This window comes from Acomys minous, assembly GCF_964271855.1.
Source record: "Acomys minous genome assembly, chromosome: 4".
Taxonomy (NCBI): Eukaryota; Metazoa; Chordata; class Mammalia; order Rodentia; family Muridae; genus Acomys; species Acomys minous.
The window spans coordinates 87,855,893-88,000,071 of record NC_140486.1 but is presented as its reverse complement, the minus strand read 5'-3'; the positions used below and the strand labels follow the sequence as shown (position 1 = coordinate 88,000,071).

Below are 144,179 nucleotides of genomic sequence, written 5' to 3'. Positions count from 1 at the left end.
TAGGGAGTACGCCCAATAAGTGTTAAGTGATTTTGTGTATTTCCATATATATATATATTTAAATTTAATTGTATATATAAGTATATACAAATATAAATATTAAATATATATTTCCAAATATGTATTCTGTTAATAAGTGTTGTAGCTGTATCTGTATATTTGTATTCATTTCTATTAGGCCTTACTTTCTGTCTTCCTTTCTTATAAGAGGAGACAAAAGTTCTCTGTCACCCCTGATTAACTCCTCCATCTGTATCTCTAGCCCAGCCACTAATTTGCCATTTAAGACTGATCTATAACCTGCTCCCCTTACCTTCGTCCTTTCTGTTGCCGTTAAGTCAGCATTGAGTATACATAAATATTTCTAATTTAAAAAAAAGAAATGATTCTTCTACTCTGTTGCATAATAAAGCTAATTCTCCTGCTCCTGGTTGCCTGTTATTCAACTCTGATCACCGTTTTTCCATCAGTGACCTGGGAATTGCCACATTGCTCTTTGTAAAAAGTATCTTCTACCAGATACTTTTGTGTAGCATTTGATGTTGTCAATTGTGGCCTCTGTTCATTCATCCATTATTACGTACTGAGCATTTACCTGAAATTTTATACTGTGGACTTTTAAGGATCCAGATATGTAGTGTTAAAAACTTCACAGTGGCTTTTCCCCAAGGTCATGGACGGAGTGTAAGTACTTGACTGTAGACGTGACCTCTGGAGACTTTAGTGTGGACGTCAAGAATGGAGAGGTGGGAAAGGGAAGACAATGTAGATACACTCATGAACGCCATGGGTACCTTGGCTTTGTCTTATGACAACAGCTGGGTGATGGCAGAAACCCCTTCAGCTGCCTCCAGCAAGGTGAGGAGGGTGGGGTGTAGCCGGTCTTTTGCTACTTTGTGGGTTTCGTTTTTCTTCCTCCCTTCTCCACCATTTTTCTTCCACCCCTTCAACCTCCTAACACTAGATAAGAGAGAAAAAAGGACAGAGAGGAAAGGAAAGAGATCCCTGAGTAAAGCCAGGGGTCAGAAAGGGGGTGATGGGTATCATTAGACTATTTCCTGCTGCTTAGGGGTATCGAGTTCCTTGTGGCAATTTTGATCTTTGTCATCAGGAGATCTAATTTCTTCTTGTCTGCACACGACTATGAGACAAACAGCAACCAACAACCAACCACACGCCCATCGGGACTCTGGCATTTAGCGTGTGTGTGTGCGCGCGTGCGCGTGTCCTCTGAAAAGTTCCCAGAATTCCAAACATCACACACTTGTAGAAACGATCTGCAGCTGGCAAAACCACACCCCTGCTAGAGCAAGAGGCAAATCATAGTCACCTGCTGCAAAGCAGCCCCACATCCCTACACCTGGGATTAAAATGAAAACACAGTCCCATAATATTTCTGTTTTTTAAAAGAAGCCAAAATTCTCACTGCAGTGGGGCATTCCTTTACCAAGTCTCATCTGCTGTGACCTTTCCCAGCGTCTCCCGAATGTTTCATGTAACAGCAAGCACGCTAGGGGAAACCTCCAGCAGAAAACTGCAGATGCTTGCAGTGGGGTGCCGTTGGTATCTATGGTAACGGGATATGTCAGGGACACTGGCAGGTTCTGCTCCACAGACAAGGCTTCTCCTCCTACCCTCCTCCTGTTCCCCCCAAGGAAATTTCAGAAGTGAATAAAAAAAGGCAAGCATTATAATTTCAGACAGGGACAAGTGGTTTGAAGAAAATATAGCCGGGAAATATGGCGGCACTTTGGCTGTGCGTTTGTGGGTTGAGTTGTGTCCCTCGCCCGTTTGTTGAAGTTCTAGGATCCAAGGCCTCCTTATAGAGGTTACCAAGTTAAAGTGAAAGCATCCAAGTGAGTCTTACTTCAGTATGTGGAATTTGCACAGAGGCACCCGAACAGGGAAGCTAATGGGACGGGAAAAGGGAAGAAGTCTGCAAACCTGCCAGCCAGACACTCTTCCTCCACGCTCTCTCAGAGGGAAACACACCTTGGCCTCAGATTTCTCTCCACCAAGAGACACTTAGTGTCTATTGTTTGAGCCACCTAGTGGGAGACACTTGGTTAACAAAGGCTAGCTCTAGCAACTAATATACTGAACCTCTGCTAATGTGGTGGGCGGGGGTGGCCAGGGAAAGCCCCTCTGGTGGAGGCGGCTCTTAGGGTGGGGCCTCACTGAAAAACAGTGCCAGCCCTGTGTAGGTCTGGGGCCGAGCACTTTGTGTGGAGGACTAGCGAAGGCAAGTCCTCGAAGAATTTGGTATATTTACAAACTAGCAAGAAGGTTTATGGCGTATGAGAGGGGGTGGTTTGGGATGAGGCTTGAGAGCCTGGCAGGAACCGTTCGCAATACCATAGAAGTAATTCAGGGGTTCAGCACAGCAATGGTAGGGAATCTTACTTGTCCTTTTTTTGAGCATTCTTTCCAGTGATAATGGTCCAGATAAGTGAGGGGACAGGCTCCGAGTCAGGAAGACCACTGAAGAGCCTATTTCCATTGTCCGGGGCAGAGATGTTAGGCTTAAGGGGTCAGAGGGCGTTTGGAGGTTACCAATGGAAAGGGAAAGAGGAGTGAGCAAATCCAAATGTCATTAGGAACTGATAAGGCTCGCTGCTGGGAGGAGGGAGGAAGTCATTAGGGACAGCTGTTGGCTGAGTGAGCCGCTCCCTAGGTGGTGAGTCACTGAGGTGGGAAAGCCAAGCCAAGCAAGACAAGGTTAGGGCTGTGGAAGGAGCCATCCTTCCTTGGTTTTGTCCCCTCTGTTCCTGACTTCCTCCAAACCTGTTTCCCGTCTCCCTTCTCTCTACCCACAGACAGACTGTCCTTTCTTGTTCTGTTCTTTCTCTCCGTGAGGGGAATTTCATCCAGTCAATACCACCTACAGGCCAGCCCCTGCCCGCTATTGACACTTAGCCAGAGCTCCAGGAAAATGTTCTCAGCTGCCTTGCCAATTTTACACCTAGAAATTCCAACTGAGGGTCCAGGTCTCCCTCAGCCGGCTCTAGCCAGGCCCACCCTCAGGGCTACCCACTGCTCAGCTAAGTGGCTCAGCGGTCTACCCACCTCCCTTGTGTTCACTTCCTCCCACTTCTTTTATTATTGTTTATTTATTTATTTTTGAGACAGGGTTTCTCTGTGTAACAGCCCTGGTTGTCTGGATGCACTTTGTAGACAAGGCTGCCCTCGAACTCACAAAGATCCTCCTGCCTCTGCCTCTTGAGTGCACCACGCCCAGCCTGCTTCCTCCCACTTTCTACTCCACACTTCCCCTGCCCCTAAGTTGTAAGAGAAGCCACTGAGCAAGAACTTAAAGGGGGCAGTGGACTTAGGATTGCAAACAGCATCGATAGATGACATACCCCAACTAGAAAGTCCTATTCTCGGAGCACTGTTCTTAGGTTGTGTGAAATGTTGTGTGGTTATCTGAAGGAATTAGTGGTTGGGATAGTTTCTTAATGGAAGCACAGGTGTTCTAAAGGAAAACAGAGGATGTGGGAGAGGAGGCCCCTAGACATTAGGAGCTCAGTGTTTATATATGACTGTTGTCCTTCACTTGCCATTTGTTCTTGGGTAATAGGTCACATGCTAGCTCAGTGTGACAGTTTTCTTATGGTTGTCCCTGTCCAACCCACGAGGATTTTTTTTTTCATTACAAGGTCAGGGGTTGGGAGGGAAGCTTATTAACATCAATAGCATCAGGAAAGAAATGGATTAATTAATTCAAATAGAAAATCTAATGAATGTGACATAAGAATCAAGAACAAGAACAATCAAGGTGAAGGGTTTATTTAATATTTGAACTTGTTACTACTACTCACTATGGTAGTGCATCAAAGAAGTCATATAACGAAGAGATACCTAAATCCATTTGAAAATAAATCAACACTAATTTTTTTAATTTTAAAGTCTCTTATATTAAAAAGACATGCAAAAAAAAGTCTCAAACATACCAGCCCTACTTTCCTCAGTTTCTGCCTTGCTCAGCTAGTTTTGTTTTCTGCATGTTCCTCATAGGCGTACTTTTAACAAGAGACACTTCAAAAGCCCATGCTTTTCAAAAACTGACTTTTTCCCCATTTTTAATAAAGGCAACAAAAATGCTTTTCAGCGATAACAAGCATGAAGGGATGGAGTATGAAATAGAGCTTCATTGTCTGAAGCAATTTAAAAGGCTTGTGCTTGTTGCAGTATTTTCATTTGGTGAATATTACTAGTCATGGCCTTAATTTATTAATGTACAGTCTGGAATCAGAAATGCAATCTCCAATAACAACTGGGTGAAAGAACTTTGGCTGCAGGGGGTGGGGGGCAGGGCCAAGCTCAGCAGGCTAGAGGCGCGGACACAAAATGAATTTTGATCTATCTTTTTTCTAAGGGAAATTGACAGCAAGCATTCCTATCTCTTTCTAACAACGCAAGCCGACTATAATGGGAGCACAAAGGCCAGCCATTCAGCTCTCCCACCCCTGGCCTTTCCCCCGCAGCTTCCACACCACCACAGAATGAATGCTGACAGCCCTGAATCGCTTTCAAGTCACTGGGAATGCTTTGCAGGCTTGTATATTTTCGTCTACTTTCTTCAGTGCAGGAGTGATTTGCCTGTGTTCCAAGCTGGAGAAGCACAGCGCGTTATTATTGAAGGGGTCTGAGCAATCCTGTCTAGACCAGTGGCTCTCAGCCCTGGCTGAATATTAAAATAACTATGGGCCTTTTTAAAGAGCTAATGATGCCCAGGCTACAGCCTCAAAGCGTCCAATTTAGTTGGTTTGGTAAGAGGTCTTGGCTTTCCTAGTTTTGAAAAGCACCCCCAGGTGATTGTAACATACAAATAACCAGTCAGAAAGCGCCACTCCTTAGTGTAACCTTTTCATCACAGGAGCAAACCGCAGATGCAGAATAGCCAACTGGGTGACTGCAGTTCTCAATGACTTACAAGGAGTTCCCCTGCTAAGAACAGTTTCCCAAAACCTTGGCAAGAAAGCAAAAGATGACTTGCTGCAGCTACTCAATGCCTCAGCAAAACACGGTGGCATCTGACTCTAGGAGAAAAGAGCTACTATATTACTTATTACCATTAATTTAAAAATCAGATATATTTAAATCCATAAAGGTTCAGAAAGCTAGCTTGCAGAAAATTCATGTGATTATGGTACAAGTACATTTTGCATGAAAGGGTAAACATTGTCTTTGTTTGTTGAAGGAGATACGCCCGAGGGTTATATGACTTTTCTGTCCTCTGGAACCTTAACTATATTTTATTATTAAATTAGGAAACTTATCCCAATATACATTCTCTCTCTCTCTCTCTCTCTCTCTCTCTCTCTCTCTCTCTCTCTCTCTCTCCTTCTTTCCCTCCTCTCATTTTCTCCCCTATCCCTGCTCTGAACAGGTCATTTGCCTTCTTTTGTCTCACTTAGAACTAACTTTAGCAGCTTCCAGCTAGCTCATTAATGAGAAATAAAATGCTGACTTGCTTCCCAAGTATTTATGTAAGCGCTGTGAGTGTAAGATTATGAGAATTATGTTTTAGCACCTGAATGATGTAAATTTTATGAGGGCATCTTAAAATATTCAGAAAGCTTTAATTGGTCTGTCCAGATGCAATTTACTGTTTGCCAAAATATTATTCATCAACCACACTCAGAAACCATAAAGCTGCAGAATTTCACTTCAGGCAAAGAGACACGACAAAGACCTAGCTGACTCTCCTTGAAAAGCATAAAAATATGTGGGCAAGATGTATGATGGTTAACTCGCCCTGGTGGTGCGGATGTTGGAGAGCTGGTGAGCTAACCAGCTCAGCTACCACTCAGCCCAGATCCAGGCCTTTGAGTTGGCCCAACCCAGAATCTACACCATCTATGGATTGTTGGAGTTCATGAAAAGGCCGCTCCTGCGGATCCAAAGCTGCAGGATCTCCATGACACAGGGCAACAGCAGGATAAACAGAAGTCCCAGCGAGGATCCAATAGTGATGATATGGCAGAAGGCAGAGATCTCGAACCAGCCCAATGACTCTTTGCAATGAACGTTTGCAAGTGAAGATGTGTGGACAGAGGGGGTGAACTGTGGGACACACACTGTGACACACTACAGCTTCCACGATGAGATGTTTTCTATACATTGTTTTGTTTAGTTTAGTTTTGAGGTTTGTTTTTAATTTTCTTTTTGGGGGGCAGGTTGCAAGGGCTGAGGGCAGATACAAGGAGACAGGGAGATAAGTGGGACTAGAGTGCATGATGTGAAATTCACAAATAATCCATAAAAAGTTGGGGGGAAGGCGTATGATGGTTATTTGACACCAGGATAGTGACCAATGAAACAAATGATCTGAGCTCTCTAATTAGCCAACCCTTCTGCCTGAACTGCTTCTTCCAAGACACAGAGAGGACACAGCAGTACAGGCAACAGTGTGAAGGAATCTTGTTAAGTCTTCAGCCAGTGTCTGAAAGAACAGAGAGAGAAGGAGAACCACCCGAGGCTGGTGTGGAGTAGAGGAAACACAGTTCCTGCTCACATAGGTGGGAAGTGGCTCATGATCCCATCACCCAGAGAGGAAAAACTTCTGGTTTCATAGCTCATTGAGGACAGAATCTGTAGTGAGGGTCAGAGATGAGCTCTAAATTTTAACCTACAAAGCTTTAATATGCAGCCCAGAAGAATCAGACTGTTTCCAGAACACTGCATATAAGAGCCAACATTAAAAAATATTTATGAGAATTTGAAAATAACTGCTGCACAACAAGGAAAAACTTACAACGAAACATTAGTTCCAAATGACAGAGATGTTAGAACTGTAGATAAGGGCAGTTATTGTAATATATTCCACATGTTGAAAAAGGTGAAGGCAAAGTTAAACACGTTAATAAAATATACTTAAATGGCCTGAATAGAACTTCCTATGATTAAGTGCCTGAAATTTAGGGTAAGCAGTGATTTATACCTAAATAAAGTAGAAATAGTGAACTTGAAGGCACAGCTTTGTGACGCATCTCTAATGAAACAAGGATTGGAGAAAAAAAAACGGAACAGACAGAAATAGCACCTAAGTGGTCCAATACATGTGTAATTGGAGAAATGAAAATCTTGAGGGGAAATGGGGGAAGGAGAACAGAAAAATATTTCAAGAACTAGCTTAGATTATTTTCCTAATTTGATGAAAGTTATGAACCCACAGATCCAAAATACTCACTCAAGCCAAAGCCTAGGAAAAATAAGGATTTTTTTTTTACAAAGGTATATAATCAAACTGTCTACAGCCAAGGACTAGTCAAAGCCCTCAGAAGAAGAGAGCATGAAGTCCTTCTGCCCCTTAGGTTGAGGGACGTCCCCTTCCATGTGCCCCTGGCCACAGGGGACGGGCTGGGGTGTGTAAGCCTGGCGAACATTCCCTCACCACCCAAGCAGAGCTCAACATGAAACCAGAATTTCTAACATATTATATATACTCTCCTTGTTTGTAAGTCTTTCTCCTTAACAAAGCAGGTTGACTTGGGTAAACGGAAATAGCAGATATCAATTTTAAAGAGTTCAGGAAATATACTAAGCTAAGTGGATTTTTTTTAAAAAAAAATCAAAATGAATGGAGCAAAATCCATTAAATAACAAAATATAAAAAAACAAATGACTAAAGATGGGATCTGACCTTTCACCTCTATGGCCATCTGTCCCCCACTCCTCAGTCCCAGCCCTGACTGAATCCTGACATCGTCACAGAGACCTTCCTTCTCCCCTATCCATGTTTGCTCTAGTCACTTTGCCCACTGCTCTCTGACTTCTGTCTGCACCAAGATAAGGAAACTCTAAAGCCATCTCTCTATTTCTTGTTTGGGTTGTCTCGATATCTTCCCCCTTTCTAGAGTCCTACGGAGTTGTTTTCCTCAAAGCCAGATTACATTTCTTAAATGATCTCCTTTGGGCTAGAAAGGGTTACAGAAGAATTGGAATCTTTCATTAAGATATTCTCAATGAAATGGATAAACAAGAATAAATGCTAATTTATCAAGAAATTGGAGGTTTGAGTTTAGTTTGGGATTTGGGGTGTGTGTGTGTGTGTGTGTGTGTGTGTGTGTGTGTGTGTGTGTGTGTGTGTATTAAGTGCAATGCTATAGAGACTTTATGTTTTACTAGTGCTGTTTTGTTGCCATGGTTGCAAATTTGCATTAGCAGTTTTACAAGGAAACAGACAAATATCACTCCCACTTTCATATCTGCCCACGAGCTCCAGAGAGGAACTGCAGGGTGAACGGCCTTCTAGGCCCAATCTCCTCCATCACCTCCAACCCCAAGTGGGTGCATTTTTTTTCACAGAAAATCCAAAGTCCTCTGAAATGTAAAGTTAGCGTGGGCTTCTGCTCCAGACACAATGTCAAACAAGACTGCTGACCAGCTTTCTTCATGAGGCTCGATAACCCTTTACCTCTTTGGCATGACATATATGCATGAGATCACTATGAAATGATTTGTTTATTTAAGCTCTTGACAGTGCATTTCAAGATAAATATAATCACTGAAGAAATTACACAGCTTGGAAAATCTGGCACCGTTCTTAAAGCAGTTCTTACAAAACAAGTTTGCAAATGAACCCTTTTGGGGGTGCGGGGCGTTCAAGATAGGGTTTCTCTGTATAGCCTTGACTGTCCTGGACTTGCGTGGTAGACCAGGCTGGCCTCGAACTCACAGCGATCCGCCTGCCTCTGCCTCCCGAGTGCCGGGATTAAAGGCATGTGCCACCACGCCCTGCTATATTCTCTATTCTTTATTCCTCTCCCTCTCCTCGTTTTCTCTCTTTCTCCTGCCAGTTTTTCTTTTAAAACTTATAACCATCATCCAAATTTGTCTCTCTGAAATTTGAGTCTCAAATCTGATCCTAGGCATGTCTTCCAATGAGGCAGGCAAAACCGTGCTGACTCCCACGCCTCCCAAGACCCTGCTCGGACACAGCTCCTTTAAATTGCGGCTCCTCCGGTTCTGGGTCCCACCTCCTACTCTGACCTGATTTCTCAGTGTTCGTGATCCCCTTATCATCCTGGCATCCCTCTCTGTGAATTGGAATTTCAGCAGAGTAGTTTTTCCGGGGTCAGCCGCCGGCAGAAGATTCAACACTTAAGTCAGTGATCCATGTGTTTGAAACTATTTGAGTGCTGACGACTGTGTAGCTCCTCTGGTGGAAGAAAAAAGGAGCAATTCATGAGTCCTTAGGTTTCTGCTTCCTGACATCTCCAAGGAGTCGCAAATCCATCCTTGCCCATTGGCTCCAGCAGTGGCCGTGGGCCACCACCCACACTCTGTTCTCTGAACAAGATGCTTTTGATGCACAAAAGTAGCTCATTCAGATCGCCTGAGCCACAGGCGAGTGTAAGGTGTGGTTCTCTTTGCCTCCGAGCGTCTGAGCTTTCCTAGCCCCATAGTCGAGAAAAGCTGTAAAGACGTAGGAAGACCACAATCGCGCAGGTGATGAGGCCTGCATTGAAATTCCCCTCTGTATCTCATAAGACCTCAGAGAACTCATCTGGTACTCGATCTGATCGAAAACCAGGCAGCTGTTGCATCTTCCAAGATGAGTGTTGCTCCAACAGGGACACGGAGCACACGGCAATTGCTTGGATACTGCTTGGCAGTGAAGACACTTGAGCTCACACCAAGTCATACTCTAGCAGGGTGAAGGGAGAAAATGTAACGAGCCAGAGAGAGCCAGGGTTAGTGTTTTAGTAGCTTCTAAAGCCATTCTCAGGTTTGCTAAGGCTCAGAATTTACCAGAGATGAACCCTAGAACGCAGGCTCTACCATGCCTGGACCGCACAAGCCACCTGGTGTCTGTTTCTAGATGTGTTATAAAGAAACAAAACAGATGTACTACAAAGAAACAAGACAGATGTGTTACAAAGAAACAAAACACTTGCTGGTGATATTGCCTAGTTATTGTTTGGAATTTTCATTGGAAATTTAGGGTTTTGTTTTTAAAAAATAATGATGGGGGATTTCGGGTAAACAGTAAACTGCCCCTCTTTCATCCACTGGTGTTTCCATTCTACTCTCTCGGGTTGGAAGACAAAGCTAAAATCTCTAAGATTCCAAAAAGAGGACCCGACCCCTGGCTCATTTTAGCTATCTGCAGGCTATTTAAACCCTTTCTTTAGGACTAGACCTCACACCCCCGCACGTCACTCTAACTACAGCTGTGGTGGGCAGTTTCATGGTAGCTCAGGTCCCTCCTCCTCCCACTGACAGTGTCCCACCTGGAGCACCTGCCAAGTGGATTGCTCATTTTTAAAAAGAAGCTTTATTAGAATAAACTACACATTCATAGATCTCACTGTTCAAAAGTATTTAATTTTGTGCTTTTAGTGTAATTTCAGTGTAGAACATTGGTCATTACTATTTCCTTCAAAGAGGATTGTTGTTGTTTTTTAAGTGACTTTATTCTTATTAGTGACCATTTTTCATTCTTTCAGCTTCTCACCCTGGGCGATCACTAATCATAGGAACAAAATCCTACAATATTTGGTCTTTTGTGACTAGATCTGTTTCATTAAGAATCTATCCAAAGTTCACCTGTGTTTAACATCTATCAAAGCGTTGCTGCTTTTATTAATAAACAATATTGTTTTGTATGATATGCCACAGTTTTGAAACCCATGTATCCGCCCTAGACATTTGTTCCTACTGCCTGACTACTGTGGGCGGGGCTGTTATGAGCTTCCCCTATATGTGTGGAGCTGTTTCTCTGCTGTTGCTTTCAAGAATCTATTTGTTTTTGACTTTTGACTATGTGTTATGCATCTAGTTGTCAATATATTTCAGGCTATCCTGCTTGGAGTTTTTTAAGCTTCTTGGATATGCAGGTTCACATTTTCCATCAACTTAGCAGAGCCTTTAGTCCTTATTTCTTCAAATATTCTATCTGTTCTTTATTCCCTCTCCCTTCCCCCCTTCTCTAACTGTACTGGAATGTTTGACTTTATCAGATGTCTCTAAAGCTCTGTTCGTTTTTCTTTTCTTTTTTCCACCAACTACTCATCTCAACTGACATTACTTCAAATTCACAGTGGTTTGCCAGTTCAAAGCTGCCATCAGTTCCCTATGGTGACTTTTTAATATATATATTTTAATTACGTATTTTACGTGCATGAATGTTTTATCTGCATGTATGTCTGTGTACTATGTGCATGTTTGGTACCTGCAGAGGCCAGGAGAGGGCATTAGATCCTCTGGGAATGGAGTTACAAACCACCATAAGCCACTATGAGAGTGCTGGGACTCAAGCCCAGGTGCTTGGAAGAGCAGATGGTGTCCTTAACAGCTGTGCCATCGCTCCACCACCCCATCTAGTGTTTTGGGTTTGTTTGTTTGTTTGTTTGTTTGTTTGTTTTAATTATTGTACTTTTGTTTTGGTGTGTTTGGGCTGCCAAAACAACTGCTATAAACTGAGTGTCTTAAGACCTGAAATCCAAGGCTGGCTTGCACAGTTGAACAGTGCCTAACTTCTTCCAGGTCACATTGTCCCCATGGAGAAACAGATGTTTCGTCCTCCCATTACGTACTCATCTCTCCAGAGACTAACTTACTAATTTACCATATTAAAGATGAGGTCTGAACTTCAGTGTACATAAATATTCAGTCTGTTTCCACATGTGCAGTAGTGACAAGTCTTCTATGGGGTAACCAAGCACTTTCTGGTTGGACTTGAGGCCCTGCTTCAAGTCCAAGTAATTCATGTCTGATAGAATAAGTCTGGCCAATAGCCTATGAAAAGCTACTGCTGTTGCTTTGCTAAATGGACATCATGCACCTATTAAATTGCCTCCTAGATATTTTTTTGTTCCCATCAATCATGGCTGCTGTTAGCATAAGTCAGAGAGACTTCTTCTACAATGTGTAGCCATTACTGCAGAGACACAAAACAAATCAAAGTGCTGAAATCTGAGCCCTACCTACATAGGCCATCTACATGGGCCCCATCCAAGTCTCAGGGGGCATCGTGGAAAGGGGAAAAGGAAGAGTGTCAGAGCTGGAGGATGAGGTGACTTCTGGAGTGCTCTCTTTCTTCTACCTGATGTGGCTGCTGCAGTACTGAACTCTCAGAAGCTGGGATCATCTCCACAAGGCTGGACCCAGCAACCCTTGCTGCAGAGCAGGATCATGAAGCCTCAACCTTCCCTGAGGATATGCGTTCAGTTAGTGGTTGTTGGAGTGAGAGACGTTTCCTTCAGGGGTATAGGCGCTGATAAGGTACCCAGGCACCTGTAGACAGCCTCTCGCCTAAACTCTTACAAGCAACTTCAATTAAATTCAGAGACTCACAAGGAAAAAGAGATATGCCAGTGGGAAGGGGACTGGTTGGAAAGGCAAAGAGGATCGGTGGAGAGACAAGAAAAGGTTAATATGGGGGGGGGAGGGGTAGATGTGACTAAATACATGACATACATGTATGAAATTTTCATAATGAAGCTCATCATTATATATAATTGATATTGCTAATAAAATAGTCACTCAGCAGAAACGTCTCAAATCCTGATTTCCACTTTGTTCTTCTCTTATAATTTCTAACTGAATTGATAATCTATAATTTGGTCATTATTCTCATACTTTATTTTAAATTTCAGTCATGGCTTCCTTTAGATCTTTGGCTAGCTATTTATAATAACTAATTCATAGCTGTTGTGAAGCCTTGTGCCATCTGGGCTTCTTGAGGCAGTTTCTATTGGTCTCTCCGACCTGGTGCTTCACATAGGCTTTACCTTTATGCTTGGCAGTATGCTTTATATATTTTGAAAAGATGAATATTTTAAGCCAGGTGTGGTGGCACACACTTTTAATCCCAGCACTCAAGGGGATCGCTGTGAGTTCGAGACCAGCCTGGTCTACAAAGCGAGTCCAGGACAGCCAAGGCTACACAGAGAGACCCTCTCTCAAAAAACCAAAAAAAAAAGATGAATATTTTAAATAATATAATGTGCCCACTCCAGAAATCAGATTCTACTTCTGTTCCAGAGAAGTTGTGTGTCTTTGCTGCTGTTTTCATTGCTGCTATATTTTTAGATGATCTTCTTGGACTAATTCTGCAATGTCCAGCTTCACTGTCCTACACAGCCCTGGAGACCAGTACTGGATTAACTTGGTAGTCAACCAACATTTGGGCACAGGCTTCCTGAAGCACCTTGAATCAACGAGTCTCTTAGGTTTTGTTTTGTTTTGGGTTTTGGTGTGTGTGTGTGTGTGTGTGTGTGTGTGTGTGTGTGTGTGTGTGTAAAGATATCTAAGAATCTCTGTGCTACTTTTAGGCAAACAGCAAGAACACTGCACGGCCTCCTAAATTTGATTGTCTTCTGACCAGCAATCCTTCATGTTGGGGGAGAAATATTTTGTTCCCTGTATAGATATTTATTTCTAGAAGTTTCTCTCCCCTCCCCTCCCATTTGTTTTGTTTTTTATTTTATCTCATGGCCTCTTTGAATTCTGCCTCACCATGAGGCAACTGCAAAGTACCCAGGCTGTCCCAAAAACAGTGAGGGAGGATGCCAGGCCCCCAGAAAGGTGTTTCAGGGAGTACTCTGTGACTTTGCAGAGGTCCTGGAATCATCTAGTGCCTGATGCTTAATGTGCAAACCTCCAAAATACACTCTTCCTCCTTCCCTGACTCAGTCTCCCAAATAAACTCATGGCTTTGTAGGGCCGCCTCCCACACAAACTACAGGCTTGACCCATGCTCTGCTTCAAAGAAAACCCAAACTGAGGTGTTTATCAGCCCTGGTGAACTGGATCCAACCGTGGGGCTGGTGACTTAGTGGGGATCTTTGCTTCACCATAATGGTTGAATTTCCATCCGTGAGGTAGGGGCAATTGTCACTTCTGTGTATCCCACCATAGAAAGAGAATCAGCTAAGACACTGTGACTTCTAAAACAGAAAAGCAGCTGCCAGCCAGTGAACCATGGTCGAAACAAAACAGATCAGGTCACCTCCAGATATGACAGCCCCTATGCTCCCTAAACAGATTTTGTTAACTGGAAAATTAGATTCCTTTGCACTAAGTTCAATCTGGAATCAACTGAGATGAGGCAGTTCTTCCTTCATCAAGCCCTTGAGGACCCACAGGGAGGAATGATGATGGTTGGGATGCCAAGAACAGCAGTGAGCCACCATTACAGGGTACCAACCAAGCTGGGTACTTTGCTTGCATTTGCCCGCAGAGCCTTTTCCACAACTCTTTCAAGCTGAGATTCTCCTGCTAATAAATCACCACCCGATGGGAACATATGTCTGGGTCTCCTTCCTTTATCAGATGCCAGAAGTCTGTGGCGTTTGTCTAAATTGAATTGAGATTTACAGGAAGCACATGTGCAAACTGAAAAATCCCCAAGTGTACTTTTACAGAAGATCTCATTTAAAACATCCTTCTGTCTGGAGAATCATGTTGCTATTCCAAGCATCCATATGATGCATTAGCCACCAGGAATCAGAGTTACCACGAGTTACCATCACCAGGTGCTCTTGGAAAAGCTCTCACCTCAGAAGAAGCCTGGACTTGGGGGGTTTGTCTTACTGTTTCACATTCAGGTAAGGGGTGGCTCACCAACTAGCAAGAAGTCTTTATGGTGGCTGCTGGGCCAAAGTCTGGTCTGTCTCATGACAGAGAAAGTACAACAGGCCACCCAACTCAGAGACCAATTAAAGATCTCACAAAAATTAAATTAAAAAAAATGGTAAGTGCTAGATCTTCTTAGACCAAAACACACTGTCCTCTGGGCTGTTATGTAACTGTCGGCGAGCAGGCTGTAGTGTCAGTTCATTCTCACCCTTTGCTGAGCAGGGTCAGTACTAAGCTGGGCACCTCGACACAAGCAGGCTCTATTTTTAAAGTGTTTCCCTGGTGCCCAGAACTTGACACCCACTGTCTGTTATTCAGATGTGTCTTGTACATAAGGTAAATGATGCTCTCTGTTGTTCCCATTTCACAAACGAGGAATCAGCCCTTCAGTGATGCTGCTTTGTCTGGCCTAGTGTTGAACATGTGACTATCTTTACAGATGAGCTAATGATAGTTAATACTAAAGAATTCATAATGAAATTAATGAATAAATGAAGGATGGGTTGGATGGCTCTAGAGCTGGCCTAATAATAATTTTGCTTTCACCATAATAATAATTGAGTTTACCCCTCTCGTTATTACTGCACACCAGGCTGGTATTTCCCTGACAACCGATCTAAACCAGTCATAATTTTAGAACACTCATCATTTTCTTGTCTGCAATCTATGTTTTTTAATGACCCAACTAAAGCTATTATGTATAATCCTGCCCCTGTCTCCTGCTATTTACAGTTTCTAGGAACTTGAAGGAAACTTGGACTTCAACTTTATTGGCTCCATTTTTTTTCATTATAAAAATAGTATAACACTGGAAATTTTGATGGAACCAAAAATAAGAGAAATAATTCTTTACAGATACACATGATATCTCTTTTGAAAACAACCATAGTAACACTAGATTTCCTTGCTGTGTTTTTTGGATACTTTGGTCCACTGGGGACATTACGACATCTATGATTCTGTTCCTCTTATCCTTTGGTCTTGAAAGGATTTGGTCTCCCTATAGTCTTTTTTCTTTGAAATGTGGGGTCTCACTGGGTTCCTCAAGATAGCCTCAGCTTCTCCATCCTTCTGTCTCAGTCTCCCAAGTAGCTAGAATTATAGTTAACCTTTTTTAAAAAAACATATTTTTATGACAGCCCTCCCCCAAGATACTTGCTGTGTGATCATCTTAGAAATAACCTGCATGTCTAACACTTAAAAAGTAGTTAAGTACAAATCTACTTGATAACATTCAGTGTAACGTGTTTTCAAAGCACAGTTATTTTTTAGGATGCGGAGATGTGGAAACTTCTGTCAGGAGCTCCCACGCACATGCCCATGGCCTCTGAATATTCAACATAATCTTAACTTTAAGGAGTTTGGTTATGAGCCATGAATGCATTTCCTCACTAAGAGTTTGTTTATTTTATGTTCACTTAAGAATGCTGCTTTGAACATGAGAGGAAAGACAGTCCACATCACTATAGTCTCTTCAAATTCCAAGATCTTCCTCCCAAAAAGCAAAATCATCAGTTTTTCCATGCTTATCACAGCACATGAAATTACACAGTTAAAAACACATTTGATCACTTCTCCCTGGAGGGACTGCCTTGCCAGGCCACAAGGGAAGAAGACAGGCTCAGTCCTGATGGGACTTGATGAGCTGGGGTGGATGGGAAGGCGGGGTGCCTTTTTCTGAGGTATAGGGGGAGAGGAGGGAAGGAAGGGAGGGAAGGTGGGACTGGAAGGCTAGGAAGGATGGGGCTACAACCAGAATGTGAAGTGAAAAGAAAAGAGAGAGAGAGAGAGAGAGAGAGAGAGAGAGAGAGAGAGAGAGAGAGAAGGAAAGAAAGAAAGAAAGAAAGACAGCATTAGATGGGTCTGGGGAGATGGCTCCATTAAAGTGCTTGCCACAAGCACAGAAGGACTTGAGTTCAGATCCCTGGAAGCCGAACAAAGCTAGATACAGCAGCACAAGGCATGATCCCAGAGCTCCTTTGGCCAGGTGGGTGGTAGGAACAGGAAAATCTAAAGACCTTGTCTCAGACAAGGTTAAATACAAGAACCAATATCCAAGGTTGTCCTCAACTTCCACATGTACACAGTGGCATGCAGATGTACACACACACACACACACACACACACACACACACACACACACACATCACATCACATCACATCACATAGAGAGTAAGTAAGTTAATGTATGCAAAGTACTTAGGAAGGTGCTTGATAATAATAATTACTTCTTTTCATACATTTCTGAAGTATGTTCAAAGAATTCTGTCTTCCATATGGAAGTGTTTCGCATAGTTCAAAGCTGTATGGAATTGTATCATGTTTGCATATTATTTGAGGCAACTTGGCTTTGTACTAAAGATTAACTTACTTTCATGTATTCAGACCTCATTTTGTGTGGGTCAAAAGATTTTATAGTTATTATCTGAGTTTCTGTGCCACTGTTGTTATACTTATTCCTAGGTGTTTAATAGGGTTTTTTGTTTGTTTGTTTGTTTGTTTCTTCCAAATATTTTTAAACACTGAGCTTTGTAGCAGAGTATCTCTTCTTTTATAATTAATTTTCTAAACTAAAATTTATAACTAATTTTCTTCTGTTGCTCCATTTGCTCTTTTGCAGGTGTTACTAGACAAGGTTACATACTGGTGTCCTGTGCATTTCCTTATCTTAATTGGAAATCACAGGCAGATCCCAATTTGTAGTTGCATTTGATATTCTCTCTCAGAAAGCAGACATCATCATATTTAAATAATCTTACTGTATAGCTTTTATACTTATAGTTTTTGGTGACTCAATACTACCAAATGCCCTCTTAACGTCATTTAACTTACTTTTGTATTTTTTAAAATTAATTTAAAAAATGATGTTGACTGAACCTCATATTTAAGTTAATCTTGCAAACATGGAATAAAGCCTATGAGATAGTATGTTTCTGTGTCCATTGCTAGGTTCTGAGTGCTCTATCTTAAGTAATCCCATTGATAGTCAGTAGTAAGTTTTGTCCACAAGGTTTCATTTTTGCTTTGTATTCTCTCTGTTAACATCATGGCGACATTTCAGAAAAGATTCACTTTCTATAGTCTGAGATAGTTATATATAGAGAGAGATAGTAAGGGCTAGACAGAGCTCAGCTATAAAGTGTCCATCGGGTCCTGACGTCTCTTCTGAAGTGACAGGGTTGTAATCACCCAGCCTATCACCACTGCGGCAGCATCTCTAGCAGCATCAGTGATGAGAAGCAGCTGGGGCTCTTGGTAAGCACAGGACCCATCAGGCTCCCACCCTGGAGACCCCGATCCATCCATACTGGGATTTACAGCGTTAACAGGTACAGGCAATTCTTCCCATTACTCTAGGTGATTAGCCTAATCAAAATTTCCAAGTAATTTGGAGCTAATTTGAGTAATCAAATTTTGCTGAAAATTTTTTTTCAAATTTGTTAGTACTGGCTTCTAGGTGGTATTATTCTACAATTCTCTTAATAACATGTCTGCAATTATTTCTCCTTTCCCATTCTAAATATTATTATTTTTTGCCCAATTTTTGTCTTATCAAACCCTCATAGGATTTGTGTGTTTTATCAGCTTTTACAGAGAACACTGTTTGTATACCATATTTTTCAACAAATATTTTTTAACTTTAGTTAAAATAAAATAATTCAGCCACAGTAAAGAGCATAGGATCAGCCCATCTGAGGCTCTTATAAGATATCTTGTGGTGACATAAATGTCTAAGGATGATAAAGAAATGGTTCTTGGTAAAAGATTGGCATCGTGACCTTAGTGATGACGGCCATGGTCACTACAGTGGGAGTTACATCTTTCCCCGGTCCCTCTTCTCCCTCCAATCCCTCCCATGTCCCTTCCCTTTGACCTCACCCATGTCTCCTCTCTCTCTCTCTCTCTCTCTCTCTCTCTCTCTCTCTCTCTCTCTCTCTCTCTCTCCCTCCCTCCCTCCCTCCCTCCCTCCTTCCCTCCCTCCCTCCTTCCCTCCTTCCCTCCCTCCCTCTCTCTCTCTCACCCCTTCTCTCCCTCTTTTTCTCTCTCAGCATTTATTAGTTGCCTACAGTTCCTTGTCCGATGGCAGAACCCTGTGAGAATTTCCCCTTCCGTGCTAACATCTTTGATGGTGTCCTTCCTTTAGTCTTGTTTATGCAGCCATACTGTAACAGTATCACCAGTGTGGCTTCCCTGTCATCTCTAGAAGACACGATCTCACATCAAATTTCCACATACTCGGGTCTTAAGAACTTTCTGTCCTATCCAGATGTAGACTTGGGTTGTAAACGTATCCATTAGAGCTAGGCGCACCATAATCAGTTGGTCCCTGCATTTTGACCAGTTTTCTGTAAGCCGTCTCTGTCTTCTGCAAAGAGAGGTTTCTTTGATGAGGAGTAAGAGCTCCACTTATCTCTGGGTATAAGGATAAGTATTTAGAATGGAGTTAGGAGTTATGCTGGTCTAGGAAAGTGGCAGTAGTAAGTTCTTCTCTAAGGTCCATGACTTCCGCTAGCCCTGCTGGTTCTAGGTTTCTAGTTTGAGGCTTAATTTTCCCTCCTTATCGAGCAGACCTTGAGTACAATTAAACATCTGTTGGTTACTGACAAGATATGGTTGCCACTACTGCACCTGTAGAGAGGTCTTGCCATGCCGTTAATTGTGTGGCTTAGAGGCTGTTGGTTACTTCCCTCCCTTGGCCACTGTGGCAGCACCTTCTGGTATCATAGACACAAGACCTCAGGAAGGAGGTTTTCAGGGCAAAGCTAGCTTGCGTCTTCTGAGTCCTGAGTCTAGTCTTCAACTTCTTGAAGACAACTAAGGTCAAAAGAAAGCAATAGCCCATAATGCTTTGGGAGTCTCTTGTACTCCCCTGACTAAGAGCTTGAAATATCCCTTATGTCTGATAGTGGGGTTTTATTAGTCTATGGCCCTTTTGGGGAACACTGTCACCTCAAGTGACATAATTTCACCTAAGATATATAGAAAATGTAATTGTAGGTAAATAGAAAAATAGCGATTCATTAAGACCTTTCCCAAGCATCCTTGGTGTTGTTTGTCCCTCCTCCCTCCCTCTCCTTCTGCATTGACTTCCCTCCCCTCTACCTGATTAAAACCTTCTCCCACATAGACATAACAATAAATCCAATTGAAAGGGACATAACTCCCTGTTGGCTGCAGAACCCCTATGCGTTACTATTAGATGCCATTCTTCATAAGGCATGAAGATTACAGATGTCTTTTTTCCCCTGATCATACAAAGAGCAGAAAACCAGCCTTAATTGTTCTGTGCATCACACACACCTTATATACTTATAATTTTAGGACTGCATAATGCTTGTGAGATATTATATGTTTTCAGAACAAAAGAATCGGAAACTGACATTGGATCAGACCTCTCAGCATGCTGGACACCGGCATCCTGTATCCTTCATGTTCCAGCACCAAGTGCTTCAATTGCTGTTTCTTATCAGGACAAGACAGCTCCCAGGACACTATCAAAGAAAGCTTCCAATCCCAATTGGTCCAGCATTTCAGACTGTCCCACACAGGATTCTAATTAAACCTGGAATTTCTTAATATTCAGAAACTAGAACACAAATGTAATTCCTAGCTTGTTTAACCATTTCCCCAATCTTATTTGGGCCCCTGCTAGGTATTATTTGTCCCAAATCAGCAGGAAGAAACTTAAGAGAACGAAACCCCATTTCCTTTAAGGGAGGTCAGGTAGGGTTTTTGTTGCTTTCTTGGGCGATAGAGGGTTATTATCAATGGGAGTTGGTTACAAGTTATTATTTGGTCTTATTTAGAAAGAAAACAAGTTTAGACACAGCTAGGTCTCTCTTTTCCCTTATTTTACATTCTTAGCTTTGGAGATACAGGTTGAAAAGAAAGAAGGAGGAAATATAGAAATATATAGGAACGATAGAACAAAAAGTAAATTAGTGAATCTACTCCTCAACTTAATGCCTCAATTTTCACTCACAAGGTTATTTTTAATTCACTGCTGTAGAATTTTGTATATAGATGTAAAATAAGCTTAATTCTAGATATAGCGGTATAGAATTCAAATGTAAGTTTACTCTTCACACACACTATATATATATATATATATATATATATATATATATATATATATATATTTCTACTCTAATATGAGGTATTGTACCCATATAACTCAATTACTTTGAAAGTGCTATTACAGGCTGTTTAGGATAAATAAGTTATACAAGTTAATTGTTAGCTTTTCAAATCATGGTCATGTGAATCACTAGTCTACTTTTATCACAAGAATATACATCTTAGGTGTGGCAGATAGATATGATTCTGTAAAAAGATAAGGTAAAATAGTTAGATAACATCTTCAAAAACCTCAGAGACATGCAGAATATGGAATTTAAAAATGTTTTTATTATTTTAAAGATTCACTGACAATGAGACAGGTTAACTCTTGGCAACACCCAAACTACCTCAAAGAGGATGATGAGCATCAAAGAACCTCCTCATGGAGATGGCTTCAAAGGTGGCAAACAAGCCACTGGGCAAAATGTCCTCATTTCTACCACAGACAGAATTCTGCCTTAAAATGGGCAAGCCTGGATGCAGGCAGAGTCAACAGCCAAACTCTGTCAAGACAGGGTAAGCAAGTCCTCAATAGTTCCTGCCTCAGAAATATGTCTGTCAGATATATTGGGCCAGAAGGCTGAAGAAGATGCTTCAACATAGTAGAGTTTTGGGGTGACTATTCAGGTAGCAAACTGTCTCTGTCGTCTTCTCCTTTGGAAAGCTACTAGCCTGCACTCCCAGCATACTCAGGTAATTAAGTTTATTCCTTCTCAAGTCTCTAATGGAATTGAAGACTGGGTAGCTTAGTTTTACAATGAAGCTTAGTTGACTAGGGGTTAAGATGTTTCTGGGTCTAGATAGACTTTTTAAGTTGATAATGACGTGATGGAGATTGATTTACATTCAGAATTTACGATGCACTAAGATAGGAAAGATGTTTCCTTCAAGGCTGTCAAATACAAATAACCAAAACACTAAGAATGTAACATCTATATAATTCCCGAATTGTGTCATGGACATGTGTCCATATATATATATGGAATAATATAAATGTACATGTAAAAAATAAAGACTAAAAATGAAAAAAAAAGAAAGGGACATAACTCAAGAAAACCTGTGAGCATTTATCTTTTTCTGTTGGTACAATTTTTTCTTTGAGAGATAATCCTTCACCATGTCAATGCTCAAAAGAACCCAGAATTTGGCTTCAATAGGTAAAGAACATAGGATTATCCAAAAAGATGCTTTTATCCAAAATTTTGACTCTTGTGGGAGTGACATAAATGTCATAGGTTGATGAAGAAATTGTTCTTGGGAACAGCCTTGACCTTAGTGACCTCATAGCCTTAGTGATGATGCCCATGTTTGCTACAGCTGGATCTCCCTTTGATCCCGTCTTTTTCCAAAGCTAATTTTTAGATCTCCACTGACTGGGCTTTCCTTAAATTATAACTTATACTAATTCCCTGGGTCTATTGCAAACTGCCTGGTAGTTCCTTTTATTTCCTTAGGTTTGATTTGTGGTGCTCACCAGCAGAACCCCAGATGAATCCAAGATGGCTGAAAAGTTCGCCCAGTGTTAGGACTGGTTAGAGTGCCTCAAGCCAACCCAGCTCCGTTGGCTAAATCTGGAAAGGCATGCAGCACATGTGGCCTTGGCTTCAGCCATGTATAAGCAACAGCTGTGTTTAGCTCCATTCTTTCAAGTCCCACCCTGGCTCCAGTGTGCTTATGTCTTCCAGTGACTTAGACCCAAAGACAGCCAGTGTTCCTTTCCCGAGAAGCACCCAGATCAGGTCCCTGAAGCAAGAGACTCCAATGTGGAAAAGTCAGGAGCCTTTTGCGCATGTTTTTATTCTGAGCTGAAAGTCATATGACTTTATAAAATCCTTTAGGATATCATTGGCTTTATAGTGCAAGATTATATAAAATATTAAGATAATGAAAAAAAATCCTCCACAGAGGCTGAGGAGATGTCTCAGTCAGTAAAGTGCTTGACTCATGAGCATGAAGACCTAGATTTGATCCTTCAGAACCCATGTTTCTTTTTTTAAAGCTAGGCATGGTGGTGCATACTTAGCCAAGTGAATTTCTGAGGCTTGCTGGACAGCCAGCCTCGCCTACGTGGTAAATTTCAAGCCAATGAGAGAAAAGGACAGGGAGCTAGCATGTAAGGAAAGACTGAGACTGTCCCCTGCCCTCCTTATAGAAACACACACACACACACACACACACACACACACACACACACACACTCACTCACTCACTCACACACGCATGCACATACACACCGGGCTGAAATTGGGTAAAGTAATCCACTAGATGTTATTGTGTTATTAGGGGTTATTATATTGGCAAACATTTTATTTGAGCCACACAAAGTTCACTTACTTCTAAATCATGTCTGTCTCCCTGCCCATCCAGTTGTGACTAAAAAAAAAAAAAAAAATAGAGCCTTCAGATATTTCAGCACAGAATTGAGAAGTGAGATGCAAATTATTAATTTGTCAGGAAGTATTTTACCCTCCATTACCACCTTAATACAAAACAACGTAGCTGGTTTTCCTGTAGATGGTTAATTTGATTGGTATATACAGAATAGTTTTAAGATAATTAATTACATGCCTATCAGGCATTGAACTTATTTTTGTTGTTGTTATTAGCTTCAACCTGTATGACTTTGGAGACAATAAGGAAATTGATGAGTAAAATAGCCAACCTTAGCCCTTGTCAGCTTCACCAAGTGGCCTTGAAGCTTTCTGACTTGTGACAGAAATCTCCTTTCAATTTTGTTTCTGGGAAAGTGGGCATGACCTTTGAACACTGGCCCTAATGAGTCACCCTGCTTGCTTACGCATACGTTGATCATTTTATAAGCTGCTTACACATACGCTAATCATTTTATAAGCTTCTGACTTTTATGACTTATGCCTTAACAGAAAAGTACTCCAAAGCATTTTCAGGAACTCTGCAGTTCTATCGGTGACCTTTGGACTATCTGTCCTTATTTATGTCTTTTTTTTTTTTCATTTTCATTTTCATTATTTGACTGCAGAGCTAGACTCTGACCTGTTTCTTTAAGGTGTAGGCATTTGCTCTGATCCCGATCCAGTACCAGGTGCTTAACACAAATTACTGCACACGAAGCCTCACAAATCTGTCAGTAGGGATTATTGTCTTCAACTCATCAACAACAAACTGACACTGTAAACCAGGAGCCCAGGTCACACAGTAGGACCCTTGCACTGGGGAGAGAATGCAGTCTGGTTTGATCTGTGCTTTGAACAAGTATAGCCTCATTTCTGGCTGAGCTAAACGTGGGTTGCTCCCACTAGAGAGAAGAGAAAGTAAACATTGTCTTACTTGATTACTCAGCTTCCTTGTCAAAATCTAGGGATGGATTCAGTAGGTCATTGGTCCCACTTTTCATGTTATTACCGAAGCACAGACATCAGCTAGACTAATTTACGAATATCTTATTTGCAGTCCAGCCAGAAAAGCAGGTAAGATAAGTGCAGATCATCACCCCTCTCTCTCTCTTCCAAACCCAATCCCCAGTTATCCCCAGCTCTGTGGTAGGCCACCTGCTGTAGTAGTGGTGCAAGCAGAAATAAACGACTCCTTCCTCTCTGCCTGCACCTCCAGTGGCTCACAGAGCCTTTCTCCTCCAACTTGCCTTTCCCTAGTTCATCCCGTTGTCCTAGCCCCCCACACCCGCAGACATTCCCTAGGAACCCACCAGCCAAGCCTGCCTGAGAAGCAAGGGATCAGGTGGGCGAGCTTCAGGTTGTCATCCTCCCTGCTCTCTCCTCTATATCCAGCCTCCCTCCCCCCCCCCCATCCCCCGCCATGTTTCATCTCCAGCTCTGAAGCAGCTCCCATTTCTGGGAAACTAAGCAGGTCCTGGGTGGGAAAGGAACAAATCCCTTAAGGAAATCTATTAAAACACAAACAGTGGAAGGAAATAAATCAAACCATTCAAAACCTAAAAGTAGAAACAGAATCAATAAAGAAAAACCTAAACTGAGGGAAATCTGGAAATGAAAAATTTAGGAACTTGAACAGGAAGCTCAAAAGCAAGCCTCTTCAGTAGAATACAAGAGATGGAAGAAAGGGTGTCAGGCATTGATCACACAATAGAATAAATGGAAAGAAAATGTTTAAATCAAAATGCTCTTTACACAAAGCATCAAGGAAATCTGGGACACTATAAAAAGACAAAATCTAAAAATAATAGGACTAGAAGAAGGAAAAAAAGAGGTCAAAGGCACAGAAAATATTTTCAACAAAACCATAGAAGAAAATTTCCCTAACCTAAAGAAAAAAAAAATGCCTATATCCAGGTACAAGAAGCACACAGAAAACCAAATAGACTGGACCAGAAAAGAAAGTTCCCTTGGCACATAATAATCAAGACACTAAACATATACAACAAAGAAAGAAATTAGAAGCTGAAAAGGGAAAAGACCAACATATAAAGGGAGACCTATTAGAATAACACCTGATTTCTCAGTGGAGACTCTACAAGTCAGAATGGCTTGTAAAGATGTTCTACAGACTTAAAGAGACTACATGTCAACCCAGACTACTATACCTAGCAAAACTTTCCATCACAACAGATGGAAAAAAATAAAACATTCTATAATAAAACAGAATTTAAGCAGAATCTCCTTATAAATCCAGCCCTACAAAAATGTGCAAAAAGGAAAACTGAGACTAGATAGCCCAGGGACCTAGAGTAAAACCAAATACTGCTGTCTTTATAAAAATAAAAAAAAGCAGCAATAAAATACTCCTAAAGGCGTGCTACTAAACTCATAGATCAGTGCCTTCCTCGGCCATCATCAGAGAAGCTTCCTCCTGCTGCAGACAGGAACAAATACAAAGACCCACAGCCACTCACTATGCAGAATGATAGACCTAGAAACACTCAGTCTCCATCAAATCTTTCCCCTCGGGTCTCAGGATACACCATGAAAGAATGTAAGAGGTAGAGCGGATGAGGACACCAAGATACTGAGGCCCTTTAAGCCAACCGGATCGATGCACACGTGAATTCACAGACACTGAGGCAGCGTGCACAGGGCCTGCACAGGTCTGCCCCAGGGAGGTCCTAGAGCTGAAAGGAGAAGCGGACACATGCCCCCATCCCTAACTCAGAAGAGATCTGCAATTGGTAAACACTTGCAAATAATTTTCTTCAAGGGAGTCTCACTGAGAAAACAAACTGCTCTTCAGGGTAAGCTACATCCCCAGCAGTGGACAGCCGACAGGAAACTAACTCAACAGCATCCTTGGAGAATCCTTGTCTCATAATGCCATGCCAGGGCCCTTTCTTTTCTTCTGCTGTTAATTTAATTATTTTATAGTACATTATATATATATTTCCTTGTCTCTTTTTACATTGTGGGTGTTTTGGGAATATACTATGGTTTCCAGTTTAGTGTTTTTTATGGGCTTCCCATATGGGCAGACAAGTGGGTCTTTGCTTCTGCGTCTGTTTCTTGTGCCTTTTCTGGGGCTCTTTTCCTTTTGATTGATTGTTGCATCCTATTCTGATGAGTTAGCTCTTGTTTTTCTTGTTATATTATATTTTATCTTATTATTATTATCCCTTAAAAGTCTATTCATTTTCTAATGAGAGACAGAAAGGAGGTGGGTCTGGATGGGAAGGGAGGTGGGGGGGAACCAGGAGGAATAGAGAGAGGGGAAACTGTAATCAGGGTGTATTATTGGAGGGGGGGGAGGCTATTTTCAATTAAATAAAAAAATAAATAAAGTAAATATAATAGATTTAAACACTGAAAATTCTTATTTAATAGACAGATATATATTACTTACATATATATATATATATATATATATATATATATATATATATATATATATTATAAAATAAAAGATAAGATAAAAAAAATAAGGAAAGGCCCCGGCATGACTTTTTGAGTAACAACTTACTATGAGTAACAATCATTCCAACATCTCAGGAAGGGGACAGGAAGAAGCAGCGTGCATTCTCTCCTTTTGAAATTACTTTCCAAAGTTTGTAAGTGACCTCTGCTCACACCCTGCTGGCCACCGTTTCGTAGCATGGGCATCCCTCGGTGCTTGTGTTCTAACCGCTGTCTGTACCAGATAACAGCCTGCTATTGTGAAAGAAGGTGTGGGCTGATATTGGCACAACACAACTTTGTCAGAGCTGATTAAAATCAGCCTCCTGTGGACGTTTCTATAATGTCCTGTTTCGGCTCTCCTCATTGAACAGTCCACTAACATACTCTTTCAATGCAAACATCTGAAGCCTCAAGATCACTCCAACAATCTTTCTTTTTCTCTTTTAAAGAAAATCTCTCTCTCTCTCTTTTCCTCTCCCTCTCCCCCTCCCATCTCCTCTCCTCCCTGGTGTGTGTGTGTGTGTGTGTGTGTGTGTGTGTGTGTGTGTGTGTGATATGTATGTGTGTGAATACATATGCTCTTGTGGCACACCATATTTACAGAGGTCAGAGGACATTTGGTAGTGGATTCTCTTCTACATTGTTGAGGTAGCATTTTTCTTGTTTCTGCCTTGCTGCCTACTTCAGGATAGCAGGCCCTTCAGGATACAGGCATTTCTCCTGCCTCTTTCTCCCATCTCACAGCAGAAGAGCTGAGATCCTACCACCTCCTACAGGTGTGTGTGTGTGTGTGTGTGTGTGTGTGCGTGTGTGTGTGTATGTGTGTGTCTCAGGGATTGAACTCAGACCTTCAAGCTTGTACAGCATGTTCCATGCTGGGCCAATCAGCACCTCAGGGTTTCTTATTATTTCAGGGTTGTAATTAATATTTCCAGTTTCTGACCTCATCTTCACATTAATCAAGACTGAATCAATGAGTTTGAGGTATGGTTTTCTTTCCTTTCTGTTGAAATCTGGTTCTCCTAAGAGTCAACTCCAAGCCGGGCATGGTGGCCCATGCCTTTAGTCCCAGCACTAGGGAGGCAGAGGCAGGTGGATTGCTGTGGGTTTGAGGTCAGCCTGGTGTACAAAGTGAGTTCAGGACAACCATGGCTGTTACACAGAAAAACCCTGTCTTAAAAAAACAAACAAACAAACAAACAAAACTCTGTCAACTCCCAATTGTTTTATTAGGGCATCTAGAAGCTTCTACTGAGTGGTGTTCTCTTATAGCACATGACTGGAGATGAGGAGTGTCTGTCTGTATATTTAGACATAGATCTCACATTGGCTTCTCTGGCTCCTCATAAGCATCAATGGCAATGACCAGCACAACCTAGAGTTCTCCACTGCCCAGGACACAATGTTTGGGCAATAAATACTCCTTTGTTGCCCTTGAAACACTAACAACTTTTTCTCTGCTTAAACAAAGCCATCAGAAACATACCCAGTGCTTTAATTACAGAATCAATTTTGCCTATGTATACTTTTGCATTGGTATTTATTCAAGTAGTACAATGTTTTTTATAAGAAGCAGCCTTATGAAACACATTGCTCGTACATAACACAGCCAAAGGTTCACTTTCCTGCCCTGTGGTTCATAAAACTTATTATTAGCCCCTCATAAAGAGTAACAGGTAGAAGTCAGAGTGACCAGCTTCAGATAGCCTCACACTTTGGCCTAAAGTCACCAACTGGCAGGCAGGACACGTGCAAAAGCAACTTGGTTTAAAAAAAAATAAAAGTGTATTTGATCTTCCAGCTTGTAGTCCCAACATTCAGGGATGTCAGTGTAGGGACTCAAGGCATAAACCTGAAGTGGGAGCTGATACAGAGGCCGTGAAGGAGTGCTACTTACTGGCTTGCTTTTTAAGGCTTGCTGAGCACCCAGGGCACTAGCTCACGATAGCACTGCCCACAGTGAGTTGGGCCCTCCCACCTCAATAACCAATCAAGAAAAAACTTGCCAATGGGCTAATCCAGCGGAGGCATTTTCTCAACTGAGGTTCCCTTTCCCAAATGACTCTAGCCTGTGTCAAAGTCAAACTGACATAAAACTAGCCAGCACATTACAGTATTTCTACAGATATGTGTCATTACATTTTGTTCTCATTTGTCCCCTCCCCCATTGCCCTTTCCGATACCCCCTGGTCTTTTTATGAGATACACTGACTTCAAACTCTTTTCCATTGGCCTTCAAGAGCAGCAGCTGTGGAGGAGAGCCAGCCTGAACCTACCCAACACATTGCCTGTGTGTGGCAAGCCCATCGAAGCCTGAAAGATTCTGAGTCCGGGGAGTCTGACACTGTTGATCTTTGGTTTTGCTTTGATTTGAATGTAACTGTGTCTAACTTCTTCCTCCCTAAAATGAGAAAGTATTTTGCTCATTTTTATTTTATTTTATAGAAGCCATGCTTGGAGGGTTTTGAACTTTTAACATGATTTCTCTAAAAAGAAGCTTTGGAACTTTACAAACTTTGGAATTTTAGAGAGAGTTTGGATATTTTCAGAAGACCGAACTTTTAAAGTGTTTATATTTTTAAAGATTGTGAGTCTTTCAAAAGTTATAATTTTTATTGTCAATATTAGCATGACATCTTGGAGACAATAAGAAAGGAAAGGTTATAGTTTAATAGTGACGTGCTTGTGTGTAAAGTTGACAAAGGGTCAATTGTTCTGGCTCGTTTTATGTCAACTTGATATAAGCTAATCATTTGGCAAGAATTAACCCTACAAAACTGGCCTTTGGGTAAGCCTGTGTTACGTTTCCTTGATTGATGACTGAGCTGAGAAGGCCCAGCTCACTGTGGGCAGTGTCATCCTGGTCAAGTGGTCCTGGGTGCTGTAAGAAAGCAGGCTGAAGAAGCCATAGAAAGCAAGCCAGTACGCATCATTCCTTCATGGCCTCTGCATCTGCTCCCGCCTCCAGGTTGCTGCCTTGAGTTCGTACACTGACTTCCCCGTATGATGTCGCTGCTGCTTTGGTCATCGTGTTGTATCATAGCAACTGAAACCCTAAGGCGCCTATAAAGGTTTTGAGCTGTGCTTGAAGGATGGAGAGGTGTGGAAAGGATATTCCAGGTAGGATTTCTCACTCTCCACATGGGGACTGGCTTGGCTCCAGCAGAGCTCTGCTGAAGAATGTAAACTTCACGTTCTAGGCTGAAAAGGACTATAGGTGATTTTCATACTAACGCATGGTGACATACTAATGCATACTAATGAACTGGACACCCTGTGAGCAGTTAATAAATGAATACTGATTAATTCTTTGAATCGCTGACTGTAATGCAATATATGTGTTTTCAAGGAGTTGCCCTAGTAGGAAATGAAGCTATAGAGTCGTGGGAGCAGGGACATGGCAGGCTAATAGTCCTACGGAAGGAATAATGTTGCTCTTACGGTAAGTCAAAGTAAACATCTGAATCAACTCTTCCTGGTATCCATGTTTATTTTGGTCTGTTGTGCAAAGGATAAGAGACACACAAAGAAATTCCCCCAAAATTCTGAGCCAGAATGAGATTTCAATCTGGATAGCCATTTCCTCTTTACCGTTTTTCAGTTCCTTGGCATGCTTGGATGTTTTTACATATTTCTCCATCCCTCGAGGTACTTTGCTCTTAGGTGGCGGAGAAGGTATGGATATGTACCCACAACATATGAAGTTCACGGAGAGCCTCCACTTCCCCACTATTAAATCTCAGAGTTATTTCTCGAGCAATTCATCCATGGTCATAAAATACACAGCAATGTATACTTGCAACTATTTTTAGATTAAACATGACAATACCCATATGTTTGTCATCTGTACTAGTTGCCCTGCATGAAACCAGATTTTTGAAGAATGTTTTAACTTGGTAGTCATAAATAAATGACAATAGTTGCTTCTATTTTAGAGATCCATATTGACTCTTGCTTTCCTAAAGAATAAAGTTCATAACCCCTAACAATGTCCACTTCAACACCCACACCATAGTGTTCAACACAAATTTAAAAGTTTACATCAGGGTCAGTTTTGTGGTGCTAGAACTTTCCTTTTGACATAAGGAACCTGTGTTGTAATGTAAAATGGAAACGTCCCAGGAAAAATAATCCTCTGAGTGGATCCAAATTGCTAATTTATCTTTAAGATTCATCTATTTTCTCCCCCACTCTATCCCAAGACAGATTGAAGCACTATTGTGGCAAATGCATTAAGTCACTTGGAATCCGAGCATCTGTGGATACTTTGCAAAATACTTCTCTTTGTTCAGTGCAGGAAGGCCAGATGATGCAACAGCTAGCTTCCAGCTGTGCTTTCCTCATTGGTGACTTCAGCCCCTCACGATACCGTATTAAGACTCCTGGCCACTCACTGAGCGGTTCTAAAGATGAGCTTAAATCCATTGCATCACTTAGGAAGAGCAAACCAGAGTCACAGGAGAACACACGTGGCCACAAAGCAGTGGAAAGATGGCTATCTCTCTCCCTGGCATCATTTCTTAAAAACAAACAGTCCCAAAGGAAGAGGGAAATTGGCCAGAGGCCTGGGGAGCGGGGGTGGGGGGTTCCAAATGAAGGAAATCCTTCCGCAGGATGAAGCTATGCATCCTATAGAAAGTACATAAACAACATCCTGTGCTGATGCTACAGTGAGGTCTCTGAAGTCTTACGTGTGCCAAGTGTTTCCAACCATTAATCGTTTTGTCCTGCCAAAATGGATGAGCTAAGATTTGGCTGCTTGCGTTTAGGAGATTAAAAGACAAGCAGAGAAAAAGGCTCCTGAGTAAAGCACAACCGAAATATTTTAGTTGTCTCAGACTTCTTAGCACTTAGACCTGATAGTATTGTCCTGGCCAAATGTTAAACAACAAATAATCAAAATAAGAGTGTTGACTTAAAACAGCTGTTTAATCAACCACATAACGAGGGGGAAATTGTTTCAATTGTTTCTTATTGTGAAGACAAAACAAATGTCTGATAAGATTTTTAACTGTCCAATTGGTGGGAAGGAAGTCTTGTATATTGTTTGCTATTTTCCAGTCTTTTGTTGGTCTGAATCCAGAATAGACCTCTTTTATTACTTTCTATAAAATTACCCCAAAATAGATATCCTGTACCATGGTAAAAAAAAATTTAAAGATAAATAAATGAGACCCATGACTTGGATGTCTCGTACATGGGCCTTCACAGGCCTAGTGCTTATGATCCTTATTAGATTCAGGTGCACGCATGGACTTTTTCCATTCCCACCTATTACAACAGGGAAGTACAAGGAAGGCCCCAGTGTCGACTGCTCTTTTGCCCAAAGAGCCAGGTGGGTTTCTGCCTGTTTGCTTTATTTCTGTTTTTGAAAAAAAAAAAAAAAGCTGGACGCAGCCTGTGGTGATGGCGATGAGAAAAACAGAAGGAGATTGCTCTGATCTTGCCACACACTTCCGCGCCTGTCACCCTTGTGCCCTCCCCAGGACAGCAGGGTTAGTTTATGATGGCCACTGGTGTGTTTAGATTTCTCGGATGTAGAAAGAACTTCAAAGTATGAACTCTTTCCATGGGGACATGGGCTTAAAACTTCGTGTTTCATAACTGTGAGCAAAAGAAAAAAAAAATGAAACCGTTTAAGGGATACTTAGCATTCTTGGGACTCTGGACATACCGTGATGTTCACGTAATTCAGCTGTTGGAATGGGACATTTTTCACTCCAAGCCAGTATTTCTCAATCTGTGGGCCGCAACCCCTTTGGCAAGCCTCTGTCTCCAAAAATATTTACATCATGATTCATAACAGTAGCAAAGTTACAGTTATGAAGTAGCAATGAAAATAAATCTGTGGCCGGGGGTCACCACAATATGAGGAACTGTATTAAACGGTGGCAGCGTTAGGAGGGTCGAGAACCACAGCCACGGCAGATTCTTTAAATAGGCGTCTAACTGAAAAGGCTGAAAAGAGACATCCTGCCTTTAGCTCCTGGCTTCCTTAAATGAGTTGATGTGTACAAGACATCTGCCCCAGTTTCTGATTCTCACTACATCTGAGGCTTCCCTTTCCAGGTGGGCTGCAGCCTCGCGTAGGCCATGGGAGCCTCCAGCTGGCACCCCATGTGGTACACGGCCCTCGGCCCACCACTTGCTAAGAGCAGGATTTACGTCCACCCGCCTGTGTTTCTCAGCATCACACCTGCAGGCACCTCCATCTCAATTATTGTAGGGATGATAACAAATGCAGATTACTAAACGCTTTTTAAGACCTGTTGAATTGAGAGACTCCTCGGAACCCACCTAGAGAGCAGCCACAGGATTCTCACTAACACCTGAGGGTTTGACACAGGTTTTGAGCGGTTCTACCCCACCTTTAACTGAGGCCCTTGGAAAGGAATTTCGTACCCTGTCATCAGAGTCTGTTGCACAAACCTCATTGTTTTACTTGTATGAACTATTCCTTCTGTCTTTATGGATGGCTGGTCCCAGATCCACCAAAGGCCTCGGTTCAGTATCCTTTATACCTGGTAAGATTCTGTTTACTCCACAAATGTTTTTGTTTTCCGTAAGAACCCATGCCGTTCGTCTCTGGTTTCATTCACTCTCGGGGGGTGGGGTGGTGTGTCGGGGGGGGGGGGGGATCTCTCTGCTGGTGAGTTCATTTGCTTCCTGCCGTCAGAAAATGAAAACTGCATCACCATCTCTCACGGCTTCAACAACTACAAATCAGAGAGCAATTTCCCGACCCACGTGTGGCAGTCTGTTCAAGTCCGTGGTCTAAACATACTTACTCTTTCTCTTCTTTTTAGGTGAACTCTGTTTTGTTTTACATTCAAACGACATACTGTTAACTGCTGTGGTCTGGTGACCCCTGAAACATCTTTGACAGGCTGTAATCTAGCTCTGTTTAATTCTTGGCGTGAAGCAAGCAGTTCTTGAGTCGAGAGGAAAACATGCCTGCTTTAAGACACTGGGCTGCCCGTGCTATATTGTAACCAGTTGAGTCTCTTCATTGATGCGGATGCCGGGACACCATACTTGTCTTGCATGCCTGGTTTTTACAAATGTAAGCCAGAAGGAGAATTATGATGGGCTTCCAGTCTCCCTGAATAGGCTATGATTTCAAGAGCAATAGTGTCTCCACGGTTACTGACAAAATTACCATGGTTTCCAGGGTCTGCTTCTCTGCAAACTGAGTGAGAACTCAACAGAGTACTACAGGCAGCTCAGGGAGAGGCCTTACACCTCCAAGCCCTGCAGGGGGCGATGTAGAACACCCAACCAACATTTCTGGCAGGGACTCAACTGAGGTTTGCTGTAGTAGAAGCCAAACCTCATGTACATGAAACAGCACCATAGGTCATTTTGTTCCCCTGAAAGCTTTGGGGGAGGGTTTATAAAGACATCACATTCAAGTGTATTAACGTGCTTTCACCATGTTCATATGACAGCAACAGTACACTCGGGCGGATTTAGGATCGAGCTCCATTTCCATCTAAGATTCCTTCGCTTTCCTCTGTAGCCTCCAATACAAACGCACTAGTTGCTTAGCCGGGTCTCTCAACGTTCCCAGAAGTTTCTTCACTCAGCACTGTCACGAAAACAGCCTGCATCTCAGCCCAATGCAACATCCACGCCGACCCTTGGTCCACATCGCCTGATGCAGAAGGGCCTGAAAGCAACATGGCAGCTGGCTTACAGGCAGAAGCTTTGTGTACACTGAGAGAACCCAGGATTCACATCCCGTCTCTGCCTTTTAACATCTGTGTGTCACTGAACAAGCTACCCGGCCTCGCTAAGACTTAGTTTCCTTTGCTGCAAAGCATGTCTATTAATAATATTACCTCAAGTGTGGTTGTTAGAGCTTAAAGGGGCTTAAGAATTTAGCACCCGGTGAGCCCTTACTACTTTACCAGTGCTCACAAATTAGCCTGCTGTGAGATGAACAGCTCTACCGACAGCAAATTCTTTCTTACACTAAGCAGACTGAAATAACGTCATCTGTTCTCTTCGCTCTGCCTTAAAAAAAGTAGAAGCCTTCTTCCACACAGTGGCAACTTAAATGTTTAAAGAAGTAATCGCCGGCGCCCCCTTTCCTATGTCTGAGGTGAGCTACGACTTTTCCTATTTTACTGTGTCTTGTTCCTTCTGTTGTTTCCCAAATGACTTTCAACCCATTGTTATTTGAGGCAGAACTATCTAGCTGCTTTCCCGTCCCCCTACCTGGGCATATGGGAATGCTGTAGGTTTTACATGGGAGCTCCAGATTAGGGTTGCATGAGATCTTCTGGACAATAAAAGGAGGGCAAAAGGTATATGCTGTCCTGAACTAAGTGTCCCACCAGGTCCTCTTTGTTCTCTTTCACTGATCTGCTAGTGCAGAAGATTCAGTGGATGAGCTCCAAGGAGACCCCAGCAGGGACGCTTACTGTACTGTGACCTGAGTGACAAGTCATCCTTGGTTATACTAAACACTAAGACTCCAGGCTTACAGACATATCTCTCTGGTTGCCTTGTCTGGGTAGATGCCAACCTGTCAGTGGCCACTCTTACAGCATGGTATCTAGAACTGAATGTAAATTTCCAAATGTGTCCTGACCCTGAAAGAACAGAACTAGACAATGTGGCTTGAATATGGTTTAAGGGTGTCTCCCAAAGGCCCCTGTGTTAGAAGCCTCCTCGAAGGCACCCTCAGGAGGTAGGGCTGGAGTAATTAGGTTATTGGCAGCATTGGCTTCAGAAAAGATTACAGAATTCTGGTCAGACTCCAGGCACTTCCTGTAAATGTGAATTGTTATAAAAGAGTAGCCTGACCCCTAAAGTCACACCCTGGCTTCCTGTTATGCTGCAGGATCTCTGTTTTCCATTTGCTTCTGACGCTGTGATACAGCCTGGGGGCTTTCAAAGCCAAATAGAGAGGGCCCCCAATCTTGGTATCTGACCGACCCTCAAATCTGAGAGCTAAGTCAACCACTTTGAAATAAAAAAAGTATTCCACTTCAGATGTTATAGTGGAAAACAGACTAATGCACTGCAAATGCTTTCTCCTTTTGCCTTTTCTTCTCCGCACTACCATTTTTTTTGGAAGTGCTTCTCAAAGATGCCTTATGCTCAGCCATCATGTGACACAGACTTCCCAACTAGCGTCAGAACAATGCGTTCATTTGCTCCACAGTTTGAAGCTTCATATTTGTTCTTATTGTCAATGTTTTCATTGATGAGTTACTCTCCTATAGGAAAGTGCAAATACCAATTCATAACTCAACCGATTTCTCACACACCCAATTCACATTTGTAACTAACCAAAAGAAGAGTATGACCCAGTGCCCCTCGCAAAAAATCCTCTTTATACACACCCCACCCCCAATTAGCCACAGTTTGCCCAAGAATAAACTTGTATTAGTTAACCTTGATTTTAAACACGACAGGGTTTAGAATCACTGTAGAAACACACCTCTGTGTGTATCTATGCGGGTGCTTCTAGAAAAGCTTAACTGAAGAGGGAAGACCCACCCTGAAACTGGGAGGCACCACCCCGTTTCCCCAGACCCTGATAGAAGGAAAAGACAGAAGCTTGCTGAGCGCCAGCATCCATGCCTCCCTCTCACTCCAGCTGCCGTGCTGTCCCCATCATGAAGAACTGCACCCTCAAACTGTGAGCCAAACGAAGCCTTGCTCCTTTAAGTTGCTTTCCTCACAGTTTTGAGGAATACATCTGGCTTGTAGCAGCACAGACTCATTTCTAGGGTTTTATGTAAATGGAATCATAGTATGTGCTCTTTTTGCCCAGTTATAGCTCTGGGATTCATGCTTTTGGTAGCTACTGTGAGGTCATTCTCATTGCTAAGTGATATTTCATTATGGACTCAGACCGCTGCTTTGTTCTCTTAAAGATATAAAAAGATTTTTTATTTACCTAGTCCATCTAGTTGTTTTTATGTCGTGACCTTTTAAGCAAATCTTTGTCTACTCCAAATTATGAGATTGTCCCATTATATTTTCTCTTAAAGGCTTTGTTTTACTTTTTTGTCTTTTATTTAACCTTTGACAGTTCCGTCTGTTTGCATACACTGATTATATGCACCTCCAGCATTCTCCCCACACCTGGCCACACAGCCCACTCCTGCATCCGTGCCCTCTCTGCTTCCTTTATAACCCACTGAGTCATCGTATTAGTGCTGTCTACTGGGATATTAGCTTCCTGGGGTGACCTTATGCACTGACATCGTGAGCAACAGTCATACCATGTCCAGAAGGCAGCATTTCACAGCAGCCTTCCCACCTTCTGGCTCTTACACTCTCTCCAGCCCTCTTCCATGCTATTTCCTAAGCCTTGGAATGTGGTGTGATGAGGATGTCCCATTTAGGACACTCTGCAGTCACTTAGTCTCAGTGTTTTGGCCAGTTACATATCTCTGCATTAACTTTTACAGTGTGGGAAGTTTCTCTGGCCAAGGTTGAGAGCAACACTAACTCATGGACATAAATATAAATATTTAAAAGGCAGTTTGACATGACCATCTAGAAAAACAATGGGAGAAGGCTCCTCATTAGGACCTGTTATCTCCTAAGGCATGAGTTAGTTTTTTTGTTTGTTTGGTTCTGGTTTTTTTGAGACAAGGTTTCTCTGTATAATAGCCCTGGCTCTCCTGGAACTTTCGTTGTAGACCAGGCTGGCTTTGAATTCACGGCTATCTACCTGCCTCTGCCTCCTGAATGCTGGAATTAAACATGTGTGCCACCACACCCGGCTAGCCATGAACTTCTTTTTCTTTGTTTTTGTTTTAAGACAGGGTTTCTCCATGCATCCCTGGCTGTCCTAGAACTCACTATGTAGACCAAGCTATCCTTCAGTTCACAGAACTCCTCCTGCCTTTGCCTCCTAAGTGCTGGGATTAAAGGCACATACCACTACACCCAGCCTGCCATGAGCTTTTGAACAGTTTATTGTACCAGCTTATTCTCTGGTAGAGCAGCCCTTAAATTCAGTCAGAAAGTGGTTTGTTAGTCCCATAATCTTCCTGACTGAGATTGGTGAGTCATCTAGGGTTAGATGTGGGAGCATGAAACAGGACCAAGATACATTTTTGTTTTGTTGTTGTCTGTGTTTCTGTTTAGATATCCAATGGACTCTACACCATTGATTGAGAAGTCTTGGCTTTCTATATTGGATTGAGTGGCTTTCTTTCTTTTTTGTTTGTTTGTTTTCTTTGAAACAGGGTTTCTCTATGTTGCCCAGGATGTCCTGAATTAGCTTTGTAGACTAGGATGGCCTCGAACTCACAGAAATCCACCTGCCTTTGCCTCCCTGAATGCTGGGATTAAAGGCCTGGCTTGAGTGGCTTTCTATATTGGATTGATTGGTTTCTTTATCGTTAATCAGGTAAAATGACCCTGTGTTCCTTTGGTTAATTTGCCTCTACTTTATAACTTTTGGTTGTTTGTGTTTTCACAAATATTGTAGACTTATATTGACAAAATAATTCCAGGTGTTTTGACCAGAGTTTTGTTGAATGCATACATAAATTTCTGTGTCACTGACATCTTTATAATCTTAGCCTTCCAATTCACTATCCTGGCCCCTTCTTTCACTTGTTTAGATATTGTCTAAGTCTCCCAATAATGTTTCATACTGTTTAGAACAAAATGCATACAAGCATTTTATTACATCTACTCTTAGACATGTAATGGTTTTTATGTTATTACAGATGACATCTTTTATTTTACCCTCTATTTGTTACTAGTGTGTAACTAACACTAATTTTGTACATATGCCAATTATCTATAGAGCCTGACAACTTTGCAAGCCAATATAGTTTGTAGATTCTTCTGGCCTTTCTACATAAGCAGTCATGTTATCTGTGAGTAATGTCACTTTGTTTCTTCCCTTCCAACTGTTATGCCTTTATCGATTGCATTTTATCTTCCCCCCTCGTTAAGTCAAAAATTCCAAGTGATTGAGGTCATTTGAAACCATGATTTTATAACTCAGAATATTATCTTTTCTTCAACAAATTTATCAAATTTGCAGGCAGTAAATATTCATCCCATGTACTTCATTCAAATCAGTGTCTAGGAGACATTTTTAAACAAGACTAAAAACAAAGCCACTGAGAATGCCCAAGAGACTTGCTTCCAAGCTGACGCTCTCCATTAACTTGCAACAATCCCTTCTCCATGCAAGAATGCAAATCTTCACTTGAGCAACCTAAATCAATTTCAGCTAGCATTCATTTCTCTCCTAGAATACAGCAATATTTCTGTCAAAGTGTTCTTATACCCCATAGAGATCATGGTCCAACAAATAACTATCTCTTTAAACAATGTGAAAAAATGTACTGCTTTCTCTGAATCTTTGTTGGCATCTTAAGGAAGATCATTTCTTGAGAATTAGGCAATCATAATACTTAACAGTCCATTCTGGAATTGAGCTAGGAGCCTAACTTTTATGGATATAAGTTTTCTGGAAATTCTGGTTTTTGGAACTTCAGTGTCAACTACTTATTCGTCTCTATTTTTTGGTTGTGTTGTTTTCATGCAGTGGTGCATTTGACTTCAGGGCTGCACATTTTAACCTAGCTGTAGCACTGAGAATGCTACATATCCTAACTCCGTATGTCAGTTGGGGTCCTGGAAGGATTCCACTCTACTCCAGAGCAAAACCAGGACTACTAGTGCAGTGTGAGCAGAAGCAAGGGATACAGAGATGGTAAAAGCACCTGAAGAGATTAAAAAGCTAGAAGGATCCTGGATCAGGCAGTGTGTCAGCTGAAAACAGATGACACTAAGTAATTGAAAGGAAGGACTTATAACAAAGCTGTAATAAGAGCTGATAGTGTGGTGTCTCTGTGTGAATAGGAGTCAAGAAGGTGGCTACTGTATGGACCAGAATGAAGCCGAGGAAGCTACCACTAGAATCCAGAGACTGGCATGTGTGACAACCAGCCCAACATGGTCAGAGGGTCAGGTGTTAAAAAGGTGGGGAGACAGAGGACTGCGTACCCCAACCTCACTCTCGTCGTCATCACCTTCTAAAGTCCTGCTGATGCCTCTGACTGAACCCATTTTCAGAAGGAAGACAGACAGACAGAGAGAGGGGTTGGAAGGAGGAACGGAGAAAGGGAGGGAGGGAAGCATGGGTAAGAATTGATATCCTAAAATATGACACAGAAATATCAGAGCATATTTTTATCTACCACAGTGGGATGTGGCTTTTTAAACTCTCAGCCCCTTCCCCAGTGGCTCTGCTGTTTCCGTGTCTCCCTTACTGCAACCATTTACAAAAGTCTGTATTTCATTTTAAGAAAAGCCCAGCTGATGAGATGGCTCAGTGGGTTAAGGTGTTTACTGCCAAAGCCTGATAACCTAAGGTCAACCCCAGAAGTGGAAGGTGAGAAGCCACCTATCCTCTGACCTCCAGACAAACACAATGGCACACATTCCCACACATATACACTTACAGAGACTCACATAAAGATAAGTAGGTAGGTAGATAGATAGATAGATAGATAGATAGATAGATAGATAGATACAGACAAATAGATGATAGATAGATAGATAGATAGATAGATAGATAGATAGATAGATATTTAAAAGCCCTTTCACTTTGCATTATCTCTCTTTTGGAGACGTTGAAAACCCACCAAAACATTTTGAAATAAGCCCGATATCCATTAACTGTTTCATAAGCTCTAAAATGGCAGGTGCCATCCTCCTGGTGTTACCTTCCCTTTCAATGAGATTAGCTCTTCATTGATGATCAATTACTCCATTGCTATGGTCCTTCTCACTCATCCTCCATCTCTGAAAGACATTTGCCGTCAGTAAATTGTGTTTTAAAAAGGAAACATCAAACTTCTAGGAGCCTGAGATTCCCAGTGATGGCTCATTGGTGCCATTTGCGAGCGACCTTCAATCCATACTTGACAATAAATAACAGCACACTGCACGTGTCAGCACTGAGTTCTTGGCTTGCCCTTCACTGTGAAAATAGCCCTGCAACTGTAATCTCACCCTGTTCAGTCACTGGCTGGCAATAGGCTATGAAAAGGTTGACCTTACTGTGAACCTAGCACTTGGATCCAGTAGAGAAGCAGCAGGGGCCATCAGTCAACTCTTCTGCCAACGGAGAACTGAGTGACACATTGTCATGCCTATCAAAGCAGCATCCAGAGTTTAAAATTAGAAAAGTCTTGAGGAGCATCTCTAAAAGGTGAAGGGAAAATATTTGCTTTAGTTCAATGTCCACTTGCAATTTTTAAAAGAATCTTCAGCCGATGGGACTACAGGTGAACACTCTTTACTGGTCAATACGTGATAGACAAAAAGCCTGAAGTAAAGCTAGAGTAAATCTCCCACTTAGTGCTGAATGCCAAATCATTCACTGTTACACCAGTGCTAAACCATTCACTTTCATATCAAGGCCAAGATGGAAGACTCTATTATCATCACTCACCACTGAATAAGAAACCAAGTTACCAAAGAAAGCACACAGAGACTCTTTAAATAAAAGCTAAAACATGTAAAGCTGAAACATCGCCTAAAGAGTCATACACAGCCCCCTGGCAATGGGCGAAGAGACACCTTGGTGGTGCCGGTGGTGGTAGTGTTCTTATAACAGTCAAAGGCAGAGCAGATGGCAGTCCTTTGTTCATCCTAGCTTGATGCCTGGCTTGGTGGCCAAAGCTGTCTTATGCCTAGGACTCATAAAAATTCAATCAAATCAAATCAAATTCAGACATTTCAGTGTAGGAGGAGATAAACAGAGACCCGAGGACCGCCATGCTACCCACAGACCTGCTCTCCAGAGCACAGCACAGGCAGGCCATAGACAGCTGCATGCCTCTACACCATGCCGCATGGATGGAGGATGTTACCCAGGGGCCAGCCAGCCACATGGCCAGCCTGCAGTGGAAGCCACCATAGAGTACAAGGCTGTGGTGGTGCTCAAACGAGAGAGAGAGAGAGAGAGAGAGAGAGAGAGAGAGAGAGAGAGAGAGAGAGAGGAGAGAGAGGAGAGAGAGAGAGAGAGAGAGAGAGAGAGAGAGAGAGAGAAGTGCAACAGCTTGAGCATTATGAAGAGAGATGGAACTGGAAACTTGAGGTGGAGACGAATAGTCTGTTGTGAGTGGCCATGGTGAGGGCCCAGCCTGAGCTACCACCGAGGGCCTTGTCTAATTCTGTGGATACACAGCAGCAGAGGTTGTGTTAATGTCCATGGCTCATATCACCATTAGAGAACATGGGATGTTCCTGCAGGGCAGCCTCTGGGGACCACGTGCATGTCCAGGGGCTGTATGTAACTGGCCCTGCTCCTCACAGGATGAAGTGCTCCGGAGAGCTGGCCCCATCTCTCACCAGCGGCAGCATTCAGGATTGTCCAGGAGGAACCTGGGCTTTGTGGGGTACTCTCCAGAGAGGCTCAGAGTGTCGAGAACAAAACCAGAAGGAAGAAGCACAGGGTCAGAGAGGCTCAGTGCTCAGAAATCCAAGCCAGGAGGTAACAAAGGCCCAACCTGGGGGAGTCAGTGGTAACAGGAAACTCTGAAACTGAGAAAGGCAGAAGCAGGAGCCTGACTCTGTCCAGGTGGACAAAATGGCTCATTCAGGAGCCTGACACACCGGTGAATGGCAGAAGCTCACAGCGGCCAGCAGCAAGTGGCTGTGTGGCCAGCAAACCACAAGGGTCCAGCAATGAATTCTTCAGAGAGAAGGGGAGCCCCTCCTTCCCCCAGAATAAATGACAAGTATCAGATGATCTTTGATGAAACTGATGATGCTGGCCCATTCATTTCATGTGAAACAGGGACTTATAAACCTTAGGTAGTGGGAGGGGGTTTGAGGGTGAATGATTTGCTTGGGCTGGGCCACCAGGGATACTTGATTTGCATACAGTAACACAGTCCTATCCTAAGATGGGAAACACAGTACTTAGTTATCTTATCCTATGATTACAGGAAAAAAAAAAAAACTCTAGGTAAGGTTACAAGTCATTGGTTGAAAACCAAGACACCAAGATATCTTATTAACATAGGGTAGGTATATCCAGAAATCTCCAGGTGCTTGCTGAGTTGGTTTCTTATCAGGAAAGAGTTGGCCGTGTAATCTCTCTGAGAGCCATGTGAAGCTCTGTAGAAGATCTGGGGTTCCCCAGATCAGGTGGAAAGGGACGACAGCTGAGAAAGGGAGCCTGCCATTTTATACCAAAATGCCAAACTTTCCGAACTTTGACCTTAACAGCAGGGTCCCACACAGGAGATCGGGCCCCGCACCTCACCTGGGCAGCACAGTGGAGCTGGAGGCATGGATGCAGGTGAGCCAGCCCCAGGGAGATGAGAGCAGAAGAGCTGATCCTGCCTCTGGCTGATGGTGGCATTGGGTGGCCTAGCCCAAGCAGCGCTGTGGATAAGGGAGAGCCAGTGCACTGACCAGCTCAACTACCACCCAGGCCCATATCCAGGGAGTTGAATTGACCCACCCCAAAATCTATATCATTTTTAAATGATTAGGATGCATAAAAGGAGCAGTCCTCCTGGTCCAAAGTCACAAGATCTCCATGACACAGGACAACAAGATAAACCAGGAGTTGTCCCAATGAGAATCTAATATTGATGGTGTCATGGAAGCCAGAGATCTCAAGCCAGACCATGACTCATTGCAATGAACATTTGCAAGTGAAGATGTGTGGGTAGAGGGGCGTACTGTGAGACACACTGTGACATACGGCTTCCACAATGAGATGTTTTCTATGCTTTGTTTTGCTATTGTTGTTGTTGATGGTGATGTGTCTGTCTGTCTGTCTGTCTGTTTATATGTCTGTCTGAGTGTGTGTTTGGTTTTTTCTTTTTCTGCTCCATTCTGCTCTCTTCAATAAACACATAGTTATCAGTTGCACAAATAACTTCTTTTTATAAAGGCAGGGAAGGGTATAGGAAAGTGTTCTGTGGTTTTGGGGGTGCGAGAAAGGACCAAGAGTTGGGAACCAGTCCATCCCTTCCACAGCCCTGACAGGACCATGGCATCTGTGGTGCTCTGAGGAAGAGATGGGCAAAGGTTCAGGGGATCTGAGGGATGGAGATCCCTAAACCCAGACCTTGTCTCCACAAAAAAACCTTCAATGTGTGGCAGGGGCTCAGGGAAAGATGAGGTGGCTTAGTGTTGGGGGGCCATGGGCTATACAGCCAGGGTCTCGCCATCTTGTCCAAGCCTGTGCCTTTAAGTTTCTATTTTTCCCAGAGTTTGCCTTTTACCAGAAATCAGCTGATCCTGTTGTAGTTCGGCAGTTAGACTAAAAAGATAGATAAAGATGGAACAACCCTTTTATGGCTTAGCAGTTAGACTAAAGATAGATAGAGCAAGATATCCTGTGTGGCAGGACATTATGACCCTGCTTGAAATTCCCCGTGTCTTGAGATAGCCTGCAGCTGGGTTGCCATAGCAATATGCTTCCCTGTCTCCTGCCTTATATAAACTGCTGCCTGAAAAATAAAAGTTTGAGAGCTTCATCAACATTCAGACTTGCTCTTCTTCTTTGTGTCTTGTGTTCGGTCCCTCATTCAGGTGATTCTCCTCCTGAGCTTTAGTCGAACCCCCGCTGGTCGGGGCAGCTTAGAGTTAGAGCAGCAAAATGAAAACTCAAGTTAGTGGATACAAGATGGGTGGGGTCATCATGGTGAGGGGATAAAAGATGGAAACAGTAAGTAAAGGGGACAGTAAAAGGTTCTCCTGAGACTCCCAGGGAGAGGTGGGGCCAACCTGCCTGTTAATTTAATATTAAGTTGGGATGGAAGTTGGAAAGGACAAAGTTATTTCCAGGGATGATTTCTCAGCCTCTCAGCCTGGACAAGAAAGACTGAGAGCCAGAGACCTTCACCAGGGGACTGTCGGGAGGGGAAGTCCTCAGGTCCCTGGAAAGCCAGGCAAGGAGACCCCTCAGTCCTTCATCCCCCACCCACAGGTGCCTCAAGCTTCTGAAATTCCAGAGGGCATTGCTGCCTGAATCAGGATGTCTCTCTTCATCATTCATCATCAAATGCTGCTGCCTCACTTTCATCCAGGTTGATGTAGCCTGCCGTTCTTCCTAGTCCCCAATGCGGTGGTTTCAGGAGCGCTAGAAGACGTGAGCCCCGTCCCGAATGTGATGCCTAATGGACATCTACTCTAGACCACTGTCTGAGTCCCAGACAGTCCTCTATGTCTCCAGGATCCCAAGTGAGGCAGAGCACATCTCAGATGTTTCCTGCTAAACCTTGGTGACACCATCCCAAGTGTTGGAGTAGGAGATGGCAGTGGAGGAAGAAAAAGTCTGGTAGTTGCCTCCAGCAGCCATGTGTTCCATATTCCCAATCGTGTCATTCACTGTCCCAAATATGTCCCTGAAGCCACCAGACATTCCCAGCATCCTGAAGGGAGAAACAGCCCCATCCTGGATCCTTCGGCTGGCAAGACTGGTTGCTGGCATATTACCTGTACTGCTCTAAGGAAAGGACTATAGCCAAAGCCACCTGAACAACATGCAGCTCATATGCTGACGGTGAATTGCAACGGGGTTCATCAGAAACATGGGGTCCTCAGGCTCCACGTCCCTCACGAAGCGGAACACCCTGATCTCAACTCCAGGGGGCTTCATACAATAAATTGTCCTGTCTGGGCTTGATCTGCTCCATCAGGCCACATCCTCTTTCTCCATCATCTCCTATCTTCTCTCTTTCTGCTCCCTGTTTGGTTTTTTCGAGATAGAGTTTTTCTATGTAGCTTTGGCTGTCCTGGACTCACTTTGTAGACCAGGTTGACCTCGAACTCACAGAGATCCATCTGCCTCTGCCTCCCGAGTACTGGGATTATAGTGCCCACCATCATGTGCAGCTCTATTTAAAACTTTTGGTCTTAGCTATTTGGAAATCGCTGTTCCTTTTCTGCCTATGATGGAATTAGCATCCCAGTAGCAAAAGTGGGTTGTTTTGGGAGGTTTGTTGTTTGCTAAATAATTTATCTCAAAATAAAGATGGAAACATTATGGAATCCAAGTTAATAAGCAAAATAAGCTATTTTTTTCCCTAGTATCAACTGCAGATTAGTCTCTGTCACCTGACGTCTGACCTTACAGAGTGTCCAAGTTTTCCATTTTAGTCTAAAGAAAAGGAAGTTTTCTGTACTTAGATGTAGGCCTTAAAAGAACAGGCAGATTCGTCATCACACTCCGAGTCCTTCCTTCTCTCTTCCCGCTCCAAGTCAGGTACACACATCCACTCAGCCCCAAAGAGCCACACAGAACCACTTCCAAGAGCATGCGCAGTACAGGCTTGCCCTTCAGGACCACAAGAGTAGGATGCCAATCTTCTAGCGCCTCTGGGTTGTCATAACAACCAGTAAAAGTCTCTGTGCCTCAAAAACCACATCTATGAGATGTTGCAAACATCATCTATGGCTGAGTCCTGCCATGAGGATCGACAGAGACTGCCCGTGTAATGGCGTTTCATCAACTACGCCGCTCTACACAACTTCAGCTGAGCGCTATTTGATCCACAGCTCCAGTTTGGATACAAGTGCTAGCGTCCTTGAGTAGGGAGCCATTGGTGGAGCCAAGAGAGTTAGGACCAACATTCCGAACTGGATCTTAGAACATCAGTTTCGTGAATTCTTAATAGACATTATGTCAAAAATAAAACGGGGGGATATTTTTGTTACTTTTCTGTTGCTTTGATAAAACCCTCTAGCCAAAAGCAACTTGGGGACTATTTGGCTTATATTTCCAGGCCGCAATCCATTGTAGGGGGAAGTTCGGGAAGGAATTTAAGTAAGAACGCTAGGCAAAGCCCGGGAGTGTTGCTTGCTGACTCACTCTCTGGCTCCCCATCCACGGGTTCACATGTAGCTTAGCTTTCTTAGGCGCCCAACACTACCTGCCTGTGGATAGTGCTGCTCACAGCGGTCTGGGTATTGCTGGATCAGTTACTAATCAGGACAAATCTGCCTCAGGCCAATCTAAGCTAGGCAATGCCTCAGCTGAGCTGGCCTCCCCTAGGACTCTAGGCCATGTCAAGTTGACACTTGTGAATAAAGATAAAAAGAATCAGACCAAATTGGAGAGCATTGGTGTCTCACAGAGTTAAATCACCTTTTATCACCAGACTTCTGAAAAATACCATTATGTCAATGTGACATTCTGGCATGAATGTCATCCATCTATAATGTTTCTTCAAAACAAAAAATTTCCCCATCCTCTTCTATATATTTTTTCTTCCAAAATACCATCTTAAATACACCTTATCTCTTGGCCCTTCCTTTTTGTTTCTATATTTGCTTATTCATGATACTTAAGTCTTAAAGCACACTCTGTAATTTTTGTTACATTGAATTTCTGTTAACAGAGAGTAACACATATTTTAAAAATGTTTTATTGAAACTAAGGTACACATCTGGCCCCACAAAATATATTAGAGTACAGTGTGTGAAAGTGGGAAAGGAACCTGAAGGGCTCAGGCAGGCCCGAGCACAGCAAACAAACATGGCGCTGACAGACATTTGCTTTTTACTCTTCTCCCCCTTGTTAAAACTATTACATTATAGTCCTAAAGCTAGTCACCAGGTCTGTTCTCTTTTTTGGCTACTTCCTCCTCCTGAAGCTGACCACCAAGGTCCAGCTAGCAAAGTATAGAAGTCCAGCAATTGAAAACCCTCTTTTGGATACCCTGATTGACATGCAATTAAAATTAGACACCTTATCCTAATATGGGGTTTCTCCTTTTTCTTTTATAAACTATCAATTGCTTATGGGCCATGTTTGTCTCTTCTCTACCCAAAGGCAGTCCTTTGTCCCTCTGGGGAAGATATCCCTTCCTCCTCTTTTTCCTTCTCTCTGGTCCTCTGTCTCCTGTCCCTGTCTCTTGTTCCCTGCCCTTTGTGCCTCTGGGGCAAATAAATGTCCTTTGTGCTGAGAACTGATCTTAGTGTGTCCTGTGCCTACTCCAGTTCCTTTCAAAACTATTTATAGGAATCCAAAGCAGTAGAAATGTAAACTATACTGCACTGACATGTCCCCTTCCCAAACTATCAGTCAGATTTGCATAAGTCATTCAACAGCCAACTCCATTTGTGTCACAAAGTATCTTAATCACAGTTTTCTTTACTGTAGATCATTTTTCTTCTATCTGTTTTTTGGTTTGTTTGTTTGTTTTTTGTTTGTTTGTTTTGGGTGAGTGTAGGTGCTGTGACCCCTGAGGGGGCCTGGTGGACAGTGAGCGAGGCATACTGCACGATTGCCCATGTCCACTGGCATGTGACACAAAAGAGGATCCTAGTAAACTAGCAGAACCTCAGAACGGGCCTGGAACGGCGGAGGCTGCTTCCCTTTTTTTGCACTGAAGTTACCTCAGGTGCTGCCTGGACTGGCACTTCCCCATAGCAACAGTGGGACTATTGGCTGCCCTCGAGCTCGTGTGGATTCCCCATTGGTCCAAAGGCTGTATAAAAAAAGCTTGCCAGTGCATAATAAAGATAGATCTGCACCTCGATGCTGGTCTCCCTTACCTGCTCCTGGATCCTGGTTTTCACAGGTGAGAAGACTTGAACTCACAAAGTCCTTATCTCGGCTTCCCAAGGACTAGGATAATCCTTACAAACCTGTGTCACCAATCCTGCTACTGAGGACTCTCTGACTCTCTTTTGTAAACCGAGAGTGTTCGTGCACACCTTTAATCCCAGCACTCCGGAGGCAGAGGCAGGTGGATCGATATGAGTTGGAGGCCAGCCTGGTCTACAAAGTGAATTTCAGAACAGCCAGGATGGCTACACAGAAAAACCCTGTCTCAAAAAATAAACAGAACAAACAAACATAGTTTTCCCATAACATATGTTCAAGTCTACAGGAATTTGAAGTGTACATAGTCTATGTCTAACAGGACTCAGCAATCACTGGTGTTTACGGTAAAGTAAAAGTGGAGCACTGCTTTTCACTGGGCACATTCCAGGCCTCAGAGCATCCTGCCTGTCACTCAGGGTGTGAAAGAGTTCCCAGTACTCTCTCAAGATCACAGAGTTTCTGTCTTCTGTCTGTGCACTCATATCTTCCTTACACACACACACACACACACACACACACACACACACACACACACACACACGCTCTTCCCTTCTGTCAAATGTTTTCTCGTCTCTATGACTCAGATCATAAGTTCTTGGGCCAAACCCAACTCTCTTGCCCTTCTTTTTTCCTTTTGTATCATCTTTAGCACTTGTAATCTTTCTCAAACACCTAGAGGCTGCCTGGGGAACAGGACACCTCTGAAGACAATGGATGTCTCTCTAAATATCACCTACACTTTCCCAGTGTGACCCCCCTCCCCAGACTCTCACAAACTTTCATGGCTCATCTTCTCCACCTCACCTCAGCTGCCAGGCACAAGCTTCACCCAATTCATAAATGACTGTCTTCTACAGAGACCTGTCTGGAGTCAGAAAAACAACCTTGGCCTTGATTTGAATGTGAAAACCACTGTGTTCTTTTGCTTGTTAAAATAGTTACTCTTTTCAGTTTCTAGACCCCTTTACTCTAAAAACATGAAGAAGAAGAAGAAGAAGAAGAAGAAGAAGAAGAAGAAGAAGAAGAAGAAGAAGAAGAAAAAACAGGTTGGAAGGAAATCTCATATACTATTAATTCATTTGCTACCATGCCTTGTTAGAAAACTTTAAAGACTTAAAGAATGCCTGAGTTAGGGGAGATCTTAAGTTAAGGTTGGCTTGGCATCTGTACTGGCTGGTTGTATGTCAACCTGACACTAGCTAGAGTCATCAGAGAGGAGAAAGCCTCCATTGAGAAAATGCCTCCATGAAATCTGACTGTAGGCAAGCCTGTAGGACATTTTCTTAATTAGTGATCAATGTGGGAGGGTCCAGGCCATGGTTGGTGGTGCCATCCATGGGCTGGTGGTCCTGGGTTCTATAAGAAAGCAGTCTGAGCAAGCCATAAGGAGCAAGTCAGTAAGCAGCCCCTCTCCCTGGCCTCTGTCAGTTCCTGCCTCCAGGTTCCTGCCCTGCTTGAGTTCCTGTCCTGACTTCCTTTGGTGATGAACCGCAATGTGGAAGTATAACCCAGATAAACCCTTTCCTCCTCAGCTTGTTTTTTGGTCATCATGGTGTTTCCTCACAGCAGTAGAAACACTAAAGCAACATCTAACTCATAAAGAGACGTGTGTATTTCTGAAAAGAGACAGAATGTGGGGTTATCTTGATGAGGTAGCATAGTAAAGATGCTATGCCTAACACCAAGCGTTGGGAAATAAGATGCTGAATTCCTACATATTTGATAATGATCGTCCAGCAACTCTAACCCTCCACGGATTCCCAGGTCAGTCCTTGGGAAAGCCTCCAAGTTACAAAGTCCATATCTGATGTTTGCTTGCCAACTCGTCAGAGAGGAAGAGGCTGGATGGAGCTGGGCTATAACAAAAGCTGTTTTTATGCTGACGGAGGAAGCCATAGAGTCAGATGGACAGTAAGGGAAAACAAAATCTTATGCTCTGTCAGGTCACCATTTGCTCCTCACCTTCCTCTGCACTCACCTCCACTCCAGTCATTTGGCTAGAAGAATGGTTCTCAATCTGGGTCTTGAACCCTTACGGGGGGGGGGGGGGGGCAGGTTGCCAAATGACCCTTTCACAGGATCACACACCTGATACATACTGCATTTACATGACAAGTCATAACAATTGCAAAATTACAGTCATGAAGAAGTAACAAAAATAATTTTATGGTTGGGGTAAAGGGCCAGAGTGAGCCTGATCAGATCCCTACCTGTACAACTCATCATGCTAAAATCCCAATATCAGCCCTTAAACCCCCAGATGAAAGGCTGATGGCTGGAGTCACGTAGCCTCCATGAACACCAGCCAGCTCCCACAGGTGCCGGCCAATCCCAGTTAGAATCACGTAGCCTGCGAGCTCCTCCTGGGCTTGCAGCCATTTTGTATGGATGGTTGACTCCTGCATGCACACTGTTTTTACATACTTTTTGAGTTTGGGGTCTTCCTTCAGCAAATTTTGGACCCTTGCAGGGGGTCACCACAGCACGAAGAACTGTGTTAAAAGGGTGGAGCGTTAGGAGGGTTGAGAACCACTGCCCTGAAAGCACTCAAAAAGAGTGAGCAAATTTGACTAGCGCCCAGTTGCCAGCAAAAGTGTGACAGGTCAGAGACAATGAACAACGTGTGTGTGTGTAAACCCGTGGTCTGTAAAAATTAGAAGTAAATATAGAATGTCTTCACTTGGGCTCCTCGGGGAGCAAAGTGTGACACAGACTCTTCACTATAAACACCCTACTGGGAAGCGAAGTTCAAGTTCAAGAAGCGATAGCAGTGGCCTTCGGAAGGCAAAACTAGGAAGGGGAGAGGGGAGAACCAGTCTAAGGAAGGGTTATTAAGTCACCCACCCATGTAGGTGCTATGTTGCTCAATGGCTCAGAACCACATGGAGCGTGCCTGAAGTCTAGGAATCAAAAGAGAGAAACGCTTAACCACTGTCTCCCATTCCCACACTCACGGGGTGCACATGTATGGCAGCCAAGGACTGATGAGGATGATGTATGATAACCAACTACAATGTTTCTCTGGCTGACTTCTTTCACATGATGTCTTTTGGAAGGGTCAGCAGGCCATGCTTTGCTTCAGGCTCTGTGAGGGGGCTTAGGTTTGTTTCTAGCCTGCATGTCTATCTTTGGGCTAAGGTGGGCCTGGCACGTGTTCTCATGATGACTAGGGAAACAGTAGGCCAGTCCAAACCACTCAAATTCCATGGGGCATAGCAAGTTATAAAGCCGAAGTCAAGGAGACTGGAAAAAAATGGTCCTCTGATCTACCAGGAAGCATGAAAAATAAAAGTACTTGACAACCAGGGCCACGGGGAGGGAGCAGAGCCTGAGAGCCATATTCTAACAGGCGTAAGCACCAAGTGTGCTTGTGAGGGGGTCTACCCAGAAGCCCCATAACAGATGAGAGACACTCAGGACCTCAAGAGGAGGTCCTGTTAGGCTGAAACTGCATGTTTGCCTCAACAAAGGAAAGGAAAAGTGATAGGCAGGGCTAAGGAGATTTGAAGTGATACATAAAAGATGTATGGGGGCGCATGATTCCATGCTACAGTTTTACAGCGCTGCAAGCATAATTACTCCATCACAGTATTTAAGAAGGAAGCTGTCGGGCTCCTGGACCATGCCTCCAGAGGAACTGGCATGGGACTATTGAGATGGAGCATGTTCAAACTTCAGGAATCTCAAAATTTGAGATTTAAAAATCTCATCCAAAGAACAGAAGGTGTGGGGCGGAGTTCCCTCCATGTTTCCGGCCCTGCCTCAGAGCACGTGACCCGACCCCCAGGTGATTACAGGTGACTACAGTCACATATGATGTCACCTGTTATCTCTCCCCATGCAAATAGAGCATTGCCAGCTAGTTGATAGGCCCAGCCAATCAAACCCATTCATCCTCAAAACCCCTCCCACTGCCTAAGGTGTAGAAGTCCCTCTTTCACATGAAATAAACGGGGGAGCGAGCATCATGCACCCTGTACTTCCCCCCCCCCTTTTTTTTTTCCAGGAAGCCTACAGTATTAGGAGTTCTGGTGGAAAGCACATGCTTCCAGTGGTGCTAGGCAGCTGCCCTTTCCACCCAGGTGACATGGCAACCATTAACACCACCACCACAGGAAGTCCCTGAGATATACTGTCCACATTTTCCTGTGTAAATAAAAGAGAAATTGTGTGAACCAAGGCAAGGAACCAACATTTCTTGATGCAGCTACCATTTAATTTTTTAAAAGATATTTTATTTATTAGTATTATCTGTTAAGTGTGTGTGTGTGTGTGTGTGTGTGTGTGTGTGTGTGTGTGTGTGTGTCCGTGCATGTGGAAGTCAGAGACCAGCTTTTAGGAGTCAGTTCTGTCCTTCCACTGTGGGTTCTGGGATAGAACTCAGGTCAGTAAGCTTTTATAACAAAAAATTTAACCCACTGAGCCACCTCATCAGCCCTATGCTGCTAGCTTAAGAATCTTGGAAGTGGAGGTAAAGTTCCTTGTAGAAGAAATGAGTTGTTAACCAAGGTGGTGATACCAGAAAGTCAGATGCCTTTAGCCACACACTCAAAAACAACAAGTCTCTCTTCATCATGTTGACCTAGAGTGAAGAATTAGAGAGCAGGGCATCCTGGTTCCATGTTTTTAAACAAATCACTGTTCCTGAACACAACCAAAGCCTCTCGTTCCTGACTTAAATATACAAGCCTTGCCATTCTGGGATGAAAGTAAGCAGCCATTCAAGAGTCTTAAATTAGTTCTGGGATTCAAGTCGTTGCCCCATATTCTATGCTCTTCTATTTCAGTCTAAAATGGGACTCACACATCTTCTCTTATGAGAATTTCAAAGCTAAGACCGAATTCACAACCAAACCTCCAAGTATCTTGCCTGCAATGTGTCAAACATAGAACAGCTGGAAATACAAAGCAGGCAGCTGAGAAAGAAATTGTTTGAACCAAAATGACTTCAGACTTGTGTATCTTTCTATAGATTGGTTCAATATAAAGATTGTGGGTTGTTTTTTTTTTACCACACATTCCTAGCCAAACATTAGGCAGAGCTCTGGAATCCTGAGGAAGAGGGGGAGGAAGGAGATTGTAGGAGCCAAAGGGGACAAGGATATAACAAGAAAACCCACAAAATCAACTGAGCTGGGCTCATAGGGGCTCACAGAGACTGAACTGACCATCAGAGAACCTGTATGAGTCTGGCCTAGGCCCTCTTGCATGCCAGTTATGGTTGTGTAGTTTGGTGTTCTTGTGAGACTCCTGACTGTGGGAGTAGGGGGGGGGGCTGTCTCTGACTCTTTTTTTTTCCTGCCTTTGGGACCCCTTTCGTCCTACTGAGTCACCTCAACCAGCCTTAATATGAGAGGAAGTGCCTACCTAGTCTTATTGCAACTTGATATGCCATGTTTGGTTGAAATTCCTGGGAGGCCTGCCCTTTTCTGCAGGGAAATGGAAGAGGAGTGGATGGTGCAGGGGTGGGAAGCCGGGCTGGGAGGGGGAAAGGGAGGGGAAACTGTGGTCAGTGTGGAATATATGAAAGGGGGGAAAGCCACGATCCTATAGTAAGTAACAGAAGATCCCTTGGCATGTTAATATACCCAAATTCACGCTACGCTAACATCAAATTCTCTTTCTTAAAATGAGTCTTCTGCATTGGTTTACTCAAGGGTATTTCTCCACACATAATAAATCATATGAAGAAATAGGAGAGCTTGTATGTATATGTGCTTTTTTTTTTCCTGGGAAGAAATTTAGTGACTTTTAAGATTCCCAGAGGGTCTGGGCTCAAAAACAATACGGACACTTGAATCTGGTGGTGCCTCAGATATAAAATATCATCAATCTCACAATATAGACTATATGAAAAATGTAAAGTGGCAATCTTAAAACTCTGCCAGTGAGTGAAACAAAGTTATAGTATAAACCTGCTTTTTTTTTTCTTTCTTTCTTTACTGAGCATTTCCTAGACCTGTGTTGGACAAGCAAAAATGGCGGCCCGGCGGCCTGGCATGTCCAGCAACCATGTTCATGCTCAGATCTCCTTCCAGACAGCTTTCTTCCCACTGGCACTCATCCAGGCTGAGTGGCTCAGAATAATTCCTGCTGTTCTTCATGCTGGATCTGGGAGAATTACATGTGTGTTCCTCTTTGATCATCCTCCTGAAAGGATGTGAGCCCAACAGGTTGTGTATCTACCAAACATGGCGAAAACTATTGAGAAAGGAGAAGGTGAGGACAAGATGGAGTTCTAGAAGGAAGCAAAAGCAAGGGGTGGAAACAGTCCTAAAGGCATGGGAGCCCTTCGTACACTGTCTCTCTCCTATCCAACCTACTGACCACCTCCCCGCTGTGTTTTCCTCTCTACCTAGTGGCTTCCATTTTAGGTTACGTCTCAATAAAGAAGAAATATTTAACCTCTTTGTTTGGTTGTTTTCAAGACAGAGTCTCACTGTGTTCCTCTGGCTGTCCTGTGTAGACCAGGCTGGCCTTGAGCCCACAGTGATTTACTTCTATCTCTGCTGGGAGTAAAGGCCTGTGCCACTAGGTCCAGCCAAAGATTTACCTTTAAATTATCATAAGCCTTACTGCAGAGGGGCCATGGAGATGGCTCAGTTGTTGCTCAGGCATGAGGACCTGAGCCTGAGCCATATGATGCCAGGACACCTGTGATCAATCCCAGCATGCCTGCAATCAATCCCAGTACCCAGTAATCAATCCCAGCATGCCTGTAACCCCAGCATGCCTGCAATCCCAGCATGCCTGTAATCTCAGTATGTCTGCAATTTTAGCCAGCACCGGAGAGAAGGAAATAGAAGGATCCCTTGGGCGTGCTGGACAGCCAGTCTAGCTGAATCAGCAAACCGTAGATTCCGTGAAGAAGCCCTGTCTCAAAAACCAAGATGATAGAAGGAGATGCCTGCCATCAATCCCTGGCCTCCGCATACCCGCATACACAAAGAGCGACTGCAGAAATCGCCTCCTCACAAGGAAAGGACAGTGACCCTGGCCTAGGAGTCACAGGAATTATTCTCCAGCGAAGTTAGTCCCTCGCTGGTCAGACTTCATAGGAAGAAAGGCTTCCGACTCGTGGCTCTCTCTGTTTCTTTTCCTATTGCTGTGATGAAACGCTCTTACAACGGTGTAAGAGAGAGTGGAGGCTTTTGGTGCAGAGTGTAAGGTACAGTCCACCACAGGGAGATGTCATGGCAGCAGGAGTTTAAGGCAGAGCTGACCACATCACATCCGCATCAGAAAGCAGAGTGGCGAATGTGCTCAGCTCCTTTTCTCCTCGTATTTTTTAAAAAGATAGTTTTTATTAATTCTTTGAAAATTTCATACACATACATGATATAACTTGATCATATTTATCCTCCATCACTACCTCTAGCCCCTTCCAAGAGTCACCTCACACTCTCAGCCTCCTCCCAAATTCATAGCCCTTTTTCTTTCTTTCTTTCTTTCTTTCTAATTTTCAAAAGATTAAAGTTTTATTTTTTAAATATATTTTATTAATTTATTCATATTACATCTCAATTGTTATCCTATCCCTTGTATCCTCCCATTCCTCCCTTCCTCCCATTTTCCCCTTACTCCCCTCCCCTATGACTGTGACTGAGGGGGACCTCTTCCCCCTGTATATGCTCATAGGGTATCAAGTCTCTTCTTGGTAGCCTGCTTTCCTTCCTCTGAGTGTCACCAGGCCTCCCCATCCAGGGGACGTGGTCAAATATGGGGCACCAGAGTTCGTGTGAAAGTCAGACCCCACTCTCCATTCAACTGTGAAGAATGACCTGTCCATTGGCTAGATCTGGGTAGCAGTTCGATAGATCTGGGTAGGGGTTCTCATGGCCCTTTTAATAAACAAACAAGCAAACAAACAATATCCAGTCCAGTTTGTGCAGCCCATATTTGCATGACTATGGGTCATCAGTTGGAGCATGGTCAACCTACCAGGGGCCACACCATTAAAGAAAACTGACTGTTCCTCTTCTCGTAGCCATCAACTGTCAATAGCTCTTTAGTTTCCATACTGAAAATTTTTAACTGGCTTGGTCTTGTGCAGGTCAGCACAGGTGCTGGGAGTTCACGTGGTGCAATGCTCAAGTCCTGTCAAGAGGACAGACAGCATTTGCCTCTGGTTCTTCCCATCTTTGCACCCTCTCATCAGCAGTGCTCCCCAAGCCTCGGGAGAGTGGGGTTACTGCAAACTTCCCATCTATGGCTGTACATTCACAGTAACTTGTCCTCTGCACTTTGAACAGCCAGGTGTCTCTGCACCAACCGCATTGCAATAAAATACTTCTCTGACCAAAGTTGGAAACAGTATAACTATGGATAGATACAAAACCATTTAGAGGGAAGTTTGGTAATATCACCATTTAGAAAACAAATCACCAGATTCTCTCTACAGCGTACAACTTCCCTGCTTGTATTGCAAGATTGCCGATAGGCTCCCAATAGCTTCCTCAGGCACTTAATTTTGGTTAGGCCTTGCCCTGCCCCTCACTGGCCCATCCCTATTACTCCACAACTTGCATAAACACTTCTACTCACACTATTCCCTCTCTTCTTTATTTCTTTTTAAATAGTTACAATTAAATATTTTTATTTTTTACACATACATTTATATTACTACACACATAGACAATAAACTACCTATAGTAAGAAGAACCATGCCGCAATCAGGAATTATATAGATGTTACATTCTTAGCGTTTTGGCTATTTGTATTTGACAGCCTTAAAGGAAACATCTTTCCTATCTTAGTGTCTCTAAAATTCTGATTGTAAATCAATCGTCATCACATCTTGTTATTATCAACTTAAGACATCTATCTAGACCTAAAAACATCTTAACCCCTAATCAACTAAGCTTCATTGCAAGACCTGGTCTTCAACTCCATCAGAGACTTGAGAAGGAATAAACTTGATTACCTGCGTATGCCGGGAGTGTAGGTTAGTAGCTTTCCAAATGGGACGATGACAGAGACAGTTTGCTACCTGAATAGTCACCCATAACTCTCTATAACTTTGGAAAATCATCTTCAGCCTTCTGGCCCAATATATCTGACAGACATATTTGTGAGGCAGGAGCTACTGAGGACTTGCTTACCCTGTCTTGGCAGAGTTTAGCCATCAACTCTGCCTGCATCCAAGCTTGCCCTTTTTTAGGCAGAATTCTGTCTGTGGTAGAAACGAGGACATTTTGTCCAGTGGCTGGTTTGCCACCTTTGAAGCCATCTCCATAAGGAGGTTCTTTGATGCTCATCATCCTCTTTGAGGTAGGCTGGGTGTTGCCAGGAGTTAACCTGTCTTATTGTCAGTGGATTTTTAAAATAATAAAGAGATTTTAAATGCCATATTCTGCATGTCTCTGAGGTTTTTAAAGACGTTATCTAACTATTTTACCTTATCTTTCTATAGAATCATATCTATTTGCCACACCTGAGATGTATATTCTTGTGATTAAAAATAGGCTAGTAATTGATATGACCATGATTTGATCAATTAACAATTAAATTGTATAACTTATTTATCCTAAACAGCCTGCAATAGCACTTTCAAAGTATTGTAAGTAAAACTTTTATTATAATTGAGTTATATGGGTACAATACCTCATATTAGAGTAGAAATCTATATATAATATGTGTGAAGAATAATCTTATATTTGAATTCTATACCATTGTATCTAAACTTAAACTTATTTTGCATCTATATACAAAATTCTATACCAGTGAATTGAAAAATAACCTTGTAAGTGACAATTGAGGCATTAAGTTGAGGAGTAGATTCACTAATCTCCTTTTTGTTTTATCTTCCCTGTATATTTCTATATTATCCCTTCTTTCCTTTTAAACCCCTGTCTCCAAACCTAAGAATGGAAGATAAAGGAAAAAAGAGACATCTCTAAGTCCAACCTTGTTTTCTCACTAAATAAGACCAATAATAACTTGTAACCAATTCCCATTGAAAATAACTCTCTATAGCCCAAGAAAGCAACCAAAAGCCTACCCGACCCCCCTTAAAGGAAATGGGGTTTCATTCTCTTAAGTTTCTTCCGGGTGATTTGGGATGAATAATAATGGTTAAACAAGCTAGGAATAGCATTTGTGGTCCAATTTCTAAATGTTGAGAAATTCCAGGGTTAGAGTCCTGGATGAGACAGTCTGAAATGCTGGACCATTGGGATTGGAAGCCTTCTTCGAAAGTGTCCTGGGAGCTGCCTTGTTCTAATGAGGAACAGCAATTGCAGCACTTGGTGCTGAAACGTGACAGATGCAGGGGGTCAGTTTCCAGCATGCTGAGAGGAATTCATCCTCTCAGGTCTGATCCAATGTCAGTGTCTAGTTATTTTGTCCTGAAACCATGTAATTTCTTCACAAGCCTTATACAGTCCTAAAATTATAAGTATATAGGTGTGTGTGATGCACAGAACAGCTAAGGCTGGTTTTCTGCTCTTTGTATGAGAAAAAAAAAAGACATTTGTAAATCTTCATTCATGCCACATGAAGAATGGCATCTAATAATAATTCACAGGGGTTCTGTAGCCAACAAGAAGCATTGTCTATGCCTAGACATTCCTGTCTCAGCCAGTCTCAGAGCTAGTCCCATATAGTGGGATTAACAATATAAGCTACCTGCTTGTTCTGCAGTTTAAATTCTTCACATCCCGACTGTATCCCCCTTCCTCTCTTCTCTCATTTCACCTATATTCTCCTATTACTCCTCCCCCAAGTGCACCACTTCGACCAACAGCCCATCTCGAGTTTCCTAGCTTCTACATGTTTCTAGAATGAATGTACAAAATAAAAGATGAGGAGATAGAAACCACCCTTGAAAGAGAACATGTGAGGTTTATTTTTCTGTAGGGCCTGCATGATGTCATTCCGTATAAGGTTTCCAGGTCCATCCATTTACCTGCAAACTTCATTACTTAATTTTTCATTACAGCTGAGTAATATCCCACTGTGTGTGTGTACCATGCTTTTATTATCCATTCATCTTTGAACCTTGATTACAGTTCCTAGCTATTGTGAACAGAGTAGCAGTAAACAGGGGCATGAGAGTACCTCTAGTAGGATGCGGAGTCCTTTATGCATATGCAGAAGAGTTGTCTATTGGGATCATACCTAGTGTTTGGAGAAAACTCCAGATGGATGTCCAAACTACACTAGTTCACACTTCTACCAATAGTACATAAGAATTCCCTTTCTCCACATAAAGACCAGTGTTTGCTGTCATTTGTGTTCCTGGTGGTGGCCATTCTGACTGGGGTAAAACAGAACTTTAAAGTAAATTTTTTCTTTTCTTTCTTTTATCTTGATTTATTTATTTATTATGTATACAATGTTCTGCCCACATGTGTGCCTGTATGCCAGAAAAGGGCATTAGGCCTCATTACAGATGGCTGTGAGCCACTTGCGGTTGCTGGGATTTGAACTCAGGACTTTTGAAAGACTAGACAGTGCTCTTAATCCCTGAGCCACCTCTCCAGCGTCTGAATCTTAAAGTAAGTTTTAATCTGCATTTCTTTGATAGTTCAGTCCAGGACTCCAAGTACATTTTAAGGCTAGGTCTTCCCTCCTCAATTAAGCCAATTAAAATAACCCCTCACACAGGGCTCAGTGGTTAAGAGAAACGTGCTGCTCTTGCATAGTTTGGTTGCCAGCACTCATATCAGCTGACTCACAGCTGTCCTGCTCCAGAGGATCCAGTGCCTTCTTCTGGCCTCTTCAGGTACACACATGTATGTATACAGAGAGAAAGAGAGAGAGAGAGAGAGAGAGAGAGAGAGAGAGAGAGAGAGAGAGAGAGAGAGAGAAAAGAAGAAGAAGAAGAAGAAGAAGAAGAAGAAGAAGAAGAAGAAGAAGAAGAAGAAGGAGAAGGAGAAGGAGAAGGAGAAAAGAAAGAAAGAAGAAAAAGAAGGAGGAGGAGAGGAGAGAAATAAATAAATCGTAATAAACCTTGAAATAAAGAATCTCCCACAGCCAGGGTCAGAGGTCTGACTTCCACGTGATTCTGCATTCTGTCAACTTGACAATTAACACTTGATTATCATAGGAGAATTAGCATAAGTCAAGGGTCTGGGTGGCTCTCAACAACTTTAAGGGAAGAGAAAATGTCCAAGCAAAATCATTAAGAATATGGCTCTGGGGCTAGAGAGATGGCTCAGTGGTTATGGTCACTGTCTGCTCTACCCCAGGTCCTGAGTTCAATTCCCAGCAACCACATGGTGGTTCATGACCATATATTATGAGGTCTGATGCCTTCTTCTGGCCTGCAGGTGTACATGCAGATAGAGCATGCATACATAAAATAATCTTCAAATAATGTGACTCTGGAAATAAACCTTCTGGACTGAATCATTGGTCTACACTTAGACACGTCATTTAAATTCTCCACATCTGTTTCTTTGTGTATAAAGTAAGCAAAATGGTGGTGAAGTCAATTTCAGTAACGAATTGTGAAGATTAGATAAAACCTGCATGTGACATACGTGCTGTATGGCTCTATACACATCATTTTCTGACATCTATAATTATTAATAATTTACACTTTATATGTTAGCTCCTTGGATGCAAACATGCATTAAAATGCATTGAATGCACATGGCAGTCAACAGAAATCTAGAGTTGATTGAGACCACAAAGATGCTAAATATAAGTCAAAGGTTATCCAACAAGCAGTGACATTGACTTCCTTTGACATCTCTCCTTGAATTTTAAAAGAACACAGAGAATGTTAAAACGTGTCTCATATACCTAATTAGTTGCCCCCATTCCCTTATTTCTAAGCCCATGTCTTTCCATTTTGCCTTTGTTGAACAGGAAAGCAAGTGCTTTTAAAATTCTTTGTCCCTCCTGTCACCTCAAGGGAGAGTCTAATTATCTTCCCCTTGAATATGGGCTGGTCTTAGTGACTCAACCCTAAATTCCACGGCAGTCCATACTGTGTGGAGATGTTCTGTGGAGCCTCTGGCCAACAGCTCTCCTGGCAATTCAAGCAACGTTAGTTGCCAGGCTGTACAAGGAAGCTTTCAAAGTGACTCCAGAGCCCCTGTGAAGAAAAGCAAGCTACGCGCCATCAGCCTCCAACTGCAAGAAGTGACGATGACAACAGTAACAATGTGTGGCCCCTGCCTTCCATCATAAAGTTTAGGATAGTTTACCACAAGCCAAGAGATAAAGGAATGGAGGTCCCGGAGAGAAAACCCCATGGGACTGAAGAGATGGGCTCAGCGGTTGACAGCAGCAAGTGCTTTTGCAGAGTTAGGTGCCCAGCACCCACCTCAAGTGGCTCACAAGCGTATAACTCCAACTCCAGAGGAGTCAACACCCTCTCTGGCCTCCTCAGGTACCTGCAGTATACACATGTATATATGTATACACCCATATGTATACACATATGCATGATTAAAAAAACAAAACAAATCTTTAAAAATAAAATCCCTTATACCTTTTTGCATTATTTATAGGTATAGACAACCACCCCCTGCAAGAAGCCACTGAGCCCTCTTTTGAGCAGGTAAAGAGAATATAATACAAGCTCTAACTACTGATTTTTGTACGTCTGTGCATCTTACACAAACAGAAGAATAGAAGATGCCGCTTCACAAACAACAAGTCTTCATAGTCCATTCCTTCCCATCCAGTGAGCAGCACTTGACTTCCCACATCCTTTAATGCTCCAATGTGTGGTTTCAGAAGTTAGTACAGTATTTCTAGGAGTTCTGTTTGATAATCTGGGACATTATACAATAGCAAATATTTTAAATAACTCCAGTGTGTGTGTGTGTGTGTGTGTGTGTGTGTGTGTGTGTGTGTGTGTGTATGTGTGCATGCCTGCATGTGTCTAGACACAAACGTATGATGCTGAGTCTATGCCATTGCCTGCTTGTGTGATCTACAGAACACACTCCAAGATTCTAACACGTGTCAGGGTTTTTACAGAAGGTCATACTCATTAGAGATGGGCAGGAGGGAAGCAATCATGAGAAGAACTCTGATGGGGTTTTAGTTCGAGCAGAAGTTAATACTTACTAGAAGTTCTGCAGCAGGGAGGCATGGCTCTTCTCAGCTGCCTCCTTGGAGGCAGCTCCTAATTAGCCAGCCCCTGTGCCAGGGAGAAGGCATGGCTTTTAAGTGAGGCACCTACCTTAGGTAGAGGGCAGCTCCCACAGAGGGACTCATGTGTGAGCAGTGGGAGGCAACCGCTTTGGCAGCCCTGCTCTGCAGGGGACATGGATACCACACCTCAGGGTGACCACAGTCTCCATCAGCAGCGCCTGGCGGACAGAATGGCAGAGTTGCAAGTGTTTCTGTTTTGATAAAACTACTAGTACAATTTACTTTTCTTTTCTGAATGGAGATGGAGGAGGAATAAATCTTGGGGAGAGGGGAGGTGGAGGGAGGGACTGGGGAGAAGAAAAGGAAAGAAAAACTGCAGTACAGACGTAATATATGAGAGAAGACTAAATTAATTAATTAATAATTAAAAATAAATTACTTCAGTTTTATCTTAATATTTTCTAAATTGTCAAAGGAAGGTCCATGAAAATAGCACTTTCATAGTTGGAAAGAAATAGTTACATGATGGAATTTTGGCCAAAAAACACAGAAGCTATAGGTGACTTTAATTCTATTTGGTACTAGGAGACATGACATTAAGTATGCCAGTAGTGACGCTATTGTATGAAAATATTCAGTGAATAGCGGCAATATTTACCATATCTACCAAAAGATATGGAATATAACGATGAAACACACTTTGATTATGGCCTTACAACTTCTCTGAGTGCATGACTGATGTACTGTGTCTTTGCATTCTATCAGGAATGCCTGTCCTGAGCCCTTGCCCATCAGAGTGATGAGCAGTGTCTCCTCTCTCCCCGTCTTTTGCCGTATAAGGACCTGCAATCCAGAAAGCGAGCCTTTACCAGACATGGTATCTTGGACTTACTCATGGTCATTTGTCTTGGCAAGGTGAAACAAAAACAGATAGAAATCCAGCTAAATACCATTAGGACAATTAGGTGTAGGCTGCATAGAGGGGTCTCCGGGAACAAACTTCAGACTTGAAGTGACCTCTATGCTAGTTGCAACTCTAGTTGTTTGATATGAACTTGCTAGTTATTGCAAAAAGAAGCAGATTTGCATGTTCCATGTTTAAAAAAAAAACAAGACAAAAACATTAAGTACCTTTTTAGTTAGAGTAAATAAATTTTCCACAAAAAGAAACCACATGTGGGGGGAAAAGCATATTATTAAAATGGCCTTTCAAGAAACATTGGGAATTAGGGCAAAAAAAAAAAATGCTTGCGTTGCATGAAGGAGCTGATTTGCCTTTGAATAATTTAAAACTCATTTCCTTAGAGACTATTTTCTGGCCATCTAAGAGGAAGACAAAAATCCCCCATTGAGAGAGAGAGAAAAAAAACATGGCTAATGTTATAGTGACTGATGCAAAAAAAAATGTTTAAAGTCTTTTTTCAAATTCTTCCATCTACTTGTGGACTTTTTTTTTCTAGTATAAATCAGTTGTGCAGAGGAGTTTCCTTATGACATTTCCATGCAGTGTAGCATATTATTTATACTTGAATAAAGGCAACAGAAGTAAAATGTATGACATAAGTATATCTTAAATCTTCTAAGCATCTGTTAACTATGCAGAAAAGTACATAAATCAAATATATGTATAGAGCGCAGAAAATATGGAGCAACCAACACTCAGTTCAAGAAGCAAAACATTGTACCTTTCTTGACTGTGTTGCTCCTCCAATCACCATTAACAGATGACCTGGACATATGCGATTTTTATAGTCAGTTGTCACTGATACCTTGCCAGGAGTCTTAGGTTGCATATATTTTGTCACTATGAATATATATTGTCTATGTAGGAGAATAGACACATGAACAGTTTGCTGTCTTATGTTTTTGTCTATTTAGTGTCTCAGTTTCTGTTTGTTTATTTCCATTGATCATTCTTTATCCTAAGTGTCACAAAGACTAGGACTGAGCCTGCCCACCAGTGTCCCTGGCTGATGCCCTCGGCTCACAGCCTCCCCAGCTCCTCTGCATCCAGCGTGCCTGGGCAGAGAGAAGCCATGCTGCCCATATGTTTCCCACCCACCCCTTCGGTCTAAATTTGGTTCGCGCTGTTACTTCTCTCACATAAACCTAATTTTTTTGGTAACACCTACCACAGTCTATAATTGCATATGCATTCATGAGCTGGTGTGTGCATACTAATCACCTTCATGGAGCTTAAGAGCTCCATAAAGTGAAGAATTTTACTGTTCTCTTACCATTTTCTACCCAGCATGAAGCCAATCCGAGGCAATCAGTGGGTGTTCAAGGTAAAAAGGAATGGAAGGGTGGAGGCGGGAAAGATAAATGAATAAACTACACATTGATGGCTGACTCACAGATCTGTGCCTCCCTGGTCTCTGCTAATTCTATACACCCCCAACTCTGTGTCCCACTGTCCCATAAAGCACCCGTAACCCAATTCCCATAATTATGTCAATAACCACGTGAAATCCATCACCTCTCCTCCGTCCAACACCAGCTTTCTCCTTGAGCATCCTTACCTCACAGTGCGAAGTACCACCCACCATCACAGCAGTCAGGACTCAGGAGTGGCCTCTTCTCTCTAGATCTGAGTGAACCAGTCCTTGCTTTTCCTCAACTGTCCACCCTCCCTCTCACCAGCCCTCCAACACGCATCCTTGCTTCACTTCTGCAGTGCCTGCCAACCCATCTTTCACATGGTAGCAAGTAGTCCTTCCAAAGCACAGATCTGACCAAGTCCTCTTGTGCTTAAGACTTTTCCAGAAACGAGAAAGTGTGAGAGTTAGTAGAAGCCTTCCATCGCAGAGAGTCAATCCATTTGGTTAAGTTTAACAAATCAAGAAATAGGAATATTGAGATATACATATTGAGAATTACAGCAGTAAATAGAAACTAGTTTTAAACCGGTAACTTGTAAAGAACAAACTTGTAGAGAAGGGGACATGAAAAAGGAAGATATTTCATTTTTATTTTATAGCTTTAAGTACTGTTGTACTATTGATTATACGCTATAATTTTAAATGCAGATTTTAAAATGTATTTTTATTAGCTTTCTGTTGCATGCTCGCCCTTTCTCTTTCTCCCTCTGGTGTTTTTGTTGACATGGCACTTGGGTAGTTGGTTGGCACTGCCCATATGCAAATTTTACTGTTTAAATTATATTGCAATGTACACTATACAAACAATACACAAAAGAATATCCTTTAGAGCAGTTATGCACAAGACTTGCATAAGGGATTTATACTCTGGAGCCGGGGTATGACTAAGTGGGAAGTCATTGTCCTAGGAATGTTTGGTGACAGTTTGCTTCACAGGATTTACAGGGCAATTGGACCCTGCACACAACTGGCAGTGTCACTCAGAGACAGGGTACTGTTACACTGACCAGGTTGCCAGTACACAAGTACCACTTAGCATGAGTGCATAGCTGTGGGGAACTGAGGTTTTCCCAGGCCACCTTAGCACAACTACATCAGTCACAGCTCAGATGAAAAGGAGCCGGTGTGTGGTCTCCATGGAAACCCTGCTGCAGCCTGGATAGTGAAGTGCTGGGACACTGCGAGACTAGAAGTGCAGCTCTTTCTGAAGCCCCCGAGCCTAGCTATGTTCTTCTTCAAGCTGGCCTCCTCTTCAGGTTTCAGAGTCACTCATAACATCTGAGATTTCATTTTGTTCCAGGACAAAGGGCTCACTGAGGAAGTTGTCATCCTTTATCCCACAGAGACCCTTGACCCACCATCATGCTCTTGACCAAATCGATCACATTAGTTGGGGTTCTCCAGACTTACAGAATGTATAGGATGAATCTCTGAATCCATATATAAACACACACACACGTATATATATAATGAATTTACTGTGATGACTTATAGGCTGCAGTCCGAATAATCCAACAATAGGCAGCTGTGACTGGAAAGTCCCAGAATCTAGTAGTTTCTCAGTCTCGCAAGGCTGGGTGTCTCAGCTGCTCTTCTGTATGTGCTGGAATCCCAAAGAAGCAGGCTCCAACGCCAGCGAAGGAATGGATGTGCTAGCCAGACAGGGGCAAGCAGGGAAAAAAAGAAAAGCTTCCTTCTTCCATGCCCATATATAGGCCTCCAGCAGAAGGTGTGGCCGGATTAAAGATCTGGATCAAAAGCCTACGCCTTCCTATCTCAAAGGTCCGGACTGAAAGTGGATTCACCCACTTCAAACCAAGCAGAAAAATCTCTCACAGGTGTGCCCTCCATTTCTGGTTTATAGTTCATTCCAGATAGAGTCAAGTTGACAACCAAGAATAGCCATCTACCTTCTCATTTGACCCCTCCCCTCACAGTACTGTCAACCCCCTGTTTGTGAACCTCTTTCTATAGCTCCTTATCTCTATCAGCGACAAGTTCTGAGTTAGACTCTTCTGGGATAACATTCGTGTCACTCCTCACAAGCACACTAAAGTCTCCATGCCCCCTAGCGGCCATCCATGACAGCTTAGCAAGTGAACACCTGGCCTTTCTCCCACCAGGTAATGGAACTGAGCTGAATTCAGACTGCAACCACTTTATTATTTTTTTAAAGACGTATTTATTTACTATGTATACAGTGCTCTGACTGCATGTACACCTGCATGCCAAAAGAGGGCATCAGAGATCACATCATCAATGGTTGTGAGCCATCATGTGGTTGATGGGAATTGAACTCATGACCCCTGGAAGAGCAGACAGTGCTCTTAACCTCTGAGCCACCTCTCCAGCTCCCCTGAAACCACTTCTGATAACTTGGCTTTGGGGAAAAGCCGCTTGTCTTTCAAGCTATGTAGGTCAAGTTCTCCAATAACAAGCAGCCTGTAGCTCAGCTCGTGCTTCAGCTGGACCAAATAAGCCGGCTCCCTCCCTCTGGCTGATGGAGCCCAGCTGTGCCAATCGCCAGCTTACAGTTCGCAGTCACACTGCAGTCTTCGCCAGGGATGATTCTTGATGTTCTAATGGAAAGGCCGCCACGTTAGAGACCCATCATCTCTCCCTTCCATTTGTCTCCCAAGATATCAAGTTCATCTGCCAAGTCCTTCATTGTGTATTCCTCCCTTATCTTAATCCTGCAGCTGTGTCCTGGACACGCCTGCTGTGCACTCCTGTCCTTTTTGTTTCTCAGTCCAGGATGGTGAGGGCGCTGATGCTGTTGGCGTGGCTTGTGCCATCAGGATCATTTCTTTATTCTTCCCTTGTACAACACATCATAACTGCAGCATCCTTTCCCTCCCTTCCTCCCACCCCTCCCCCACCCATACCTCCCTTCTTCCCCCAGATCCACTGCTCCTCCATTTTCCCTTCAGAAAAGAACAAGCCTCCTAGTGATATCAACTGAACACAGCATAACACGACGCAATGATTACGGCTAGGCACAAGCCCACTACTAGAAAGGCGCAAGCCAGGATGAGGAAAAGGGTCCCATGAGCAGGCAAATGAATAAGAGACAGCTCCCACTCCCACTGTTAGGAGTCGCACAGGAACACCAAGCTACACAACCAAAGCATGTTCCTGGTCCCCAGTTGTGAAAATGACCAGCAAAGATTGTAGTGTGAGTAAGAACTCTAAGCTGGTCACTTTGCACAAATTTATAATAGGTACTTAACTTGCAAAGGAATAATTTCCTTAAGGATGTAATTCATTTTTAAAAAACAATTAGCCTGAAATGGGGCAGGGGCATAAATATGTGTGGACAGTTCACATAAAAAGAAATACAAATGTCTTAAGCAGATAAAAAAAAGATGCACATTTAATTCTTAAAATGTGAATTGCAAAGCATCTTGATTATGAGATTCCATTTTAAGCTACCAAATTTGCGAAGATCAAAAGCGTCGTTAGCTGTGTGAACAGGGTAGGTGGGGTGGGAAACACACTGGTGCATGACTGATGTGAACAGGTAGCATTAGATCCTCTAAGGGAGGAAAATGGTGATGACTCCAGAGATGAGAAATGAAGTCACTTCCTCCTCTAAGCAACTCTCTTCAGCAACAGACTAGGAAAGCCAGCCCATAATCATCTTTTACCTCTGTCCTTTTTTCTAGATAGCCCCTTAAATCTGTGCCTCTCGACTCCCCCCATGCTGCGACCCTCTAATACAGTTCCTCGTGGTGTGATGACCTCATCCATACAATTATCTCGTTCCTGCTTGCTGTCATTTTGCTACTGTTATGAATTGTAATGTAAACATACGATGTGCAGGATAACTGATACATGACCCCTGTGAAAGGTCATTCGACCTCCGAAGGGGTCGTGACCCGCAGATGGAGAATCACTGCCTTAAATGGAACTTACACTACCTTTAAGACCAGGTATTTCTCCAGTTAGACAGCACATTTTTGAGGTCAAGATTCTATGAGAACCCCTTTTTTCTTAGTGCTCATCACTGTATCAAATATATCTATGGTTCATAGGACATAAGCAGAGAATCCCAGTTTTAGAAAGTTAAGATGTCATCCCCAAACTCCCAGGACAGATCAGACTCCTCAAAGGTGTCACTATCAGAGGCAATGAGGCTGGATCAGGCCCAGTGTACCTACTCCAGTCTTCTGATAAGGTTTCATTAGAAGCAAAGCAGGACACCAAAGAGATGGCTCAGTGTGCTAAAAAGCATTCGCCATGGAGACTGAGTTCAAAACCTGAAACCCACATAAGGAGTTTCTCTGTGTAGCCTTGGCTGTCCTGGACTCACTTTGTAGGCCAGGCTGGCCTCGAACTCACAGAGATCTGTCTGCCTCTGCCTCCCAAGTGCTGGAATTACAGGCATGCGCCACTGCGCCCAGCTTGCTTGAATCTTCCACTCTTCTTCACTTTACAGCAACCTCAGCAGACAATGTTTCAAAGAAGCCAGGACCCAAAATGTCATCTGTTCTGAGAGAAGGACACTGTCACAGACACTAATATCTGAATGTGCCAAGAGGGCAAGGCTTAGTTGAGTTCTTTATTTCTCCAAATAATGTGTAATATGTATATTTGTTGCCAGGCATGTCTAGAAGCTAAAGAAAGATACTTTCGGGGCTGGCTGGCTTCCGCTCAGTAGCTTCAAGGTTCAGCTGCCTTCCCCGCCTTCCTCCTCTTCCCACCTCAACCAGCTTTTAATGGGTTAGTTCCTCTCACAGGCTAGATGTCCCTTGAAGACACAACAATCTAAGGTAAGAAAGACATTCGTTATTTCCAAATATCTCTTTTAAAAGCAAGGAGGAACCCGCTCAGAGGTCCTTGGGGCATACTCTCTGCCTTGTTGTGTCATGTGTCTATGCTTGTGTCAACCAATCAGAGGAGAGGTTTACTATTGCTCTAGCTTAGACCATCATTATCCACTCTTTTGAACTCCTGGAGAGCATACGGAGGGAAAAGAATGCAATCAGAGTTCTGTTTTTTGCCAAGCTAGAGGACACAGGTTTTGGGGGTGTTTTGTTTTGTTTTGTTTTTTGGGTTTTTGTTGTTGTTGTTTGAGTGCCTGAGCAATGTCTTAAGACACACAGTAATAAAGGACACTTTGACATTTTAAGAAATTATAAATCTTACTAGTAGTTTTTAAATTTCCCAAGCCTTTTCACAATACCCACTTTATCTAACTTATCAAAAGACAAAACAGCTTTTGTGTGTGTTTCGCATGAAAGGCAGCCTATTCCTCGATCTTCCTGTTGCTTCACTCAGGTAAGAGCCCCTGAGCACCTTCAGAGTTATACTCAGGCATAATGTACCGTGAAGAATTTAGCAAGCACTAGGTTTGCACTATCAAGTATCTTAATATTAGGGAAATGTTGACCTTTAAAAAAATGAAATAATTTTTCACGCTATAATGAGAAGGTGATTTTCAAATTAAGTCCACAGAAAAAAAATCCACAAGTGTCATAAATATTTCTAGCCTAAATCCAAAAATAATTCACTATTTCTTTAATTTTAAAAAGTGGCTCATACTTTTAAATTAGTGAACGTAATGTATACAAGAACTCGTAGCCTTATTGAAATAATCCTAACTGACAAAAGTCCCAAAAGTACATGTGTGTGTATAAGAGTCATAACATGAAGAAATACAAGAGTTGCCATGTGGGATATGAACAGTTTTAGGCACACGCACAGAAGATAATTTGTATATACTAGTCAGTAAGAACTAGAGAAGATAAGCCATCGTGCCACTGAGGGTCAACCCAAGGAGTAACCCCAAACTTGGTATTCTACGGGACACAGTAATTCATAATTTCCCTCTGAGATCTAAACTAGGGAGTTTAATTCTCCAATTGCTAATCTCCCCACATGACAACAACAACAACAAAAAACAAAAAAAAAAACAAAAAAAAAAAAACCCAACATGCTGAAAGAGGCCACAGGAGCAGGAAAGATTAAAAAAAACAACCCAGGAGAGAGGCGTTCCCTTGTAGTCAGGACCACTCCTTTCCTCTTTTGTTTTCAGTGGTTTTCATCCTGGGTCCTTCCCATGCCTCTCTGTAAAGCTCAGTAGCCACACGGCTGAAAGACGTCACTAGGCCGCACATGGAACGCAGAAGAGAAGGACTCTGTCCTTTCGTACACTTTTTTCTTTTTTTTTTTTTTATTAATTTATTCATGTTACATCTCAATTGCTAGCCCATCCCTTGTATCCTCCCATTCCTCCCTCCATCCCGCCTTCCCCCTACTCCCCTCCTCTATGTCTGTGAATTGGGGGGGGGGGACCTCCTCCCCCTATATATGCTCATAGGGTATCAAGTCTCACAGACTGCTGGATCGTACACTTCTTAAGAGGAGGCTGAGCAGATTTCAGTCTTTCTTATCCCTTCTCTAGAGGCCCTCGTGAAGGGGACCAAGTGAATAACGTGCATAGTAGCCCTACACTCCATATAAGGAAAGTCTTGGAAGTCCTGAGGCTACGCGCACCCAGACTGTAACTTGAATGTGCACAGCCAGTATACAGCATTCGGAAAGAGGCGTGTCTACGCCTGATGCTCTGGACTGTTGGCACAATAAATCTTAGGCATCTGACCTAAGGTGGCAATTTCTTATTCTTGGCTGCACAACTGAAGCTGAATCTTACATTTGACCCTATTTTTAAAATGCCCAGATGGTATAAACGGGTATGTGGTTCAGGGTGCCCCACCCCCACCCCCATAGGCTCTCCCGTTTCCAGAAAGAACTATTTGTACCTTGGGTGTAACCAACAGCTGTGGAGAGGCAGGGTGCAGTGGTGATAAGGGATGGCAAAGGTCGGGTCAGTGCCTTTTTGATCTTTGTAAAACTGATTTTACCACTTACCTGTGAAATGCTAAGCCTTAGTTTGGACTTCCAGGGGCAGTAGAGGGGGGGATGTAGGGGGGAGGATGGGGTGGGGTGGGCGTCACTCCTGGTCACCTATAAATAGTAGCTAAATTTAGATGGAAAAGTCATGGAAAGTGGTAGGAGGCCAGCCCTGAGACAGCTGCTTCTGCGCTCTCTCCACCCACTCCCTCCACACTGGAGGGCAGTGTGCTAGCTGTGGAGGGGTTCGCAGAGCAGTCAGTCTTTTCCGTTGCCTTGGACACAGGCTAGATTCTTCCCCTTTACCTAGTGTGAATTTAAAAAACTATTTTGTTTCCTTGGAGATTACAAGGATTTGATGGTGACACAAGAGGGAAAAGAGTAAAGCAAATGGAGCAGCAATTCCCTCCCCCCCCCCCCCGCCCCTTTTAGGCTTTTAGCACTGATTTCCACAAGACTCTATCATCTTGAAGGAAATTCTCCATCCCCTGACTTTTAACTTCCTGTTTCTTCTCCCCAGCATGGCTTTCTCTTAGATGAAGTTTCTCGTTCCTTCGCCACTGATCCACGCCCTTCCTTCTAAACAGTTTACTTAGTACACTCACCAGTCCCAAGAGGTCTTTACATGCGCTCAGACCAATCCCATTCTAGATGGTGGCTGGCATCCAAAGACAAGCTGAAAGCTTTAAAAAAAATGGCAGTTTGGTCCTTTCTTAGAGGCCAGCAAACTGCAGCCTACAGGCCAAGTCTAGCCACTGTCTGACACTACACGGCCCGTGACCTAAAGAATGAGTTTTACAAGAGCGTATGGCTAGGGTGAGAGTGAAGCAAGCAATGGAATCATAATATCTGACAAGAAAATTATAGAAAAATCAAATACCAATATCCACAAATGAAGGTTTTCTGGAATCCAGCTAATCCCATTTATTTATGTCTAATTCCATGCTACAATGACAGGCTGCAGTAGCTACCAGAAACTATACAGCCATCAACCCTGATATATGTACTACCTGTCCCTTTACAAAAAAAGAAAAAAATCCAATTCCTGGCCTAAGAATGTAAAGAAATTAGAGATTTTCAGGAAGAACATCTTAGAGAAATAAATTTTAGACAAACTAGGAAACCAACAGCTAACAAGTAGTACACAGAGTCTTTGTCTGGACTAATTGGCCGCCCTAAGAGGCAGAATATAGATGAGTAGGGGATAGGAGGGGAAAGGCTATAAAAATCCACCCTGTTTGGTACACACAGAGATAGCGACAACAACAGTGTTGCTCTCTATCATGTTGCTGGTACTCAGGCTACTCTCCAGAGCTGGCAAGACGATCATTACAAAGTTGTTGGGTGAAGAAGAGGAAGACCAAAGAGAGAAACACAAAGCGAATGAAACATGAGTTGCACACTGCTGGGAATGAAGGCGTGTCCCCATGACAACCTCCGGCTAGTCGTGCTTTGTGTAACATACATCTCCGCTTCCCAGAAGTCAGCAAAAAAAAAAAAAAAAAAAAAAAAAAACCCCACTTTGGAAGCCAAACACATCAAATGATCAGTGTGTGCAAGGAGACTGAAAATAAAAGTCTGTATGACTCTGGCTAACTTCGCCAATGCTACTTCAAACCCACCTTTTCCCACCTTTTCCCTCAGTGACCAAGTGTGTATGTAAATTTAGTCCAGGCACTAAACTCAGATATGGGCATTAGCAAGGGAAAGGAAATCAGATGTGAAGCTCATAGAACGAACCTCACTTGCTCATGTTGATCTTTGTCTCCTTTCCTTGTCTCTCTCTTTCTCCTCCTCCCTCCCTCCCTCCCTCTTTCTCTCCCTCCCTCCCTCCCCCCTCTCTGCTTGCAGGTGACACCCACACATATCCTTCAGCGTTGGCAGAGATGCTCACTCAGATAGTGAGTGGAGTTCGTGCTGCACATTTTCATCTCCGTGTGTCATCATCACCACGTAAAACCACAACTATAGGAAAACAAAGCTGTTTGCTGCACTTCTGTCTCAACTGACATTTCCACCCAGCTCACAGTTTGCCCTTTGGAGACAAAGGAGAGTACCTGCCATTGAGACGCCTTTGCTTAAAGAAGCATAGATGAAATCCAAGCTGCCCTTTCTACGACTCTCTATCCCCTAGAGTTTGTAGCCCTCTGAACCCTTTCACAGAGTCTAAATGGGCAAACGAAATAGGGTGTGGCCTTTAGGAAGCTTCTATTCTGATGCTTGGTTTTGCCCCAAGAATGAGGTCAGCTCAGATAAGCCGAAATATTCTTGGATCCCCAGACTTTCAATTCGAGTGATTTCAAGCATGAGGTCCAATGTCAACCCTGAAATGAGCAAAGGGCACTTAAGCTAGTGTCCCACATCCTGCTCTGGACAATAGTTTACAGTTTTAAGAACCAGAAAGCTGTGAGTCTAAAAAAATAAAACACACACACACACACACACACACACACACACACACACACACACACACACACACACACCTTCCTTTCAGGTTGCCAGATGGGAAGAAGTGAAGAGGTCCAGTCCCTCAGATGTGTTCCTGAAGAACCATGCTGAGTACCACTGCCAGCACATCAGTCATCAGTGGACCCTCCATTGAGAACACACAGAGCACACTCCCAGTAAGTTCTGGAGATGGTTCCAGGCCATCGGTAGGCTGCATTTTACTGTGGTGGCCAGATCTCTGTTGCAATGAACCCTGGAGTTTCTTTGATTTGTCTCAGCTATCTGTCATCTCTGCTCCAGATACAATGAGAGAAAACAGAAGATACTGCTTGAATAGGAACATGGGTCTAGAGAGGTGGCTCGGTCCGCGAGGCGCTTGCTGCACAAGCACCATTTGGATACCAAATGTTTGGATCCCAAGCATTCATGTTGTGGAGCTTGCCTGCCATACTAGGGCTGGGAAGGTGGAGGCGGGAGCTCACTAGAGCTCATTAGCATGAGTTCCAGGTTCACTGAGAGAACCTGTCTCAAAAAGTAAAATGAAGAATTATAAAGGGAGGCATCCAACATCAGCATGTACAGGCACACACGTGTGCTTATGCACTCATACACACGTGCACATAGGTAAAGATTTATACACCCGTTACTCTCCCCACTAGAAAGGAAATTGGGCTTGGCTGGAGATGCAGTTCAGCTGGTTGTGTCCGTGCCTACACGAGCCCTGGCTTCATCCCCAGCAAAGGAAAAAAGTGTACTTGGGGTTGTTGCATATTATAAATTTGCACATCCATGTGGGTAAGGCAATGGCAGAGGGGGCTGTCTAGTGATGTCATAAAATACGTGCTGTGTTTCACCTTGAGGATGAGTTTGAAGGTACTCGAACTTTTTGACAAAAAAAAAAGTTCTTGTACAACTTTCATTAGTACAATAAAGGCGTCCTTACTGAGTCTGGGTAGTGGTCTTCACATATATTAATCTGGTGCCTTTTCAGTTGATTTGACTTCCCTGCTGAAACATCCATGAGTCTAGCTGACTCTGGTCTTTCTTGAAGAGTAGCAGGCATGTGCGCTCGTCTTTACATTCACTACACTTAATAAGTCTCATTTCAACAAACGGAAGAGTCCGTTTAGAGATGAATTCATTACACACCTTTTCTTTTAACCCCGCCCCCCAACCCCACCCCACCCTACCTACCCCCGTCATCTTCAAAGTAAAGCTTGGTGCCAAATAGAAACCTCTACAAGGGTTGTCAAGTACCTAACCAGCTCTCGTGTCTGGGGTTCGAGGGCCTACTCCATTCAGCACCATTCTCTTCCTCCCCCACCGCCCTCTCTCTGGTGGCGTGTGTGTTAAATACTGGGCTGGCGTAAACTTTCAGCTTGCTCCCAATGCCATACATTTTGCTTGTTTGTTCTTCTCTCATGTTGAAGTTGTGGCAAGCTTTCCAGGCACCCAGTCGTGCCATGAGCATGGCAGGTGAAGACACTGACGTTTGCTTGTCCTCGCCATTGTTTGAGATCTTTTTGGACCAGAACCAACAAAGCATTTGTAAACCCCATTGGAATAAAAAAAAAAAAAATCACTCCATAGAGAAGAGTAGCAACTTGGCTGTAGGGTGAAAGTTTTTTAACTACAAAAGCCGTGTTTTCAGAAATCATAAGCTAATGATAGGTTTAAAGCATTGAGAAAATGTTTCCCCCAGAAAACATGGGTTTTAAATGAAAAAAAAAAAAAGATCTCAGTGCCAGGCATGGAATATGTCCCTTCAAATTATTATTTGGGGAAGACTGCATGGGCCCAACAAATGGACATACGCTATTGTCTTTGCTCTTGTTTGCTCACCCTAACTACATGTTAAAGCCCTATTCATGAGTATTCAACATACTTCAACTACAGATCACAGAAATCAAGCTAGAACTCACCTGAGGACTTTCCTGCTGCCTAACTTTCATAATGCTGAGAGGTGCTTTCCAAGCCACTGAGGGATGAGGTAGGATATAAACAGCCTCACCTAAAACTGCCCCCTAAAGGCTACAATATCAACCTGCCAAACAAGATGTGCTCACAGATGCCATAGTGACATGAAGGTTACCGGAGCAACCAACCACTTTCTAATTAGATTTGAGGCCTACTCTATAGGAAAGGATTGACGCCTGATGCTGTAAGTCTGGTGAAAAGTCCATGGCTCCATGGCTCATGGGTCATAGGTCGTACTACTATTGTTTGGCTGAACAGACACGTCAGGCTGCCTTCTAAACAGTCCTATTTATATCTATAGATTAGTGATGCTCTCGGCCTGGGCCATACAAGCCTCTTTTCTGCACTGGGTAGCAATGCTAAGATCTGTAACTGGTCAAATTGGTGAAAATAAGCAACCGTTGAGTGCTCAACCCCAGTTGGGAGACATCTACATCAAGCCTTTCCCCAAAGGTCATGGAACATCATGGAAGAGGGAACTGAAAGCATGTAAGAGCCAGAGAGGGCAGAGCCACTACACTCAGGACTTACAGAGCTGACAATCACCTGTACAAGGTCAAGCCAACAAGACTGGCGTGCACTCCAGCATGTGGCACTCATTGGACTCAGTGGGTTACCAAAAAGAAGACAAAAGAGAGGACATGAAAATGAGAGGGGGATGTATCGGGGACTATCCAGGGGGACATGGTGGCAAGGACCCTGGTGTAGGTATTATCAAGATACATTGTACACATACATACGATTGTCAACAAATAAATTATTTATTTTATGTGCATGGATGTTTCACCTAAATGTATGTCTGTTGTATCACTTGAGTTCCTGGTGTCCATGGAGACCAGGAGAGAGTATCAGATATAGAAAAAAACCTCAGGTCCTCTGGAACAGCAGCCCATGCGCTTAACCACTGAGCCGCCTCTCCAGCCCCGTTAACAAATAAATAAACGGCCGCCAAAAGTAAAAACAAAATAAAACAACATGTCATCGATACTTTAAGAATTTGAAAGCTTTAAATGGAAAATCCACTTACTCCTAGTTGTTTGTTTGTTTGTTTGTTTGTTTTTTAAGAATAACATTTTTAAGAATAACAGGTGGTGTGGTGGCAAACACCTTTCATCCCAGTACTCCGGAGGCAGAGGCAGGCAGATCTCTGTGAGTTCGAGGCCAGCCTGGTCTACAAAGTGAGTCCAGGACAGCCAGGGCTATACAGAGAAACCCTGTTTTGAAAAAGAACCAAACAAACAAACAAAAAGAATAATATTTTTAGAATGATTCTAACCGTATTTATCTTTCAGGCTGCATAAAAAATTTTCTAAGCTGTAAGTGAACTTATATAAATGAGATAGCCTTCTGCCAGATTTCTCTGTGTATGCTTTAGCTCTGTGTCCTTAGTCAGAAGTGAAAAACAGAAGTGATTCTTCCTTTCTCGGAGAGTAATGAGATCCTTTAGACTCACCATCAACTCATAAGCCATGTGAAATCCATCTATTCAGCAAATAAATATTTATTGCATGCTAAGCATTTTTCTAGGCACTGAGGATGAAGAGAAAAAAAAAATCACAGCACATGGAGTCCTTTCCCAGTCTTGATTAGAAAAACAGACAGGAAATCAATAAATAAGGAAAACATGGAGCATAAGGGATGATAACATGTTACAGAGAAAAATAAGGCACAAAGACGGGTTGTAAAGGTAATTAACAACAAAAAGGTGACATTTGAGCAAAGATGTCCAGAAAGTAAGAGCAAAGCAAATAGATGTCTAGGGAATATCGTTGTAGTCAGAGAAAATAGTATGTGTAATGTCCCTGGTATAGGAACAAGCTTCTGATATTTGGAAAAAAAAAAACCATACCAGTGCAGAGAGATTTCAGATTCAACTGGCTTTGTAGATAGCACAGACTCACTCACCGAAGTCCTGGAAGAGCCTACACCACTGTGTTTGACCTGGATTAAGGTGGCTACATGGTCCTGAGTATTGTGGTTTCTGATCCATCTCATGCAGCTGGATTTAGCACTTTCAGGAGAGTACACAAGCCTGCCACAGTTCTCATAGGGCAGTATAGAAGGCAGGGCGTGCCGGGTCAGACAACCGTTTCACCATCGGTATGGCCATTCAAATAGCCATGTAGATTGGTGGCTCTGTTAGCTCACTAGATGATTGAAACCCTAGATGAATGAAGGCTCAATCAAGTTACATCTATCCCACGGCAGTCACATCACACAGAGCACGTGGGTGAACCCAGCCTGAAATCTCAAAGAGGTACAACATTGGCCTGCAGGTATACTGCTATTGAAGGCTGGAAAATCAACCACAAGTTGTATTTCTTCCAAGGGGGAAAAAACCAATGTTTGAACATCTGGAGAGAAAAAGGGACAGAGATAGAGTTGGGAGAGGGACACACATAAACACACACAGACACACACACACACACAGACACACACACACACAGACACACACACACACACACACAGACACACACACACACACACACACACACACACACACACACACACATGGGAAGGGGAGGGGACTCAATATTTGTCGTACACTCTTTCAAATAGCAAAACATCTCCATATTTGTTGCCAAGGGGAAGCATACCTGCCCTAAGGACGACGTTAAAGCACAAGCTTACGAGTAGACACACTCTAGTAACTGTGTCACCGGATGCAGATAGAAGGGACACTGGGACTTTTTTACATTGATATGCTCAGCCCCAAATTAAAGCCACACACACACCTTTAATTCTATGAGTCTTACAATAATAATAGCAGCAAACGGCAGGGTTTTCTTCTTAGACACTACATCTGAAACTGCAAAAGCTTTACTCTAAACCAGTGTGTGAATGTGTGTATGTGTGTGTGTGTGTGTGTGTGTGTGTGTGTGTGTGTTTTCTTTTTTAAACCATCTGTTGGTTCATACCAATAGTGAAACACCTATGACACCTCCGCTTTGCTTCTGCTCAGGGTAGGTATGAAAAATATCAGGTGTGATTCATCTTCGGTAAACTTCCTTTTCCAGTTAGACAATAAAGTTATCAATTACCGAAGATCAAATCTTTCCATTTTTTTTTTTAAAAAAGTGTTTGCTATTTGCTACTGCCCTTTCTACAAATTCTCCAATTCTGTCATTTCCAAATATAATTTTATAACTTAGATTCAAGAACTCTACGTGTCAAGAGGCTGGCTGCAATCCAAGTGCCAGGGTCAAGTCAGCAGTCTTTTATCACACAAGTAGGGCTGATCTTGGCCTACGCTGGTTTAATTAAAGGCACAGAATGAAGCCAATTAAAAGAAAATCTACCAGAGCTAATATCTAAAGATTCCGATCCCTCCCTCCCTCTTCCTCATATTTAAAAAAAAAAGTTTAAGGATCTCTTTATACACAAAAACAGTAGGGGGAAATGCCTTATGTTTGATTGTTTGGTTACATGATAAACTATTCCAATTAGCTGGGGCATTAGCTGGGAGAGCCTCGGGAGTCTGGCTTTAGGTGTTTGTTGCAAGCTGGTCGTGACTGAGCACTCCTGTGATCCCAGTGCTGGGAAAGCAAAGACAAGAGGATGACGGCAGCAAATTTCATTATGTCATTTTACAGTTGAGGAGCCACCGTCTTAGAGGAACAGGAATTTGCCTGAGGCCATTCCACTAGCACTGAGAATTTTTACCAGGTCTTACCACCTCTAAAACCTCCAAATAATTCAGATCACTTAAACAAATGGTGAAGGTGGCTGTACAGTCATTCCTCAAGGTCCCCAAAAAGTGGAAGGGAAAAAAAAACCAGTCCATGTTCATTCCAGTATCAAGCCTTGCAGGTTCTTAAGAACTTGGAGAGCTTTGGTGTTGTCCCTGAAGACACACTCCAAAATAGGTTTTCATGGCGACGAATCCCCATGCCGTGAAGCAGCAGAGCCCACAAAGGTCTGGGGTTCTGAACCCTAGAACATAGGAAGCCCCTCTAAACTTTACAGTCTAAAGAAACTTATACTGAGATTCCCCAGGATGCTTTTGGAAAATAACTACCTCTTCAGTACATGGCAAGAACTGCCTTATTCTCTCCCTCAGAGGAAACCCCCCTAAAAGGCATCCTTGCCACCCTAGCGAGTACTAACACCCCCTTTTTTCACAGTATCGTGACTAGCGCTATACAGACGCGGTTCCAGCATTCTATTTCAGATATCTCCAAAGACACCAAGGAAACCAGCTGTGGAAAGTTGAAAGTTAAATGGTTTGACTATAATAATAATCCTTCATAGCATTCAGATAGCTATATTTCTTTTCTTTTTTCTTTTCTTTTCTTTTTTTTTTTTATAAAGTGACTTTATTTCCTCTCACATTCTTCTTGGTGTGGGAGGGCTATTTAGTTCTGAAATCATGTTGGGACTATTAATAATACTGAATTCCCATGACAGGGAATGAAGAAAGCAAGCTCTGGGAGTGCTTTGAGGGCACGCCATGGGTCAACGTGATTACAAATGGTCAGAACTCATTGAAAAAAAATATGTCCATATCTTCTAAACTAACATGAAAACACTAAACAGGAATTAAATGGCTCATTTCCTGAGTGGGAAAGTGTTTTAATTATCTTCAAATAGTTAACTAACTCTAACCTATCCCTACACTAAATGCCAACTTAGCCAAAGAAAACGTCTTTGGTCCTTTCTTCTCCATCCAAAACATTTTTAGCTACCACACTTCACATGACTGAGATGTGCTAATAATAAGCGAGAAACGAATGGCAGTTGATTATCCAGCAGCCTGGACGCTGACTTTCCAAGGCTGAATGACTTCTCTCGCTTTTTGATTTCTCTACTTTAACTTCTCAGCCAAGCCAATAAATATATTGAGTCTTGGCGAAGGCATGCAGAATGTGTCCTGCCGTAGATACTTCTTTAATTCATTCCGGAGTCTCAAGATAATCAGGAGATTAGATGTAGATGCTCCAAAATAGTTGGCATAGGTGGCCCCGTAGAGGTCCAAAGTGGCCGGCTGAAGATGAGATTGTCCTTTCCTATCCAGAGCAGTGATGTTGAGCAGGTAGAGGGGTACCAGCCGGCTGGCTTCTGGATAGGGGTCCCTGTCAAGGGCGGTAGGCTGCAAAGTCTCTCGCTGGGGCATAGGGCTGGTAATGCTTGCGAGTGGGCCCGAGTCTCCGGGGTGTCATGTTCATGTAGTCACTCTGAAGAAGCCTGTTCCTTTTGCTATTTGTCTACAGGGAAAGAAGGGGGGAAAAAAAGGTCAATATGTAAGGACTTAGAGGAGACATTGTAGGAGGGGCTCTAAGACTTTGGGGATGATTACTCAGAGCATCAGCTGCCAAATGAGCCTGAGAAGCAGTATTTTTTTTTAATGTGCCTTGGACTAGGATAATGACTAATCAGAACCTAACTACTACCAGCTCTTCTAAAAATCTAAAGGAAACTGTTTTATGCAAATGTGTCCGTTATTCTCAATGTTGTCATCTGATCCAAAGCCCAAGACCATACTTATGAACAGACTCACGATTGATATTTAAACACGTTTGAAAGCCCCTCCTCTTTGGGTAGGTTAAGCATTTCCACTTTAATCATTCATTAAACTGTTTTCCCCATAATTAAACAACAACAGCAACAACAAATCAAAGCCCTTTCAGTTCCTTCAGGATCTGAAATAATAATTATAAATGTATGTTAGCAGGGTCCAAATGAATGAGGGTACGTAGCTCTGAACACCTACAATCCTATTCCCTATGTGCATATGTTGCTGCAAAGACAGTATTGTCCCCACCACTGTTTCCCACACTTAGCAACCTCTGGGTGAAATTCTACCAGGATCAGAGAAAGAAGAAAGATACAGAGCCTAGAGCTAGAGTTTGCATCTTGCAAACTCACTTTGTATCTTGACCAAGTTTTTAAACTGTAGTCTAGGAGCATGCCAGATCAACTTGATGGTAAAGTTTGCATAATTTTCAAAAGCAGAAAGTCATGTGGATTGTGGTGTCAGTGTGCTCTGTTATGGAAAACAAACAAAAACAAATAACGTCCATGTCTAAGTGGACAGGCCCAGTGCGCTAAGCAGGTAAACAAGTGTGGGCAACAAGTGTTCCTGAATCCATAAATGAGTGAGTGACTACAGCTTTGCCCTCATTGCTGTACCCTCCTGCCTAAGGCCTCAAAGGAAGCAAAGATATCTTGGGATGCTACTCGGGCAAGCATCTTCAGTACTGATGCTGGCCTTTCAGGTTTCCTTTGCTAATCCCTTGCCTATGGGTTCAACTTCCAGTGAAACTATAGCTTAAAGAAAGACCTCAATCATGAGTCTGAGGCTCTCCAAGATACACACACAGATAAAGAGACTCTGCTATGATCAGCTCCATGCTAAACTCAACACCATTAGCAGACAGTGGGTTTAGCCAGCGTCGTCCTCATCCTATGACAAAGGGATAGAAATAGCTGGGAGGCCAACTCAGAACCAACAGTACTCATGTGCACCCACAGTGTGTATGTAAGTATGCACAGATTACCTACCTCCTGTGTCTGTGTATTTGTGTCACTCATCAGTCAATGCCTGTTAAAGATGTTTGACTTCAAGGCCACTCTACCTTTGCCCTTTCTTTTACCTCTGCCTTGTTTCCTAAGCAAAGCAGCAAGACACAGGGTGTGCATGAGCAATGTACTTAAATGGCCAAGAATGTAGCAGATTTGAAGGCAGATGCTACCTAAATATGCATTGTAGTACATGTCGGCAAAGAACATGTTAAAAACAAAAACAAATAAACCAACCCTCCTCTAAGTTAGAAATGAAAATCAGTGTAACAGCTCAGCTGGGGGAATAGAGAATTGGGAGTGACAGGTGGTAGTCTGTGGCAGTCTGACCAAGTAGAGCCTTTTCTTTACTCAAATGCTAACGTGTGGTCCAGCACAGACACAGAAACCCGCACAGACACAGAAACCCACACAGCCTGGAACCGCCTACAGTAGCTTGTCACAGATTCTCAGGAGGCTCCGTTAAACAGTTAACTTTCACCTAGGCACATTGCTGACCAGGCCAAAATAGGATTCCCCAAAAGCTCTAGGGATCCCTAAATTCCTAGCTCACCAAGGTGCTTCTCGTAGCAGAAAGAGGAAAAGATAAGACCAAAGTAAAGGTGTTACATTGTTCTGTGAAATGTAAATTATTTTTATGTGCCCCGTTTGGTCAGAGAGTGCAAAGTCCTGGGTTTGAGGTCTAAATAAGTGATGCTCTTATTAGATAACGTGGTTTGACTCCCAAAAGCCACAGAACACAAGATATGTCACACACTAAGGCTGTCCAAGTCAAGGCAAGCTTGTGAGAAAAGCCAAAGGCAGTTTTCTCAGGGCAGAGAGGATGGATCTTACCAGGAATTATGAGGCTGCAAAGAAAAGCTCAAAACCATCTCTGATGCCCGATTTGAAGAGTGAATTGTTTTAACTCATTGAAAGCGAGAAGCTGTTTTCTTGGGCGATTCGACTCATTCAGCAGATTGTGTGTCATTTTAGAAGCTGACTCCCGAGAGCATATTTACCATAAGTTTGAAAGCCGTGCCTGTGGGGCCACTGAAAGCTAAAGCAGTTCCCAAAACTGCTTCCCACGAAGCTAGTAAATTCCTCTGACCTAGGTCAAAAGATGACAAGGGAGCCCCTTCCCTGGAAGGGTACCCAGAGGGCCACTGCACCTGGCCTGTAGATTAGGAAACTCAAGTTCTCAGAGACTTGAAAAGCCACACAGCAAGTGAGAAAGTCAGTGGCTGAGGAGGATTAGGAGAGCCAAGCCAAACCTAAGAACTCTAAGATCATCAGCAACCACCATAGAGCTAGAAGGTAGAAAGGCTGTAAACTGCAAGGTCTGGAAAGATGAACGTTCTCAGCTAGTAACAGAGCACGGGGCAATGTTTTTTCTATACTAAAGCCTCCTGCCACCATCTCCTGATTGGACAACTTTCAGAGTTCCCAAGATAATAACAAGGATCCCCAGAGCCGGGCGAGGTGGTGCACGCCTGTAATCCCAACACTCGAGGAAGCAGAAGCAAGTGGATCTCTGTGAGTTCAAGGCCACCCTGGCCTACAAAGGGAGTCCAAGACAGCCAAGGCTAACACAGAGAAACCTTGTCTCAAAAAAAAAACAACAAAACAAAAACAAAAACAAAAAAGCAAACAAACAAAAATCTAGGGAACAAGCAAACACTATGTTTCCTACTGTGTAGAAGTTATAGATTAGACAAAAGGTAGCCTGACAAATAGCCACCTGTCCCCTGTGGTCCTGTGAACTACAGGAATATGTGAGGAATAATAGAAAGGCAACACTGGATCAGAAAATAAGCCATTTAAATCTAAGAGTAGGTGTTAGAACTTCGTGACCTAGAGCTAGAGCTGCCCTGTCCCCTCACCAACACTATAGTCAATAAGATGACAACACATGGCATGACTCCAGGCATCCCTGACCATACATTGCTTAGTTACGTATATGGATCATGCTTTGAAATGGTTAGATGTCAAACACGCTTGGTTGGGTCCTTCTTTGGTTTCTATGAGGGTGATCTGTTTACCAACCCAATAAGCATTCGGTAAGTCTTAAGTGTGCTTAGTAGCAGACGGATGGAGGGCAGCAGGAGAAATGATCTTTTACATTGTTCTTGCACAGCATACATTTCTCACTGAAGGGGTCATGTGTGCACTCACCCAACTTCCGGAGGAAACTCGGAGGCGCAGGGAATCAATGCACAAGGCAATTCTGTTCCTCGCGCACAAATTGGTTTCTAAGAAAAGGATCCTTGCCGAGGTGGCACCTTCTTAACAGTGAATGTATTCATCAAAATGTGTTCAAAAGAGAGGGAGAGAGATGGCTCAGAGGGTAAGAGCGCTGGCTGCTCTTCCAAAGGTCCTGAGTTCAATTCCCAGCAGCCACATGGTGGCTCGTAACCATCTATAATGTGAGCTAGTCTAGTGTCCTCTTCTGGTCTGCTGGCTCACATTCAGGAGGAATATTGTATAAATAATGAATAAGTAAATCTTTTTGAGAGAGAGAGAGAGTGTGTGTGTGTGTGTGTACTGGCCTCTCTTCCAGAAGACCCAGTTTCACTATCCCGCACCCACATGGTGGCTTATAAATGTCTATAACTTCAAGATGCCCTCTTCTGACTTCCATGGGCACCAGACACAAAATTGGTGCACAGACATACATGTAGGCAAAACACTCATACGCATAAATCAAAATTTTTAAAAATGTAAATGTGCTCAAAAACCAGACATGGTGATGTATACCTATAATTTCAACACTTGAGAGGCTGAGGCAGGAGGCTTACCATGAGTCAAGGCCAGTTTGGATGGCATAGTAAGTTCCAGCCAAGTCTGGGCTACATAGTGAGATGCTGTCCCAGAAAAATCAAACAGATGAAAAAAATGTCCAAGCTTGAATCAAAAATTCAACACTGAGAGAGATGAAAAAAATATATACCAGGCTTATTGCCAAAACGCCTGCAGGGACTGCTGAGCTCAGTGCAGTGGGGAGAGCTCTGAACAACCACTCTCCTCTCATGCTTTCATGACAGCGTCCAAGTTGACCCCCACAATGCGGCTGCTTCAGAAGAGGCAGAAATTAGGACCGTCACAAACAGACCTGCTTTCCTCTGGTTTGAATACACAGTTTCAGCAGCCTGCTTTCGCCTGATTTTTGCCCCGTCCCCCAAGACAAAGCTGCTCGTCGGCTTCGGTTGCCTAGCTTTCTGATGGGCTTAGATTTTATATCTTATGTAGGGATTTAAGCTGCTCTACGTGCAATTTTTATGTTGCAAAATTAAGAATAAGACTATTAACCTCCCCCCTATAATTTCCCACCTTAATTTCCCCACTTTAGTTCTAATTCTGCCTGGCCACTTAGTGCCTTCTAGAAAACAGAACTCACATCAGATCATTACTTCATGTAAGGCTGAACAGACTGAAAACAATATCACCTGCTTTGGTATTGCAGTAGAAAAGATGCAGGCCAGAGTCCTAACATAGGCGGAGCGCATGCGCAGTGAAGTTACATAAAGCAATGAGGGTCCTCTTACCCAGAGAACACAAAGAGCCACTGTCACCAGCAAGCCGTAAAACAATAGGACGCCAGCAACCACGACCAGTGTCCAAAACAGCCTAGGAGATGCCTGAGCTTGGCAGACGTGTTTCTCTGAAAAACATAAGAGAGCAAAGGACACAGAAACAGCAGTTGAGTACATTTCTGTCCTGAACATCAGCAGAGAATTTGAAATTGCTAAAATATGCAAAATATTACCAGCTTAACTGATCTAGTCTTTCTCTGTGGGACTTGTTCAACCCCATCACTGATTGTGCCTTGTCAGTATACAGTGCCAAGGTGGAAAGCCATTGCTTTATAGCACTACACTGGTGGCATTGCATAATTCAAAATGGCGCCTTTCAGTGAGTTTAGCCTGACCGCCACCCCTGACCCCCATCCCTTTATCCTCATCACAAGGTAAAGCCAAAACTCTATCTTTGAATTAAAAAGTAAATATCTGACTCCAGCTCCAACAGCTTATCTGATATTGAATGAGTCACGTTATGTATTTGGTATCAGGAAGTGGGTGGAAGGAAAAGCATGCAGTTCTACACTGACATCCATGGAAGATTATTCCTAAGCAGAATACTTCATAGCTCATTGAGATGTATAGACTTTGGGTCTGGTTAATTTTGATACATGATATTTTTTTACAAGCTCTTTATAATAAAGTAGTAATAAAAATACATAAATAAAAAGAATACCAGCAACTCTCTAATCCATGAAGTTTTAATCCTGATTATACATTAGAATTATCTGACAAAATTATTTCACAAAAAAAGTCAAAAATTATCTAGCTCCCCTTCCTCAAGCCATATTGATTAAATCAGAAGCTCAAAGTTTACCTACTTAGGTTTATAACATTCAAACAGGGTTGAAAGCTGCAGAGAACTAATGCCTTCTCCAATTCTCCTAAATGAATATGTGTGTATGCATACACACAAAATACTAAGCTAGAGTAATGGATTGTTTATATGGAGAAACACTTTATTCTTGATTTCCAAGCTAGCATATCTTTTTTTAACTCCTTAATTTAACCCAATCAAAATCTTTTTTCCTAAGCATTATTGATATTAGAAAGCTGAGTTCACATATTAATTGCCTCTGGATTTTGCCAGAGCACAAATGCTATTCTGCCATATTAAGATAATAATGTTTTCCTTTTTTGGTATTTGGTTTTTCTCAAGTACAGCTTTGTTACTGCATAAGAGAAAATGCATATATTGTAATTTGACAGAACTGAATATAAAATGAAGCCTATAATTTCTTATTTATCACTCTATGAAAAAGAAAAGCTGTAATACAGGCATTTACACAAAAATCTACCTGACCTCACTCAGCTTTATATGCTATGCCAATAGCTATATTTGAGCTTGAGAATCCTATTATTTTTCTTCCAGATGTTTAGACAGAACATAATCTCAGCATAAACATAGTGCACTTGTTGCCACTGAGTCATGAGCACTGCTTAGTTATCTTGAGTTTGGGAGCTATTAAAAAGTTGGAGAATTTACCCAAGATCATAAACTCATGTCCCTTAAATTTCTACTCCATTATCCTTTCTATGTTTTGGAAAATGGAAAGGAACTTAATGGAGGAAGGACATAGATCACAAAAAAATTGAGAATTGATTTGATCTTCAACCCATTCTTCCTGAGTCCTGATCCATCAGACTATGTTTCATCTTAGAGGACTCTATGCTCAATTTCTATGTGATCTTAGCCAAAGGCCAAAAACAAACAAACAAACAACAACAAAACCCAATAGACTCTAATTATAATGGCAAACTTTTTCCTGACACTATCTGCTTGAATCAAGAATAATTTTATAGATTCTATTCCCTTGGACTGTAACTTCTTCCTTGGCTCTTCCTCGTCATGTCAGTGAGGAGAGGAGAGGTAAAGGCATTCAAAACATAAGCTGGAATCATCTCTAGAGTGAAGGAAAGCAGGTTTAAACATGATTTGCCTTTGAGTCTCAGACCACTTGTGTGCACGACAGCGCCACTTAGCCCAAGCTCGATGTCGGCGTGGAAAAACCTTCCTTCAGGTCGTAGGAGGGCAGACGGCACGTTACCTTTCACGTGAATAACAGTCCCGTTGCTTTTCTCGTTGCCCAAGTAAGGCGGAGGATACATGACCTGGATTTTGCAGAAGTAAATATCTGTGTGATTAGCATGCAGATTCCAGAGGAAGAATACCACTGTGTCGTTCTTCAGTTCCGCACGGCAGCTGAACTCCGAGCCTGAGTGAAACGGAAGCTGATGGGAAAAGTTCCACTTTGTAGCGCAGACTTCCACGTCACTGTTCACTCCCTTGTAAAGCGATGCCTGGAACTCCTTGAAGATAAGGCTGTAGGAATACCCGCAGCTGACTTGGACTTCACTGTTATCTACCACAAGCATGGGAGACTGCTTCACCAAAATCTTGTTTTCTGAGGGGAGAAAGAATTAGTTAGGAGTATAATCATCATCATCATCATTTTATTGTCTTGAAACTAAAATGAATTAATTAGCTAACTGAACAGATCTCCAACAAAGTTAGTCTCTTGGCAGATAAAGATACAATGATGGTTCTTCTTGGAATGGTAACTTCACCAAAAGTTTTGAAGTTTATATTTCAATAATATTAGCATCCTTTTCTGAGTGGGAAAATGGAGCATGTTTCCACCTGGGAGGAATGTGACCGTCTGCCAGCACCACGCGCTGTCTTCAATTCCTCAGAGAAGAGCCTCCCAAGAAACTTATGTGTTTGTCCTATTGAGTCAAGACGACGTCTACCATTACGCAATAAACAATCAAAGATCTGGATGCCACCTCAATTTCTCACTTTAAAAGCAAACAGTGAAACTACACTATCAACTCCATTAGGGAGGAGATCCATTTATATTGTTTTCCAGTGCATCCCCACTTACGTGTGTGTGTGTGTGTGTGTGTGTGTGTGTGTGTGTGTGTGTGTGTGTGTTTACCACAGCATGAGAGGGGAAGTCAGAGGGCAAGTTGTCTTTAGCTCTATATTTTTCCTAAACAAATAAAACACAAAACAAAAATATGGTCTCACTGTGTAGCCCTTCTTATATTTTTGTTGTTGCTTTGAGCCTGTCCTTTAATGGCTGAGCAATCTCTTCAGACTCTCTACTTATAATTCTTAAAAGGTTATTTGTACCTACACCCAAGAGCCAGCTAGAAGCAGAAGCTGTTAAAAATGAAATTTATCACTTAACCTGGGATTAAATCCATGTAAACAGATGTTTTGGGTTTTGTTTGTTTGTTTGTTTTTGTTTTGGAGGTTGTTTGTTTGTTTGTAGTTTTGGTTTCAGGTAGACAGTAAGTCCACAGAATTAAATCTATTTACATCAAGAACCTAAAAAGAAAGCACATATCCATAGCCTCTTACTCTCAGAAATTCTGATATATTTGGCATAAGTAAGTGTTGCTATAGGGGTTTGATAGGTTGGGATAACTGTTCTGAAATGTAATTCACATGCCATAAAGTTCTCATTTTAACAAATACCATTCAGGGATTTTTTTTAATATTCAGGAACTTCTGAATGCACCATGACTATATATATGGTTTTTTGAGACAGGGTTTCTCTGTGTTAGCCTTGGCTGTCCTGGGCTCGCTTTGTAGACCAAGCTGGTCTCGAATTCACAGTGATCCACTGGCCTCTGCCTCTCGAGTGCTGGGATTAAAGGCGTGCGCCACCATGCCCAGCTATAAAATATTTTTACTACAGGAAAAGTGAACTTCATGCTCATTAGCCATCATCTCCCATTATTTTCTACCTCCAGCCTCTGGTAGCCATGTGTCAGTGTTTGCCCACTCAGGACATTACATGTGCATGAAATCACAGTCTGTGTGCCATTTTGTATCTGGCTTCTTTCACCTTTCATCCATTTTTACATTTCATCCATGTTGTGACAAATTATCAGAACTTTATTTACTTATTAGGTTTTTTTTTTTGAGACAGGATTTCTCTGTATAACCTTGACTTTCCTGCACTCACTTTTTAGGCCAGGCTGACCTCAAACTCACAGAGACCCACCTGTCTCTGTCTCCTCGAGTGCTGGGATTACAGGCATGCACCACCGCACCTGCCTCAGAACTTTATTTTATGACTAGATTATATTCTGTTGGATAGATATAGAACATTTTGTTTTTCCACTCAACATTGTTTGCCTGTTATGAACAATGCTGCCATGAGCATCTGTGTAGGAGCAGGGAGAGGGGAGCTAGAGGGCAAAGGGCAGGCTCCCACAGCCAGACTCCAGTGTTCATGCAGGGATTCCTGTCTGCCTCAGCAGATGACATCTTCCCAAGACTCACACAGGAGAGACAAAACGATTTCCTAAATATAAATTCCTTGGGCAGCTCACAGCTAGTTTGGACCCAGTAGACAGTGGTCTGCAGGTTCTGGGAGCAATTGAAGAGCCAATCACATTTCCTAGACACACAGACTGCTGGTCCGAGGAACAAAGAATGGTGCCGACATTGATTGACAGATGTTTCCCAAGTAAAAAGTTAGCCTGACTAAGATGTGTCTTCACGTTGGGGGCGGGGCACGGTAAATGTGTATTTATTGAGGCTGTGATGACATGGGAAGAAGAGAGAGAGGAAAAACAGCAAAGAGAATAGGAGGTGAGAGTGAGTGTGACGCTCTGGGGACAATCACAGCTACCTCCACTCTGTCTGACCGAGGATGAAAGACAAGATTGGAAAAATCAAGCACCACCCATTCCATCAGAGACCCCTGGCCCTCTCCTGCCAGTGACAGAGACCTGGCGAAGGCTTTTAGGCAGACAAGTAGATGTGCACACAACTTTTTCACTTACGTAAATCACTTTAACAAAAGTGGAAGCGGTCCTTTGGAAGGTTCAAGAGTGAAGGGGTGGGCAGTAGGCGAGATTCAGCTGTCAGAGGTGAGAGGGACTAAACTGGTTTAGAAGTAGTAGACGGAATGAGAAATGTTTACAGCCTAGTGCTTACACAACTTGACGGTGACTTAGGTGTGGCTAAAGAGGAAAGGAAGAGTTGTCTAAAATGACTTCCTCGGCCTCCCAGACTAAGGAACCTTTCTTTTTTGCCCACACCTCTTCACTCGTTTCTACTTCGTTGCATTTCCAGAATAGACAGTTCCAAAAAACAAAGTTAAGTTTGGACATCTGGGCCATAAAGAACACATGTTTCCAGCCTCAGGGGTCATGACACAGGATGGGAGCCTTTCAGAAGGAAGAGGCAGCAGTCATTCTCTGAAACGGTTTTTCTTCTCAAGGAGTAAGACGGTAACTAAAAGGTAGCTTTTTCTTCTTCCCGTCATGGGCCCTGGGAGTTCGAGCCTTCGCGCGGTTGAGGTCGTCTGACCTCAGAATTACAAATTGAAGATGTTCTGAAGGAGAACTCCACAGGCCCCATGTCATGTCACACGTCGCTGTGCTGGTGACACAAGCAGCCACAGGGCAAGGAAAGGGAAGATACCTCATTTTGTGACTGTGCCAAGTTTTATTGGGAAAGAGTTTGAAAACAACTATGAAAAGGAGATAACGCACTTACATTTCTCTCTTCTGTGTCAACAGAAGATAATTTTTTAAGGAGGCTTAAAGAGAGGTGCTGTAATTGAGGTCTTTTGTTGTTTTGTGCTAATATGTGGCCAGCAGCTTCCTAGCTTAGAAGTTAAGCTGATAAAACCCTCTCTCTCTCTCTCTCTCTCTCTCTCTCTCTCTCTCTCTCTCTCTCTCTCTCTCTTTTAATGTTACACCTTTCTAGACTTTGGTCCCACTTTAATTTATTCCAATGATTCAAAAAATAAAAAAAGTCCATGTGAGAACGCTATCTGACAAGACTTCAAAATCGACATCTCCTCTGGAGACATACCAAGTAAAATAGGTTTGTTTCTGGTATTAATGTGTTCATTGTGTGTGGCTTCTGGCACCTACAATACTTCTAGCTTCCTTTAATTTACCTTAAAATAGAGCAGGTGTAAAGAGACAAAGATACAGACAAACCACAGCAAGTGACAATGGTCAACTCGGCTTTGTATTTTGGCTTTTTGAGTTTCTGGGAATGTTATAAAATTCAAGGACATACCTATACTAAGAACAGCAGTTCTCAGCCTGTGGGTCATGACCCCCTTGAGGGTCACATATCAGCTATCCTGTGTATCATATGTTTACATTACAATCCATACGGTAGCCGAAATTATAGTTATGAAGTAGCAACAAAGTAATTTTATGGCCGTGGGTCAGCACAACACAAGGAACCGTATTGAAGGGTCTCAGTGTTACCAAGGTTGAGAAACACTGGCTTGGAAGAAACTGAAGCTCCATGTAGCTTTCCTACACTAGCTTCTGTTTGAAGACTTGCTGTGTTTCCAAATCATGCTAGGAATGACCTTTCTTTCCCTCACAAATACTTGATTGCATTTCCCTTCTTGTGAGTGGTTTTACTAGAAACATTGTTAGCCTCCCGACTGCCTAGGCTGTTTTGGTGATGAATTTGTGCTCTGCTTTTCAAAGCCTTTCCTAGCAGCTAACTGAGCTACAGGTGTGGAGACAGGAAGCAGTAACCTCAAAACTCTTTCCCCCACAACTCCTGCTTGACAACACGCAACATGAAGAGTAAGATCAGCGGTAAGAAGACACTTATCTCCAGCCCATTTGCAAAGCTGCGAGAGCCAGATTTCCCACAGATAGTCTGTGAAGCTTGGGGTAAGAAGCAGCTGCTGGGAGGTTGAAAATTGGTTGTGTCTCCAAGGGGATGGGGTGCTTTCAAAAGCAACTTCCTTCCTTCCCATCAGTTCTAAGCAGGTCGATTACTATATTTAGGAAACAGACCAACCTCTGCACAAGTACAGTGGACAACCATCGGGACGTTGTAGCTCCTCACGTCAAAGAACCTTGGCCTTAAAAGGGTGCACACACAGACACATATGCACATGCACATGAGCAGACACACACACACACACACACACACACACACACACACACACACACACACACACACTTTCCAGGTAAGCTAAGTCTTGTATTTACAAAGAATATGAAACATAAAATACAATGTAGGGAACATACAGGCTTAGAATTCATGAGGCTGTAAAAAGATTTCCAAGACTCCAAGGGTAAGGACACATGAGTGACTTTTGAGACCTGAAGTCAAGCCTTCCAACAGATCTTAGTTGACTGTTTTTCCCTTTGCCACACTACATCAAAATTCTGATACAATTTCAGGAATTGGTTCTAGGTACTCTCGTGGCTGGACTTGCTGAAGAAGCCAGTACAAGGAGTTTCAAGAGAAAGTGAGAGAGATTACTATTTATTGTGGGTAAGTTGAATGGAAGGAGGACTAGACCAAAGAAAATTTCATTTTCTGCACCATTTTAGTGGAGGATTATATGAAAAAAAGAAAAAAAAATACTCAGCTGGAAGGAACTTGAAGATTATCTAAAGCCAACCCCTATTTTATAGTGGAGGCTACTGAAAACAAAACCATGACTTATTTTAAAACAAAGTCACACAAATAACTGAAGAGCAAATGTATAGTTTATTTGTGTAGCTATAAAAACTGATACTTTCAATGAATGAATAAAACGAAAAAAAAAAACAAGTTGACTCAGTTAATCCTGTGCTCATATCTAAAACAAGTATGTTTCCAGCAAGTTCTTGTTGGCCTGTGACTTTCCTTTCTGCAGTCTCGGTTACCCGTAGTCAACTACAAAGCCAAAAACATTGCATGGGAAATTTCAGATATAAACAATTCATAAATTTCGAATTTGCATCATTATGAGTAGGATGCTGAAGTCTAATGTTTTTACCTAACTTGTGAACGATCCCTTTAATCAGTGGTTCCGCAATGCATGCGCTACTACAGCCACTACCAGTTAGTCCTGTGATAGCCCCCTATGCCATCAGATCAGCCACTGAGGTATCTGGCTGCTTTTGTTCAAACAATTTGTATTTTACTTAGCCCTGCAAAGTAAGAACAGTGACTCTGGCAAAAAAAAAAATCTCTACTTAAGAAAGAAAGAAAGAAAAAAATCAAATGCTGGGGTACTGAGGAGTAAGGAGTGAACGCCTTCCTAGTTTGCCGCTGCATCTTCACTGCAAAAGTTGCATCCACAGTGTATGATGGGGTCGGTGAAGACAGAAAAGACATCATTTACAGAGTCTTACTGTCTGAGGTTCCAGGGGTCTCCTGAGGGTCTTGGAACAAGTTCTCCATAACGAGGGATAAGTATAAACAGGCTTGGCTCACACTCTGAGAGCCTTCCTAAAAGTCATAGGCGAATCTCAAATGAGACCTACAGACAATATTATAATACAAGCTGTCTCTCATAAAGAATTTATGTTTCACAAGTAGTGGTTATCCGTCGCAGCTCTTCTATGTCAGTTTGGCCCCATGTACAAAAGGATGTCAATCAGTCAGCTCATAAAGTCACTTGTCAGTCCAGCTTTTAATGGGTGAATCCTTAACCAAAAAAATACATTTTTAATCATGTCTAAATTTATAATATTCTATAGATATTCTATATTTAATTTTTTATATCATTAGCACCATAGTGAAAGAAAATGGCCCACTAAAGCCATTTTATATACATACTTAATTAGAAATTGATTTTCCTTCTAGAAATTCTAACGGATTCCATTTATTTCCACCACAACATTTCTATTACATTTGGGGGGGGGGGAATGAAGTCATAGCTTCCTACTTCTGATGCCTTCTTTTGAAAATTCTAATTGAACAGAATTGATACGTTAGTAACATGTTAGGTAGGGACGGGGTGGGGAGGGGGGGCGGAAAGGGGGGTGGGGGGGAGCTTTCTATGTTCGGCCATATTGCACTCCAGTGTCTGTGGTTTAGTTGTGAGGGTACCATTGGTTGCCTTGACAGAACATACCTGTGTCCTGACCATAGATCGGCTTAAGTCACTGCATGTTCCTTCTGAGCACAGTTCCTGTCTGGGACTAGGATATCCTTTGACCTCTAGCCCCTTGAACACTTGCTTCCTTTCCCACTCTATAAGGGAGGGGCCTCTGATGAGCCAATCCAGTGCTTGCTCTGGAACCTGTTAGTCAAAAGAGGGGCTCAGCATCCTACAGCTCAGGTAACTCTAGCTTGCAGCTGAGCTTTATTCAAACATCAAGAAAGGAAGCACAAAGGCCACCAGACTATAATACCTTTCACCACACCCCCTGAGCTACTAAAATGATTTTTTTTTAAAAAAGCCGTTAATGTCCTACGGTGCTTTGGATGATCATAACTCTGAAGTTCATATTTTAAAAAATTAAAAGTGCAAGCTAAAGTCTCAAAATAACTATGTTCGTTTTCTCTCATTTTCCATTGACTCTTTTCTTAAAGTTCTTTTCATTTTTATAAGAAATCATGGTATAAGTAAAGTCTTTTTAATGAATTTGAATGGTGTGATATATAGGCATGTATGTTGTCTCCTTCAGGACTCCAACTGAAAAAATAGATGGCCTGTCCCATCACTGGCACCAGTAGGCAGGCTTGTGTGTAAAAGCTGCACCATTCAAGTTGCCAGAGAGCAGAAGCCAACGGGAAGAGGGAACACCAGTGGTGGGTAGCAGCATAGCTGTGACCACTCTTAGACCTGAAGAGAGGAGTTGCCAGAGCCAGAAGGGCACAGAAGTATAGCAGCAACCACTGTGACAAAGCATGAGTTCTGCCAACAAAAACAAGCTGACCGACCAGCCTTATCCAAGACTGTGTACGTCATAGCTATCAACTATATCAAGCAAAACTTGAATATTGCTCAGCCCAAACAAAAACAAACGCTTATAGGTGATGATGAAAACAGAAATAGAAGCCTGATAAATAGATTTACTAAATACTTTGGACAATTACTGGTCTAACCCATACCCTAAACTCTGATCTATGTTCTTATACGGGCAAACACAACAATGTAGTGGACACTTGTCCTTGTCTCTTTAAGATCTTATTGTCCTCCACGCAACTGTCAGAAAGTAACTCAGAGGTCAAGCAGTTTGGTAGCAAAAAGTTCCCTCTGAGCACTGAGGCATCAAGCCAGAAAAATTATCAGGATAATTAATGTATACACTCTGAAAACATATTTTTGACTAGTCAGAAAATTGCTCTCTGATATTCTGAATGCTTCTGTGACAAAGTCATGGACTCTAATAATGGACTCAAATGCATTTGGCTCTTTGGAGACGGGAAGATGAGGGAAAAACCTGCTGGGTGCACGTTATACTCCAACCCTATGGACAGTGCTTGAACCCTACGGAGACTCATTGGCAGTCGCAAGAAAAAGGCTTTGGTCACAGATGGAATGACCCTGGGAGCTTCTATGCAGAAGAGTCTTTAGCTAGACCATGAGGTCTACAACAGCAAACCCAAATGGGGTAAGATGAAGGGAATGATATTACTGAAAGCGTTTATTAGGAAGTAGCAAGGAATTTTGTTTATTTAAGGAAGAAATGGGTAAGGTGTTTATACCCATTAGGAGGGGCCTTTGATACCAAGAAAAGGCACGTGGATTTTACCAGGAAGAGAAAGGTACAGTAAGAATGGGGCCTCCTGGAGAGAGTTAGCACAGCAGTCAGAAAGGCACTGGTTCACTGAAACGTTAAGGGCGACTCAGAAACCAATGGGAGACTGTGGCCGCAGCACAGCTGTGAGCCGGCAGGGCATGAGCAGAAATGAAAGGGATGAGCAAGCCATCAGTGCTGGACTCACAGACAGTGGCAGGAGTTCCAGTGCCAGCTAAGAGCCAGAACAGAGGCACCACTGGCAACATTAGGTAAGTTAATAAACGAAATCTGTTGGGAGAAAAGAAACAGATGGGTGGTTTTAGAAACGTTAGACTTGCAGGGTGGATAAGGCCTCCTATGGGGAAGACCAGGAAGGAAGCAGAAGGCTAGATAGGGCTACAGTTTAAGGAAGCTGGTCAGAGCCCGAAATGAACTTAGGTCACCAGTGTTGGGGTAAAGGACAATTTTAAAATGTCTAGAAAGCCATTGCCTGCTCCTGCATAATCAATCCAGCCCCACCTCTCAGGGTTACCAATACAGAACTGAAACTCCTAAACACACAAGCTCATTAGCCTGAGGACAGTGTCACCTACCATTCACAGGATAACAATTGTCCTCTCATTTTCTAGAGCTAGAAGGACACCATGACAGAGCAATTTAAGTAAACGGAAGTGGCCTCATACCAAATACCACTGAACCACTCGAAAAAGTCAGATTGTACTATTCTAGGACCCAAAGAGTAGGCAACCTGTATTAACCTTAAACACAAATATTATGACGATAATTCAAATTTCAAATCATAGAAAAAGACAGAGATAAAGGAATTACATTAATATAATGTTTTCAATCACTTTATTGTGTAAACTCACAAATGAGAAGATCACATAATAGATTAAATTAGAGTGGCTAATTTAATCTGTTGTTTTCTAAGTGTGCATTTTCATCTGCTGACCAGATCCTGGGGCTCCTGAACCATCATTATCTGAGCTCTCATTTAAAACAGTTATGTAGAGAGGACAGCACAACATGTATCTTATCTGCTCCACCCTCTGTAAATGTGTGCGTTTGAAGAGTCTGTTCAGGGTTACTGTGGCATACAGACTCTTCTGGGTAGGTGTCAGAGCCTGGATTGGGGAAATAATTACTGTTTTAGACCTGAACTTTACAGTGGAAAATAGGAGTCAGAAAGGCAATATTGCTCCCCAAAACCCTGCAGTCATTTCTAATCACATTAGCATCTAAGATCATAACAGATCTAAGAGATTTCAGAGATAGCTGGCTTATAATTCTCTGCATATATATGTATGTATGTATGCATGTATATGTATATGTATGTGTGTATATGTGTGTGTGTATGTATGTATGTATAAAATATGTTCTCAAACAAAGAAAAACCACAAAGAGATACCAAATTAACATCCCTGACTGGAAACTGGAAGCCTACCCACGATGTTGGTTTGAACTTTGTGGCCCTGTTATCTCAGCCAGGGACTGAGGTCAAGCCAGACACCCTGTACACTTAAAGATTTGTCCTTTCTCTAATTTTCCTGTCTTTTGAGAATACTGCCCTACCTCCCTTTTCTGTCTTCTCCCTCCTCCTTTCTTTCCTAGGAGTATTTCCTCCCCCTCTTGCCCCTCAGAACCACACACATACACCCACAATCACACACACTTGTGTCCAGCTCTTAGCTCCCTTCATGTATCAGAGACGATTGAGTCACTGAATTGCACCACCCATCACACTGTTGCTGTGTAAAAAAACAAAAAACAAAAAAAAAAAAACAAAAAAAACAACAAACAAAAAAACCATGGTAGATGTTTCGGGCGATCTGGGTTTCTGGTTGGCTCGCCTGGTCTACTAATCACCTCTTCTTTGCACTATCTGTCTCGTCCCAGTCAGCTTTCTCTTAACCTTGGGGAGTTTTATCTTCCTTCCCCTGAGTTCTGTCTAAACTCAGAAGTCTGGCTGGTCTCCCTCGCCAGCGGGACACATTTCTCTTCCCTTCTCTAGGCCCTTCTGGAAGGCTCTTTCCCTTAGCTCTCTCTCCTCCTCCCTCTGAAGTCTGTGCTCGCCCAAGCAGAGGAGCTCCCCAGACTCTAGTCAACTCACTTTTCCTGCTCCTTTTGGGCACCCCGCCATTCCCCTGCCTTCCTCCGGCTTCATTCCACAGATCAGCTTTCCTAAGTGTTTTCTTAACTCACTTCAACTGCTTCAAGAAACCTCGAAAATCCAGCTTCAACGAGTTTGTTTGTTTGTTTGTTTGTTTGTTGTTTCAGTATTCAGGCCTTTGTTTTAACCTGGTCGTCTCCTATCTCCATAGACTTCCAGGTCTGACTTCCAAGAACATGGAGCCACATTCCTGATTTTGTTTCCTTAGTGATTTCCTTCTTTCTCGGGCAACATAACCTTGGTAAGAACGTGAAGCCTAATGCAACACACTGGAATTTTACATATTTCCTAGCTGTGTGATGGTAAGCTAGTTGTACCTGCTCGGTATTTCCATTTTTCCATCTATCAGTTGATATAATTATGATAATTTCTTCATACGACGTAAGGGGGGCGTGAATGCCTTAAACAATGGAAAACCAAGTAGAAAAATGTCTACAACAGAAGTGCAAACTAAGTGTTAAGATGACCATTTTCATCAATAACATCAGCCTTTAAATTCCTACTCTTCATAAAGACTTATCATCCTACAATAATTTGATGGGGGGGGAGAGGTTGAGGCAAGGTGTCACACTGTAGCTAAGCTTGCCTAAAATTTTCTGTGTAACTCAGACTATCCCAAAGCTCACAGCAATCCTCCTGCCTCCGACTACTGAGGGCTTGGGACTGCAGGCATGAACTGCCACTCCCAGCTCCTCCATTACTTTTGACAGTGTTTGCTTCATGCTTCCCCATCTTTGCTACTTGCATGCTCATTTCCCTTTTCAGCAAGTATTTGATCAATTCCTACATGCTTCCTGTAGCATGCCCCAAAAAAATAAGCTTACATGGGTGAATGCGATGAGAGCCTGGTCCCAAGGAGCTAATAGTCTGGTATGCAAACCAGATGCTATCAATTCACAACAACAGTTTGGGGAACTCTGAAAAGAGTCCCTTGTTTTGCTATTTGGGAGTCACAAAGAAGACCTTCAAGTGATAGGTAGAGAGGGTACCCCAGACTATAGGACATGCAAAGCCATTAAAGCATCATGGGGCACCATGAGGTAAGGTAGGGGAATGGCCAGCTGTCATCATGTAGCTGTTTCTAGGTGTTGCCTCCTATTACACAGTTCCCCAACTGAACTGCTGAGTCTGTGAAAACATGAGAACCCAACTAATGACGCAAGTCGGTCCTGTTTGCTGTGCCCTTGTACTTCTTGCCCTTTTCCTCTTGTCTCCTCAACTCTGTGAAGAATTAAAATATGAAAAGTCTAATAACTGTTTATTAAAGTGAGCTACGTTCTCATAGGACAACCTCTTACAATAAAGGCAGTCACTTCCCCTAAGGAGACGAATCCTCCACCAAAAAACTAGTGTGAAAAACCGTAGACCTAGGACAGCACAGATGGAAGACAGTAGACCCGGAACAGCAGGGATGGAAAGAAGGGACCCAAGGCAAGCACAGCCTCAGTAAGGTCACGTGGGTGGGGGCCAGTGTGAGGCAGGGGAGGATGTTGGTGTCGAGAGCCTTTTATTAGGGCACAAAAGAAACTAGCTCGGATAAATTAGGATGGGACCAGCCCAAAGGCATCCAACAATGCCAAGAAACCCGACAACAACGTAATCTTTCAACATCTTCAAATGGCCATCAACACAGCTTTCTTCTCTGCAAGTTGAGAAAAAAAATACCTGTTTCGGGTGAAAGTGGGAGGGAGGGATAGCAAATGAGATGTAATATGAATGATTTTATTTTTCAATTAAAAAACTCTAAACATCTTTGGCTCCACAATAATAAATTAGTGTGGATAGAATGCTAGTCATAATTAACCTAAGACCAAAAGAACAAAAAAATGCATAAGAATTTTACAATTCTCACTTTTACTTTATCACATCCTAAAGTGTGTGTTTTTAATCTGTCTAAACTAAAAACCATATTAGTAGCTTGCACATAGAAGACACTCAATAAATACCTGTTAAAGGGTGTCTGAATGAGGGCTTCCCTCTCCAAAGCATACGGAAGGCCTTTAAAGAACAGCACCTTACTAGTACCCTGTTTTGGGGTCCCAAGAGTGTCCCAGTAGAAGAAAGCACTCTCTTGGTAGATGCCCTTTCATGCCTACACGCTGACCATAGAATCTGCTTCAGGTAGATCCCTGCTGACCTCAAATTATGTATTAGTAGCACCCAATAGCAAAGACCGTCCCTAGGTCCCCGACAAGCTGCAAACGCCTCTAAGTGATGTTCTAGCCCTTCCTCCTAAGCAATGAAAACCACAACCTTCTACTCGATCACTGATTTAAAAGTTACAATTTTGAGTCTGGGGAGATAGATATCTCAGGAAAGTATTTGCCTTGCAAGCATGAGGACCCAAGTTCAATGACCAGAACTCATTCAAAGGGTAGGTGTTGTAACCCAAGTGCCAGGGGGTCAGAGACAGGCAAACCGTAGTGCTTACTGGCCTGCCAATGAGGCCTGCTTGGTAAGTTCTGGGTTAGTGAGACCCCCCCTCCACCCCCCGTGTCCAAAAACAAAACCAAAAGCAAATGGTGGTCAGCACCTGAGAAACGGAATCTGACACTGCCCTCTGGCTTCCACGCACATGCACGTGTACACCTGTCAGAACACAAACACATCCATACAACAAAACCCAAAAATCAAAGGTAAAAATTCAAACACCCACCCAAGGTCTCCATCAAAGAACTTATATTGTTGTGAGAATGAGGGACGTGTCAATAATTCAGATGTCTAAATGGATTAGGGGGTGATGAAGAGACCTAGCCATCGCGAGTATACATTATATGGTGGAGCATACGACAGCAAAGTGATTCAGAAGCTGTGGAGAGGGTTTCACGATTAGATCAGAGACTAACGTGAACTGTAAGAGGTTCTGAATGATGCCATTAACCTGGTTACCTTGTTAACCAGCATCCGCAAGATAATGAAGATGGTGACAAAGAGATGACGGTAATCATGATGTGCAGATAAAAGAGCTCAAAGCTAAGCAAAAAAAAAAAATCTCCACCACCCTGGGGTGTCTCTTACTCATGAAGAGCACAAATACAATATGTATCATAATACAAAGACAAAACTACGGTACCAATGACATTAATACTGAATCACTGAGACCAAAGAGAACACTCCCCCCAAGAAACCAGGGACTTCTTGATTCCACCCAGCAAACCTCTCTTCCTGAGTTCAGGGTCACCAAACTGAGAGCTATAGAGTGAAACCCTACTTTGAGAACCCCTTTTCCCCTTGACACCTGAGTGGCCTCCCCTCTCCCCACCACCAGCTTCAGGGACTGATCACCACTCAGGAAGTCTCCTGCTAAAAGCTCTGGGTATGTCAAGCTTTTGCTGTTTTGGTCCTCAGTTTTGGTTAACTGGATGATTCCCGGGGAGGGGATGGCGCCAAGTCCTATAACCCAGTCACTGACCAGAGAGTCCAGAGAAAGCCTCTCTCATGACTTTGAAAGCCCGGAGACCTCCCTCCTCCAGTGAGTCACAAAACCACCCAGGTGTCATTTCTCCCCAAGTTTGACTAAATCTCAACAGGAAAGTTCCAACCTCCGTGAACAAATTTCTTAAGAGGAAAAAGGCAAACTGTAATTTGACTGAGATGAAGTGAGAGAAGGGCTTATCCCTGGCAAGCGCCTGCTGTGACGTAATCGCGCTCTCCAGGAGTTGCGTGCCTTCTAAGCTCTAGACAAGGGAACCCCGTGTCCCCACCAGTGTCTGTGCTAGTGAGCGAAAAGAACAATGGCTTAAGGTGATAAAGTACAACACCCTTCTGGGATGTTGGTGGCGTAATTTTTTTCTTCACTTTGTAAAGGTCAGCACACTGCACACAAGAAATACTCGAAGGAAGATATCCACACAAGACAAATGTCAAATGGTAATGACGGAGAATTTCTTGTGAAAATAGAGGGAAGTGGGCATTTAAAAGAGAGAGAGAGAGAGTCCACTCTAAAAAAGGGAAGCAACGACAGCCCTTCCCCCACAGCAAAAGTCTGCACACGTGCCCTTCACAGTTACAATCACAGAGTCGTTTCTTCTGTCTGTGGTGATGATTCATTCCATTTCTTGGAATTGATAAATCAGTATAAATTTTAACAGTCCTTCCTATTAAAGTCTTTGCTAGATGAGTTGCCTTTAAATAGGGGGAGGGGAGGGGCTTTAAAAGATAGTGTATTAATTAAGAGCACAGTGGTGAACCAAATTCTTAGCAAATTCCATATTTTTGGAAGAAGCTATCCAATTTCCTTCAAATGACAAAGCACCTGGTCAGTTTTTAAGTCAGAAAAGCTGGCTAGAGCACAGTAGGAGCTGTGTAAATACAGCAGTCTGCTGATTACATTGCGTTCTTCAAGGCTCATCTTTTTTTTTTTTTTTTAAATCTCCCTTTCCCAAGGCCAGCCTCAGAGCAACACTTAACCGTGAAAAGTCAATTATTTCTTTCTGTGCATCTACCACAGAGGAAACCGTTTGCCAAAGACTGAGCAAAGATAAAGTTCTTAATTACTTTGCTTCATAGATTTGGCTTGTTATTAAATGCCAATCACTTTCTGTGTCTCTCTATGGAAAAGGAGTTCTAAGGGGGATGTAGCCTTATTACACAGGCATTTGCGTGCAAACTGGCAACTTGGACATACTTTATCTGCTACGATTTGGAGAGAAGTGAAAGGAATGATCTCACAGAGAAGTAAACAGATGTTTCCTGATGTTAGTCTCCATACTGCACGGTCAGCTCAGTGTTGGCTAGAAAACATACATGACTGATGGATGATATACATTACTGATGCACTCCCACCGTCAACCACAAATGAGATTTACTCTCAGGAACCTGCAGCTATGAGCCAGACTCAAAGTTCAAAGCCCAACAAAATCCTGTCTTTTCAGATCTTTGTAGCACAACTGTCCAGTATGCATACGCAACAAGGAACTCTAGCAGAGGACGTATCCTAGGTATGGCTTTCTAGCTCTTCACAGATCCTACGTCTTTAATTGAGCCATGAAGACCTCTCTGCTGCACCACCCAAAACGCAAGAATCGGGTTAGACTTAACCACCATCAAGTACGTATGTTAATCTATGCAGTGAGCCAGCGAGTCAAAAGTATTACATTAAAGAAAATAAAGACTTACACAGACACACACACACACATGCATGCACACTTTAATGAAGATATTGGTTACTTATACTTCTAAGAAGATCAAGGACAACTGCTTTCTTTTATTTTTAAGAAAGCATCTCAGGTAGCCAAGGTTAGCCTCATACTTGTTGTGTAGCCAAGGATGACCTTGACCATTCTGATCTTCCTGCTTCCACTGTATTGCAGGAATGTGCTACCATGCCTGGTTTGTGCTGGGCTGGCATCAAACTCAGGCTTTGGTGTGTGATAGACAAGATCTCTGGCAGCTGTGTTACATCCCCAGCCCAAGACAATGCCACTTGACCAGGGAAGTTCCTCATGTACCATGTCTTTGTGGGAGGCAGTGAACATGGAGAGAGAAACAGAACGCACACAAAAGGCTTTGCACCATTTTGCAGGGGTCACATCTGCTTGCGTGTTGTAATGGTCTTCTTTTTCCTTTGTCTTCCTTCTCTTAAGCTTCCTCACTGGAAGAGGCACCTCGAAAACGTACTCTCTACCTCCAACCCTTCTACCTCATTAATGGCCACTTGGCACCAAATCCTAAGAGTCGCTAGGAAAAATGAATTGGTGTCTATGAAGTCAAGTGTGTCTTAAGGTAAATAAAACCAACGGTCTGCCCGTGTGGACTTCCCAACTTCTCTTTTAGCTCTGCCTCTAACTAGAGGTTCTAAAGGAGGAAAATCACAAGACTTTAAGTCCAATCCAAATAGTTTCTGAAGAAAATAAATGACTTATGGCCAGATGGTTGCCCACAGAGGGCATCAGAAAAGCATGTGTACACAACTGCCAATGTTGGGTAACTTTCAATCAGGATAAGATATGACTGTCTAATAAATTAAGGTGTCATAACCATTCCTGTAAAAGAAACTCCAGATCCCTTCAACACAATGTGCAGAAACCTTTTCAAAATAAGTTTTAAAGGTTCCTTAGCTCTAAACGTGCGTTGCCGGATCCTGGGGCATAACTTACCACCCAGCCAGGTCCTGCATTCCGGCGGCACTTTTTAAATAAATATATACAATCCATGGTCACCAGCACATCGAACAGCAAGAGTAAGAGGGCATCTGTGGGTGACTGTTTTGTGTTTCTACAAATTAGGAAATGAAACTCCTTGGCGTGAGCATTCATGGGATTTAGGAGTAACACCTCTCAACAATGCAGCCTGCAATGCCAAAATAAATGAGAAGAAAAATGAAAACCCTGGCTTCATGCTGCATCTTTCTGAGTGAAATGTCATTATCTGAGTACATCCATGAACTGCTTCCATCCAGTTTTCAAACAGTGATACCCTTTTTCTATTCCAGCAGCTAATATAGCGATCTTTCTCTCTTAGAAACTATGGTTTAATGGAGATAATTTAACACTGAATTTATATGAGTCAGTAAAAAATACAAATCATGGTAGCTGGAAGAGCATTACGGTCAAGTGCAAAGACTCTTGAGTCAGACTAAGGTAGTTTGACATCTGCAGCTAACAGTCAGGACCTGCATGCTCTGGGGAAATTACTGACCACTCTCCTCAAGAGGTATCCTCCATCTGCTGGTCTCTTCAGCTGAAAAGGGGGTTTAAGACAATAAACACCTAGTTGTGAGAACCGAATGCTGTTCATAGTGAGAGCTTTCTAACTGACAGACATATAGCTTCCTTGCCACTGTTATTGGGAGTTCGAAGGCTTTTAATCTAAACAAACATATTTTAAGCAACAGCAACAGGAAGCTTACTAGTATCGATACATGCTTCTGTGCCCATTGCCGGATTCTTTTTGGCACTCACTAAATTCAGATAGACATAGTACTTCAATGAACACCATGCCTACCGGCCAAGCATTGAGCGACCTAAGACTTTCGCATTGAGGCGATATCTATTAAGGCGATATAAATTTACAGAGATTTAAGTAATTTAAACACTCACCAAGACTCCACTAGGAAGAATTGAATCTGAGATGTGAGGCCAGGCAAGCTAATCCAAAGCCTTCAGAACTTACTTACTTACCTACTTATCACAGTTTTCTAGGATTTAAACATTAAAATCCTGAATATAAGATAAAAGGTTTTGGGACCTTATCAACTAGTAGTTAAATAAAATGTTATTTCTTCCCAAAAGACTTTTATTAAAGCACTGTATACTGTATTAGGAGAATCCATTTCTAAATAGTAGTTTGTCATGTTAGAGCAAAATGTTCAATGTGTTCAAAGTTCATAGGTCACTACAGTTTTAAAAATAAGCCACACTGATCACAAGAACACAAATAGAAACCTTAGGGAAGCAATGAAATCAAGGTTGTTTACCTGCTAATTGAACGGAAGAGACGAAGTTGAGAGCCAAGAACAGCAGCCTGAGCGCCATTGTCCTAATGAGGGTCAGATCTGCCCTTCCTCAAGCCAGGCCGGGTATGATGTGAACTGAAGTCGCACCTGCCGAGGCCTATGAACCTCTGCCACCCAGGGCCACTTTACAGGGCACGTGATCAAGGGACTTTAACCACAAGGCTTCGTGACTTTCACACAGGATATTACATTGTTTTTGATGACTAGACTTTTACTTCTTTTAGCAACACTTCTTTCTTCTCCTTCACTGAGAAGAGTGTCAGTCACCAGATAATATGTGTGCTCAGGGGAGTTATTCACTGATCAGTATCAGTGCTGTGAAAGGTGGGCTGGTTAGGGTCCAGCAATGACGAGAGCAGACAAATAAGGCATTCTAAAGAAGAGAGAAAAACCTCACAGGGAGTAACAGACTGTCCAAAACACAAGGGTGTATGGAGAGTTGGGAGATTTCTACATAAATGTTATAAAAATGGATGTTTTTAATAGTCTTAAAGTGATCTTAAGGAATGTATGTATAACTCTCTTCTCCGAACTCTGCAGAATGCTTTCAAGCACCCGGTTGGCAAGGGCACAGGCATCTGAGTGTCTGCAGGACTTTCCAATGCAAAGAGGAAGTCATAAAAACACCATATTTTCTTAGGGAAATGGGAAGGCAACCAAAAGCCCCTTGCTACCTCATGTTCTTTATGTCCCTCAAAGAACCAATCAAAGAGCAGAGCATTGGAAGGTGTTCTCCACACCTCTCCCCAGTTCCTGGGCCTTCTGGAGAGAGCGCTAGACCACCAGCATGGCCAACTCCAGATTGCTTGTCTGGAGCCTGCCTTGACCTCCAAGGTCAGCATCTAAATGCATGAGCTTTCCCAATAGTCTGGCTTTAATCTAAGCCATAGTCACCCTACTTTGCGATTGTGTGTATCTCACATTCGCTAGCTTTTTCAAAACATTCTTGGTAATTCTTTCTTTCTCTCCTGATAACCTTGGCTTCGTGTAACCAGTCTCATTTGTGATTTTGTGTATGTTTTTAAAGAGAAATTTGTATTTTTTGTTATTCTATGAAAGTATGAGCTATGTTGCATATAGAAAATTTAGAAAACAAAATATAAGTGTCAAATCAAGGTTTGCATATACTCTTACCCAGTTGTAAAACTACTTAATATTTGAGCCATTATTTTCCATGCAGTTTCGTTTATAGTTTTCAACAAGGTTATATGTTATCATTTGTCAATCTCAAATGGATCTTTATGTAATATAAGTACTTTTATTAAGTTTTAGCTGGAACATAAAACTTAAACACTAAACATATTAATGGAGTACCGCATGATGTTTTGATACAAGCATACAAATTTAAATGTTTAAATCAGGTTAAGCATTGTCTTTTCAAGCCTCTCTCTCTCTCTCTCTCTCTCTCTCTCTCTCTCTCTCTCTCTCTCTGTGTGTGTGTGTGTGTGTGTGTGTGTGTGTGTGTGTGTGTGTGTGTATGTGTGTGTGTGTGTAAAATGTACTGAAAAGTTGAAGCTAGAAAAAAAGAGTTTAACTATTTTGATCATAAAAAAAGTGATGAACGGAGCTGGAAGGTGGCTTAATTTGTAAAGTGCTGGAACGTAAGCATGAGGGCCTGAATTCAAATCTCTAGATCCCATGTAAAATCCAATACGGCACTTGTCTGTACACTCGTGTTGTGTGGCAGGGAAGGGGCGGAGATAGGTGGCTCCCTGAAGCTTGCTCCATAACCAGTCTACAAAGTCAGTGAATCCAGGCTCAGTGAGTGGACTCTGTCTCAAACAAATACGGTGGAGAGTGACTTTAGAAAACATACATTCACTCTACTCTGTAGTAGCACATCGAAGTGTCTTGCTTTTACCTAACTGTGGCTTAGTACCCATTGACCAACTTTCCCCTCCTCTTCCCTCCCCGAACTTTGGTAGCCACTGTTCTACTTTTCAACTACTGTTAAACAGGCTTTCCATGTGTATCCCAAGCTGGCCTCAAACTTGTAATCCTGTTGACACAGCTCTTGAATGCTAGCGTTATAGATATGCACCACGACGCCTGGTTTCACTCTCTAGTTCTAGGCAACCAATGTTTTTTATCCACAGTTGGATGAAATGATGTAGTGCTTGTCTTTCTGTGGCCGACTTCTCTCTCAATGGCAGCCTACAGAATGGGAAAAGATTTTCACCAACTCCACATCTGATAGAGGGCTAATCTCCAAAATATATAAAGAACTCAAGAAACTAGACAGCAACCAACTAAATAATCCAGTTTTAAAATGAGGTACAGATCTAAGCAAAGAATTCTCAACAGAAAAATCTCAAATGGCAGAGAAATACTTAAAGAAATTTTCAACATAATTAGCCATCAGAGAAATACAAATCAAAACAGCTTTGAGATTCCATATTATACCTGTCAGAGTGTCTAAGACCAAAAACTCAAGTGACAGCTCATGCTGGTGAGGATGTGGAGAAAGGGAACACTCCTCTATTGCTGGCGGGAGTGAAAACTTATAAAACCACTTTGAAAATCAATATGGTGGTTTTTCAGAAAATTGGCGTTCTATCTACCTCAAGACTCAGCCATCCCATTCCTGGGCATATACCCAAAAGATGCCTCATCATACGACAAGGACATTTGCTCAACTATGTTCATAGCAGTTTTATTCATAAGAACCAGAAAGTGGAAATAACCCAGATGTCCTTCCACCAAAGAATGGATTTTTTTAAAACGTGGCACATTTACACAATGAAGTACTACTAAGCTAATAAAAAAAATGACATCATGAAATTCGCTGGCAAATCGATAAAACTAGAAAGAAAATCATCCTGAGTGAGGTAACCCAAACCCAGAAAGACAAATATGTTGTGTACTCACATATGAGTGGACATTAGCTGTAAAGGATAATCATGCTACAATCCACAGACCCAGGAAGGCTAAGTAACAAGAAGGGCTCAAGCAGGAGACACAGGGATCTTCCTGGGAAGGGAAAAATAGAATAGATTTCTAGGGTGGACTGGGGTAGATGGGGATGGGAACAGGAAGGAGGGGATGGAGGGAGGGAGTCCTGGAAGAAACGACTACAATTGGGCATTTCTGTAGCAAGGTAGAAACCCAGGGCAACGGAATCTATGAGGGTGACACTAACAAAGACGCCTAGTAATGGGGAATTTGGAGGCTGCAGCCATCCTGTAACCAAGCAAGGTGTCAAGTATAAAGACTGGGACAACAAAGCCTCTGAGCTTCAGTTTGTCATGCCTGTATGATATGCTGGGGCCAGAGACCAGCATGACTGCCATTAGAGAGAGCAAAAAAACTTCATCCAGCAACTGATGGGAACGGATGCAGATTCCCACAGCCGAATATTAGGCAGAGCTCAGGGAGTCCTACAGAGGAGGAGGAGGAGGAGGAAGAGGAGGAGGAGGAGGAGGAAGAGGAGGAGGAGGAGGAAAGATCAGAGGAGTCAGAGGGCTCAAGGACACCACAAGAACATGGCCCATAAATCAACTGACCAGGACTCAAATGGGCTCGTGGAGATCAGGGATCCTGTATGGTCTGACCTAGGTCCTCTGCATCTATGCTATGGTTGTGTAGCTTGGTGTTCCTGTGAGATTCCTAACAGTGGGAGTGGGAGTTGTCTCTGACTCTGTTGCCTGCCTTTGGGACCCTTTTGCTCCTACTACATAGCCTCATCAATACGTGCCTGGTCTTATTACAGCTTGTTATGCCATATTTGGTTGGTGTCCCTGGAAGGCCTGCTCTTTTATGAAGTGAGGTGAAGTGGTGGGTGGATCAGGGAGAAAGGGAAGGTAAGAAGGGAGGGGCCTCTGGCCTTTGGCTTCAGGCCGCCTCTCTTGTGCCATGGCTCAGAAATGGCAATCTGTGATCCTGCCTCAGCCCAAGAAATCCAAACGGGCTCCTGCCCCAAAGCTGGAGAACACGTCAGCCTCTCAGGAAGGAGAAAAAAAACAGCAAGAAGTAATTGAACATATTGATGAAGTATAAAATGAAATAGACAGACTTACTGAACAAGCCAGCGAGGAAAATTTGAAATTAGAACAAAAATATAACAAACTCCACCAACTGTGTTTGTTCTTGTTTTCAGAAGAGGTCAGAATTGATTGCCAGAATCCCAGATTTGGGGCAACAACATTGGTCAATCATCCCCAAGTGTCCGCACTGCCTGAAGAGGAGGACAAGGAGGCTCTGCATTATCTTACCAGAGTTGAAGTGACAGAATTTGAAGACATTAAATCAAGTTACAGAATAGATTTTTATTTTGATGAAAATCCTAACTTTGAAAATAAAGTTCTCTCCAAAGGACTTCACCTAAATAAGAGTAGTGACCCATCTTCAAAGTCCACCAAAATCAAATGGAAATCCAGAAAGGATTTAACAACGCACTCAAGTCAAACGGAGAGTAAAGGCAACAGGAAGTGACATCACGAAGAGCCAGAGAGCTTCTCACTGACTATTCTGACCCAGGTGCAGATGAGTCAGGAGAGGTCATCAAAGATGTGTGGCCAAATCCCTTTCAGTACCACTTGGTTCCTGATATGGATGGGGATGAACCAGGAAAGGCGGAAGACGGTGATGATGAAGAAGAAGGAGGAGGAGGAGGAGGAGGAGGAGGAGAAGAGGAGGAGGAGGAGGAGGAGGAGGAGAAGGAGGAGGGGGGAGGAAGGTTGGAAAGTGTTGATGAAGGTGATGAGGATGAAGGTGAAGAAGATGAAGACGATGAAAGGAAGAAAAGGAGGATGAAGGCAAGGGTGACTAACACTGAAGACCAGTGGAATCCAACCTTCGCTTTTTATTTTCTTTCTATTTTTTTTCTTCAGTCCTTGGGAGTAAGTTGCAGTCAGTCAGTCATCCCCAACCCCCAACTTCCTGTGCTAAGTCGCCCTGTTTTGAGGTCTCTCTTAACACCATGATTCTCAACTTGAGCAAATATAACAGGAAAAGAATCTCCACTTTTCTGTTCTGAATTCATTTTTATCCTTTCTTTTTATTTTATTTATTTTATTTATTTTATTTATTTTATTAATTTGTTCTTGTTACATCTCAATGGTTATCCCATCCCTTGTATTCTCCCGTTCCTCCCTCCCTCCCATTTTCCCCTTATTCCCCTCCCCTATGACTGTTCCTGAGGGGGACTTCCTCCTCCTGTATATGCTCATAGGGTATCAAGTCTGGAATACTACTCAGCTATTAAAAACAAGGAATTCCTGAAATTTGTGGATAAATGGATTGAGCTAGAAATGATCATAATGAGTGAGTTAACCCAGAAGCAGAAAGACTCAAATGGTATATACTCACTTATATATGCATACTAGCCCAAGGGGCGTGTCCCACGAAAGCCTTCACTTACCAGGAAACTGGGATGGAGGGGAGGACATCTCAATGGGACTCTAGATGAGAAGCATGTGAGAATAGCAAAGCAGAAGGATCCAGAGGGTCCTAGAAACCTACAAGTAGAACATTATGATAGGCAGATTTGGGCCCAGGGATCCCACTCAAACTAAGGCACCAGCCAAGGACAATACAGGCTGTAAACTTTAAACCCCTACCCAGATCTAGCCAAAGGGCAGACCATTCTCCACAGTTGAGTGGAGAGTGGGATATGACTTTCTCACGTACTATGGTGCCTCATATTTGACCATGTCCCCTGGAGGGGGAGACCTGGCGCCACTCAGAGGAAGGATAGCATTTATATCCTTTCTTGTCTCAAAAATTGTGGATTCAATGCCAGCAGCATGCTCCGCAGGGAAAAAAGAGAAGCCCGCCAATTCCCGTTGTTTCAGATGGATGCTGGAGTGTGTTGGGCCCCTGTGTAGTAATGCACAGAAATCTTCTCTGTATATTGGGCTCAGAGATTACATGGTGTCTTTATGTGAATACAGACAGTTGGCATTTACCAACATGTATCTGTCTACTTTCTCTTGTTTAATTAAAAAGAGAAAAGAAAAAAGAAAAGGGGGATATAGAAGGTCAGCAAAGGGTGAGTTTGAGGTGTTGGGGGGGGGCGCTAAATGGGCATTTTCACAACATGGCTTCTCCTTTGGCATGTTTAATTGTAATATTTACCAGACATCCTTGCAGTTTACGGTGACACTTTTAAAATAAAATTCTCTCCTAACGATGACTTGAGCCCTGCCATTCAATGGGAGAATCAGCAGAGTCTGTAGAGTTTTATTGGGAGTTGACATTCTCTGTTGTAACTTTATTTTAACTAATTTACTTATTTATTTATTTTTGGTTTCCATTGGAAGGAAAAAGATACTCATCTTAAATGTTGAAGTGTACACGTTGCCATGTTACATTAAAACCAGTGTGTACACCAATGACCCACTGCTTCTCTGTCAGAACAGATGCTCAATATGACTTTCGAAGTTTGACCTGTATAATGACATCATGTCAAACTTTGTCTCCCTAACTTGTTGTTTTGTTTTTGTTTTTGTTTGCTTTTTGTTTGTTTTTTGTTTTGTTTTGTTTTTTGGATATGCACTTTTCAGGATGACATTTGGGCTATGCAGACTGAGTTAAAGGGATTTGAATCCTGTCTTAATGTCTCCATAACTGAGTGGTGTGGGTGCACTTTGCTGTCAGGGGTTTGTATTCTTGATTTTTATCTCAATTTGGCATTTTTTTTAAAAAATGGGCCTTTAGTTACCTGAACATTACAACAGCACTTGCTCCCACTGTGTCACTGACCTATTGCTCTAATGTCATCTGTATGAAGAAAAGCTGCTGGCATGTCTTCATCGTCGATATGAACTGGCCAAGAAGGTGAGCTTTCAGAGTAAGCAGTCTGTGAGGTGATCGAGAGTATTCCATCCCAGGTACGTGGCAGAAGCTCTCAGATGTGACTCTGAATCTAGGTGGATGAAATGCTCCCTCTGCTCAGCGTCTTTGTGCAGTGAACAGTGTTTGGGAAGCTACCTGATACATGACATTTTTAATGCTGTAAAGTAGAGCTAAAATTAAATGCCATTTTTCAGAGAAGACTCATGGACAGCCTGGCCAAATTCAAAGTTTTTTTTTTTATCTAGAAAACTTTATAAATGGAACTACTCCATCAATAGGCAAAGTGTAGCCAAAATCTGTCTAGATGCATAGTGTGGAATTTCTGCACAGGACTCTGTTTAGTAAAGACATCATTGCATACATGAGGAATCTTGCTCCAATAAAAGAATGTAAAGATAAAAAACAAGAAACAAAACAACAACAACAAAAAACAAGCTCTTGATTGCTCAGCTGTCTCTTCAGCCACCGCTGCACTTGATATTTATTAATTAACTGGTAGAATAGGGTTTTTCTTCACTAGAATAAAAAGAAACACAAGCTGGCATTTGTTCCTTTCCCTTTCAAAAACATGTATACTACTAAAAAGAACATTCTGAGGCCCTATCACCCTAAACTCACAAGATCTCCTCTTTTAAAAAAAAATCAAACTATTTTATTTGTAATTTCACATTTGCTCTTAAGGTTCAATGGCATTCATGTAATCCTAAGAAGTAGAAATGAAATAAGGAATCTTAAACCCATCAACACACCCCGTTACAGGTCTGAAATTAATATGTGCCAATGTATGTGTCTATACCAGCAGTGCACGAGAACAGCACCAGCATCTGTGTACCAATTACTTCATGTTCCTGTATCATTTGATATTCAGCCCCTGAGGAAGATGCTACTACATCCCCATTGGCAGAAGAGAAAGCTGTTCCCAGTGAGGATTAAGAAAACCCAAGAAACAGTGGGGCCGAGACTAGAATCTACACATTTCTAACTTTACCTGCTATCAGATAACCAAAGCACTACACAGTACTGACTAAGTGCTAGTTTTCCTTGATATTGAAGGTTTCTGCAGGACAAAAAAAAAAGAGTAATAATTTATAGCATCACTCAGCTGACATCTAACACATAGTAACTCCGGTCATTCGGGTAGGGGAGAGTGGTCCCAATACCACTTGAAGACTCCATTCAAATGTATGAGTATTTTACTAAAGTAATTCCAGATACCGTAAGTCTACACATTCTTGAAAATTAAGACCGTATACACAGTGATGAAATAAGCCACCTTAATCAATTAATGTATCCAAGTTCCAAGCACAGCCTTTGCTGCAGAAAGCATATATACTAGACTAGACTAGACTAGACTAGACTAGACTAGACTAGACTAGACTAGATTCTATATGCTCTTTGAAACATAATAAGAAGTAAGCCTGGGCGTGGCCACCAAGGTGAGAGGAAATGAGTTTCAGAGCTTTCTACACTTACTGCTGACTGGCTAGTACGTTTCTCTCCAATCTGAGTAAATTGCACCCATTCTTCAAAGCTCGGAGTAATTAGGACCCCATCAGTCATGTCTTCTCCAACCAACACACGCACGCGTGTGCACACACACACACACACACACACATACACACACGCTCACGCGTACGCTTGCATGCACATGTGCACACCTCATCTCCCTGTCGTAATCTCCGTCACACTATTTACAGCACTGTATGACGTCACAAAGGCAAGTTCTGACAGATTTGGGCATGTTGCTATTTGTCTAATGCCGCTCCAGCACCATCTAAGGATGAGGATAGAATTCACATCTGTCACTCACAGCTGCATCCTTATGCCTAACACTTAGTGGACGCTCACTAAAGACATTGAACGAAGGAACAAAAGGCATAATAAGACAGCCACCACAACTCTCCAGATTTTCCAGTCAATATGGCTGCAACTGTGGACGTGCTTGCCTGGTACACTGCTCAGCAAAGTCTTTACCCTGACTGGATTCTTAAACACAAGACACTATGAAACAGTGCCAAACATGCATTATCTCTAGCAAGGACCTCTGCATAGGATTCCTGCCTGTCTGCTCCTCTACCCCCATGGTGTGCTTTAACATGGTAAGAGTCTCAAAGACCTGTTTCTTTCATAAATAGTTTGTCTTACAGTCAAAGCCAGAGTTACATCTGCCCAGTCAACACCACCACCCAGGCCCTCTGTTGCATCCTTTATGGTTTTAGGAAAATGTGACGTTTCCTCCACAGGACACGTACTCAAGACTTGGTCTGCCAATATGGATACAGAAGTGGAAAGACACTGAGCTTGAGAGTTCTTTTAGCTAAAAGTACAGGATTAGAAGCCCCAGAATTAGGGGCTACCCACTCTTGAGAGTACTACAGCCTCAACTCCTCTTCTATAAAACAGGAGACGAAAATATCTCCCTCAGTCTATTGCTCCTATTTCACACAGTACGTCAGTCTTCTCCACCCTTAAGATAGAGACTTATTTAATCTCCATTTCACACTGTTGGTCGAGGCTGAATAAATGTTTGTCGGATCAATCAGAACAGATCATTGAATGTGCGTGTGGTCTATTTAGATGAATCCACCTTACCACACAGGGTGGGTTCCTCCAGAACTCTGCTTTGGAAACTAGCATTGCGTTTCTCCCTGTTGGACACTCTTGCAGTCTGAACATATAGAGTTATAAGTTACAAAGCAGCATTGAAGGTTCCCAAGAGTTATAGTGTATAGAAGCTGTAAGTTATCAACAGGAAGACTTGTAACTAGCTACTGGCACTCGGACCAAGCCCAGCAATGTAAAGCATGCTTGATCTAGATTCCAGCTGGGCACTTGCTAATCATTTTCATTTCTTTCTTTTTTTCTAAGAGTCAAAAAATGTAGTTTAGCCGAGTGTAGTGGTGCACGTCTTTAATCCCAGCACTCGGAAGGCAGAGGCAGGCGGATCTTTGTGAGTTCGAAGCCAGCCTGGTCTACAGCGTGAGTCCAGGACAGCCAAGGCTACACAGAGAAACCCTGTCTTGAAAACAAAAAAAAATGAAGTTTATTGGGCTCTCACACAAGAAGACAGAAGGCCCACAGCACCAAGGCGTGCTCATGATCGAGGCTGAAAGATGTGACAAGTGATGCTCACTTCATCAATACGCTTTCTTCTGTTTCTTCTTTTCATTTTCTTCTTTTGCCTTTTTGGCTTCAGCAGCATACTTCTCAATTTCTTCAGGATTTAGAACCTTGAAGGGGCTGATACCACCTCATGACAGCAAGTTCAATATTTTTTGCCACCTGACTGGACCACTTCCAGGAGTGCCTTGCTCACTAGTTTGATGGTCAGAACATCCATCTCGAGGGCATCATCAGTGTAGTTCTCCTCCAGCAATTCACTCACTGACTTGGCACCCAGCCTATAGCATTGGCCGTCCATTCAAGGTACGTGCCTGATAGAGTCTAGGGGTCCCATCAAAGTCAAAATCCACGAGAAGGGCAGAGATGCGCCCATTGCTTCAGACTAGCAATGTAGTGAGTAGTGTACTCCACAGTGACTGGGTCCTCCACAGTCAGCCAGTGTCTTCTGTTGATGACTATTCTTGCGTCAGCAGCGAGGCCTGCAAAGGCTATGTAGACATTATAGTCCAAAGCACAGGTCTTCTGCACTGTTCTTTCATCTTGTAGCTCGGCCACTGATTTTTTTTCCCACACCAAGAACAACGATATCCCTTCCTCAGACACCAACCTCGGTGTAGCCCTTCTTGACTACCTCCTGTGCGTACTCCACTCGAAAGAGGTGGCCATTGGCCGAGAAGACGGTGATGAAGCGACCCTAGCTCACTACTGCGCATGTGCGAGCTCAAGCCGCCATCTCATCCTCATTTTTTATTCTCCCCACAGCTGCATCTTACGGAGGTTCGAACGCTCCCAGGATAGCCGTAGGAAAATAACCACACAAGAGATTTCATCTTTGAGCTTCATAGTATTGTGCCAGCCACCAGCATTTTTAAAAGAATTTATTTAAAACGATAGACAATGATGAAGTTAAGAACGTTGTGCATTTTATCAAAACCAACATCTTACAAAGAAAATTATGCTAAACCCAGAAGAAATGAAAACTAAGAAAAGGCCATGTACACTGATCATCTGATCCCACTGAGTAAACAAGTATTAAAAAAAAATAAAACGTTTGCAAGAACAACTTAGGAGGGTTTATCAAGAATTACATGAAACAGGGCTGGAGAGATGGTTCAGAGGTTAAGAGCACTGTCTGCTCTTCCAAAGGTCCTGAGTTCAATTCCCAGCAACCACAACCACAACCATCTATAATGAAACTGGTGCCCTCTTCTAGTGTGAAGATATACACGCAGGCAGAACACTATATATATGTAATAAATAAATAAATCTTTTAAAAAAAGAATTACATGAAACAATACAGGAATTTTTTTTTCTTAGAGCAACTACCTAGAGCACTTTGGGCACTTACTAGGTAGGTTTTGAGTTACAAAACCATACCTAATATTTATCAGAGGCTTCCAAGTGCGTGGTGCTACACACTGTGTGAGCTTCATCTCACTTAGCCCTCACTACGACCCAGGGAGGTCGACACACTGTGTGAACTTCACCTCACTTAGCCCTCACTACGACCCAGGGAGGTCGACACACTGTGTGAACTTCACCTCACTTAGCCCTCACTATGAACCAGGGAGGTCGGGAACATCAGTATCTCCCTTTTATGGTTAAGGAAACAAAAGCTCAGACTGGTTAAGTCCTGAGCCCTCAGTGCAACTCTAAGCAGCTGCCCCAGTTTGCTTCTTTCCGGCTAACATGACTCTAAAAGCTGTTGTTCTCAACCTTCCTAATACTGCGACCCTTTAATAAAGTTCCTCACGTTGAGGTGGCCCTCTGACCATGAAATTCTTCTGTTGCTACTTTATAACTGTAATTTTGATACTTATGAATCCTAATGCAAACATCTGATATACAAGGATATATGATATACGATCCCTAGGGGGGGGTCACGACCCACAGGTTAAGAACCAGTGCTCTGTGGTTCTCAGCATTTCCGTGCTGCCGTGCTACCAATGTAGACCCCACCAACAGAGGAAGCAAAGCCTGTACAGCCTTGACATCATCTGAAAGGAAGTTATCCTGACCAGACAAAGACTCATAGATTGTCAGCAAGACAAATATAGCCTGAGCCCAGACAACCGAGACTCTGGCAAAATGTTCTCGCACTTGTCAATCTGGAGATAGCAGTGGAGGCGTGGCATCCTGATCATGGATGCTGCCCTTGGACTCCAGCTGGGCCATTACAACAGGGTAAACTTACATACCCGATGTTGTTTGCTAAGAGGATGGTTATCAGCAAAGTAGCCAACTAGTCTCAAAATTCTGTATTTCTGAAAATCTGATGGTTTCACTGAGGTCTCTCTAAAGCCAGTCACCTACCTCCTGCCTGGCATGACACAGAGGCAGCAAGCATCCTGTGTCTGGTTGACTTGCCATTTAAAAGAACAAAGAAAAAAAAACTAGGATATTTGGATATTTTCTGGAGACCAGAATGGTGATTAAATATGGCTAGGGGTGAAAGTACAAGGTAAGGAATGTATTTCACACTGTGTCTTGTACCGAACCTGACTTGACCCTCTTTTATTCCTGACCCTGCAATCAGTGGGAGGGTGAGCAGGCCCCTCTGACCTCTACAGGAACGGAAATTCTGTCTGAGTCTTGGGAAAACCTGTCACGCCTGGGCTTCCTCTGCCTCTGCTACAAGTTTTAAGGGCCTTCATTCTCTTGACGTGTGGCTTTAAGCAGCACCCCCAGGAAATAAAGCTGTTAACTTCAACGTTGCTCTCTGCGCTCACTCATGTTACTGACTCCCGTGGGAATCTGTCCCTCCTCCCCGCCTTGCTATGGCTCCCAGTCCCCAACCCTTTCCCACAAGTTCCCACACTCACTGAATGAGGAAGGTCAATCTGAACACATCTGTCCGCTTTCCAGAATGTCACAGAGGAGTAACAGCTGTTGGCCTCTGTTCCCAGCACATTATCTTGTTTGTCCCAAAAGCTGCTTGGATGAATTCCAGCTAATATATACGATCTCTGCTTCCTACGGAGAACTTAGGGCCAGGAGAGTGTGCTCCCTACACTTGCTTTAGTTTGGGCATAAATGCCATCTGATTTTAAGAACTGGATCTTGTTGTTAATTAATGATTATACTTATGACTAAAGTTTATTAAGTATTTGCTATATAGGTCAAAGCTAAAAACATCTCAAATTTTTAAGACTTAGATTTCCTAGAAAAAGCAGTACTCTTTTCTTCTTTTGTGGCCATGTTTAATTATCTTTACACACACACACACACACACACACACACACACACACACACAATGTTTTTATTAACTTCCCATATGTACACATGATGGAATTGAAATTGTGAGAGAATTGAAGAAGCTATTGGAAGCTCAGGAGGGTAAGTCAAGCATTTGCGTGCCAGCCTGACCTACACAATTAGTTTGTGGCCAGCCTGAGCTACAGAATGAGGCCCTATCTCACAAAGAAAGCACACGAGAGAACAAGAGAAGACCGTTAAGACCTAACACAAGGTCCAGATGGATCTATTCATCTGAGAGTGTACATAGAACACCCACAACACCCAGAACACCAACAGCACATAGAGTGTCGTTTACATGTTGCCTTGAGAAAAACAAAGTCCAGACTGCTTTTGTGCTCACAGAATATAGCTAAGCCGTACCCCAGGTGGATCAGACTTGGGGTGCCTGGCTCATCATTCTGTACGTTACAGACTCGGGATGGAGACTAGAAATACGGGGGAGAACCTCGTCCCCTCAGGAGTTGAGTCTCCTGCTGTTGCTCACAGTGTGCCATTTACTCACATTTGCTGGACCAAATCGTTAGAGGGCTCTTCTGGGAAAACTGCTGCCGTGTAGCTGACTTCTAAACAGAGCAAATAAGACTAGAAATGTCTAAAAGCCATCTTTAAAATGCATTCACTCACCCAACAGACTGCTACAGGCAACATCCAAGGAAGGCTCTGTGTCCCCAGAGCATTGAAGCCTTCCAAGGACTGTGGAAAAAGAAAGGGCTCGCCTTACCTGGAGAGGCCTGTGTGGGCAGGGTTGCCATGATGTGGTGAATAAAGCAGAGCTGCCCAGACCACAGTCGGGCGGGAACTTGCTTTTCAGGCACAGTATATACTACCAATAAGAGCCTCAAGCTGCCTGGCCTGCCTGTAGACCCACAAAGAGCTCAGGGAGGCAGCAGTGAAAAGATGCTGAGAAAGGCTTGGGCTATGGCAGGCTTGTCACCATGCGCCTCTGAACCGAGCTCAGTGAGGAAGCCTTGCAGTGTGGCACGGCACACACACCTGCTCTGCTGTCACAGATTTATAGAAGTCATCAGCATAATAGACCCAGGTTTTAAAACAGGCTTACTCTTTCATGTCAACTTCCTATGGTATGGTTGCTATCAGTTGCCATAAGCTCCGGGTCAAGCCGAACTGCAGAGAGCTCGGAGCGTGGGAAGGGGTTTAGGAGTAACATTCGGGAGTCTCCTATCCCCGGACCTGGACTCAGATCGGATTGCAAACTGCTCCTCCCCACCTGTCTCTTAAATCTTGGCATTTTTCCATTATTGAGGTCTAGAAAGGATAGTAAAATCACTGCCTTCTGCTTGCTAAGTCAGTTTTAAATCAAGTAAGAAAAGCTAAGGAGTCAGGCTGATGGGCAGAGAACGCGCACTGAGAAAAAACCTACTGGAGACCTATGAGGCCTGGGATGCCACGGGAAGCGCCTCAGAAATTCAGCACATTATCTCACAGCCACAGGCATCGCTGGGAAACCACAGGCATTGCCTCCAGGGATAGAGTCTCTACTGCGAAGCTAGCGTGTGTGGTACAGGAGAAAGTTGGTTCCCAACCGTGGAGACGAGATACAAGAAAGCCAGGGGGGGCATGTGAAATCAGAGGCGGCACTCTGTAAGAGCGAAGGGGAGATTTCAAATGGACAACAAAACTAAAGGCCTGAGAAGCTGATGGAAGGGTTGGGCTGGAGGGTAGAGGGGCCAGGTGGATGGGACGCGGACACAGATGGGGGGAGGGGAGGAGCAGTGAAAAGGAAGGAGAAGAAGTGACCCAGGACACAAGCCAATTTCTTAGTATTCGTTGTCCAGGAAAACAGAAGCTACAGACTAAGAAATATCGATCAGTCCTTTCTCCAGTTCACCCAATACTGTCTCAGAAATGACACCCGTGGGAGCTTTTAATCCATTTTATTGATGAAAAGGCCTAGGAAACAGCCACAAAGAACTCAGGCACACTTCTCCCAGCTCTGAGGTTGTGGTCTAGAGAATGCTGATGAATTCCTTAACTTGTTGTTCTTTGTTGTTAAATCACAGCTTCGGTATAAGCTACCACTAGGCCGGGTGTGTTGACAGGAGACTCATGATGGGAAACCAGCACTTGGAACCGTTATACTCCTGCAGGTCGTAAGTTCAAGGTCAGCCTGGGCTGCATAAGACCTGGTAGAAAGAAGGAAGAAAGCAAGGAAGGAAGGTTAACTCACACGGTGTGGTGGGTGATGGGTGAGTACTCTGTTTCCACGTTCAGTTCTTAGAGTCTTTGGTGATAGGACCAAACACTGCTTCGGTCTCTTCTCCCACCATCCAAAACACAGAAATAGAAGCATTTTCATTTCAGCAGAAAGAGTGAGAATAGAGCGTGCTTAACTCGGGGTGCCACCTCAGACATTCGGATAACCTCTCAAGCTTGCTACTGTCATTGTCTCTGCTGAGAAATTCAGACGTCCAAAAATAGCATCTGTGTGGTGGCTGAGCAGTGGGAAGTCGCAGACTGAATAGTGATTTGCACAGTGTCTTCAGATGTGGTCCCTAAGGACTCTGAGGCTACAGCCCAAGAGAACCGAGAGGGCTCAGGCTGGCTGCTGGACTTGGTCCAGGTCCTGGAGATCACAGCTTCATAAAATGATGCCTGTCCTTTTGTCCCATCACTACTTAGGGAACATTTATGGGGATGTATAATTTGTACCCAACATTATGGGCACAGTTTCTCAGATCTGTTTAATCTCTAAATCCCCCACTTTTTTCTAAGTCTTAGAAATCCTGTCTCTGAATTGGTCTACAAACTGGACAAAACGTGTATGATTTGTCTGGGCAGACAAGACAATTCCCAAGTGCTTCTTAGCCCGGTGCAGTGGCAGTACTCGAGGAGGCAGAGGTAGGAAGATCTCTGTTGGGTTCGAGGCCAGCCTGGTCCACAAAGTGAGTCTAGGACAGCCAGGGAGGGCTGTTACATGGAGAAACCCTGCCTCGAGATAAACAACACAAGTTCTTTGTGACTCTTCCTGTTTTGCCACCCAGACTGAAGTAATATATCATATGAAAGTGGATATGGAGATGAGATTTATTGAAAAGGAAACACTCCTATTGCATCCCTGTAATTGAGCCTGACTGTTCTTAATCTTTCTTGTGTCTATGACCTCTTTACTTATCTCAACATCTTTTGAAATATAGAATAAAATGCATATGTTTTCAAAATTAAAAACTCACCTAAACTGCTAAAACGGTTTTCAGCAACTGAGCATGGTGATGCAAACCTTCCCAGCACTCAGGAGGCAAACAGGCAAATCTATGAGTTCAAGGTCACCTTGGTCTACAAAGCGAGTTCCAGGACAGCCAGGCTACTCAGAGAACCTGTTTTGAAAACAAACAAACAAAAATAGAAACAAAACACAGTTTTCAAATGCTTGAGGGAAGGGTCAATGTTGTGGGGTTGATTTGGTGGGTGGGTGTGTGTGTGTATTGTGGGGGAATCAAACTTCAGGCCTTGTGAATAAGAAAGTACTTTAACATTGACCTACACCCCCAGACCCTTTTTCAGTTTTCTGATACAGGGTTTCACTGTATAGCCCAGTACAGCTGAGAATTCGCATGAGGCCTGCCTTAGCTTCCCATTAAAGGTGTATACCTCAACACCTGGCTTTAATTTTTTTCCAAAAGAATATTTTGCACTAAACATACTGTAGTAAAAAAAAATCTGTGATTTCTACTCATGACAAAGTCACAAGTTAAACTAAAATTACTGTGGTTCGTTGCCTAAATATATCATTGCAAGGTTAAATTTCAGTTAGAGAGGATGGTGAAAATGAAGATGCAATTTTCCTCCTAACCAATTTTATATAGACATCTAGCTAAAAAGCTCTGGATAAGACAGAACATCTGACAGCCATTAGCAGTTCATCTACCTACACATGGACCATAAACGCACACTCACGCACACACACCAAGCACTGTATCATCTGAGGTCTGGAATCTGAGCACATCTTAATGACACCCATGAGAGGGGACCCTTCCCAGATGGTTTCTATACTAAAAGATCACGAACAGACAGTGTAAATAACACTACACACTTCAGCCTCAGCATGCTCCTAACCACCCACTTCCAAATGCTGGCTGAATGTGGATGGCAGCCCCCGCCATGGTTTTGATGCTCAAGCCAGAATCACAAGCTGCACCCAGTTCACTCGCCTGGTACTTGTTTTTTCTCGAATTTTAGATTAAGTGCAACTTTCTGTTCTGACCACTATTACTCAGCTGAGATCTTAAATCCATGGTGGGAGGACCTCACTCAAGCTCAGAGCTCTTTTTATGTCTGTCTGTTTATTTTTCATTGGTGTGTATGCGCGCGCACGCCATGTGTGGGGAGTGTGCACGGAGGCCAGAAGAGAGTGCTGGATCCTTTGGAACTGATGTGGCAATCAGTGGTTGCTAGGAGATTCATTCTTCAGTAGTGTAGCCACTGTTAAGTTTACCATGCTCCGGTGAATACATCCACCCCATGCTCAGGAAAGCATCCTAATTAGACTCAATAAGTCACACCATCTGCCCTCCAAAAAACAAACCAAGTGACATACTTAGAAGAAAAGCGGTGACCCAGTCACCTGTGAGCCACCCAGTGTGAGTACTGGAAACTGAACTCAGGTCCTCTGTAAGAATGACGCCTATCACCAGCCAAGGACAATACAGGCGGTAAACCTTAAACCCCTACCCAGATCTAGCCAATGGACGGAACACTCTCCACAGTAGAGTGGAGAGTGGGATATTACTTTCTCACATACTCTGGTGCCTCACCTTTGACCATGTCCCCTGGAGGGGGAGACCTGGTGGCACTCAGAGGAAGGACAGCAGGTTACCAAGAAGAGACTTGATACCCTATGATCATATAGAGGGGGAGGTAATCCCCCTCAGGAACAGTCATAGGGGAGGGGAGTAAGGGGAAAATGGGAGGGAGGGAAGAATGGGAGGATACAAGGGAGGGGATAACCATTGAGATGTAACAAGAATAAATTAATAAAGGAAAAAAAATTTAAAAAAAAAAGAATGACGCCTATAATCCCAGCAGGCAGAGGCAGGTGGGTCTCTGTGAGTTCAAGGCCAGCCTGGTCCCCAAGAGAGTGCAGGACAGCTAAGGCTATAAAACAACAGCAAAGAATGACGTTCACTCTCAACCACTGAACACCTCTCCAGCCCAAACAATTCTTGCTCTAGATATGGATATGAAGCCCCAACCTCTCCTACACATTCAACATGGACTTTTACATATTGTGTTGTGTGAACAGATCTACACATTCTTGGAGGACTTCTGCCAGTTAGAACACACTCACGCATGCATGCACACACAAACACACACACACACGCGCGCATGTGCCCCCTAACATTGTGTTTCCTTTGGCTTGGCCCTCTAAAACACCAATCCTTTTTTAGCCCTCATGAGCTCCCTCCACTGTGCTCTTCCTTTCCACTGTCCCCAAGGCTTGTGTCTTCTCCAGCTGCCACTTCCTCCATGATGACTGACTGAACGCTGTAAGCTGAAATAAGTCCTTTATTCCAAACGTCGGTTTTGGCCACGGTGTTTGTCCTACTTACGGTTTCTGTTGCTTGAAGGAACGTGTGACCATGGCAACTTATAAAGGAAAACATGTCATTGCAACTGGCTTACAGTCTCTAGAGGTTTGGTCCCTTACCATCACTGCGGGAAGCATGGCAGCATGCAGGCAGACATGGCATTGGAGATGGAGCTGAGAGTTCTATGTCTTGATGCCAAGGCAGCCGGAGACTGTGTTGAGCTTTTGAGATCTCAAGCCTGCTCCAGGTGACCCACCTCCTTCCAACAAAGCCACACCTACTCCAGCAAGGTCACGCCTCCTAATATTACCACTCCCTATGGACCTAAGGGGGCCACTTTTAGTCAAAACTACCACAGTGTTTATTACAGCAACTGGAAGCAAACCAGGACGTTCGCAGTCACCCATCACACCCTCTCCCACCTCCTGCCCATTTCTCCTGGATCTCTCCTTCCCATCCAGCCTCTCTCTTCTTTTCATGTATGTCACTTGGTTTGTTTTTTGGAGGGTAGAGGGTGTGTCTAATTGAGTCTAATTAGGGTGGCTTTCACGAGCATGGGATGGGTGTATTTACTGGAGCATGGTAAACTTAACAGTGGCTACAGCACTGAAGAATATGAGTCTCCCTTTTCTGGAAACCATTGACTGCCAATAATTCCTCAGGAATGGGCGGGGGAGGAGGCTCATGATATAATGTGATAAGCCCTAACCATGTTCAGGTCTTTATGCACGTAACCACAAGTGCTTAACTCATGGGTGTAATAGCCGTGTCACATTCACAAGACAGCATTTTATTCTTTCTTGCCCCCACCCCAACCCCTCCCCACTAACACTTCTGCAAGGGTCCCTCATGCTTGGAGAGAGTAGCCTAGATGTCCCATTTAGAGACAAGCAGTCAAAAGTCACTTACTCCCAGTGCTTGAACTACTTTTGAGTCTCTGCATTAGCCATTGCTCACTGAAAAGAGAAGCTTCTCTGACCAGGGCTGAGAGCAGGACCAATCCGTAGGTAGAAACATAGATATTTAGAGGCAGCTTGACAGCGTTATCCATCTCACAGCTGTAGGCTACCTCTAGACCTCCTCCAAGCCTTGGGCTTTCAACCAAGTTTACAGTACCAGGCATTAGTTACCTCCTGTGAAAAGAGCATCAAGTCCAAGCAAGAAACAGTTGGTTACCACTGTATCGGCCATGCCACTATTGCACCAGTAGCTACCTCTTGCCCTGACATTCATTTTTATCACCTTGCAAATTTTCATGTATTCCCTACTGAGGTTCATCTTTCACAATGAGTATAATTTATAATTATTTTGTGGGTTATGTTTATCCTCTTCTAGAGGCTAAATTTCTTATGAGCAGGAACCATGCCTGATCTATTCACTTCTGCATACCAGCATCAATGCATGCCTGCACCTACTAGACACTCAACAAAAATCTGGTAATTACTGGCCATTCTCTATTATAATATGGAGCCCTATGAACTATAGTGCATACTCTAAGTCCCCACAGCAAATCAGTCAAGGAAGATAAGCAGAATGAAGTATATCAGGCAGGGTATATCTAAGGTCATCCCTCTAGTATATGGACCAGAAGTGGAATCCTATTTAATTTAGCTTGATGGCCTGTTACTTGTTGGCCCGACTGCCACTCAAGATGCTGTGCCAACATCTCACGAGGTGGAGGTAATCCTGAGCTACTTCTCTGACTCCTGGAAGGATGGCTAGAGGAAGCACAGTGTTACTCAACCTCTGAGTTCATGAAGTTTGTTGCGTGAGTCAATTTATAGTCCAGGCTAGCAAGGTGACCTTTCAGCCCGAGTTGTAGTACCAGGACAGGCCAGAATGTAGGTAGAAATCTCCTGAGTGGAATCCACTTCCTTGGCAAGCCATTCATTCATACAAAAGTGGTTAATCAGATCACTATAGACCCTTTACTATAGGCTGGGAAGAGAACAGCAAATGAAACACCTCAAGTGGCTCAAGGCAGACGAGTATAAGGTAAGCTACTCCTTCCAAACTAGTGAGAATGTTATACTCTAGCTCATATAGAATTATCTTTCTGAAACATCTATATATTATAGAAATGAGCCCACTTTATAGGTGCGCCCACAGAAGAATGAATGAGACTGCACAGCCTTTTTTTCTGACATCTTAGTGAGGCTACAGTGGTTGTCGCCAGTCTCCTAGCTTTGCCATGCTGCCCAAGGACGACAAGAAGAAGAAAGATGCTGGAAAGCCGGCCCAAAAAAGACAAAGACCCAGTAAATAAGTCTCGTGGCAAAGCCAAAAAGAAATGGTCCAAAGGCAAAGATCTGGACAACCTTAACAATTTAGTCCTGTTTGACAAAGCCACATACGACAAACTCTGCAAGGAAGTTCCCAACTATAAGCTTATTACTCCAGCTGTGGTCTCTGAGAGACTGAAGATCCGAGGCTCCTTGGCCAGGGCAGCCCTTCAGGAGCTGCTTAGTAAAGGACTTACCAAGCTGGTTTCAAAGCACAGAGCCCAAGTAATTTACACAAGAAACACAAAGGGTGGAGATGCCCCAGCTGCTGGTGAAGATGCATAAGCAGGCTAAATCAGCTGTGCATTTGGGAAAATAAAACTTTATTAAATAAAAAAAAATGTATGTGCACAATCACATTTGTTGTCTCTCATGAGATCCTGAAAGTATAAAAAAGAAAAAATGAACCTCTCTCACACAGACATATGAACCAGACTTCACCATTTAATACAATGACTGTCCCTTTAAGGGATGTCTGGAGTCACTGCCCCGCCCAACCCCATAAGCACAATGGAACATTTTCCTTAAGATTACCTCACTCCTGCTGACCCACACAGGAAATAATTATTTTGGTAGTCTCCCATAAACAGTAAAATATACTTGCTTGAAAAATAAGCTCTTTGACCCCATAAAGTCAGTGGCTTCAGGAACATATGAAACCAAGTATCCTTCCAAATCCAACAATTTTGTACGTAAATGGTGCCTTATTCTTGAATTGTGGGTTCCCAGATCCAGGCTGCACTTGAGAGTTCTGCCAAAATGCCACCACAGACAGTGGTTTCCTTGTGTTCCTGCCTAAAGAAGAATGTAGCATCAAAGAAAAATTATATTTCTTTCCTAAGATAGAATTTGGAAATTCAACAGATGTCTCAGCAACAGATTCAAACACTGTAGCCAGGGCTGAGAAATCAGCCCTGCTCTCTCACACAGCCATTCTAGGGCGGGCCAAGGAAATGCAGCAACATTTAAAGGAGTGGCAATTTGGAACAGAATTTTTGAATCTAGGTAGAAAAAAATCAGAATCTCTAACCCTCCTATGGCATCCCTCTCTTTCATGTTAGAATCCCCAAAATCTAAAGAGAGCCATGAAAAGTCCAAACAAACTGTCTGTGAGAGAAGTCAGGCTGCCTGTGGGAAACAGAAGAGTTGGAGCCATAAAGCCATGTTCCCAATTGGAGCTGACACTAACTACTGAACTCTCAAGCCACTACCTTGGGATAAAAACTTGCCGGGAATAAGCTGACAGGACCCCCAAATTGATAGGAGATAAAGGCAATGGGTGTGGTTTCCTATCTCGTTCAACAGCCTGCAACCAAGCAGCTCAAAATGTCAACTCCAGTGCCAGGAACTCGGATACCTTCCATCAAGTGGCTACAATCTTCTCTTCCAGGTCACAACCCGGAAACTGCAGCATTTCTGCCTGTTTCCTACCCACCAAAGCTTTGTCACGTGGCCAGCATAGCTTCATGGTTGCTCCTATCTGCATACTCACAATTCTGTGACTGTACACTGAAAGAAAATCCATGCTAGGAGACAGCCAGAAGTTGGCCATGCTTGTAAGTTTTCAGATTATTTCATTTAATGATGGACAAGCTATCAGAAGACACAGGCTCTTGTCTTACAAAGCTACTGTAGTACCCATCTCTCCCTGTGCTAGTTGGCTACACTGATACACTAAGGAGTGAAATGTCCTAAGAACAGAGCTGCAGTCCTTGTGCACAATTGTGTGGTAACACCTGGCCAGATGTATAAGCAAGCTCTCTTCCCACCTCTGGTCCTGTAGACCTTAGAGTCTACTTGGATGACCACAAAACCCAGCTATTGACCCCAAGTCTATGAGGGTGACCTTGATTTGTTTTGTCTTCCTCTATCCACACATAAAACGAGGATCAGAGGATCAGAGACTTGACACCCAGGCAGCTTCAACTATGAAAAGAAAGGAGAACTTCTCTAGACATCAAAAGAAGGTAAGCTAGTGCAAGAAAGGACTCACAGGTCAACTTGGAACTTCTCTGAGAGCTTCTGGGATTGTTTCAAGAAAGAGTTTATGTACAGAGAAGGCTTAGGAGTGACTGGGCCAGTTCTCTTCTTGTGTCATTTTGGAGTGAAACTTGCTCACTTCTAAAGGTATAGAAAGTTCTTGTTCACGCTACTGAGGGGATTCAGACCAGCTGTATCGGGGGCTGTGGCTTAATTTTCTGTTCTGACCCCTCGGGGCAGTCCAAAAGGCATGTCCCATGAAATTCTTCACTTACCAGGAGATTGGGATAGATGTGAGGACATCCTACTGGGACTCTAGGTAAGAGAAATATAGGAGATGGGGAAATAGAAGGACCCAGAGGGTCCTAGAAACATACAAGAAGAACATCGTAACTGGTGGATTGGGGCCCAGGGGGGTCTGCTCAAACTATTGCACTAACCAAGGACAATACAAGTAGTAAACATTGAACCCCTACTCTGATCTACCCAATGGACAGGATGTTCTCCACAGTTATGTGGAGAGCTGGGACTGACTCTTACATGAACTCTGGTGCCCTATATTTGACCACTTCCCCATCTTGGGGAGGCTTGGTGGTACTTAGAGAAAGGATAATCAGGCTACCAAGATGAGACTTGATAGCCTATGACCATACAGTTGGTGGGGAGGTCCCCCTGGGTCTTAGTCCTAGGGGAGGAGAATAGGGTGAAAATGGGATGGAGGGAGGAATGGGAGGGTACAAGTGATGGGATAACAATTGAGTTGTAATCTGAATAAATTAATAAAATTTAAATTAAAAAGAAAACTCCCAACAGGGGCTTCCCACCGATTTCCATTCACTAAGGAGGAATGGAAGAAGGCTCCGGTGCTCACTGGATTAGAATCCCACCTGGTGTTTACACCAGACTACAGGATGTGCTTAGCATCCGGGCGGGCGTGAATAGGCCATGGCTTGGCGGCAGTGCACAGCACCTGCTCACAGTGTCCACTCTGGCCAAATAAACTAATGATACTCTGAAATGAAATAATATATGAATCAAATATATGGCTGCTCAGTAGTTCAAAGATAGATGGAGAGACAGAGCAGCAGTGGAAACGACACTGAAACAAGTTCTTCCCAGAGGGATGAGACAGAGAGGTAAGTTTCCTTCTGAGCAATTAGCAGAAATCCTGATATACTACTACAAAATCATTACTGTCATGGCAAAAAAAAAGTATTTGAGTTAAGAAGTATTAATAAACAACCTTTACTCAACACAGACCTACAAAGCACAGAAATGTGAAGACTGGACCAGTCATGTGAAGATTTAGCCAGCCTGGTGTTTGTTTTTATACAGCACTTTTATTATGACATGTAAATGCAGATAATACGCAAAAATGCCATAGAACCTTAACAATATTTTAATTACAAAACTATTCCAGACTCCAACCTAGGTCTCTAGTCAGGAAACATTAGCACATCCTTTTCCTGTTTCTGCCTTCTCCAAAAAGCTGGAACAAAACTCTTGGCGGAGCTCCAGGGTGTCAGGAAGAAATTATTTTAAGTGTTGTTCTGTATGAGGCCGGCCACAGGGCAACGTGAGTTGACCTCCATAGCTGAAGCTCTGCCTGAGTAATAACAACGCATGCCCTAAGAAGACCCTGCTGTGCTCGTTTCTGGCAGTGGGCAAGGGAATTTGTACAAATGGCTGACTCTCAGATCTGCTCAGTCACTCCTTCTGGCCCGTCCAGCCCTCCATTAGCACTTACCTCATTCATTACACTGTAATTACTTGTTCACAGGCCTGTCTCCGGGACATAGGAAAGAGTTAAGAACACTAGCTCCGGAGCCAAACTGTCTAGATTTGAATTCTATCTCTACAGCTAACTAGTTTTTGTGACTCTGAGCAAGTCCCTCGTCTTTGCCAAGCTTCTGTTTTACCAGCTGCAAAGCCGAGTTAATAATAGGTCACTAGAGTGTCAGCTGTGAAGACCTCATGACAAATGAATGAAAAACACCCCCTTCCTTAAAGAACATCTTCAGCGACTGTTAGTGTTATCTCTTAGAGTAAGATTTCCCATCCTGGTATACCTAACTCCTGAAAGCATGAGAAACTGAGAGATAGACAGTGTTCTCAGCTTGCCTGCTACAATGTGGTAGTGGAGCTTCTCCCCTTGGTGATGTCATGAAGGATAACTAGGCACAGATGCCCCAGTTCCAGCCATCTTCCTCTTGGCAAGAGATGCCCTCATAGGATGCAGTCCAAGCCCTACACACCCAGCTTTGTCTTAATTGGGCAGACCCACACTTTTCCTCCCCAACAGAAAACCAACATTCTCTGCTTTCTTCGTGAGCTGCCTCTTTCATGTGCTTTGTTTCTGGGTCTTGGTGGGAAAGGTATGAATTCTGGGTCCTGCTGGTAGATTTCGCAGGCCCTCGTACTAATATCTTCCCTGAAACCTAAACAAACCAATCATAAGCAGGATAGTTTGACCTCTCCACCTGTCACTCAGCGTGTCATTTCTCAACACGATCTATTCATTGCACCGTCTCTAAAATTCTAAATGTGGCTTTTTTTTTTTAACCCAGATGGTAGCACACACTTGCAATCCCAGCAGTGTGGGGACTGAGGCAGGAGGATCACAAGTTCAAAGCCATCCTGAACTGCCTGTCAACATCCTAGTCTTTAAAAAAAAATAATAAGTGCAAGTTTCTAATTTATTTAAGGAAGTGTTCCATCTGGGAGGAACTGAAAGGTAAACCTTTGAAGGACTGAGGAGTTGAAGAGACCGTGATTGACTTGCTCTCACCACTTTGGACAATAGGGCCCGGACTCTCTTGGACCTTTTGCCTTCCAACAGAATCCCATCCATTACATGAGACTCTGTGGGCAGGAAGAAGGAGCCCTAAGTGTTTGTTGTGTCTACCCTCCCCTGACTGAGTAGGCTTGGCGGTTCCACTAACCCTCCACATAGCCCTGCTCCGGTTGTATGGCCCTCTCCACAGATACATGTCTTGCTGGGTTCTCCATTTGTGCCCACTTTGCCCTCAAGTCTAAGAGCAGGAACAGCTTCCCAGCATTGCTAAGTCTCCTTGGTCTTCTAATACCCTTGTTGGTTCTATTGACCCTTTCCACACTCCTGAAAAAATGTCCCTTTGCTAAAATCTCTTTAAGGATACTGGGCATGGCTGGCTTGTGCCCGTACTAATGGTACATGGGCAAGAGGCAGGAGTATCACTATAAATTCAAATTCAAGGCTAACCTCATATATATATATACTGAGTTCTGAGCCAGCCAGGGTTATATATCAAGTCATTTTTTTTTAAACCCACAAAATTTAAAGTTAAAAATAAAGTCTTTTCATGGAGAACTCATCATTTGACTACTAGAGCCCTCACAGAAATAAGTGATTAGATTCAACAGGAAGACTACTCGAGAGAGAAACACTGGACCTTCACAGTCTGATGTCACTGAAAATTGCCCAAAACAGAATGATTTGTATTCTCGTTCTACCCTGCTCTTGTCTGCTGACAGCTTGACTATCGGTGTTGTTCTGCTTACACACACACACACACACACACACCAGAGAGAGAGAGAGAGAGACCCTGATCAATTCTCCACTCCACCCCACACACACCTACACTCAGCTACTTGTGATGGTTCAATATCTCTTTTCAAATCAATAAATGACAGGAAGTGGAAAGTCAAAGAAAGGGAAGTAGGAGTGACAAAATTAACTGTTTTTTAGTTCAGTCGGGGAGGGAATTGCACATTTGATAAAGTGGCATTCTAATACAGACAGCACTGAGATCAACACACAAAGATAAAAGATCTGAAGTTCTCAAGACACGAACTTCTGAGAATACTGCCTCGGAGTGAACGTAGATACAAACTCAGTTGTTTTCTTTCTTTCAAGTTCCATCTTCCCTCTCAAATTTTAATGAGTTTGACTCTTAATCCGTATTCACAAATGTAGGCACAAATTTCTCACAGCCTAAAACTTGATGTGAGAATGACTTCTTGCTTGGATAGCGTCAGTAAAGATTAGCCCATTGAGAAATCGCTAAAGACAGCAGTCAAATGATAATTAATTTTCTACAACTAGTAAATGACCAAAAAAAAAAAAAAAGAAAGAAAGAAAATGCCCTTAGTTCAACACCTAGACCTTCACAGCGTGCAGCTGCCCCACCTCAGGAACTCATTGACAAGGCAGCGTGCTTTCTTCCTACCCCTGGCCTTTGTGCACTCTGTGACCCACAGTCAGGTTGAAATGCTGTCCCCTGTTCTTTCCTTTTATCGCAGTCTGACTTTTCAGCCATCCAAACTCAGCTGTAACCACCCCCACACTTTTCAATCATGGCATTATATAATGAACAGTCTCTGTCCTCCGAGCACTTGTGTCACTCACTGATTTGCTGCTCGGTAAACTGCGTTTTTTGAGCCATTCCGCAGTCTCCCTCCAACCCTTTCATAATGAAACACCATGACCAAAGGGGAGAAAAGGGTTTATTTTGCTTACTCTTCCAGATCACAGTCCACCATCTTCGAAGACAGCCAGAGCAGGAACTCAAAACAGGGCAGAAACCTGGAGGCAGGAGCTGACGCTGACGCAGAGGCCGTGGAGGAGTGCTGCTTACTGCCTTGCTCAGCCTGCTTTACTCCTACAATGGGCTGGGCCTTCCCCTGTCAATCACTAATTAATAAAATAACCTTACAGGCTCGCCTACAGCCCAATGTTATGAAGGCATTTTCTCAGTTGAGGTGCCCTCTTCTCAGATGACACTAGCTTGTGGGAAGTTGACATAAAACAAGCCAGCGCACTTTTGCTGGGGCCACTCCTCGTGGCTTTAATATCCTTTCAACAGCCTGATCGCTTATGTTCTTTCTGTCAAACCTCTTTAATGGCCTTTGCAGAGTAGCAGACAACCAGACCCTTTGTCATTTTCATTAACTGGACTCCCTTCATAATCTTCATCTCAAGCATTGCAAGTTCTGCGGTTGCAAACCCCCCCATATCTCAGATTCCTCGGTTACCCCAGTGCACTTCAGTTAACTAAACCTGTGTTCTCGGTTTCTTATACAACTTAAGGTCCAGTGGTCATCACTATACTCAACTACCCTGTATGTCTTTAATTCTCTCTGTTTTCTCTGCTTCTTTTCTAATCTTGTGGTATAACTCCAAGTTTATCTAAACCCGAAGTTCTAAGCGGTCCATGCCTGTATCTGAATATGGCCAAGAACATTGCAAAACATTCCGGCCATTCTCCGTACTTGCTCTTCGCAAAGCCTTCAACATGGTTTTTGTAGAAACTATAATTCTATTTCTTTTTCTATTCACCGATTTATCTGCTGCCTCATTACATAATAACTCTGCCAGCAAATGCAAGTTGTATAAACAGCTCAGGGAACAAACACACTCACTCTTGGTGAGCAAGTAGGTCAACTGAAGAGATCAGAAGTGTAGCGTATAACCGTGAGTCTACCCACCTTTACACAGTGCTCAAAATGTCCTGTGCCCCAGCCTAGATGTGTCACAGGTGGAGATGGCCTCCATTAACTTAGCAGGACAATTGAGTGAGTGAATCTGAGAGAACATCTACTGGATGTTATATATATATATATATATATATATATATATATATATATATATATATATATATATATATATATAACGATACAAGAGGCTTTACCTCCCACTGCTCTTGTTACCAACTCTGACAGTCTGGCCTACATCTTTTGAGTGTATAGTAAGTTTGTTAGAGAACCTATTTATTTGCCTGCATAATTGTCCACTATTATTATTTTTTAGCCATTCTACTCATGGTTCCATCCCATCACGTCATTTCCTGGTTGATGTATGTTACATAAATATCAAGTTACTCAAGATTAAGGAGACTTTCTGGAAGCAAGTTATCTTTTCTACCAGCACGAGCAGCCCACTAAGACAGCCAGCTCTTCTCGGACGTTTGTTTTCATTATTAGCCTCCCAGGGAGGAAGCCTTTCAGACATGTTTCTTTCCTAATTGCCACCCCTATGGATTTTTAATATCACAGTTACAATGTATACTTGAGTGTGCAATTGTACATATGCCAATGCTTTATATATTAAAGAGTAATTTTGCACACACACAACCAAGCTCCACCCGTGGGGGAGTGACTTCTCCTCCGTTGAGAATATGTGATTTGGGTAGAGCACAGGAAATGCATCCTGCGCATGGCTGTTTGCCTGTGGCTGACAAGGTAAGCGCAGACAGGGGCTCCTTTGGGGAAGTGTGTGCGTTGATGCTTCGGTTCCTCTCTTGGTACTTCCTTTCGTTTCATTTATTGTCTTTCTGACCCTCATGTCCTTATCCCTAACAACCAAGTTCATGTTTTTCATCAAAATGGTGATTAGGGAGATCACAGTTTCATTTTTTTTAAGTATGATATTAAACCATTACAGCAAATAATCTTTTCGTTTTTATGATTATTAGCAGTTTCTTTTTAAGCTTTTTATTGGTTCTTTGTGAGTTACACATAATACACCCCATCTTCCTATCCCATCATATTTGTCCTTTGACCTTGCGACAGCCCCCCAAAAAGACAGAGAGAGGAGAGAGAGAGAGAGAGAGAGAGAGAGAGAGAGAGAGAGAGAGAGAGAGAAATATCTCATCATGGAAGCTGTCACGGTGTGCCCCAAAGTGTATCCCTCTGTTCACACATCTTCCCTTGCAAATATTCATTACAATCAGTCATTGGTCTGGTTTGAGGTCTGTGGCTTCTGTGACACCATCAATATTGGATCCTCACCGGGACACTTCCTGGTTTATCCTCTTGTTGCCCTGTGTCGTGGAGATCCTGCAGCTTTGGACCAGTATGGCTGGCCCTTTACACATTCTAATCTTTCACTGATGATATAGATTTTGGCGTGAGCCAGCTCAGAGCACTGGATCTGGGTCTGGGTGGCAGCTGAGCTGGTCAGAACCCCAGCTCTCCCTTATCCTCACCATCTGGGTGAGCTCTCCAGCGCTGCTCCAGTGAGGTCACCCAGTGCTGCCACATCGGCAGGAGGCGGAGTCAGCTCACCCACACCCACACCTCCAGAGCCAGCTCCACTGTGCTGTCCAGTCAAGGCCTGGGGCCCACTTTCCCAAGTGCTGTAGCCTGTGAGAGGCTGGGCCAGCTCTCCTGCACTCACACCCTTAGGATTGGTTCACTTCTGCCTTCACCATCAGGGTTAGCTCCACTGTGTTGCCCAGGCGAGGTGCAGGACCTGCTCTACTGAGTGCTACAGCCAATGAGGGGGCAGGGATAGCTCTCCTGCTCTCAAAACCCTGGGGTCAGCTCTCCCGTTTACCTCCAGTGGAGAGACCGGGAGGGGGAAGGACATCACCCCCACACCCACACCACTTCACTACAAACAAGAGGCTGGGCCAGCTCTCCCCCTCTGTCGCCCTTCCTCCAGAGACCCACCTGAGCCACCTCCGCCAGGGCTAGACTTGCTATGCTGCCCAGGTGAGGTGCAGGGCCACTCTCCCAACTGCTCAGCCAGTGAGAGACAGGGCCAGCTCACCTGCTTTCATGACTCTGGGGCCAACTCTCCTTGACTCATGCCATCAGGGCACTCACCCACACACACCCCAACACTAGGGCCTGCTCCACTCCTCTGCATGGGCAAGGTGCAGGGCCCACACTCCCTAATGTTACCACCAATGAGAGGTGGGGCCAGCTCTCCAGAGCACCATAGCCAGTGAGGGGCTGGATCAGTTCTGCACAGCCCCTGGACATCCAATGGTCCCAGTGGCTGCCCCTATTAGGGATGTCCCCCATGATCTCTGGGGATAATGTGAGTCTCAGACATCAAACATTCACATTGACCCCTACCACTGAGTAGCCACAGACTAGACATGGCTCTCAGTGGCATCTCAGGCTGGAATCTCACCATGGCTTCAGGTGGTAAGGCTGGCTACTCACAGTAGGCTACTCCTCTCCATCCTCCAATCTCCAGTTCCATCTCTCTCCATAATGCTCAAGCTACTCCATTGCTCTTTCCCCCCCCCCATCTACCCACCACATACTTGCACCTTGTAATGGCTCCCACTGCAGGCTGGCCACACAGCTGGCAGGCCCCTGGGTGACATCCTTCATCTGTGACAAGCAGGTGTCCGTGGCCCACCTATGCTGTGCCCCTGAGGGCAGGTCTATGGGTCACATGGCAGTTCATAGGTCTTTGTCTGTCTTCCTCCTTCCTTGATGCCCTGCATGGTGGTAGGCAGGTGTGTCTATGGCCCGCCTGTGCCATTGGGTGGAGGGTAGGGAGTCCTTCCCTACCCAAGTAGCATGGCATGGCAGAACAAAGATGTCTATCTTTCTCCTCCTGTGCTGCGTTGCTTAGGTTTGATTTGATTTGATTATGTGTCCTAAGCATAAAATAGCTTCTGGCCACCAAACCAGGAATCAAGCTAGGATGAACAAAGGACTGCCATCGCTCTGCCCCCAATTGATATAAGAACAATGCCACAATAAGTTTCTCTTCACTTGTTATGGGATATTTGCAGTTTCTTTAACCTGAAAAAAATAAAGGTCTCTGTGAATAGCATTGTCTAGAATTGCTATACCATTTTTTTTTTTTTGCACCACCTTACCCCCATCCTGTTTTACTGCCAATAGCACATGTGTTATTGACATTAGTATCATGGTTCAGGTGTTCCAATGACTCTATTCAGAAGAAATATAAAGGGAAGGAATGAAGAAATGAAAGAAGAAAGGAGGAAGGAAGAGCAGAGAGGAGAGGGGAGGGGGAAGGGAAGGAAAAAGGGGAGAGAGGAGGAGGAGAGGAGAGGGGGCTTCGTATATCTTAAAATTCCAATGGGCACCATGAAACATCGGTGTAATAGTACTATATTGTCCTATTGTGTTAGAAAGGTCAGCGTGCTCCTCCAGTGTTCATATCTAATACTAAGAAGTTCAAGTTATTTTCTTGGATCTGTAACCAGAAAAAAAAAAATGCAATTCTGTGTATAATTAGTAAGCTTCCAGAAGTAATCTGACTGGCATTTGGAGAACAGAGAAAACGTATGATGTTCAGGGTTTGGGTTTTTTTCTTTCTTTCTTTCTACTTTGGCTTGTCCTTCTAAGCTTTCACTGTGCAGGGGTAACACTCCCCTATACAGATGTTACTGCATCATGCCTCCAAAAATCCATAAAAATGAGTTTGACACACTAGATAATATCAGAATACCTGGGAGGAGATCTGAATACCAGTTATGATTAACTAGCATTTATTTACCAAAAAATGTGGGTGCTACTATTAGTCAGGCCAGAAATCGAAAATATCTAAAAGGAGCATTGTCCTTTGTCCCTTCCCTAATAGCAAGTATGCATCTTGGGTATAAAGCATTAAATATTATAGGAAAATAAAAGGGAAGAATGATGGAAATACAAAACACAGTTCCTATAGGCATCAAAAATATGCAACAAAACCTTTGGTTTTTTTTTCCCCCTGCCATTCTCAGGTAAAAACCTTTTATTTTGATATTTGTAGCTATACTGTTTCTTTTGGTAGAACTGGAATGTATGTACTTATAAATTAATATGCAAAGGAGTTCCAAGATGGCAGCGCCCAGCAAACACTGCATCTGATCTACTGCACAGAGACCAGGGACTTGAATGGAGCCACAGACCTCTAAATCTAGAGAACTTTAGGTGAGTGGGGGTCCCGCACAGCGCAGACCACCGGTGGGCCTGGCCTTGGGTCAAGCAACAGACCACGGAAGTCCTGAACCCACTCTCCAGACTCTCGAATAGAACCCACCTGCTGGCTGCAGCCGGCAGATAACGCCCGAATTCAGTATGTGGGTCGGTGCGAAGCCCCTGGCCTGTGGAAGTCACAGGGCAACAGGGGAAACTGCCCTTGGCCCCATCCACCCACACCACAAAAATTTGCCAAGGACCCCATGCTACGTAAAAACATAGGCAACTGGGTTCACCTAGCTCAGAGAGAGCGCGTGCAACCCATGGGGCAGAACAGGCCCAAATTGGAGCTGAACACATGGTGCTGAGCAGCAGGGTCCACCTAGCTCAGAGAGATTGGTGTGCATCTGGACGGGGCCCAAATTGGAGCAGAGCAAAGAGGACAGAGCCTGCAGATCTGAGCAGGTAGAACCCAGGTTGGACACTTCACACAGCCTTGGCAGGATCTGTCACATGGCTGGGTCCACCTAGGTTAGTGAGAGTGTACACAGTCTGCGGGGTAGAAAGGATGCAAATTGGAGCTAGACGCAGGTATCAAGCCTGCAGTTCCAATCAGTTAGAACCCAGATTGGACAAGTCACACAACCCGGGCAGGATCTCCCATGTGGCAGGGTCCACCTAGCTCAGTGAGAGCGTACACAGCCCATGGGGTGGAACAGGCCCAAACTGGAGCTGGAATCAAGGTACTGAGTCTGCAGATCCCAGCAGTTAGAACACAGCTTGGATACTTCACACAGCCCCAGCAGGATCCCCAATGATCTCAGGAGAGGCTAGACACCCCTGAGGTGTCTATACGCTGGTCTAAAAGGCACCCATAGCTCAGTGGTTCTGGGCCAGACAAGGTCTTGACTACAGACCGTGGGAAGTGCAGGCTACTGGGAGCAACTTGCCTAGCCAGAGCTTGCCAGCCTCGATCTGAGACCCCATAACAGCTGGCCTGAATCACAGCACTAACATGAAAGGGACCAGTCAGAAGTCTACCACTGCTAACCCAGCCCAGAGCCTAAGGTGTAGGGCAATGTCTCCAGGAGTGGAAACTAAGTCATTTGCCTGTTCCAGGGGGAAACTCCCTGATCCCCACAGGCAAGAGCATACGACCTATAATCCACTCTCAACAACCAGTGAAGGACACCAGAAGCCACATCCCATCAACAAAAACAGCAAAATGACTAAAGGACAGTGTAAGAACGCAAACAACAAAAACAAAAACAGCTCAGCATCTCCAGATTCCAGCTACCCCAAAGAAAACAACCCTAAGAACCCAAACACAATAGAAATACAAGAAAACGACCTCAAGTCCTTAGGAAGGAAGATGATAATGGAAGAAACGAATGAAATCAGTAAACAACTGCAGGAGGATGCAACCAAGCAGGTTGAAGACATAAAAGAGACATATAGAGAGGCACTGGAAGAATTTCAGGAAAATACAAACAGACAGATGAAGGAAATCAATAAAACACTTCAAGACCTGAAGATTGAAATGGAATCTATGATAAAGGAACACACAGAAGAAAAATGTGACCAAGAGGCCTTAGAGAAGAAAGCAAGCAACAAAGAGATGACCTTCTCTAACAGAATCCAAAAAAATGGAGGAACGAATTTCAGGACTTGAAGATACAATCGTAGATCTCGAAACAACGATCAAAGAAAATGCTAAATCTGAAAAGTTCCTGACACAGAACATCCAAGAAATCAAGGACACCATGAAAATACGAAACTTGAGATTAATAGGCATTGAGGAAAGAGAAGATGCCCGACTCCATGGCCCAGAAAATATCTTCAAAAAATCATAGAAGAAAATTCTCCCAATCTGAAGGAAATGTACATGAATACACAAGAGGCCTACAGAACACCAAATAGAAAAGACAAGAAAAGAAAATCTTCCAGCCACATAATAAAACACACACACACACACACACAAAATATACAGAACAAAGAAAAATATTAAAAGTGGCAAGAGAAAAAGGCAGAGTAGCATACAATGGCAAACCTATCAGAATTACACCCGACTTTACAGCAGAGATCATGAAAGCCAGAAGGGCATGGACAGAGGTCCTGCAAACCCTAAGAGACCACAGATGCCAGGCTTGCCTACTATACCCAGCGAAACTATCAATAACCGTTGCTGGAGAAAACAAAACATTCCATGACAGAAACAAATTCAAAAATTCCTATTCACAAAACCAGCTTTACAGAAGTTACTAGAAGGAAAACTCCACCCCACAGGGATGAGTTACAACTGAAACTACACAGGAAATTGATAACTACACCATCGCAAAATCACAACCTCACAGACTCTCCACTGTAATAAACATCAAAATGAAGGGACTTAACAGTCACTGGTCATTAATATCTTCCATTAATATCAATGGTCTCAATTCTCCAATAAAAAGACATAGATAAACTGAGTGGATGCATAAACAAGACCCAACATTCTTCTGCATCCAAGAAATATATCTTACCCATAAGGAAAGACATTATTTCAGGGTAAAAGGCTGGGGAAAATATTCCAAGCTAATGATCACAAGAAGCAAGCTGGTGTAGCCATTCTAATATCTAATAAAATAGGCTTTCAACTAAAATTAATCAAAAGGGATGAGGAAAGACACTTCATACTCATCAAGGGTAAAATCAACCAAGATGACATCACAATTCTGAACATCTATGCTTCAAATACAAGGGCACCCACATTTGTAAAAGAACTATTAACAAAGCTTAAACCACTCATCGATCCTCAAACAGTAATACTGGGAGACTACAGCACCCTACTTTCTCTGAAGGATAGGTCATTGAAACAGAAACTAAACCGAGAAATAACACCACTAACCAACGTCATCAATCAAATGGACCTAACAGATGTTTACAAAACTTTCTACCCAAATACAAAGGACTATACTTTCTTCTCAGCATCCCATGGAACCTTCTCCAAAACTGATCACATAGTAGGTCACAAATCAAGCCTCAACATATACAAGAAGATTGAAACAATACCTTGTATCCTATCAGATCACCATGGTCTATGGCTGGACTTCAACAACAACAGAAATAACAAAAAGCCTACTTACACATGGAAACTAAACAACTTTCTACTTAATGACACCTGGGTCAGGAAAGAAATAAAGGACTTCCTGAAATTCAATGAAAATGAAGGAACAACATACTCAAATTTGTGGGACACATTGAAAGCGGTGCTAGGAAGAAAATTCGTAGCACTGAGTGCCTTTGAAAAGAAATTGGAAACATCCCATATAAGCAACTTAACAACACATCTGGAAGCCCAAGGGGAAAAAAGGAGAAACACCCAAGAAGAGTAGACTTCTGGAATAATCAAACTCAGGGCTGGAATCAATAAATTAGAAACAAAAAGAACAATTCAAAGAATAACAAAACTAGAAGCTGGTTTTTTGGGAAAATCAACAAGATAGACAAACTATTAGCTCCTTCAAAGAGGAGCTAATGCCAATACTCTTCAAGCTACTCCAAAAGATAGAAATAGATGGAGCATTACCAAACTCTTTCTATGAGGCCATAGTCATGTTGATACCTAAACCTCACAAAGACCCAACAAGAAAGGAGAACTTCAGACCTATTTATCTTATGAACATAGATGCAAAGATACTCAATAAAATACTCACAAAATGAATAAATCCATCAATGTAATCCACCATATAAACAAACTAAAAGAAAAAAAACACATGATCATCTCCTTAGATGCAGAAAAAGCATTTGAAAAAATCCAACACCCATTCATGTTTAAAGTATTGGAGAGATCAGGGATACAAGGGACATACCTAAGCATAATAAAGGCTATATAGAGCAAGCCAACAGCCAACATCAAATTAAATAGAGAGATACTCAAGGAAATTCCTCTAAAATCAGGGACCAGAGAAGGCTGCCCACTATCTCCATATCTCTTCAATATAGTTCTTGAAGTTCTAGCCAGAGCAGTAAGACAACACAAGGAGATCAAGGGGATCCAAATGGGAAAGGAGGAAGTCAAATTATCCCTATTTGCAGATGATATGATAGTATACATAAGTGACCCCCAAAATTCCACCAGAGAACTCCTACAGATGATAAACACCTTCAGCAAATTGGCTGGATACAAAATTAACTCAAAAAAATCAGTAGCCTTCTTATATACAAATGACAATGATACAGAGGAAGAAATTAGGAAATCTACACCCTTCATGTTAGCCACAAGTAACATAAAATATCTAGGAGTTACTCTAACCAAGCAAGTGAAGGACTTGTTTTAAAAAACTTTTAAGTCTCTGAAAAGATTGAAGACGACATGAGAAGATGGAGGGATCTCCCTTGTTCTTGGATCGGGAGAATTAACATAATAAAAATAGCCATCTTACCAAAAGCAATTTACAGATTCGGTGCAATCTCTATCAAAATACCTACACAATTCTGTAAAGACATTGAAAGATCAATTCTCAACTTCATATGGAAAGACAAAAAACCCAGAATAGCTAAAACACTTATACAATAAAAGATCTTCAGGAGGAATCTCCATACCCAATCTCAAGCCGTACTATAAAGCAATAGCAATTAAAACAACATGGTATTAGCACAGCAGTAGACTGGTTGATCAATGGAATCGAATCAAAGACCCAGAGATGAATCTACACACATATAGTCACTTGACAAAGAAACCAAATCTATTCCATGGAAAAAGGATAGCATCTTAAACAAATGGTGCTGGTCCAACTGAAAGTCTACATGTAGAAAAATGCAATTAGACTCATATTTGTCATCATGCACAAATCTCAAGTCCAAGTGGACTAAAGACCTCAACATAAAACCAGAGACATTAAATCAGTTAGAAGAAAAAGTGGGGAAGAGCCTGGAACATATTAGCACAGGAAACAACTTCCTGAACAGAACACCAACAGCCCAGGCCTTAAAATCAACAATTAATAAATGGGACCTTATGAGGCTGAGAAGCTTCTGTAAGGCAGGAGACACTGTCAACAGAACAAAGTGACAGCCTACAGGCTGGGAAAAGATCTTCACCAACCCTGCATCTGACAAAGGTCTAATATCCAAAATATATAAAGGACTCAAGAAATCAAACACCACCAAACCAAATAACCCAATTGAGAAATGGGGCTCCGAACTAAACAGAGAATTCTCAACACAGGAATATCAAATGGCTGAGAAACACTTAAAGAAATGTTCAATGTCTTTAGTCATCAGAGAAATGCAAATCAAAACGACTCTGAGATTCCATCTTACACCCATCAGAATGGCTAAGATCAAAAATTCAAGTGACACCACATGCTGGTGAGGATGAGGAGAGAGAGGAACACTCCTTCATTGCTGGTGGGAATGCAAACTAGTACAGCCACTTTGGAAATCTATCTGGCCCTATCTCAGAAAAAATGGGAATTTCCATACCCAGTAAGCAGCACCCCTCTGTGGCCTCGGCATCAGCTCCTTCCCACAGGTCTCAATG

The 144,179-nt window shown here is 43.0% G+C and overlaps 1 protein-coding gene, 2 long non-coding RNA genes and 4 pseudogenes across 9 annotated transcripts in view; 2 read left to right on the top strand and 5 right to left on the bottom strand.

Moving 5' to 3' along the window:
- The window catches only part of LOC311595923, a 2,420-nt gene extending 328 nt beyond the window's left edge, over positions 1-2,092 (bottom strand). The window contains exons 1-2 of the long non-coding RNA XR_014778620.1: positions 1,945-2,092; positions 596-960 (exon numbers count right to left, since the gene is read on the bottom strand). This is a non-coding gene — a long non-coding RNA (uncharacterized lncRNA). The remainder of the gene's footprint in view (positions 1-595; positions 961-1,944) is intronic.
- A 41,973-nt stretch (positions 2,093-44,065) lies between these two features.
- Positions 44,066-45,319, bottom strand: LOC311595540 (myeloid leukemia factor 2-like; annotated as a pseudogene). The gene has a single exon. The product of its transcript is annotated as a myeloid leukemia factor 2-like (transcript).
- A 31,260-nt stretch (positions 45,320-76,579) lies between these two features.
- CD28 (CD28 molecule) lies at positions 76,580-119,998 on the bottom strand. 3 transcript variants are annotated; one of them, XM_084779127.1, is made up of 4 exons: positions 119,918-119,998; positions 87,967-88,323; positions 85,886-86,001; positions 76,580-81,046 (listed from the first exon to the last, which is right to left on the bottom strand). In XM_084779127.1, the coding sequence occupies exons 1-4, from the start codon at positions 119,946-119,948 to the stop codon at positions 80,918-80,920; spliced, it is 633 nt and encodes a 210-aa protein (XP_084635253.1). In that variant the 5' UTR covers positions 119,949-119,998; the 3' UTR covers positions 76,580-80,917. The 3 variants fall into 3 exon arrangements, with proteins under 3 accessions (XP_084635253.1, XP_084635252.1, XP_084635254.1); XM_084779126.1 differs by lacking the exon at positions 119,918-119,998 and adding an exon at positions 105,982-106,124; XM_084779128.1 differs by lacking the exon at positions 119,918-119,998 and adding an exon at positions 105,686-105,740.
- Positions 109,873-110,788, top strand: LOC311596036 (protein SET-like; annotated as a pseudogene). Its single transcript has one exon. The product of its transcript is annotated as a protein SET-like (transcript).
- LOC311595765 (proteasome subunit alpha type-7-like) lies at positions 115,949-116,768 on the bottom strand (annotated as a pseudogene). Its single transcript has 2 exons — positions 116,712-116,768; positions 115,949-116,632 (listed from the first exon to the last, which is right to left on the bottom strand). The product of its transcript is annotated as a proteasome subunit alpha type-7-like (transcript).
- Positions 119,999-121,113: 1,115 nt separating the features above from the next.
- On the bottom strand, positions 121,114-133,589 carry LOC311595741. The gene is made up of 3 exons (XR_014778561.1): positions 133,503-133,589; positions 122,388-122,531; positions 121,114-121,340 (listed from the first exon to the last, which is right to left on the bottom strand). It is a non-coding gene; the product is annotated as an uncharacterized lncRNA (long non-coding RNA).
- LOC311595815 (small ribosomal subunit protein eS25-like) lies at positions 126,919-127,365 on the top strand (annotated as a pseudogene). The gene has a single exon. The product of its transcript is annotated as a small ribosomal subunit protein eS25-like (transcript).
- Positions 133,590-144,179: the final 10,590 nt, after the last annotated feature.

Coding starts and splice junctions, on each gene's coding strand:
- CD28 (XM_084779126.1), bottom strand. CDS start 106,039: ATGGCGCTCAGGCTGCTGTTCTTGGCTCTCAACTTCGTCTCTTCCGTT. Junction 86,002..87,966: donor GACTGTTATTCACGTGAAAG/GTAACGTGCCGT, acceptor TATGTTTTTCAG/AGAAACACGTCTGCCAAGCT. Junction 81,047..85,885: donor TGGCTCTTTGTGTTCTCTGG/GTAAGAGGACCC, acceptor CTTTCCCTGTAG/ACAAATAGCAAAAGGAACAG.